Source organism: Amia ocellicauda, chromosome 2 (genome assembly GCF_036373705.1).
Source record: "Amia ocellicauda isolate fAmiCal2 chromosome 2, fAmiCal2.hap1, whole genome shotgun sequence".
NCBI lineage: Eukaryota > Metazoa > Chordata > Actinopteri > Amiiformes > Amiidae > Amia > Amia ocellicauda.
Window position 1 is genome coordinate 7514551 of NC_089851.1, and position 144179 is coordinate 7658729.

At 40.7% G+C, this 144179-nt stretch overlaps 4 protein-coding genes across 4 annotated transcripts; 2 read left to right on the forward strand and 2 right to left on the reverse strand.

Annotated features, from left to right (window-relative positions):
* Window positions 1–5362: 5362 nt before the first annotated feature.
* On the reverse strand, window positions 5363–35025 carry atg9b (autophagy related 9B). The gene is made up of 15 exons (XM_066717411.1): window positions 34782–35025; window positions 26029–26175; window positions 25649–25694; window positions 23172–23234; window positions 22020–22190; window positions 17633–17774; window positions 14298–15046; window positions 11254–11407; window positions 10906–11085; window positions 10432–10677; window positions 8159–8391; window positions 7942–8044; window positions 7699–7783; window positions 7279–7451; window positions 5363–6929 (listed from the first exon to the last, which is right to left on the reverse strand). The coding sequence occupies exons 2-14, from the start codon at window positions 26135–26137 to the stop codon at window positions 7300–7302; spliced, it is 2433 nt and encodes an 810-aa protein (XP_066573508.1). The 5' UTR covers window positions 26138–26175; window positions 34782–35025; the 3' UTR covers window positions 5363–6929; window positions 7279–7299.
* A 343-nt stretch (window positions 35026–35368) lies between these two features.
* abcb8 (ATP-binding cassette, sub-family B (MDR/TAP), member 8) lies at window positions 35369–45202 on the forward strand. Its single transcript, XM_066717424.1, has 16 exons — window positions 35369–35558; window positions 36357–36708; window positions 36908–37063; window positions 37328–37422; window positions 37641–37746; window positions 38167–38328; window positions 38765–38850; window positions 39100–39197; window positions 39492–39597; window positions 39873–39906; window positions 40632–40768; window positions 41040–41134; window positions 42664–42797; window positions 43277–43424; window positions 43638–43888; window positions 44101–45202. Exons 1-16 carry the CDS (start codon window positions 35452–35454, stop codon window positions 44182–44184), a joined length of 2151 nt encoding a protein of 716 aa, XP_066573521.1. The 5' UTR covers window positions 35369–35451; the 3' UTR covers window positions 44185–45202.
* A 497-nt stretch (window positions 45203–45699) lies between these two features.
* cdk5 (cyclin dependent kinase 5) lies at window positions 45700–57749 on the forward strand. The gene is made up of 12 exons (XM_066717438.1): window positions 45700–45853; window positions 47529–47617; window positions 49966–50033; window positions 50376–50436; window positions 50976–51032; window positions 51219–51314; window positions 51522–51596; window positions 51934–52030; window positions 54228–54297; window positions 54494–54554; window positions 54891–54971; window positions 55370–57749. Exons 1-12 carry the CDS (start codon window positions 45817–45819, stop codon window positions 55454–55456), a joined length of 879 nt encoding a protein of 292 aa, XP_066573535.1. The 5' UTR covers window positions 45700–45816; the 3' UTR covers window positions 55457–57749.
* An 8296-nt stretch (window positions 57750–66045) lies between these two features.
* On the reverse strand, window positions 66046–116493 carry LOC136763431 (acid-sensing ion channel 1C-like). Its single transcript, XM_066717450.1, has 11 exons — window positions 115336–116493; window positions 100916–101066; window positions 97710–97837; window positions 87269–87419; window positions 86154–86210; window positions 85049–85202; window positions 84427–84518; window positions 82136–82215; window positions 81277–81348; window positions 75999–76051; window positions 66046–66182 (listed from the first exon to the last, which is right to left on the reverse strand). The coding sequence occupies exons 1-11, from the start codon at window positions 116008–116010 to the stop codon at window positions 66104–66106; spliced, it is 1692 nt and encodes a 563-aa protein (XP_066573547.1). The 5' UTR covers window positions 116011–116493; the 3' UTR covers window positions 66046–66103.
* Window positions 116494–144179: the final 27686 nt, after the last annotated feature.

The following is a 144179-nucleotide window of genomic DNA, read 5'->3' on the forward strand; positions in this document are numbered from 1 at the left end:
ACCTTGACCCACCCACTATTCGCCAATTTAGAAGTTGTACCCCATTGCGTTTGGATTTACAAATCGCATAAAGTGACTTCAAACAATAAATGAAACTGCAATAGGGTTATGGATCTGTACTGAGTGAATTGCGGATAGGACAAAGTCTTGATTTCTAGCCCCCTAGTCAGCTAAACATTAATCTAAGATCAGGTCTGAAAAATCAAAACATGGGTATGTTTCACAAGTAGCATAAACAAATCAGTGTCCAAAAAACTTTGTTATAAGCTTGAAAATATTCGATTAAACCTCTAAGAATTGCTTCCTGGAATTCCCCAGCTGGCAGGTTTCAGTGTAGTTGAACACAGTGCTTTTATTTTACTGAAGGAAATTCTCATTTTTTTTAATGAAACCTTTGTTTAAATCATGCTATCGGCAACATGACCTGAAAGACTAAGGAAGAAATGTCTTTTCACAGCATTGCATTACACACTTTATGAAGAAAAATAAGTAGTTTTGGATTAAACAAATTAATATTCTGGAATACACAGGGAGAGCACTACAATCAATCCACTGCAAACTAAGTTAAAGTTGTCATAAAATTGTATATTGTTATAACAACAATTCATGTCTAACTTGGATTCTATAAAATGGCAACACTTTCATGTTCTAAAGAATTATAATTATTCTAGTTCAATTATATTATTTTTCAACTGAGGAGATCACGTTCTGAGTCGCTTCACATTCAGGTTCAATTATGAATCAGTCATATTAGTAGTCTGTGGTGGAACTGGTGGGACATTAATAAGCTTCTTTTGTTGAAAGGGTATTCCCAATCCTCACACCTTCACCCAGCTGCCTGCCAACGTTCACAAATGTCAAACATGGAACAAGACAACAGGGAAAAGAACTGGGGGCAAAAGGGAAGTGACCCCTCAGCCTGGAGTTGAGCCGCAGTCCCGAGCTGCAGCGGCACGGAGACCGTCCTCTCCTGGTTGGGATTCCACTAAAGGAATGCACTCCCTGTGCTGTGATTTACTACACATGCATCGACCAAGACAGCCGAGGTCTGTTTTAAACAGCACATAAGAGAGCATAAGATAGAACACCATCCATAAACAGGAGGGAATAAAACACTCAGCCTTTAAGTACAGACGTTTTAATCTTTTTATTTTATCTTAAATCAAATACATGATCTTTCCACACAGTTTAATCCATTTAATACACACAACAGGATTTGTTTTCCTTTTTTCTATTCTTATCACAGAATGTAACAGAAGATGTTTCCTAAAGGTCTACTCGATTCAAGGTAGAGTAAGCCAAGCAGACTTTACATGTATGTATGGCATGGATTTACTCAGCTAGTGTTTCTTATTAAATAACTATCATAATATATATATATATTTTTTTTAAAAGGACACAGTTAGCACCTTAGACCAGTCTTCCTATTTAGAAAACGGGTTCGTAGTAAGTCATGTCGTAACGGAGCAGGTACAGGCAGAACACAACGAAGCAAGTCAGGATCGTTCAGATAAACTGTACAGCAGGCAGGATGTATCACAGGTCATACAGGGGAGATCTGTGGACTGAATATTATGCAGGTGGCTTTAAATTCGTGAACAATGCAGGGATTCATCTTGTTAATAAGAAGAAACTACAACTGAAGCAATAAAGAATATTTAGCTGCAAATTGCAAATATTTACAGGAAGGAAAAATAAATAAATCATGAGAAAACATTGTGAGGGAGATTCTCATATGTTCCAGACAGGACAAGGTTATGGCTTCATCATTGTGTTGTAGTATTTGTTGTAATTGTGTACCATTATTACCTTAATTGAAGTGTAATGTACATTTAGATTTAAGCCTGATCTACATCAACACCCCTGACAACTTTGATAAATGACACCTGGTTTCCATGGAGCAAAGAAACCACTGGGACATCACAACCACCTTCGAGTGACATATTTGTAAGGTGAGACCTCAAGCTTTGATTTATTCCAGGCCTCCGTGAGAAACCCCCCCAAAGTGACCAAGAGTCCCTCTGAAGTATTTGTGCAGCACATTTCAATCGGAGGGAACTGCAAGGCTTCATGCAATTTTAAAGTGATTCAAAATAAATGACCATTTTATCGAGAGGCGGTGTGTACACGGTGAATTGATTGCATTAAGTAATAGTCAGCAACCTAACAAGCAACTATCGAAGAAAAAATAAACCACCTTAAAATCTTCGACAGCCACTGATGATTAGACACTGCCTGCACGCCAAGAAAAGGGCACAAATACAAATCAAAAGAAGTCACAATTAAAAGTAGTAATTTGTTTTAAATTCTTTAACAATTTTATTATTTTTCACTCCCCCTCCTTGTTCTGCTCTTCTGGAGGCCATAATGGAGAACTACATTACAAAAAACAACACTAAAGTGCAGCATTGCTCGGCATAACATAACTAAAGATCCAAACAAAACACAAGGTTCAAATAAATACTGTGCAAATGAACTTTTACAATACTAAACGCAAACACACACATATATATATATGGTTGAGCATTCTAGAGTTCATGATGATACAATAATACACAAAAAATCTCAACAACAGAAATGCATAAGGTGGTTAAAGTACAAATGAACAGGAACAGGTCCACCTGTAAGTACAGTCACGACATGCTTATGGCACCTTCTCTTCTCAGTCACATGTACACGTCACATGTGATGGAACATACATGTGTCACACTCCGAGATCAAAGCGGTGGTTTGACTGGAGCAAGATACGTAGTTACTATTTTAGCTGCCTTTACCCGCTCTGAGAAATGATTACTTAATATTAAACACTAGAAGTAGAAAGTGTAAGAATAAATAAAATGACAATATCCCAGGTTTCTAGACTGAGCGTTGCCTTTGTTACGAAGCAAAAACAGGCAGCAGCCATTTTGACCTTTCTGAAGTAAAATATAGATGTATATTGTGACAAGAATCCCCAGAGTTTATCCACAAGATGTCTATTGCTGGTTTGCTGGCATAAAGCTATTGCTGGCAGGAATCTGTAGAAAACTAAGCAAAGTCAGTCTTCTACATCATAACACTGGAAAGTACACATACACCGAGCGGCCACATCAGTACTCTGTGACCCTGCGATCAGCGCTCTGACAGATCAGATGTGCTAATGTGAGGGATGGGGGGGGAAACCACAATGACGTTCAACCAGAGACTCAACGGAAGGCAGTGGTTATAATACGGGCTCAGACTGTGCAGCACACTTTTGGTTTCTCTGTTCCCACAGCATTTGTGAGCAGAATTTGAGAACAGAGAAAAGGGTCACGAATCAAACTGGACAACAGCTGCAGCCGATTCAAATTTTACTTTTAATGCAATTCTGCCTGCTTTTAAAACCAGGACTGCCAACAACTGCATCACCTTTGGCAACTCAATGGTCAGCACTAGATTGCAGCGATGAGAGGAAGCAATGTAGTGGTAATAATAAGGATCCATGAAACCAGATACACATCCTAGCAACACCTTGTGCATTGCCCCCTTTATTTATCACTGCCTTCAATATTTCTATTTGAAACAAAAAAAGTGTACAGAAGACTGCGATCGTAGAGCAACTGTGACAGGATAAATTACTCACTGGAGAAATTAATTAACAAAACTAATTTAAGATGCATCTTTATAAACGTAAGTGGTTTACAGTAGTAACGCAAACCTGAGTTCACACATAATGCATTAGTATGACTATTGTTATTAATAATCAGGACAAAACATCTCCTTTCCTAATGATGGGAATGACCACGGACATAAACCTGGGACACCAGGGTTTGACGCATTAAAGCAGAATTCAGTGGAATCGAACTGCACACTCTGCTACAGATACAGGGGCTGAGCGACTGGTCGAGCCAGTGCAAGACCTGAACACAGGGAACGCCATCTGTCCATGGCCTAGAGACAGCACTGCAAGACTACAGAGCTGCTCTGTGAGGGAGCTGTGATGAAATAACGGATATAAAGACACTGCGTAAAAAGAATAATGAAATCTGTAGAGTGCAAACTGCTTAGTCTGTATTAGCTTAATGTGGTAACACTATTCCGAATTATCCTGATTTTAAAACATTTTCAAGTCTGTACAGTTCATTTAATATAGTACTGGGATATATTACATATTATTTACAATTATATTTACTGTATTTTTTTATTAAGCAACCAGAGGAACTCGAAGGGCCAAATGGATTACTTGGTTTTACAACCGGCATGGATGCCGGCATTTGAATAGTGATACAGATATTAAAAACATAAGAAAGTGTCCAATCGAGAGGAGGCCATTCGACCCATCGTGCTCGTTTGGTGTCCATTAATAACTAAGTGATCCAAGGATCCTATCCAGTCTATTTTTAAATGTTGCCAAATTGTCTCTTCAGCCACATCGCTGGGGAGTTTGTTCAGATTGTGACTTGATGTAATAAACGCAAAGCCACAGATACATCCGATTTATTTATGATTACATGTGGCCATGCCAGGAGGGATGTCGTTTTGGTGAACATTACTGGTTTATTCTGGTGAAAGTCTTTACCTGATCAGCACCACAAACATCATGTGATATGTTATCTGTGCAATGTTGGAGAAAACAGAAAAAACTATAATAATAATACAAAAATAACAGAGAAAACACTTATTTTGTGTAAAAATAAGAGTGCAAAACATTGTACTGAACCTTTCCTCTAAGTGAAACCTGACCAAAAGCATACAGTAGGTCCTATCAGCCCATGCATGTGCAAACAAGAAATGCATAATCTTCCTACCGGAAAACAGTCACGAACCAAAATTAAAGCACAACACAAAAGAGAAGACTCCTTGTGCATTCGGTTTCTTAGAACATACAAGACAATCACTTTCACTTCTGGAGTTCGACACGCGTGTGTGTCTTCACATGTCTAATATGCATAACAAAGAAGGATGCATACAAATATTGTAAGACTCCTGGTCTGTCTACTCCTTGTAACAGTCATGAGGATCAGGGTTGAAGGGAAGGTCAAAGGTCAAAGGTCACCCATACAACTTCTTGTTTGTGCATAGTTGACTCATGTCAAATTTTCCATCAGATCAATTCGAGGAGGCCACCAATCTGGATGCTAACATTTAAATCAATGGCTAAAAGAGACAGGCTCTTTCATGGGTTACAGATATTTACAAAGGATCTTTAAAGCTTCCAACTAAAGCCTCCTTCATTGTGTTTCTGCGAAGACAGTTGTCTCTGGTGTTGACATTAACCAACTGAAAAAACAGAGACTTTTGAAGTGTTTGTATGTTGCAGATGCAGTGAACCTTCACTTACGTTTCAAAGCAGATAGTGCTTTAAATCATAATTCAATGACAAAATCGATAAAATACTTAATAGGGTCAAGTCAGTCTTACAATTTTTATTACAGAGATTCTGAAACGGAAGTCTTCCATCATACATTTGAAGGAGATAAATGCACTATGATGCCTTCGGGCCACAAACATAATCCCAATGGGAAACATAAATTCCACTCCAGGTAGAAAGCAGTTATGGCCTGCCTTCTTCACAAGCAAAGCAATAAATACATAAATAAACTGGACTGAACCAAAAGCACCATTTTCATTAATGTCAAGCATTAGAGGTCTTGAAATGTAACCCTCTCTAAACCACATTTCTCACTGATCATACTGACTATTTTATTGGGACGGCTTTTAAAAGCACTTATATGAAACAGACAGACTAGACATTTTGGCCTAGCAAAATCTCCTCAGAACATAATCTTAAATATTCCTTAGTGTCTATTAAGGGTTGTAGTTTTATTCTTAGAAAGGTGCCACTGATCATTTGAGATCAAAGATGATCTTTGAGGGGAATTATCTTTGTTGTCAGTGTCTGCCTATATGGAGGCCTGGAATGAGTTATTACGGGGAAAGAAAGACTCACTTGATTTTAGAATTAGCAATAATAATCATAATATTACAAATATCATTATTATAACTTTGGCATAAACTACTTTACAGCAAGTGCATGTTTCCAAATAATTCACCCTCCATTGCTGTCCATTCAAGCCCCAGACTCCTTTCCAGGCGAGGAGCCCAACAGGATACTGACAGCAACAGGGCTTGTGTTCCATGTAGGTTTCTTCTACTTCATTAAATCAGCTTCGTTTCTCAGTGCATATTAAAAAAAAAAAAAAAAAAAAAAAAGACCTTTGACAGTCTGCGATCATTAAGAAAACGAGTCATAAAAAACATCTACGCAAAATGTAATAACAGTACTGGATTAATTACACAAAATACTAAAGTACAACCTGTCCAAAACAAAAAAACCTTGCCTGTAAGATCTCTCCCGTGGCTGCAGTCTCTATGCCAGGAGGAGCCTTTGAGCTTTGAGCAGCAAAACCACCTCAAGCCTAATGTACAGCAGCTTGCAACGGGAACTCATCAAAACCCTCATAGGACTGGAACCAGACACCTCCAGCAAAGCCATCTCGCCACTTTGTCACCCCTACAGACCTGCGTGTAAACAGAGCTGGGTTTTTTAGTTTTGTGTGTCTTTAATATTAAAAAAGTAAAATGTTAACTTACTCTTCGTTTCACATTCAGCAGCGAGTTTTCTACCTGTTTCTCGTCCTCGAGCACAAACCTTCCCTCCCTGCGAGTTTCACACCTCCGCCTGCCATCCCTCCTGTCGCACACACAAGCAGCAGTTCGTTATAAAGTCTGTGTTTCGCTAACAGATACAAAAAAAAAAAAAGCCAAACAAACAAATCGATGTCCTGGAAGACGCATTCCTCGCCGCCACGCTCCGTTCTCCACTGTTTTGTTTTTTGTGCAACTGGAAGACACTGGGTTGTGGAAGACCCACAACCAGCTTCATAGCGACGCACACCGAACACTGATGAGGTTTGAGTTAGATGATCTAAGGCCACACAGTTCTCTGAAAGATCAAATCATACCTCCTGCGGATCAGAAAAGAAAAAGAAAGTCACCAACGAGGAACAAAAATCCACGTGTGCCTTGAAACATGAACTACAGGATTTCGCACTTTTTACTGTGGTTTTTCCATGGGAGTAGCATGTCTTCAATGTGCTACACTGGACCATGAACAAGCTATGGCGTAGGATACACAAAACACTTTGCATCCCATTATTTTGGTATATAATTTGGTCCACAGTAGTAAATCACTGTGAAGACCTGTGGGAATTATGGGAACCACTGGGAAACAATGTACGTAGACAAAGCGACAGGAAGCTGCTTGATCAGGACATCCTGTTACTGAAGAGCCCGGGCAGAAGGCGGAGGACGTACCGTCATTGTTTTTAAGGCACTTTAGCTCCTGATCCCCACTTCTGGCCGTGGAGGCGCGTCACCCACGATGCCCAGCTCCGGCTCCTCATCCTCTTCCTCCTCCGTCCAGCCCCCCAGGTGCACGGGAGAGCGTCCAGAGAGGCTCTCGGGCTGGCTGGAGTGTGACTGAGAACCTGGAGAGCGAAACCCAATGTGGTCAAATTAAACCAGCTCAACCTAAGGGCTAAGGGTAAGGGACTAAAGAACAAAAGAAGTGTCAAGTCCCCCGCAAGAGAGGCACATGCCTATATCTTGTGTTTTGTGCAATATGGCTTCTTTCATTCTTTCTTTTAGACCTGAACATGGCATAAGACCATTTACTGCACACACAGGAATAATAATTATAAAAAAATCATAAAACAATCCTCAAGCGTCCCTCACCTGAGTTGTGACTGAGGTCTCTCATTGGCACCGATGCCTGCCACAGCCCTGCTGCCCGCTGGGGCTGGAAGCTCTGCTGGTGGACCTGTAACCAGGAACATACCAGTCAGACACCAGGAGCACACAAGAACCCAAATATAACATACAGAGAGTTTAAGCAATAAAACTAAACCAGCACTAAAGAGAACCCTTTGGAAAAAACGCAATGCCATTCCAAGCGTCAAGGAGCGGGTCGGGACTCGCCTCGTGCATGTAGATGGCATGGAGGCTCATTTCGGCCGAGGCGAACTCCAGGTGGTACGCGGAGTGGCTGGCGCTGCGGATCCGGGAGTCACTGGCGTACATGCTGAGGGGGCAATCAGAGAGGAATATCTTCCATAAACACAACATTAACGATCATAATAACAATGATTGTCCTCTTTCTTCATTTCTCTCATTGGCACACCACAACAAAAGTCACCTGTCCTCCACGACTGTACGGTCGCTGCGGTACATGGGGCTGTCAGGGTAGGTGGAGGGCAGCAGGGTGTGGGAGCGGGCGCGGCTGGGCAGCTGAGAGGCGGACAGGGAGGCCAAGACGCTGGCGGCAGCGGAGGCGGCGGTGCTGGGGGGCAGGAAGCGGCGGTCTCGGCCCGGCAGACCCGAGGCCGTCAGCACGGGGTGGGCCAACACGCTGGCCAGGAGGTTCTCGGGCTGCGGAGGGAAAGATGAGCACGGGTCAGCAGAAGCAACGCTGCCGTGCTCAGAGCACAGACACTTTCACGATGGCTTCCGTGACGTGTTCAAAATCAACCGTGAGCCGACATAACTGAATGGGACAGTACTAGAGCACTGGTCTCCAACCCTGGTCCCAGAGAGCCCCTATCCAGCAGGTTTTGCAGGTCACCCTTCTATCACCAATTTAAAAACACCTGAAAGTATTTCATTTGAAACAATTAAGCAGGTGGTGTGGTCAGTTCAATGTCAAGAGCTCCCTTGGTTGAGTTGCTTAACTGATTAATAACTCCCATGTGTTCCTAGTATTTAGAAATTGGTAATTAAAGGCAAGGCCGCCGCACGCTAGACCAATCCAATGAGACACCGACCCGACATGAAAGGACAGGCTGATATAGATATACATATATATATACACTCACCTAAAGGATTATTAGGAACACCATACTAATACTGTGTTTGACCCCCTTTCGCCTTCAGAACTGCCTTAATTCTACGTGGCATTGATTCAACAAGATGCTGAAAGCATTCTTTAGAAATGTTGGCCCATATTGATAGGATAGCATCTTGCAGTTGATGGAGATTTGTGGGATGCACATCCAGGGCACGAAGCTCCCGTTCCACCACATCCCAAAGATGCTCTATTGGGTTGAGATCTGGTGACTGTGGGGGCCAGTTTAGTACAGTGAACTCATTGTCATGTTCAAGAAACCAATTTGAAATGATTCGACCTTTGTGACATGGTGCATTATCCTGCTGGAAGTAGCCATCAGAGGATGGGTACATGGTGGTCATAAAGGGATGGACATGGTCAGAAACAATGCTCAGGTAGGCCGTGGCATTTAAACGATGCCCAATTGGCACTAAGGGGCCTAAAGTGTGCCAAGAAAACATCCCCCACACCATTACACCACCACCACCAGCCTGCACAGTGGTGACAAGGCATGATGGATCCATGTTCTCATTCTGTTTACGCCAAATTCTGACTCTACCATCTGAATGTCTCAACAGAAATCGAGACTCATCAGACCAGGCAACATTTTTCCAGTCTTCAACTGTCCAATTTTGGTGAGCTTGTGCAAATTGTAGCCTCTTTTTCCTATTTGTAGTGGAGATGAGTGGTACCCGGTGGGGTCTTCTGCTGTTGTAGCCCATCCGCCTCAAGGTTGTACGTGTTGTGGCTTCACAAATGCTTTGCTGCATACCTCGGTTGTAATGAGTGGTTATTTCAGTCAAAGTTGCTCTTCTATCAGCTTGAATCAGTCGGCCCATTCTCCTCTGACCTCTAGCATCAACAAGGCATTTTCGTCCACAGGACTGCCGCATACTGGATGTTTTTCCCTTTTCACACCATTCTTTGTAAACCCTAGAAATGGTTGTGCGTGAAAATCCCAGTAACTGAGCAGATTGTGAAATACTCAGACCGGCCCGTCTGGCACCAACAACCATGCCACGCTCAAAATTGCTTAAATCACCTTTCTTTCCCATTCAGACATTCAGTTTGGAGTTCAGGAGATTGTCTTGACCAGGACCACACCCCTAAATGCATTGAAGCAACTGCCATGTGATTGGTTGGTTAGATAATTGCATTAATGAGAAATTGAACAGGTGTTCCTAATAATCCTTTAGGTGAGTGTATATACAGTGAGGGGAAAAAAGTATTTGATCCCCTGCTGATTTTGTAAGTTTGCCCACTGACAAAAAAATGATCAGTCTATAATTTTAATGGTAGGTGTATTTTAACAGTAAGAGACAGAATAACAATAAACAAATCCAGAAAAACGCATTTCAAAAAAGTTATAAATTGATTTGCATGTTAATGAGGGAAATAAGTATTTGACCCCTTCGACTTAGTCTATAGCCCATTTAACAGTTTTCCTGTAATTTTAAGACTGATATTATATAACACGCAATAGGACACACTGATCCTAGTTTGCCAAACATGTTTGAAAACCCGCCGACGCATCTCTGAAACGGGGGTGGTTGGGTGGGCAAGCAAGGCGGGGGGAGAGCGCTCACCGCAGTGCCGGACTCGTTGGACAGCAGCGAGGTGCAGATCGGCGCTTCAGACAGGATCTGCTGGGCTGGGGGGGCGCTGGCGGCGTCCTGCTGCACCTTCTCCTTGAGGTGGCTGATGAAGACCGAGCTCTCCTGCGGCGGCTGCCAGCGTGGGTTCTTGATGGTGAAGTGCATCAGGGACAGCTCTGTCTTGCCATTCTCTGCCTGCTGGTACACGGACGCCTCCGTCTGGCCCTCAGACAGCCACTGCAGGGAGACAAGGTTTCAGATGCTAATAAACACCTCATGGGGTCAGAAAATGGAACTAGTTTGGACTGCTGTTCTTATTTAGACAAAATCTCGCACACAGCTCTTTTATCACTGGTTTATATTGATCTTCGTAACTTCCTTCCCCTATTAAATCAATTTCTGCTGAGCAAAGCCAACCAGTCAAACACTCCTTGTTTTGTTCCCCCCCGGTGCACGGTGACTGACCTGAGGGTTGCCATGCCTGCGGACATCCATCTGGGCAAAGGAGCAGATGTCCCCGACGCCCACAACCTCCACCGTGAAGTTGCGGAAGAAATCGATGATCTCCAGCGACTTGTGGCGCAGGAAGAAGATCAGGATGAAGGGCGTGACGATGGGGCTGAGCAGCTCTTCCAGGATGAAGACCTGGGTGGGTGAGAGCACAGCGCGCACAGGCAGGTCAGCATCGGTGCCCTGCCCACGCCCCACAGGCCAAACACACCCTGGCAGAGTGTGCAGTTACACAACATATACACAGTAAAGCGTTAAGAAGCATGACTATGAGGAGGAACAATATCTCTCTCTCTCTCTCACCGCTTTATACTGAAAGAGCTGGGCCATCTCGTCCCGCGTCTCACTCTTGTTGGCGTTGCCCTTCCAGTGGTCGGGCATGTAGTGGATGTGGGCCAGCACACACTGTAGCAGCTGCTCCGGGCACCAGACCATGTGCTCGTCAGGGATGAAGGACCTGTTGGGCACACGGGGTTAATACACGGACAGACCGGCTCCCAATCAAGCCAGGGTCCTACGATACTGAAGACTTTCTAAAAGACAGATGATCTGGTAGATTTCATTGGCAAGAGGCCCACACAACAAGTGTCCCTGCAGGACCATGTGACAGTCTCTTAGTCTCATGTCTTTCTGTTTTACCAGCTTCAAAAGAGACACTGTTGTTGTAAATAAATGCCCTGACAGCTCAATCAATCAGTAGTGCAGATGGCATGAAAACTAATGTGAAAATAATATATTTAAAAATATATATTTTGGGTCACGAGCGACCCAAGTTTTGTATTTTGCATCTAGCCATACACTTGAAAACACACAGTGACCCGTACCCAGTGTTAATTTCGGTGATGAAATTGTTGACAAAGTTAACAAAGATCTGACTGAAATTATCCAAAATGACGAAGACGATAACTAAATGTTTTAGCATTTTCATCTGAGAAAATATGACGAGATGAAATCATTCCTCCAAAATAAATACAAATATTTGATAAAAAAAAGAGAGTGTTCAATAAAAGCTAGTTATGTTATCTATAATGTCACTGTTATTATTATCATCATTATAAGCAAACTGATTAAAATTGTAGTTAGTAGGGTTGAGCGAGTATCCGGCTGAAACAAGTATCCGGTACGGATAATGTACTTTTTACGAGCACGAGTATCATCCGAGTGAAATGTGTCAATATCCGTACTCGTGATGAAGAAAAATCCTCATTGAGTAGTACTACCAGCTGCTAGCTGTGTCTATCCACATCGCTCTGTGATAGGCCAGCTACACACAGCGCTCCGCCTCCTCGCCTACACAGACTGCTGCAGTTCTGCTGCCACAGACGCAATCTCGCCTCGTCACAGCGGCCTCTCTGTCAGCTCGATTCTTCTCTCTTAAAAGGTAATTTCTCGTAAATTCAGCCGAGTTACTGTGAGAACTGGGCTCGAACTGGATGCGCTGCAGGCGCAAGTTACAGCTCGGGACTCTCACTGCTTCTACTGGTTCATTAGAGTTTCCGCTCGCTCCTACCTCAGTAAAACATCTGACTTCAAGAATACAGCCGCAAGGTTGAATGCTGTGTCTGTGCATAAATCACTGTGCATAAGATAATAATAAAACCACACCAAATAATTAATTAACATTGTGTTTTGCTTTGTGTAGAAATAAAAAATAACGTTCCCCCCCAAAATAAAAGCATTAGGCAGTGAAAAAAATTGATCACACACAGAAACATTTTTTTTTAAGTTAAAAAAATAAAAAAAGGAAGTTATGTTGACTATAAAAACTGTAGTTCATGCTTTTTACTTCGTACTTCATGTATTCATCGATTAATTTATTCATTCAAAGTTTATAAAATAGTTCTCTTACGCTTGTGATCAAAAACATTGCTCTGAAGCTCAATTCTGAGGCTGTTTTGTAATTTTAATTTTTTTACTTAATATAGCAACTTCTGATCAACCCATATCAATTTCAGGCTTAAATTAAAAACTTCTGATTTGCTCCGCCCACTTCCGGTTTAAGCCACGAGTACGGATACGGATACAGATAATTTAGCTGGTTGAACAGATACAGATACAGATAATGGTGTACTCGCTCATCCCTAGTAGTTAGGCTACTGAGCACGGTCGATACAACTGGTTAGTTCCTAAATTGCGAGTAACCATTCATTCTGGACTTGCAAAAATCTGCAGTCTGGCAGCAATTCGAATACAACAAGGAAACGAAGATATGAACTGCAGGAAATGAAACTGAATGTGGCTACAATGACTGGAACAAATTCTACGAATTTCAATACAACAAAGTGAAATCAGTCAAATTCCACTGTAACATTTGTGTTTATTTATTTCTTAGACAAACATGCAAAGGCTTTGGAGGTAAAATAATCATTTTAAATGTAAGTCAGTCCGTGATTCTTTATATTCTTTGAATATAGTTAAGACTCCTTATCTGTTTTATTAATTTGTTTATTGCTTAAATTGTTTTGGTAAGTAATAAGTTGCCACACAATTATTATATGTATTTAAATGCTAAAGACAAAAGGGTAAATTAACGTAATTTGTTTAATATTCCAATGACTAAAACTGAATTAAATGTATGCAGGTTTTAACAAAATTAAATAGCATGACTAAAATGTGACTATATCTCACAGACATTTTAGTCGACCTGACTAAGACTACGACTAAATCAAAAACTGATGACTAAATTAACACTGCCCATATCCCTGACTGTCAGCGATTGATTTGGCAAGATTGTGCACGACATTGAAGCACGGCTGTGTTTTCTCTTTTTGTTTCCCCGCTACAAAATTGAGAAGATTATAGAAACATAACATTATAGGTTTGTCAATGAACAGTCATACATTTAGTGGTGGTTTTTATAGACTGGAAACCAGTCTTTTTAAATTTCATTATTTTTCAGACCTGCGCAAGTGCCCTGCAATGAGGTATTACCAAAGTGACAAGATTTGTTATTAAAGTTAGACAAAGTAATGAAGGCCTGAACTGCACTTGCTGAAGAAGCAACCTAACTCATCTAATATGCATTTTTTTAATATATATATACGATTACTATATATATATTTGTTTTATTGAAGGCATTTTAAATTCTGAGCCCGGGAAGAATCCAGCTAAGACACGTGATGTTCTAGGCGTGCGAACAGAGGGGAACACATCTTCTCATTCTACATGCTCAGTGAGGTAAACAAACACAATCGGATTGAGCTCTCATTTCAGCAAGGGCACAGAGCCAGTTACACACTGAAATTACCGAATTCAGAGAGGAAACTAATTACAAACACCAAACGCACAAACAGGGTGTCTCAGGACTGCCCTGTCCTTAGCGAACAGCCGTGCCGGGAGGTACTGACCTGGTGACGGTGATGACCACGCCCAGCAGGGTAATGGCGGTGAGGATGTGCTGCACAGTGAGCACGTCCTCGTCGTACACTGTCAGCGCGATCAGCACCGCCAGCACCGAGCCCGAGAAGAAGGCCACGTTCCTGGCGAAGACGGCGAGCAGCGGCGAGGTGAAGGAGTTCATGTACTTGGACACGGGTTTGTAGCCGCGGCCCAGACGGCTGTGCAGCTCGTGGTCCAGCTCGTTGAAGTGGCGCAGGTACAGGCGGCCGTACAGGGACCAGCGGCGCGCTCCCAGGCTGCCCGGCTCGCGCTTGATCACCTCAGTGTAGCTGAAGAAGGCGTACAGCACCTGCCACACCAGGATGAAGGGGCACAGCAGCAGGTTGGCCAGGCCGGTGAGCAGGATGACGCGGCTCAGCTGCTGGGCCAGCTCCAGGCGGTTGCCGGCCCGCTTGTACTTGGGGTGCAGGTTCCACTTGTTCTGGAAGAGCGAGCCAGGGCCCCAGAAGAAGATGAGCTCGTAGTTGTACTTGAGCCCCTGTGTGAGGAAGGCTGTGTCACCCAGCAGGGGCAGGTGTAGCTGCACGGGCAGCAGGGACTTGTTGACCATGGCCACCATGTAGTTCTTGAAGCGCAGGATGCGGTGGTAGATGTCCAGCTCGGTCAGCTCCTTCTTGTGGATGCACATCTGCTGCTCGCGCTGCAGGCTGATCAGCCGGTCCTGCACCTCCTGCCAGGTGTGGTTGCACAGCTCGTCCTGGAGGGAGAGAGAGAGACGGGCACGTTTTTTTTCCTGTTCATGTTTCACAGGCTGTATAGTGGGTGCACTATAATCCATTTCTTGGTAAACCCCGTCGCCACATCAACGGCATTTGAAAAGCTGTCGGGGGTGAAGTGAGCCCCACAAACCACAGAATTATCTGTTGACCAGAGACAAGCCTTTCTGTTTGACCTACAGTGAGGGAAAAAAGTATTTGATCCCCTGCTGATTTTGTATGTTTGCCCACTGACAAAGAAATGATCAGTCTATAATTTTAATGGTAGGTGTATTTTAACAGTGAGAGACAGAATAACAACAAAAAAATCCAGAAAAACGCATTTCAAAAAAGTTATACATTGATTTGCATGTTAATGAGGGAAATAAGTATTTGACCCCTTCGACTTAGTACTTGGTGGCAAAACCCTTGTAGGCAATCACAGAGGTCAGACGTTTCTTGTAGTTGGCCACCAGATTTGCACACATCTCAGGAGGGATTTTGTCCCATTCCTCTTTGCAGATCCTCTCCAAGTCATTAAGGTTTTGAGGCTGACGTTTGGCAACTCGAACCTTCAGCTCCCTCCACAGATTTTCTATGGGATTAAGGTCTGGAGACTGGCTAGGCCACTCCAGGACCTTAATGTGCTTCTTCTTGAGCCACTCCTTTGTTGCCTTGGCTGTGTGTTTTGGGTCATTGTCATGCTAGAATACCCATCCATGACCCATTTTCAATGCCCTGGCTGAGGAAAGGAGGTTCTCACCCAAGATTTGATGGTACATGGCCCCGTCCATCGTCCCTTTGAGGCGGTGCAGTTGTCCTGTCCCCTTAGCAGAAAAACACCCCCATGTTTGACGGTGGGGATGGTGTTCTTGGGGTCATAGGCAGCATTCCTCCTCCTCCAAACACGGCGAGTTGAGTTGATGCCAAAGAGCTCGATTTTGGTCTCATCTGACCACAACACTTTCACCCAGTTCTCCTCTGAATCATTCAGATGTTAATTGGCAAACTTCAGACGGGCCTGTACATGTGCTTTCTTGAGCAGGGGGACCTTGCGGGCGCTGCAGGATTTCAGTCCTTCACGGCGTGGTGTGTTACCAATTGTTTTCTTGGTGACTATGGTCCCAGCTGCCTTGAGATCATTAACAAGATCCTCCCATGTAGTTCTGGGCTGATTCCTCACCGTTCTCATTATCATTGAAACTCCACGAGGTGAGATCTTGCATGGAGCCCCAGACCGAGGGAGACTGACAGTTATTTTGTGATTCTTCCATTTGCGAATAATCGCACCAACTGTTGTCACCTTCTCACCAAGCTGCTTGGCGATGGTCTTGTAGCCCATTCCAGCCTTGTGTAAGTCTACAATCTTGTCCCTGACATCCTTGGACAGCTCTTTGGTCTTGGTCATGGTGGAGAGTTTGGAATCTGATTGATTGATTGCTTCTGTGGACAGGTGTCTTTTATACAGGTAACGAGCTCAGATTAGGAACACTCCCTTTAAGAGAGTGCTCCTAATTTCAGCTCGTTACCTGTATAAAAGACACCTGGGAGCCAGAAATCTTGCTGATTGATAGGGGATCAAATACATATTTCCCTCATTAACATGCAAATCAATTTATAACTTTTTTGAAATGTGTTTTTCTGGATTTGTTTGTTGTTATTCTGTCTCTCACTGTTAAAATACACCTACCATTAAAATTATTATAATTTCTTTGTCAGTGGGCAAACGTACAAAATCAGCAGGGGATCAAATACTTTTTTCCCCCACTGTAATTTATCCCAAAGTCACCTTATTATGGGATCTTTTGGGAATTTATGGATCTATATCCACTCACACTGGAGTTTCCCCAAAAGTTCCCCCACACTGCGATTAACCACATCTAAATACTACAATTGATAATAATATTTTAAATTCTGCACCTTTTGTTGATGTTTAGTAGATGGTCGACTTGTGACGTCACCAACTAAAACACTTCCTGATTTAAAATGCATTTTTTATATATTTATAGCACAAAACAATACATGGTAATAAAGGGTAATTTTCCATGTGCAAGTGCAATTAGAAAGATGACCTGTCAATTTGTTTATGTTATACTGCCATAAGGGAGTGTTATTAAGTCAATATAACCATTTAGATCCAAACGTCTCAGGCCATTACTGACACAAACTGCACCACACAATACATTAATTTGAATGAAATCACAATGTAATTAAGTGCTGATATAAATACTTCACAACATCAGTCTGAAGGTTTGTGTTTTGAAGTGCGCAGTCAAATGAGTGCACAGTCCTATTTTCCCTCCAGAATGTAAGTCGGATTGCTGAATCAGTGTAAACAGTTACAAAGTAAGAGGCCAAACCTTCTTTACTGTGTGTGTTTATTAAGTGTTTGGGTAAATGGATGGCGGATTGTGTCCAATGTCTCACAATAATGCAGACTCGTCCTGTTCTCAGTGACGTGGATGTGAGACTGGAGGGAGCTCTGTGTCGAGGAAGTGGCAGCTACAGCATGTGTGTCTCACCTCATCTGCCCTTTCGCATCACTCGCCTTGTTAGCAGAGCCTATGACAGATGCCAGCAACCCTTACCATCGTTATCTTCAGCGCTTTGATATAAAACTGGCGGATCTCCCAGTAGCTGAGGATGTTGCAGAACACTTTGATTAGCCGGTAGAGCCAGAAGATAGCTGCCATGATCAGAAGGAAGATGATCCAACCATTTTCTTGAATTCTTAACAGGGAACAGAGAACAGGAAGAGAAAGGGGGGGTGGGGGGCAGACAGAGGAATGAAAATCAAACTCATGTTTCGGGGGTGTGTTCGTTAAGCGTGACAAGCAACGTGCGAACGCACACTTCCCAAAGAAACGGCACTACAACTTGGAAAGTTAAAACTTTTTGAGGGTAGGAAATGTACTGAGATATAGGCACATATTGGCGTTCTTTGGAGACTATTTCTAAGCACTGTTCATTTTGACAGAGAGCAAAATCAGAAACATAACTGGTGGCTGCACTAACACGACTGCACTAACACGATTGAGCTTAAATATATAGGCGGTGATCAATGACAAGGCATTCCTTTTCCAAACAAAAAGTCAATTAAAATAAGTGAGAGAGCAGGCTATTGTGTGATGGGCATTAAGTACATTACGGAGCATGCTGTTTCCCAGAATGCAACACACACACATGCTGAAGCCAGACTGAGCTGCTCTGTTTGCACGAACATATGCTAACCCAGATACATTAAGCCCTATACGGAAGCCCGTGAGTGCCAGAGAGGAGACCTTCCTCTTTAGGCTCTGCATCATCATCATCAAGGAACAATCAGGAAACACTAAACATTTCTATATTTTCTGTTAGGCAACATGATGTGAGGGTTATCATTTATTTGTATGGACTTTTACTCATAATGGTCTTCAGCTTAATGGCCTTCAAATAAGGAATCGCTAATGAAATGAAAAACATTAGCAATAGGTAAGTGTTAAATAAAAAATATATTCTTCTGCATATTAACAAATAACAATAAAGTAACCCAAAAATGTACAAAATGCATAAATAAAACAGAACACTCTGAAAGGCCTCAAAAAACGGATAAGTGCATCGATAAGTGTCTCAGGCTTCATCAAGGAAGGACAGGGTTTTCTAAACAGTGAAAGAACTGCACCGTGTTTCGGCATGTGTCTAACAGGCAGCGACAGCAACCGCCTCCTTGGTTTAACAGGCTTTTCTTTCTCCTGATGCGATTACTTCCCTTCTTCACAGGTGGGAGGCAAACCGGTGCCTCGGCCATCTGTCAGAATGTCTTACCCACCGAGTCACGAGCTTCTCCTCACAAGAGGCGAGCAACAGGAAATCACAGCCAAACCACTTATCCCACTAGCCTGATACTGTTAAACGTTCTGCATCACTTGACAGGCAAGCAGCGCACATGGGCAACAGACAGGCTGTGAAATCACACCAGAGCGGTAGTCTTCCCAATTAAAAGGCGTTTAAGTAGTAAAGTGTATAATTAGGAGCTCCCATCATGCATTGTGTCAGCCCTCTCCTATCACCACAGAAAGCACATTATGAATGAGGAAAGTCAGGCATCATCCTCTGCACTACCTACAGAAAACAAATCACCAGGGAAGAGGCGGAAAAAGCAGTTCTCCCTTCTCGTCCTGCTGCAGGTGGAAATCACGGTAATTAAGTGATATTGCCGGTGAATTTAGTTATTAGACCCTTGGAGCAGCGTGACACTCGCTTCTCTATTTGGATACTGCGAGAGCACTGCGGCACTTTCATTAATAAATGCACTTCTGTGGAGGAGGCATATAAATGTTTTTAAAGTAGGCAGAATTATGTCTTAAAAATGAATGAACAAACAAACAAACTAATAAACCATGAGGCAAACACTGTGTTGAACTAGCAGGGAAATGCAGCACAATATCCACATTCTTAAAGAGGGCATATGGAAATCAGTCCAATTCATCCGTGACTTTTGTTGTTGTTGTTGGAGACTCACTGAAATTAACAAGAACGGAGCTCCTCGGCAAATAGCGTGAGAAAAGTTCCCCTGCAGCTCCCTGTGAATTAACAATCAACTGATGAGACCCATAATGGATCATTAAGAGACTTCATCAACGAGCTCTCGAAAGTCACATCACAACAGAAGATTTAATGGTGTAAAAACATTGCGTTTAAAAATGGCACAGCACTGGAAAAGTGTAGTGAACACAACCATGAGGGAGCACGTTCTCTGTGCCGGGCTTGTAAGGGAGTTTCTTGCCCCCAGTAACAGGCAGTGACCTCTGATGGCCTTGACACCGGACTCCTGTTTACAGCGTGTCCATATGCTCATGACACATAGCGCTGCCTGTGGAAGAGCCCTCACTATTGAGTTGCACAACTCTGAAACCGGGACATTCAACCACGTGCAACACATGTGTGCAGCCACACGCTGTGCTCCTCGGCAGCGGACAGGGACTTTCAGACAGTCCATTTCTCAGAAGCCGGCTGGAATCTGCGTGAAATGTCCCTCTTGCCACAGATAAACACCAAACACCGATATTGCTGTTCACTCGAAATTCCGCAATTAGGAACTATGGCTATAATGGACATCCTTGCTGTTCTCAATGTGAACGTGTCCACAGACAACTCAGATGATGCCATTTCTTTAAAAAATAAAATAAATAAAGCACAACACAAACCCTGTATTACCATAGTAGGAAAAATATGCACAATATTTAAGTTGCATTTTAAGAAAGTGGACTAAATCCTTGGTAGCTCCCTCGACTGGACTAGGTGTTCTGCAATTATTGTTAGGAAGGACAGGAATGTAAAAGGATAGCTTGTGAGGGAGGCTGTGCAGAGGCACTCCACGCACAACAAATTAAAATTTCACAATATGCTGCCATTCTGCACTTGTGTGGGTTGCTGGGATAGAACGGAATTTACGTGGGGCCTTGTGGATTAAGGAGGTCAAGAAATGATGATGAGGAAACTACAATTTGAGTGTTTTCCTTCATTCATCTTCTTTTTTTTTATCATAGCTTGAGTTAAAATGTTTTGCTAAGGGCTCAGCATCACACAGTAGCTGGGATCTCTGCCCAGGATTATCTGGCTCCCTGTCCCCAGTGAACGGCACTATCTCAAAATACAGCTGTTTCCCATCTGAGATGCATTATTTCACAACCCTGGCAGCTTCAAGATAAGGCCAACACGAATAAATAAATAAATACATACATACATAAAAACAACACGCTTTTTGAACTCGAGGGCTGTAAGAATCTTCAGAATTGATAACAGGATGCAAAACAGCTTTTCACGCGAAAGACTGCGAACTCTAGCAAAGTAATGTCGGGGGAAAATAAATATTTCTTTGGAAAAAGCATCCGAACACTTTGACAGAATCAGTAATATGCCTAACTGACTAACCGACTAGACAAGCAATTCACTAAATGAATGATTAGCGATTTCAGAAATATCAGGTAGTTTAATACATAGTTCTGAGAAAGTTTAATCAATCCCGTCAGCGTGGTGAAAACACAACATGCAATGATTTCAGCTTTGAATAGAAAATACAGTTAGGTCCATAAATATTTGGACAGTGACACAATTGTCATCATTTTGGATTTGAAAGAAAACAATCAAGATGTGCTTTAAGTGAAGACTTTCATCTTTAATTTGAGGACAGTTTTGCTTTGATGATGACAATTGTGTCACTGTTGAAATATTTATGGACCTAACTGTATAACTAAAAGTCCTTCACAAATAAAGTCTAACTACCGAACCCTACAACCATGATAATTTGGATCTCAAATGCGTCATATCAGAAATGCAAGAGTAGATAAATAAACGTGCATTTCCTTATTTCCTAAAATAAGAGAAAGAGTCATTCGTAACTTGTAAAGATGACCCCCTGCATTTCCTGGACCTGTGAGGTAGAGGTCACAGCCGCTAGGGAACCCCAACAAAGGAATAGGTGAGGAGCAAAATATTGCCAAAGACAGTTCCATTCCTTGCCATGTGTTGCCATTTTAATCACATGACTTCCTTTACCAGCAACCTAGACTTGGGGGGCTGTTCCAAGACAACAGTGACTGAGACAGTCCCACGAAAGGCAGTGGCATTTTTCAGGCGATGCACTTTCCCCTTTCTAACTGAAACCCTATTGGTAAAGTAATAGTATCAAACCTCCAGGACAAGACTGCAGATGGGGATTGCTGGGGTAGAGGAGTCACAGAGACAATAGAAAACCCAGAAAGAGCTCCTTTGGTCTCCCTCTGTTCAGCTGAAACTATTGTCATCATTTCTGGGCAATGCTTTCACAGCAGTCATCACACACCAGAGGATGGTCGTGGCCAAACAATAATCATCATCATCATAATAATAATAACAATGGCTAAAGGCAAACTGTGAATGGGCTCATATCCCCAAGCATATTACAACATGTCTCTGAATGAGAAGTGGGCGCCTCTCGGGTTGTTATGGACTCACTTCTCAGTGCACTGCTGGCTGGGCAGGATGGCATCGGGCAGCGTGACTTTGCTCCGGTCCAGCGGCCCCAGGTTGTGCGTCGTATGATTCACAGCCTTGTTGGCAAACAGGATATCGTACTCCACACAGTTGAAGAGGAACGTAGTGAAGGTGACCACGAACAGGAACTGTCTGCAGAGGGCCACCGACACAGGAGAGGAGGAGAAAGAGAAAGGGTGAGAATACAGTGCATATATGTACATAGACATGAGGCCTTTGGGCAAGTGCTGCTCAAATCTCATTCATCTCTTGTGACAACAGATGACAAGCCTGTTTCTTCCAGGTAACATCTGTGGCTGTCATAATAATGGGGCGATATGTGGATGTTTTTCTTATCTTGGTTGCGTTACTCACTTGACATTAAAGTCAATATCAAAGCCTGAGAGAGGGCTTTACATGGAAGGAGAATCGAACACAGTGAATGTAAATACAACAATTAATGATTTCAGAAAATGAAAGCAAATAAATATATCTAGGAGATTAGCTGGGAAGCTGACAGCACTGTAGTGTAGCGGGCTTTGTGGTGGCAGGGAATCTGGGAGACCTCAGCCGGGGTAAAAACGGATTCAGATTTGGTATGATTGAATGGCTGCTAAAGGCGGGGGGTAGAAATTAGTTCAGGAGGGTCTTATCCAAGTGGGCTGGCATCCACAAAGAAACCTCAATCTCCACAGGAACTCAGAGGAACTGTACCAGCTATAGAGACTGATCTGCTCATAATGTATAGGTATCAATGGTCACACCAGTTCTGATACAACTGATATTAGAACAATTCTCACTAAAACCTACAGTGTTCATTAATAAACTAAGTAACTAACTAACTAATCATGTTCTGTGCCTGAAAACACACTAACCATCTGGGAAAACATTAAAGGACAGATGTTAGAGGGGAAAACAGGCCATGACTGGCAGACAAAATCTTAATCTGAAGCTCCAACCCCCTGCCTGATAAAACTTGTCAGTATATTGTGTTTGAATAAAGACTTTACTGAAGTTTACTCCAAAAAAAATATGTCTTTCACCAGTCGGGCTTTATTTAAACTTTTCTTTAATAACTAAAGTAAATGAAGGTAGCTTTGATCATCAACATTATAAACACTTTGATATACTTACACCAGTTCGAAGAACTCGGACAACATCATGCACGCAAAGCCATTCTTCTGGTGGAAGTGATAGATGTAGAGAATTACGTTAAAGAAAACACCAGACATTTCTCATTCAGAGCAAAGCACTTTTCATCTAACTAAACAGATAATTTATCTCCATGTACTTGATAAGGCACTTTATTCTGTTATTCCATGACTTTAAACTGCTCGTCTTTAGTGGCTATTTTCTGATTACATGGATTGGTAATTTGAAATAAATGAATTTTTGTTTTGCTCCCCATGGATGGTGCAGAGAAATGTTTTCACAATTGTATATTCCATCTCAGCAAGCCTAAAGCCAATGTATCATCATCTCTCTTACTTATATTACAGAGGTAACAACTGATATAGGCCGGCATATTGTCAGAGTATATAGCACGGCTCTTCAGTTTGCTGTAGGTCATTTTGCAGTATCGGTGGCAAATGCAAGCTGTGGATAATTTATCAAAATTAGCATGGCCTTCAAATGCACATAAAACACTTAAAACTGAGAAGCTGTGCTGTTTCACAAAACTATCTGCAGTGTGTGTTCAGAGACGTGCATCATTCTCTTTATCATCTAAACAGGCTAGAGTTTGCAGCTGTGGAAATATTTTTTCAAAGCTAATCTAATACGAGTAACATGAAGATTTATATCCATGTGACATATGTTCTAACAGTTTTTAGTTTCCTTTCAAGGATTTTCGGAAGATAAGTCAGGATTCTTCTCAGCGAGTGGGCTTTTCATTCCTCGGCTGAAGCTAAAATACATAACATGTTCCCTTTCATTACTGAAGAAGAGTGCCTTTCATGGCATGATTAATTAATTGAGTGATAGGCCTGGTTTGGACTGGAAGTGACAGGTGCCAACTGGGGAGGTGACAGCCGGTGCACCAGGCAGGGGAAATTGATCCTGATGTTGGGGCTTGTTCTGTAGGCGTTTCTACTCAGCATCCTTAACACAGCAACCACGGCAGCCCCAGTGTGTGTTTCAGTATGGATTACTCTGCACCACACAAAGCCACCACGGGCTTATTGCTCCGCAGCGCTGAACATCAGTGCGGCACTAATTTAGAGTTCCCGTTGGGACACCAGCGTATCTCTTACATTGACCGCCATGTGTATGTTTGCCGGGGCTCAGTCCCCAGTTAGATATCCTAACTGCAGGACCTGGCCAGCTTAATTGCACCTCCGTGAACAGAGGAGCTATAGATTTGTTTTCATTCCTACAAATGCTGGGACTCATATATACAGTACAGGTGGTACGTGAATGGTGCAACATTGACAAAGATTAAATCAAAATAGAGGCTCATGGGAAACAATAACAGCATCAGCATCTTGTTGCTATGCATGGTTTACAGTTCTAACTAAATTTTGTTATGAGCGTGAACAATTCGCCATTAGAGCATCCGTATCGGAGACATTTGACATATTATCCAATCCTATGTAAAATGATTATGACCTATAGGTAAGATCATTTTCACAGTGGTAATGCGTAACTCAAGTGAAAAGGGTTCGATGTTAAGGAACTGGGCACTCATTTAGACCCAACTGACATGAAGGTCAATCACCCAGTTTTAACCGGTTCTGGATAAAAATGTTGCTCATATGTGTTTCCATGAGTAATTAATTTAGTTACAATTAATGCAGCGCAAAGGAAGGCGCAAATTCTCACAGTGCTTCAACACCACACTTCAATTGCAATGTCACACTTGGCGGATGCAGCGCGTCACATGCAAGAGAGCTGTGAAGACTGGGAGCTGAGATCAATTCCTCGATAAAACTGGGAGTGCGTGGCTTCCTATTGAGGAGAGGCAGAGAGGAGTGTGTGGTGAGAAGACAGCGTGAGGGAGAAGAAGAAAGAAGATTGCTTAGGGTACTTGGACTTGATTTATTAACTTCAGATTGAACTAGGATTACGGACTTGGATTGTTGGGCAGCGTGTTGTGTCTTGTTCGTGTTTATTATTAGTAATTGTTCAGCTTGGAATCAGTTATATGTGTTTAGGTGGAATCAAAGAGGAGCAAGGTTTTGGTTTTGATCGCCACGCACTGATAAATAAACCAGTATTTTTGAACCGTATGTCTGCTTACTGTTTCCTTAAACCCTACCCGAGAACCCTCCATGTTGTCACTATATATATATACAGACACACACACACACACATACACAAATACAGCTCTGGAAAAAATGAAGAGACCACTGCAAAATTATCAGTTTCTCTGGTTTTACTATTTATACGTATATGTTTGGGTAAAATTAACATTTTTATTCTATAAACTACTGACAACATTTCTCCCAAATTCCAAATACAAATATGAATGGAATGGAATGGCTGCCATACAAGTAGAGATGCTGATTTAAGAACAAATTTTCAGTGGTCTCTTAATTTTTTCCAGAGCTGTATATGCCAACAGTGCCAAATAGCGCAGTCCAGGGAGGCTGGTTGATGTGTTTTGAAAAGATATTCTTGTGAAGAAGTTGTCCAAGTTCTTGATATGATGCCATGAATCTGTGGAACAAAAACAAACAAAACAGTTTAGACAATCGTGGGGCTGTGCTGCTGTACCTATAGACCTCTTCACAGTCAGTGCAACTCAGCAAACAATGCTCACACCCTCACTGCTGTCAATACATCTGAATCCATACATCAAGTGTGTCGCTACTCATAAACAAGACAACAACGGCTCAAGCTCATGTGCTCTTTGATTTCCATAAGCAAATAAAAATAATAATAATAATAGGTTGTCTTTGAGGTAACAGGATAAACGGTCTTCCCCTGCATGAGCCACAACCTCGGCCAATAACTGAATAATAAACCCAGACGAAGCGAACACGTGCAGTACCTTTCAAGCCTTCGGGGACGTGCACCAGCAGGTCTTCCTCCCCGGGAGGAGAGTCTTCCTCAAAATCCTCTATCCGCTGGTACTCTTGATATGCTTCAAAATTAGCCATTGTGCTTCACATTCTCTCCAGCCCTCCCACCCAGACGGCTGCGGACAGAGACAGGAGAACAGGCAATTAGGATGAGGTCATCCTGAGTGAGTCTGTGATTTTCCCTGCCTGGCGGGACAGAGGACAGTGTGATTAGCCTGACTGATGGACGTTTTCCATGGCCCTCTAATTAACATGTGCATTAACCAATTAGGATAACATCCCAGGCCAAGGCTTTGTGGTAACATCCTTCATTTATACATTTCACGATGATGAAGTCTCTATGTTAACTATCAACAAACTGGTTTTAACAGTGGTGCAGTAGACCAGAAAAGCTTGAATAGCACTAGATTTGAATATGACAGGTTACTATGTAAAACAATTACAGAGCATTACTCTAAACTACTGTTAAGACATCAACCATCAGACTTACTGATACAGATAAAAGACAAAGTGAAACCATGATCGGAATCCAGAAAATCCAGCTCTCTCCAAATGACAAAGTGCATATTCTCCAGACAATAAACACAATCTACAAGTCAAATATGCTTCTTTTGGCACTTCTTTTTGGCAATCAGTGGGATTGCATCCAATGTGACTGTCAACACTAAACCACACTCAGTGGAGTAATGGCTTATTCTCTCATGTACCTGACATCTATTTGAACTAGGCTCTTCTGTATTTCCTATGTGTTCAGGGTTCTGCCTCCTTTATTGCCCTATCACCGCAGCAATGCCACTCAGCCCAGCCTACATATCTCCCATATCTACAAATAATTTCACTGTACTGTGGTGCTCTGTGGAAAGAGCTGTAACAGGTCATGATGTCTATTGATCACACTCCAAGAAAAGATCTAGAAGATAAAAATGAACGTACTGTACAGCTGAGCCTATTTCCCACATCCCGACAGGTACAATATGAGAAGCGCAAGGAGACATATGCGATCTTGTTCTGTCAAATGAATAAGTAATGAATAAAGTTGCACAAGAAAGAAAAGAAACACTAATGAGGCGGGAAGTGGCCTCAGGTTGAAATTCTCACATCAGATAATATTCGACAGTCATATAATTTACCACCACTTTAAAGCAGTGAGGAAGGGCAGACATGTTCTCTGGTAACAATACTCTCAAAGACAACTGCCACCCAGAACACAAAAAAACACAGCCCAAAGCTTTAAAATTCTTCACATCTTGATAATTAGTCCAACAATTAGCTTTTCATTCACAACGGCAGTTAACATAACACTGAAAATAATACAAATGGCCTACCCTGAAATAACTATCGCTGTGCCGCCAGTATCTTACCAGAGAGATGCTTTCCCTTAGCGAACCCCATTCCACGGTGATCTGTGCGGATTGGTCGAGGATGCTTTTCTGTCTGTGAACCTTTCAATACCTCAGGCCACGAATCCACTTTACAATGGCAGTAATGCACTTTTTACACTTCATTAGGAAGTGCCTAGTGGACGGACACTATTTCGGTATTTCAGCAAACTTCTGTCTGTAGGGCATTTCCATGAGAATATGCATTATACCTTGTGCAGATCCACTCACAATTCTCTCTGCGCTACAGTATGTAAAACTTGTCTAAAGCTATAAGGAACAGGCTAGCTGATGGACACTAAGCTGCTTTGCACTCTTATGAGGCCTATGTTTTCAGTTAGTCACTATTCGTTTTGTGTGTCTTATTGATCTGGTGGAGATTTTTGCTTATCCTTTTCTAACTATACCTTTAGGATATCTTATTAAAAGTCACTTCAAAGATTAACGTGAAAACAGGAGCCGGGGAATGAGTCACCTCATCAAAGCATTCACTGAGAAAGTCTTTCCTATCGGCTACAGAGAATTATGCAAAAGTCAGAGCAAGAAAAACAAACAAACAGAAAAAAAAACACTAGCAGCGAAGTTTTAAAAAATAATAACACATGGAAAAACATCAATGAACTGCATAACATTTTTTCAGGATGCAATGACCTAAGAAGTTACAACACTCCTGTAAGAATTGCTGGTCTGAACTGAGGCATTACATATAGCTTAATAAGGCACATTTTCAATGTCCAATATGATTCATAAACAAGCGTATTCAGGTGGGCAAGTTTACCTAGTTTTATACATCAGGCAGTTCAACCATTTTGAAAATGTTTCTCTTAGTCATCTGGTTCAATTGTAATGCTCAACCGTATCTATTTATTTTCACTCTGAAATCTGTTATTATTATTATATATTTACATAATTTAGATAATAATTTAATAATTTAATAATTTTTATACTAAAAAAGTATAAAAAACAGAACTGAGCTGTAACTGTCAACATTGTAAAAGACTTACGTACTGACCTACGTTTCTTATCCAAACTGTAAACCCAAATTCAATTTCACTTCCAATGTTAGCAAGAGAGGGCGAACAGGCCTAATGGCAGCCCAGTGTCTTTCGATTTCTAACGCCGATCCCTGGAGGCCAGTGCAGCCGCCCGTGGGACCTGTGGCACGAGACGGCTAATCAAATCCAGCCATTTCAGCCCTGGATTCCTGATTCTTCAAAGACAGACGATCGGTATTGCCTGGCCTCTGCAGCTGAGATGGGAATTTCCGTGTGACTGGGTCTGGAACCAGGGATAAATTAATGGTTTTTATTTTTTAGTGATGGCAGATGCTAGTTAATGCTATTTCCCATGTCCGTGTGTAGTTTTTAGAATTTTGAATGGAAGTACCATAAGCTTTTTCTTTTGAAAATGATAAAACTGTTATTTGGCATTATAGGTAATCAGTTTCTGTTGCTGTGTGGAACGGTCAATGTGCCGTACTGATTTTCTATATTCCACACAATGTGGTAAAATATTGCTTTACAAACAGATTTAAACAGTGCTAACTCAGCTATAACATCGAAACTTAATGTAATTATTATTCAAAACTCTCGTTATATATGTGGTTATCTTCCTGCATTGAAAAACAATCTCAACACTCTCCATATCCTTTTATTAAATTCCTTATATGCTGCCTTTTTGTTCGCTACCAAAATCATATATCTTCAAACACATAGGCTACACAGTCACAGTATATATATATATTTCAATAACAACACACTGAAACTAAGTGATTTACACAGCCAGTCCTTTTCAGACAAACAAAACCATTGCTGTGAAAGACGTTACTATTTTCAAGGTTAATTGCATTGACTGCCAGTATTTCACTCAAACATGGAGAATCCTCTGAAAAGTAGAGCAGACAAGAGAAGGCTCTTCTGATAAACCATCCGTTTCTATCCCGTTTCTTTCTGTTCCCTGAATCGAGAAACCGTGCCTCCCTCCAAAAATCCCAAACTGTGCCTTCAGATAAGTGTTCTGAAAATCACTTACCCTCTCTCTGCAAGGCTGAGGCTCCATTACAGTCCAACCTGCATTAATCAATAGACTCTTTTGCAGCTTTTAAAAACGATTTAACCTTTCCTTAACTACACAGAGCCAACTATAGCACTGCAGGGCCAATCCATCAGAAACTGCATTCCCATAAAATAATTGGATATCGGCCTTCCCGAGAACCGTGTTGGCCCCTGGAGTTCCTGCTGGGCTGTTCGGCACTTGAGGAATATTCACAGTTTCTTATAGCAGCTCAACGTGAACACAAGCTTTACTCAACTGGAAATGAATAAAAGAAACTTGCAAAATCATTCTACTTCTACTTCCCATCATTTTTACAATTTCTCCACTTCCAACTCCCTCCCTACATTTGACCCTAACCTCCTTCTCCATTCTCCCCATATTCACATGTTCTCTCAACGTTCAATAAGCTCCCCTCTCCTTTCTTCCCTCACTTCAATACACGACTTGACCGCTACTCCAATTCTCTTCCCATCAGTTGATCTCCTCCACACTTGTACTCTATGCAGATGTTGTCACCACAGTTGTCACCCTCTCCTGTGTAGAGACACAAACACCTTCTTGTGTTTTAAACACGTGAGGCGGGAAAGCACAACCACAGAGCACATAAACAATTCAGGATGAACAAGCCAAGCAGGTAGCCCATCACCCCCAGTCACAGAGCAGGGATGTGTTCAATGTTGACAATGCACACAAAGATGAAGACTACTTGGTTCTCACCAAGATGGGTTTGACAACGGCTATAGAAATACATTAATTAAAAGGAGAATCTTCAACAAAGGGGTTCCTTAGAAGCTAAATGGTTAAACCAGCAAGTTCTGTAAGAAATCAGACCCAAGTGTAAAACCAGCAGCAGCCGAGACAAACAGCACAAGAATGCCTCTCAAAATATCTACCATAACTCAGCATGACAGAATGCATTATATGGCGTGGTGTTTTGCCAGGCAGCCGCTGGTTTAGCTGTATTGTGATTAGTAGCCTTACAGAAGAACCAGCAGAAGCATATCAGTCTGAATTAGACCTAGACTTTGTTCGTCTATCAATTCTTGATAGATAGGGAGGGTGTCTCGTAAGCAGACTGGCTGCACGGGTCTGCGTCCTACACCAGCCAGTTAATCAATCCATTTCGTACATTAATGTGGCTCAAATCCCAAAAGAAAGAAAAAGAAAATAGTGTAACACCCTGTATTTGGATTAAGCAGGACCATACTGAACTGTAAGAGACAATAATTATAATAATAAGATTGTGATTAGCAACCTGACCTGACTCCAGAAGATGTTTGCAACTGTAGGCACTCAAAGTGTCTCTCTAAGCACACGATTGGGTTACTTCTCACCACCACTGAGGGTTCCAGATTCGCGGTTGTCTCCTGTGTTCTGCCCAACGCACAGCATGTTGATCTCAAGTAGACATATTATATGATAATGACACGTGAGGCAGAAGTTGTGCTTTTCCTTCGCTCTGTGGCTGCTGCGGTCATTGTACAAGGAAAATGTTACAATTCCTGAATTGTAAACCTCTGAGCTGCATTTTCTGACCTTCACCATCCTGAAGGTCGTTCTCCTGCCAAGATTGTAAATGAAAATCAGCTCCACTATCCTTTATTTCACTGCGCTGTTCCACCCCTGATCCACAAGGTACAGCAGCCCTTTCTTTAGTGGGAGCTCACTGGATGCCATTTGAAATCTCCCCGTTATTTGCTTGGTATAGCGTTCTGCTCTAGGTATCCTTTTGCCATTTTTCTTGTTTATTTGTGATTTTACAATTCAAACTAAGATTCAAGGCTTCGATGTGCAACGCAAAATAAAAATCCGTCTTCCAACCAAATTTCCTCACAACAAGTTTTTCTAGTTATGTCTCATGGCAAACAATCAAAGCCAAACACCACCAAATAATGGAATGTTAATGGAAGCAATAAAGTGCCCACAAAACAGAACAACATCAATGTCTATCAAATTACAAATGAAAAATATTTAAAAATAAACTATTCTTAATTACAAAACAATGAATTGGCGCATTTGAACGGAAACATTATGAAGACACAGATTATGTTTTAAAATCGCTGCTGTTTCAGTAGAACAATGCGGGAATCCTGGATTGCTACCTTGTGTCTTCAGTAATTTGATTATTACAATGTACGTTTTCTCAGAGATATGATTAACTATATTGAAAAGGACAAGAGCCACAGGTAATTTCTGCATAGTACGCTTTAAGCCTTCAGATAACTTCATTATCTTAGCCTTTTAGAATGACACAGCAAAAAACAGTTCCTGTACTTTTACCTTTTACAGACACTGATCTGTAAAAATCAGAACTTAAGAAGTAGACAGACACTGTGTACTGTAGACATGTAGATAGGGAACAATATGTCTTTTTGTTTTTCATTGAGGCAACTCAAGGGGGGGGGGAAGAAAAATATTTGAATTATCAGTCAGAAGTAGCAGTCTTTCGCAATAACTGGTTAATTCACACACACACACACACACAGTATACACACGCCGGTCAGCACACGTCACACAGAGAAGCTCGGAAGCAATTGTGTGGTTCATGGTCAGTGGGATTACTGGGTGAGGGGAAAGCCTGTAACGAAAGTAACACAACTGGGAGTGCTAAAGTTGTATCGCTCAGAATACTCACTGTGGATAATAATCACAGGCTTAGTGTGAAACAGGATTGCCTGGCTTTCGACCAGTGCTGTGCACGAAGCCTGTCATTCACACAGCAGCAACTGGCACGAGCCTGAGCTGTTATTATTCCCGTCTTAAAGGATGACTCTCTTGTTTGTGTGCCAAGTTCCCATGTTCATGATGCAACTGTTAAGCATGTGCTTGTGACCAGATCATATTATAGGCTTGCTTGCCAGCTCTGTTGACAAACCAATTTACTTTGATTTTACATGTGTGTGTTGCGGGTTAGTGCTAGTGTAACAAATTTTACAAATATCGGGAAATACAGGACACACTCTCTTTGATTTAACATAAAGGGGAAAAAACAGAGCAAGAAACAAAGCTAATATTTAAACCCCCAAACTATATATTGTGTAACAAAGTAAAATAGTACTATGGAGCGAGCTGTAATTCAGACCTTCACTATAAGTGTCAGAAACAGGTGTTAGCAGAGAAGGATAATGGGACCAAAATTTTGTTAATGGGGTGGATAAACGTGTTATATTGTAAAATGTAATTTAATGTACTTTATTTATATAAAGTGTATACATGTATTTTAAGAACTCTGCTTGCATGACAGTCTGTAGCTGCCAAGGATCTTTCAAAGACTGTTCAATCATTCAACATTAAATTAAATTGGGTTTAGACAGTAACTACACTAAGATAATTAGTAACTACTTGCATATTTTCCTTTTAAAATATTATAAAGGGTATGTTATAAAGTATTTTAAAATATTGTGCTTCACCTTCATGTAATACATGCCCGTAGATTATAATTTCCCTGTTAGTGTGTTTCACATGGCTCACTTAAGCAGTGCGAGAGAAACAGCAATGTACTGTGCCTGTTTTCACAGCTTTTGAATTGGATTAGAGACTTCATGGTTTAAATAAGAAGAGGCTTGTAAAATTCCACATTATTTTACAAATAATGTATTCATGTTTTATATTATATCATTGTTGAAAACAAGTATTGTAATATTTGCCTGCTGAATTCAACCATGTTCAGTCATGTTCCAATCATGTTCAAACTAATTCTACAGTTTAATCATTTCCTGATTAAACCCTGGAAAGTGTTGCTGTACACTGGTCCAACTAAGCAAATGAGGGACTCAGGCAGGAGACGTTTACTTTGCTTTCAACCTGAGTTCACGTCTGTGGGTCTTTTGAGTTGGGCACCCCTCAGAAAAGTCACCAACATAAGCTCGTAGCTGAAAGGGTTTAAATTGTTTTCTCAGGGACCATTGATTAAGTTAATGTTCTATAACGATAGTCACAGCACTGCAGAACAAAAGTTATCATACAACAGGGTAACATAACTCTGTGGGCCTGGGATGAGGCTAAGATATTTCCCCCTACAACACAATTTTTCCCATACAATACTTGTGTGACTGACTACACTCACTTTAATTGAATGTATAATTACATAATTTCAAATACAGTAACTCTGTACACCTCCTATAAAGTAATGTTTATCTTCCCCACATTCATAAGCTGCAGGGTGATTTCTGACCCGACTGTGATCTACACACACCTCTGCACACGAACAGACTATTTCCTACATCCTCCAATATTCCCCTATATATCCGAGTGTAATTCACACACACACAAGTTACACACGATCCATATTGTAACTGTAACAGTCACCAAGCCACTACTTATGACACATTTTCACTCTGTACATTTAAAATTTGAGTTCTGCCCCTCCAGTCGCTCTGAAGTGCAAATCTGGTTTAATTTCATAAAACAGCTGAAATACATTTCTGACAACACAAAGTCCCTGTGGTCACCACTGATGCATACTACTCCTATCCTAAACAATACTACTAGACTAACTAAAACTGCATACTACCATACAAATATTGAATATTCAATCATATTCAATGCAAAACTACTGTCACATGCAGACAAGCCATCTTCAGACACTTTAAATTGCAGTTAACATGTTAACCAAATGTTCTGGAGAGTATTTTAAATGTCTAAGCGGCAACAAACCCAAACATGTGCAAATGTGTGTTGTGGGGACTCTTGTATTGTGGAGTCAGACCTGATTGTGTATTAACTGTATCAACAATACAGACACACTATATGTCTCTCTGTGTTGATCTTGTGAGATTTTCTGCTGTTGTTAAATCTTATTTCCCCCCATTTAGCTAGATACCACTCAACCTCACTGTATTTGTAACACATTCCTGACACGTCTAGTATCTGTCTGATGACATTATCTGCTCAGACTGAAATGCATTTGCACCCTCATGCTCAACCAATGACTGGTTTTCAATGACAACAGCTCACCTACACGCATGCAGACAAAGAGAGAGATCACAGCCACCTTTCCAGCCACTGACCAATGTCAGTTCACTTAAACAGCACAGTATTAGAAAGCGTATTGGTTGTTATACATCTCAATAAGAATAATACATCATAAAAGAATAGCAAACTTTGTGCATAACAGACATAACATATTGGTGTATCTGTAATTCATTAAATCAAGGGGAAAATAGCATTGTAATCACAGGCTTTCTACGTGTGCGGACTGATCAATAGCGTGATCAATCACATGAACGTGTTTAATGTCGGTCTCCAGACCCTGAGCACAAGAATAGCATGTGGCAGCAGTCCTTTACCTCTCCGATATTGCCCCTCTCCTTGGACGTTGCGAAAGGTGTAATTATGCCTGTCTTAGTTATTCCATGCGTCTGATGTTTGGTTATGAGTGTCCCCCGGTGAAGACGGATGTGTATAATCCTCCAGTCCCCGGCGGGGTTACTTGTCTCGGTGCACCGATTTGATCGCGGTTCGTGTTTGTCACTTTCTGCAGCAACACGAATGTCAACAAAACACCGTCTGACGTCACTCCGCCGTTACAGCGACGTCACTCGGGTCACCCTTTGAACCGACCAGCGAAATGAGACTTTCCTCATACAAATATCTATCCAAATTAAAAAAGAAACAATGAAATTCAACAGAACAATAGTAGGTTTTTAATATTAGTTCAGAATAAAATATTTTAAATCGTTTTAAATATTTTGTTATGATTATTATTTTTTTTGGTTGCCGCTATTATCGTCTTTATAATAGACTAATTAGATTAATTATTTCCAATGAAAATATGACATACGATTTGACCCTAACATAAGTATCCTGGTAAATAACGTTATCAAAAAGACATTTATGGCTCTTGAAAAGGAATTGTGGGTAAAAAAATAAAATAAAGATGGCTGCGTCCATATACTAATGGATGTTCGGACCGGTTTGCTTTCACTTAATTGAACTTGGATAAACAACAAGTTCAATATGTTTTATTTTTTAATTAAGAGTAACTTCAGATTCATGGCATTCGGTCCTCTAGGGCCCCTCTATTCTCGCCTCACTAAAACAAGAGATTTGTGGAACTACAGCAGGTAGGAAGCGAACAAATTGATACCTTTCGTCGCAGTGCATCCTGGGATCTAGAGTCTTTAACTGTTCCTTCATCGCTTTATTAAACACAGCGTCCATAGAAAGAACTACCACTCCCGACTATAGAGATTTGCAGTACAAAATAGAGAGGGTTAATTGTAGACACGTAACTCCCAGTCTAATCGAACAACATACTTTTTTTTTGTTTGTTTGTTTTATTATTGCATTGTATCCAAATTCAGCTTAAAACCTCTGCTCGATATTGTATGACATTTACTCGGTACTTGTAAACGTGTTATTTTACTTTTGGTTTTGCTGTCATTTCTAATGACATGTATGCATGTCATTAGAAATGACAGTCTTGAATGTATCCGTCTTTCTTTATGAATGAATGACAATATGAAAATGCATCACATTGTAAGCCCCAGGTTTATTTTCGCCTACAGCAGTTTGTCATCTTGTGGGAGTTTTTGGTTTATTTTCCTACGTGCCTCATGGTTTATTTGTAGGTGTTGTATTAATTACTGTGCTGTGTTCTTATCTGAGAAGCGCTCTGTGGCAACCTCACACAAAGCGCTATAACACATAAATATATTTATTGATCCTTCACAGTAGGAAGAAAACCACCACCACAAAACCCAAAGTAACACAGTTTACAATAGCAGTACAATAGTACAAGGGATGAAGATTGTACACTATAACAGTCACATTATGGGCTGTGAACTTCAGCCCTGTGAGATTCTCCAATTTCACTGAAAATGACTTATTTTGGTGAACTGTGTTTTGACCTGTGTTAACAGTAGGTTTGCCCAGAGCTGGACACAACTGCCCAATGCAGGGGTTTCGAAAGGATGCCCAAACAACTATTTCCTCCGCGTGTGGAGTCAGACCCAGAGGGCACTGAGACGGACGGCTCGGCAGAAACCTGAAGCTCCCAGTTTGAAACGGACACTGGGATTTATAGTGTGTCCAGCAGGCCTTGTCATTTCCGCCCGTCTGTACAACAGTGTGGCACACTGTCAGACTGACCTCAATAACAACAAACCACTGCAGTTTCAAGGGAGACATCACGACACAGAACCTGAGTTTGACTGGAAGGTTTTCTGGACATTTCTTAGGCCCCAGCTCTTGGCTCTGCTGGGAGCCGTTGTTGTAAGTATCTCATGAAGCCCACAGATTATCATTAATTGGCCATCTGTTTGTTTTGGCTCCATTATATCTAAGGTATTGCATTAGGTGTCAGTGTTGATATGGGTTAACCACAATTCTCCTGCAGGGATTAGACATCTTATGCCTGACTATTGTACTATGACAGATGTTTTGTCACATCATGTTTTTCTCTCCTGTTCAGCTTGCCTTCTGTGCTGCCATTCTGAATATTCAGATTCCTCTGATGCTGGGAGACCTGGTGAATGTGGTGGCCCGATACATGAGAGAAAATGCCGGGAACTATCTTAATGAAATGAGAGGCCCTGCGATAAAACTGCTGGGTCTCTATGGATTGCAGGTAAGCCTTAACATTGTATGTTGTGCACCAGAGCAAAACATGTTATTGTGTGTGTGAACCATACTGTGGAAAGCTGATGATAGAAAGCTTAGTGATCGTTCTGAGTCGCTGTTAGTATGAGAATACCTCGGGTGGTAGTAATATTATGTCATATACAGTTCAGTCACCAAACATTGGCATAATCCTGTACAGTTCAATCTTGTTTGAAATGTAACTATTTATGTTTTATATTTTCTTATAACCGAACTCATTCCTTGCTGTCAGGGGCTGTTGACCTTCGGGTACATCACTCTGCTGTCCAGAGTTGGGGAGAGAGTTGCTGCAGACATGAGAAAGACTCTCTTTATGTCCATACTCCGGTAGGACTGCATTCAGAAAATAAAAAATGTGTAAAGCGATTGTACATTATCCTAGAACAAGTACAGAGGATCCAGCTCTAGCTATTGGGAAATATGTGTTCTTTGAGTTGTAGATTCAAATGATTGCAAAAAACAACTGAAATGGAAAATGTCAGGGTGAAGCTGTTATCCTGATGCTTTCATCAAATGTCTTTTCTTTCCTTCCTTCTCTTCGTCAGGCAAGACATAGCCTTCTTTGATGCCAACAAGACTGGGCAGCTGGTCAATCGCTTGACCTCGGACATACAGGAGTTTAAGTCTTCGTTCAAGATGGTCATCTCTCAGGTAGCGTGTATGCCTCTCGCTCGCAGTAAAGGAAAGCTTCAGGGATTTAAAACGTTCAGTTCGCTCTCTGCTTTCTGATTAAGTACTTGACCCCTGGACACTCGGGCATTGAGATATTAAGGTGTTCTTCAGATGAAGAGTTCACATAAACCACCTTTATATATTTAAATTTCATAGCATTTTGTTATTTAAGAGTCTGCATAAAAAATAAAAGGATTTAAATTAAACTTTTTCCCTTGTTCCTGTTCTGTCCCACTTTCACTCGGTGCATCCAAAAATAAAATAATCTGGTACATTGTGCTCAGATCTCTGTTGAGCTGGGTTGGTGTGCAGTGAACTTGTGGTGGGGGGGGGTATGGTTTGGCCTTGGCCGAGACTCGTCCTGAAGTCCAGCCTCCTCACTATGTTGTGTGCTCTCAGGGACTGCGCAGCATCACTCAGACTGTGGGCTGCTTCGTGTCGCTGTACCTCATCTCTCCCAAACTTACGGGGGCCACCCTGGTGCTGATGCCCTGCCTGGTGGGGGCCGGAGCTCTGATCGGCTCGTTCCTGCGCAGGCTGTCCAGGAGGGCTCAGGAGCAGGTATGCAGAGACACATGCTCAATATTACCGTTGTGGTTTCTGTGACGTACAGTCAATGTTTGCAACCATGTTTTAGTTTTTTTCTGCTTTCTGAAAGACAGTTGAGCTCCTTCACCTATTAATGCATCACTGGCAGTCAATATTTAAAAGGCAAATATAATTTTTATTTTAAATGCGGTGTTTTATTTTTATGGAATATCTTCTCAAATTCCTGCTTGATACGCCGACTATCGAAGAGACTGCAAGGTGCTGCCTGCCTCTTCATCTGTCTCGCCCTCTTATCTCATTCCTGCTGGAAAACATCCCTTCTTTTCCCCAAAATATGAACTAAGCTGTAGGTGAGCTAAAACGTCTCTGTGCCACATGGCCATCATATGAGGTCATGTCCCTGTTTCTTAATTGTCACTCACATATTATTGTATTCCTACGTCTGCAGGTGGCCAAGGCTACGGGGGTGGCGGACGAGGCACTGGGGAACGTGCGGACGGTCCGAGCCTTTGCCATGGAGGACCGAGAGGCAGAGTGAGAGAGATCCCTGGCCCGTAAACTTGCAGAGTAGATTTTCTACTTTGGGTGCAAAACTAAATAACCTCTGTGTTAATTGAAGTGCGCCATTGATAAACTTCCAGTTACATTACTGTACGTCCTCTGGCACAATGTATTCGAGGGAAGCCCCTTTAGTGAGAGAGATGCATAAAACCCATCTTGTGCACCACAGATAAGTTTGTTTGCCAACCCCTGCATTGACTCCCATTATATCTGTGTTTCCAGGCACTACTCTGCCGAGGTTGACAAGTCATGTGACGTGAACGAAGCTCTCGGAGTGGGAATAGCCGTGTTCCAGGGGCTGTCAAACGTCGTCCTGAACTGTGAGTGAGGTTAGGAAACGAGTGGGATTAGGATTGTGTGCCCAAAATAATGCAAGCATAGTTGAGTTGATTGTGAATCTATCCATAATAAATAATAGCAGCCTATTACTAAACAAAAATCTAAAAAGTTACACGTTTAGAAAAGGCTTTCAAAGTCTTGGACTCTTGGAGTTTAATTGAACTAAATATTATTGTGGTAGTATCAATAGGACATTTTCTTGTAGTTTTAATGTTAAAATACTGAGAAACCTATCATGTTCCCTGACGCTGAAAATCGCTGCTCTTCTATTTCAGGCATTGTTCTGGGCACCATTTTCGCAGGCGGGTCCTTAATGGCCAGTGAGGAGATGTCCCCTGGTGATCTCATGTCTTTCCTGGTTGCCTCTCAGACGGTGCAGAGGTAGCTTGGCTTCTCTTTCTCCTTTCTAACCTGAGTCACATTATTTTAATGGATCCATTAGTAATAAGCGCAAGGATAAAATCACAGCCAGGAAGTTTTTTATTTATAATTTAACACTAGCATGAATTCAAAAGAGCAATGGGAGCTAGAGACCTGTGCCACTACGTTGTCTCAAATGATTTAAACAATACTACAATAATTATAATGCTATGAACGATATTGTTTGCAAATTAATGTAAGTGAGGGTTCAACTAAATGCCTCCCTCCCTGTGTAGGTCCATGGCCAGCATCTCTATCCTCTTTGGACAGGTGAGAGCACACAATTATTGCCTGCACGGTGTATCAATCTCTGAAGGAGATAAACTGGAGCTCAAGAGCTTCCTTCATACAGCACCTTTACACACTAAGGCAAACGCACTTCTTATTTGCCAATGATACAGTGTATGGGGTCAGTTCTCCTCAGAAGAACTTGAATTATAGTTTGAAGACCCACATTTGTGATCTGAGCGCCTTCTCTTCAGCTCAGTTCCAACCGATCTCTCAATTACTAAATCAGAGCCTTTTAATCATTTAAAAAGTAGGGGTTTTAAGTTAAGTATAGAATTGTATAAAGAATGTATTAAAGAACCAACTCTTTTATTACACGATTTAAAAAGTCAAATCTAAGCAGATTGTTACTTCAATTAAGGTTCGATTAAGTAATTGGGAGCTCAGTTGGAACAAAAACCAGCAGGATAGGGGCTCTTCCAGGACCAGGGTTGTGAACCCCTGATCTATGGAGTTGTTAATTGTCTTAATGATTGAGACATCTTTACTGGCTTTTGACTCAAAATGTCATAAATCAGTTACTACAGTTTAGTCTCTCTCACCAGATCCATTTCCTATAAAGATAAGGAAACTGTTATTCTCAAAGATCAAGAGAAGTCTTTCAAATACCTTTTTACAAATATAAGCAAAATAATAAGAATGTTATTCAAAAGGAAAGCAATATGGAATGGCTTTGGATTCCTGTGACTCAAGGCCCTGTTTTTCAGTTCGTGCGCGGTCTGAGTGCTGGAGCCAGAGTGTTCGAGTACCTGGTCCTGGAGCCCACCATTCCCCTGCAGGGGGGCGCCAGGATCCCCTACCATTCCCTGATTGGTAGAGTCGACTTTCGGGACATCACCTTCAGGCAAGTCCTGCTCTCTCCTCCAGTCTGGGTCATTGTGCAAGTTAATAGGGCATCGTTCTGTAACTCATGTTTGTGCTGTTAATGTAGGAGTGGAGTCCTCAGCTGTTAAAATGTCTTAAAGTTTATTGATAATTATGTCCTCGCGGTGAGATTTCCAGAATGTATTACACTTCCCTGATTGAGAAGCCTTGCTCAGATGCCCAATGGAAGTATAAAGGTAGCCTGAAGGAAAGGAAAAGAAACAGCTTTCTGACTGAATGTGTCTGTTTAGCTATCCAACCCGACCTGGGAATGAGGTCCTGAAGAACTTCAACCTGGTCCTCCCCCCCTGCAAGACGGTGGCCATCGTAGGAGAGTCTGGAGGAGGTAATGGCCTTTGACCTGTGATGTTTCTCTTTCTTCCTTTTATGTGTTGCTTTCAGTAACTTCTCACACGTGTAAGCAGAAAGCACTCACAGAGGCAATGAATGGGGCACAAACGTAAGCTAGTGTACTATATTGTGACACCATGGGGGGTTGGACACGGCAACCTTTATACACTCACCTAAAGGATTATTAGGAACACCTGTTCAATTTCTCATTAATGCAATTATCTAACCAACCAATCACATGGCAGTTGCTTCAATGCATTTAGGGGTGTGGTCCTGGTCAAGACAATCTCCTGAACTCCAAACTGAATGTCTGAATGGGAAAGAAAGGTGATTTAAGCAATTTTGAGCGTGGCATGGTTGTTGGTGCCAGACGGGCCGGTCTGAGTATTTCACAATCTGCTCAGTTACTGGGATTTTCACGCACAACCATTTCTAGGGTTTACAAAGAATGGTGTGAAAAGGGAAAAACATCCAGTATGCGGCAGTCCTGTGGGCGAAAATGCCTTGTTGATGCTAGAGGTCAGAGGAGAATGGGCCGACTGATTCAAGCTGATAGAAGAGCAACTTTGACTGAAATAACCACTCGTTACAACCAAGGTATGCAGCAAAGCATTTGTGAAGCCACAACACGTACAACCTTGAGGCGGATGGGCTACAACAGCAGAAGACCCCACCGGGTACCACTCATCTCCACTACAAATAGGAAAAAGAGGCTACAATTTGCACAAGCTCACCAAAATTGGACAGTTGAAGACTGGAAAAATGTTGCCTGGTCTGATGAGTCTCGATTTCTGTTGAGACATTCAGATGGTAGAGTCAGAATTTGGCGTAAACAGAATGAGAACATGGATCCATCATGCCTTGTTACCACTGTGCAGGCTGGTGGTGGTGGTGTAATGGTGTGGGGGATGTTTTCTTGGCACACTTTAGGCCCCTTAGTGCCAATTGGGCATCGTTTAAATGCCACGGCCTACCTGAGCATTGTTTCTGACCATGTCCATCCCTTTATGACCACCATGTACCCATCCTCTGATGGCTACTTCCAGCAGGATAATGCACCATGTCACAAAGGTCGAATCATTTCAAATTGGTTTCTTGAACATGACAATGAGTTCACTGTACTAAACTGGCCCCCACAGTCACCAGATCTCAACCCAATAGAGCATCTTTGGGATGTGGTGGAACGGGAGCTTCGTGCCCTGGATGTGCATCCCACAAATCTCCATCAACTGCAAGATGCTATCCTATCAATATGGGCCAACATTTCTAAAGAATGCTTTCAGCACTTGTTGAATCAATGCCACGTAGAATTAAGGCAGTTCTGAAGGCGAAAGGGTGTCAAACACAGTATTAGTATGGTGTTCCTAATAATCCTTTAGGTGAGTGTGTGTATATATATATATATATATATATATATATATATATATAATTTTTTTTTTTTTTTTTTTTTTTCCTTAGTACGAAAGTGACCGGTATGACTAACGGTCTGTCATTCCTCACCCGTCTGTCTTCGCTGTCGTCCAGGTAAATCCACGGTGGCGGCTCTGCTGGAGCGCTTCTATGACCCCAGCAGGGGAGTGGTCACGCTGGATGGACAGGACATTCGAACCCTAGACCCGTCCTGGCTCCGAGGCCAGGTCATTGGATTCATCAACCAGGTATCTCTCTCCTGCCGGTGCGGGAGGCCAGTGAAGTGTTAATGGTTCAGTTGCTGTGTCTTCAGCACATGGAGATTACTTTTGATTCTACAAATATGAAACTTGTGTTGCTCACACCTTTACATTTGTGTAATTAAAAAAACTGCTTATACACTGTTTAACCTGTATTTGAATAGCTAAATTCCACATACATGACACTTGACACTTTAAAACCTGTTAAGTTTTTCACAGACCAGGGCAATTATACTAACAACTATATGTGCAATAATTCTCTCGGTAATATGCTGATAGTGAAAGAGACTAAATGTTACAGTAGAGTATTACACAGTTTTGTGCCTGCTTTTAAAATAAACACTTTTTTTAATATACATATTACTACAAAGGCAGGGAAGCAGAGACTAAATGGCCTCTCGGATGCTTTGATGTTTTCCATGACATGTTGAGGTATGTCCAGTCCGTTCTGAAATCGATTATTTCAGGAGCCGGTTCTGTTTGGATCCTCAATCATGGAGAACATCCGCTTTGGTAAACCCGACGCCACTGATACAGAGGTTATCACTGCAGCCAAGCAAGCGAATGCTCACGGCTTCATCTCCGGCTTCCCTGAGGCCTACGACACCGTGGTCGGTAAGCGCTCGTCAGACTCCATTCGCAGTGATTCTCCGTGGACGACCCCAGAGAGATCAGATCGCAGCACTGCACGTCTGTTAGCATTGGCAGATGATAGTGTATTGATGCGAGTGCTTTGCTGGGAATAGGTGTGTGTGTGTGTCATTTATTAGTGTTGTTAGCAGCAGCAGTAGTAATCGCAGGATAGTCATTATGGTGATGATTTCCCAGGTGAGCGCGGGGTGACGCTGTCCGGGGGTCAGAAGCAGCGGATCGCTATTGCCCGAGCCCTGATCAAGAACCCCAGCATCCTGATCCTGGATGAGGCCACCAGCGCCCTGGACGCCGAGTCGGAGCGCGTGGTGCAGGATGCGCTGGACCGGGCCACCTCGGGCCGCACCGTGCTCATCATCGCCCACCGGCTCAGCACTGTGCAGGGTGCTGACATCATCTGCGTCCTGAGCAACGGCAAGGTCATGGAGGTAAGGGGCTGCCTGTCCACCTGTGGATTTATATTCACACCCAAACTGAAAATGTGCTGCTTCAGCCAATAGGAATGTTATCAAATCTTATTTATTATCTTAAGATTCATAATAACAGCTAGTGCAGCCAAGCTTATACAGTAAGAGAGACCCTTCACACGACCTATTAACTCATAGTATAACCTGCATTTCTTCTCTCTTCCTCTGCCAAGGCTGGTACTCACTCGGAGCTGCTGAAGAAAGGGGGACTGTATGCAGATCTGATTCGCAGACAGAGGACTGAAGGGCACAAATGAGAGATGGGAGACATGTTCATAGTGCAACAAGCTGGACACGAACAAAATATCTCGCCAAACGTCCCCTTGTGTTCAATATATTTGGAGAAATTGGACATTTTAATTTAGGAAATGGTCAACCGTATACAATGATTTACACTGAGGATAAATTTGTATTGTATTAGCATTCAAAAAAGTCTATGTATGCAGGAGACTGGTTTTCAGAAAACACTATTCAGTTCTTTAGGGATTGGGTCCAATGGTAAATATTTGACCAAAGTGTCACTTGTCCGTTTTAGTATTAACCTCTACATCTCAGAAGTGACTGGAGACAAACAAAATGGACTGCTGGCACATCATTACTGTTCTTTTCCCACTTAAGAAACTTGAATTGCATGTGAATGTAATGTTTAAATCCAGCCATTTATTTTGAAAGTTGTTGTTGACTTTGATCATCGCATGCACTATAGGATATCTAATCTAGGAAGAAGGTGATTGGAAATAAATTAATATCCTGCAAAGAGAATGACCTGAATGCCATTTCCATTAAATTAATAGTAAATGTACAGTTTTAAATGTCAATAGTTTAAATTAAAATTAAAAGTCAATAACCCCTCTAATTAAAAAAATAAATAAAAATAGTTTATACATTTGAGTATGTTTATATGTAAAAGCATGAGTGGATTTGCAGTCTGCTGTTTATTCCTGTTCTATCCTCCTATCTAAAGTACACAGTGGTTAAGTTTTCCAATTAAGCTGGTATTTAAGAAACATAGCATAGCCTAAATCTCTAAACAACCACTTAATGTATTGAACACAAGGTTTACAGGTGACCTGTGTCCAATCCTGCTGTGTGTGTGTGTGTGTCTTTAAAAAAAATATATCAATTCATGTATAGTTCAGATTTTGATAATACTGGGGGGGAAAGCATTTAAACTGTTCTAGCCGTGTTATTGTGGTGATGCTCAGATCTTTTACAGTTTACTGTCAATTTTAAGGAAATATGATAGTATTAAAGCATACATTTCTAAGAAACCTACATGTGTGTCTGCTTATTACTTCAAGATAGACCAAAAATAAAGCAATCTGATGTTTCAGCAGAGCTTGTTTTTCATAGGAAACTGCAGGAGACAAATGCAAACTTACAATATTCTTTACAAATACTCAATTTGAGTAAGAGGTCTGGTCAGCATCTGAGGACTGCACTACCTGACATGCTTTTGTTGAGTAATCAATGGTGTATTGTTTTAATATTGTTATATTTATATACAGCATGTCATCTTATAAAACACATACAGGTGCTAAAACATGACATTAGGAAGGACCTTAATGGGTTTAATGTGGTTGTCATGAAGAGCAATTCTTAGGTTTTTTTTTTTTTAAGAAATGGAAAATGACCATCCAAAGATTGTAATTGTGAATGAAGTAATGGGTTGTCAGTTCATTGTCATCGTGTTGTCTGTCACAGCCCTGTGATGATGATGATGATGATGATGACAGATGACTGTGTTTGGATGCAGTTCGCTTCTCTTCCCATAGAGGTCTCAATGTGTTGTCCTCGGACGGGCAGGATTTATTGCAAAAGCCTCCCTTAAAATTCATCTGGGGTAGAAGACAACACACACACACATACATACATATTTGAGGCACAACATGCAGAAATATGAGAAGCTGGAGAAGATCGGGGAAGGTGAGCGTGAACGTGTAAGCCATTGGGCTGCGTGTTGATGTCGCTGTTGTGTGTCGGAAGGGATGCAGTTAATCCTCCGAGCACCCAGTGTATTTAAAGCTCCGGCCTGTTACCCGCAGAAGCCTCGGCCCTCGAGTAGGAATGACGCCGAAAAGGGGCCGAGCCCGCGGCTTTGCGAGCAAACGCATCTAGCGTTGTTTTCGGTTGTGCAGAGGGTGTGTGTCCCGGGTGTGGAGAAGAATGAATGAAGCAACACTGGGACCGCGTTGCCGCATTGGGTTGTGTGTTATTGTGTATCTGCTCTGAGTGGTTGATATTGGTTATTTTCTGTAAGAATAGCAGCTGGACGTTGTTTAACCGCTTTACTGCGGCGGGCTTGAAGAGCCGGTCTGTCTTTAGGTTTGTCATTCTGCCGGCTTTGCAGAAAGCAAAACATGTAAATACCCCCGTAAATCTGTAGTCTCTGCATGTTTATTCCACATTTCGCGTATATGTTTAGTGTTTGTGTTTTTAAGAGAGAGCATTAAAAACACGTAATTTGACGTGCTTTTATATATTTTCGACCCAAGTTTTGTTCAATATGTGTCACTTTTAAATGCATTTTTTTATCACTGATAGTACTTCAACACACAAAATGTGTGTGTGTGTGTGTGTGTGTGTGTGTGTTGAAGGAGTATTAGAAGAAAATATATGCATTTAAAAGTGACATTGAACAATGTATGTGTATATATATATATATATATAATATTGTGTTTGTACATGCATAGCTACAGATGATCGACATCTGCAGTGTGAGACGTCGAGGTAGCGCTTCCAGTAAATGCGTGCCCACTTGATCTATTTTAGGCATTTTAATAACCGACTGATTTTAATTGGCAGTGGGTCTAGTTAAAACGCTGAAGCCCTTCCTCTGTATGTGTCTGATATAGGTTTTAAATTAGTCAAAGGACTGTCATTGTACTGCCATGGGACCAGTGTGCACCACAAAGGCCAGGGTTATACTAATCGCACCTCTATTGCTGCCATACACAGCACATTGCGCCAGTACCTCACTGTTCGCCAGGCTCACCCTTATGCAAGTGTACTTCAACCATTATTGTAGAAAGACATCCGCAAGGCTGCATTCTAGCATAGCAAGGTGCTCTTTAAAACATTGACTTTTGGCAAGTCTCTGTGGGTTGTGACTAAAACATCCTGGTTTCCTCTCCTGTCTGAAAGCTGTCCTGTAATGCAGTGGCTCCTAACCCTGGTGCTGGGGACCCAGTGTCCTGCTGGTTTTTGTTCCAACCTAGGTTTGAATTACTTAATTGATTCCTTAATTGAACTAACAATGCAATATAAGGCTCAATAATATAATCGAGAGCGCGGCTGGAACAAAACCCGGCAGCACAGGGTCTCCTCCAGGCCCAGGGAAGAGAACCAGTGCCTCACAGCACAGCAGTGCCAAGTTCAGTGACGAGTGTTCATCTTTGTGTATTTTTGATTAAAGCTGTTCAGATGTCACTGTTTATTGACGATTTGATCTGCAAGGTATACGCTGTTGCTCTGATACACAAGCTGACTGACTGTTGTGTTGGATGCTTTGCAAGAACAGATGACCAGGGTGGAGATGTATTCCCCTCAAAGAGAAAGCCGGTTCTCTGTAATAACCCCCTGCTCACTCTTTTGCTCACAGGTACTTATGGAACAGTCTTCAAAGCCAAAAACAGAGAGACCCATGAGATTGTAGCTCTTAAAAGAGTGCGCTTAGATGACGACGACGAGGTATGCAGTGCTATGTGTTTGTTTGTAATACCTGTATTTTTTACCAAGGATTGGTATCGAGAATCTCCAAATCGTGGTTGAAAACAGACATACACTATCGGTCAGAAGTTTTAGAACACCTAAATTTTTCCAGTTTTTATTGAAATGTACACAGTTTAATGTCTTAATGTACACTGAACTTAAAGCACAGAACAAATAAACAATTGGAGACAAAAAAGAAAGAATGGAATTATTTGGTTTAACAAAATTTAACCCTTTAAGCTGACAAACCCCTCTTGCACCAAATCCATGTGCTTCTCTTTAATCCTGTGTGTACTCTTCACTGTTGTGTTGTTTGCCAAGTGTTTGGTATCCCATGAAAGCTGAGACTCAGCTTTCTAACGATGTTTGGGGGGGGGGGGGGTACTTGGTCTGAGTAGGAATACAAAATCTCAGAAAATATTGAAAATTAAGAAATATTCTGGAACCAGACAGTCTACTGATCAAAACAAGACCATCCACATTTTGGTAGAAACAACACACACCCGTAGAGAGCTCAAAATGTCAAGATGGAAAACCCTGTTTCCAGTGTACTAATACACACCAATTTTACATAATTGCATCTGAACTTCTCTGTGTTTGATAGAACATCAAATAATATATACAGGATTAATTGTTAGCTTATTTGATAAGCCTATTTGCAAAGAAATCCGATTGAAATTAAGTGATCTGTGACTGTCTGAATGACAAACTCTAATCTGGTCTTCCTATTTCCTGTTTCCATCTTGTGGTAAACCCTCTGTATTTACTCTGGTGAAGTCTTCTCTTGATTGTTGACTTTGACACAGATACGCCTACCTCCTGGAGGGTGTTCTTGATCTGGCCAACTGTTGTGAAGGGGTTTGTCTCCACCAGAGAAAGAATTCTTCTGTCATTCACCACAGTTGTTTTCCGTGGTCTTACGGTGCTGTTGGTGTTCCTGAGCTCACCAGTGTGTTCTTTCTTTTTAAGAATGTACAAAATAACTGATTTGGCAAAACTGAAGGCAAAATGCCCCAAGAACAAGCAGGAATTAAAGTCAGCTGCAGTGCAGGCCTGGCAGCATCACCAGGGAAGGAACCCAGCATCTGGTGATGTCTATGGGTTCCAGACTTCAGGCAGTCATTGACTGCAAAGGATTTGCAACCAAGTATTGAAACTCACAATTTAATTCATGATTATGTTAGTTTGTCCAAATACTTTTGAGCCCCTAAAACTGGGGGGACCACATATAAAAATGGGTGCAATTCCTACAGCGTTCACCCAATTTGCATGTAACTACCTTTGAATTAAAGATGAAAGTCTACACTTTCCTTTCAAATCCATTGTGGTGGTGTACAGAGCCAAAATTATGACAGTTGTGTCACTGTCCAAATATTTATGCACCTAACTGTATATTGTTGTTTTCAGCTCGGCTACTCTGTTGACTAGCTGACAGTGTATTATGTTTTTTTCAGTGGGTCTGTGGCCCTGCTCCTGTTGGATCAGGGGTCCACTGCCATGATAATGCGTGGAGGGCGCACAAGTTGCTTGATTGCCCGTGCCACATATTGTGCAAATAGATTACGGCCGGCCTTGCTACTGTAAGCCGGTGGCATAAGAGTTGACCTCTGTAGCCCCGCTTTGTATATGCTAATGCTAGACAGTTCGTGGTAACAGCGTGACTGCGGTCCTTGCTCCTGGGTGGCCCTATGGGGCACCTGGGATTACTGTCTGGAGTTGTGTTACCGAGGCCCCTAGCGGTCGCCTCGGGGCAGGCTCCGTTATCAGCTTGCTGCCTCCTCCCTTGCGGCGGTTTTGTTATACAGTGACCCCTCCCCCTTGGGTAGTGCTTCCAACTTGAAAGATAACAATTGGTTGCGTATGCAACCCCGGTTATCTGAAAAAGGAAGCATTGCCCAAGGGTTGCAAGGTCGCGTGGGAGTCCTGGCTCCCGGCAAAAGAGGACAAACCTGCGCTGACGTCACGTTTTATAGAACAGGAAGTGGAAGGGACCTGTTCTGAGTGACGAGCGCAGGGGCCAATGGCAGCTTTGATAGAGTGACGTTTCAATCGGGTTCCTGCGCAGAAACCCCTCCCCTTGGGCAGTGGTTCCTTTTTGAGATAACCGGGGTCGCATTCGCAACCTATCGTTATCTGTGTAATTTCTTCCTGAACATAACTCACTGTAATTATCGACTATTGCGTATGCATTTTTGATCTGGAAAATGCAACGGTGACATTTCACACCAATGTCCAAAGTGTAGCTGGAAGGAGTTGTGTGCGCAGTGGAGTCCTTTGAAACACTGGTTGTCGATTTTCACTTTATTTTATTTTTTCCGATATTCCAGGGTGTACCGAGTTCAGCATTGCGGGAAATCTGTCTTTTGAAAGAACTAAAACATAAAAATATAGTCAGGTAAGTGTCTTGTGCCCAGAGTCTCTTCAGTGATTAATTAACTGTAAGTGTGTTGTTTTTATACACTATGATGTCTGTTCAGCCTGAGTTGCATTTAATGAAAGTGTCTGCAGCTCTGAATGCAGAGAACCACAGTGTTTTTATTCCAGCTCAGATCTGAATTAGGCTATTGCATAAGAGCTGTTATCTGTTATTTTGAAGAGAGTATATATATTCAGGGTCTTATTGTCTTTGTGTTTATCTGAACTATTCCGCTATGGCAGTAATAATTTAAATACAAAGGATAAGAGGGTGAGAAGGGGAAAGTAAACAACATTAATAATCTTTCTGCCACCCTTGTAGGTTGCACGATGTCCTGCACAGTGATAAGAAGTTAACCTTAGTGTTCGAGTACTGCGACCAGGTGAGACTCCCGGAGCAGAGCAAATCTACGCCCTCTGCTCTCTGAAGTCACTGTGCAACCTGCATGCTGGTCATGACAAATTCATAATTAAATGCATGGAGGACAGTCACAGTGGCCAGTGCAAATGATTTGCCATTTTTGATGCCAAACTAGGGAAGGGCTACATTTTAAAATAAATAAATACAAAAAGGAAAAATCGACTTATACACAGAAGAGTTCAGATCAAAAGCCTTTATAATGTGAATGTACAGTGATACTTATTAGGATTAAAATGATAACCTATAACTTATATATAGCATACAAGCACTTAATGTTTACAATTAACAAATGATGCCGATTATTGTAATAATGTAAGATTGTTACCATAGTGTTTCTGTCTGGGTTTAATTAACACAAGCGGTCATTAGTGCTGTGTGTCGCTGCAATGAGAATATTAAACGTCCTTTAACTTGCAGGCTGTGGTTCAAATCTTAGTAAATGTATTATTATTATTATTATTAACAACAACAATAGTAATGTTGTGTTTGATGTTTTTCCAGGACCTGAAGAAGTATTTTGATAGCTGCAATGGTGACTTAGACCCCGAGACCGTTAAGGTGAGCAAACTTTCCACTACTTCTAAATCCAAATGGGACAGAGTGCTAGTGGGTGAATTAGGATTCGTGGGCGGTTGAAGTTTGGTTCTGGTCCTGCCCTGGGCTTTGAGGAACATTGCGATGTGGCGTTGAGGACCTCGACGCGTTGGGCTCAGTCTCTCTCTCTCCTGTTGTCTCTCCCTGCAGTCCTTCATGTACCAGCTCTTGAAAGGGTTGGCGTTCTGTCACAGCCGCAACGTGCTGCATCGCGACCTCAAGCCACAGAACCTGCTCATCAACAGGGTGAGTCGAGGGTTTGGGGAAGAAGAACAGAAATGGGCCAAAGAGAAGCACCGGGCTGGAATGGCAGTTTCATATCAGCCAAATAGAATAAATGTACATTTGCCATAATTATTCATAGAAATATAAAAAATGAAACACTATTCATAGGTCACACTTTCTTTTGGACTTCTTTTTATACAGCCTTCTCTGATGTTTTGTCTCTTTCAGAACGGAGAGCTGAAACTGGCTGATTTTGGCTTGGCTCGGGCGTTTGGGATTCCAGTCAGGTGTTACTCAGCCGAGGTATTCAACAACACTGTGCTTTATGATAAGAAACGAACTGAATGATTATTGAAAACACTCAACAAATAACACATTTTACTGACTTTCACTGAAAAAGTATTTTGCACCAGTGTAATACCTGTTACTTCCCAGTTGTGATACTTTGTATTTAACCTCCTGAAGAATAATTTCTACTCACTGCAGTGGTTCATAAGAGGCGAACTTTAATTTGTTAGTGGCATCTATTTCATGTTCGTTTTGCCCAGAGTTTCTCTTTCGTCAGTGCTGTATAAGAATCTGAAATCCTGGCCTGGCTGTAGTGGCCCTCACTGAGAGCGGCTGTCTTCCTGTCCTGCAGGTGGTGACGTTGTGGTACCGCCCCCCCGATGTGCTGTTCGGGGCGAAGCTGTACTCTACCTCCATTGACATGTGGTCGGCAGGATGCATATTTGCAGGTGGATGATCAGTGCAGCCTGGAGAGAAGGCACCATTTCCATATAATGCTGTTTCTCTTTTCCGTCTCGTATATATTTAAGTGGCATGTGTTACAGTTGGAAGCTGTAATGATGAGGCCTATGCTTTATAGAGCCAGCAGCGAAATGGACAGTCGGTCTATCTGGGCAGTCTGTAATGTGTTTGTGGTGTTGCGTAAACCAGTAAATGCTGAAAAGAACAACTTTGATTTGTTATTGGAGGTCAAGACTCTCAGATTCGTATGTTTTATGTGATTGAAAGAGGCAGCTCTAGGTACAGCACTGCATATGTTTTCAGCTACTCGATGCTCTGCGGTTTATCATGCTGGTATAGGACTGGTTGATATACAGTGAGGGGGAAAAAAGTATTTGATCCCCTGCTGATTTTGTTCATTTGCCCACTGACAAAGAAATTATCAGTCTATAATTTTAATGGTAGATGTATTTTAACAGTGAGAGACAGAATAACAGCAAAAAATCCAGAAAAACGTATTTCAAAAAAGTTATACATTGATTTGCATGTTAATGAGGGAAATAAGTATTTGATCCCCTATCAATCAGCAAGATTTCTGGCTCCCAGGTGTCTTTTTGACAGGTAACGAGCTGAGACTCTCTTAAAGGGAGTGCTCCTAATCTCAGCCCGTTACCTGTATAAAAGACACCTGTCCTCAGAAGCAATCAATCAATCAGATTCCAAACTCTCCACCATGGCCAAGACCAAAGAGCTGTCCAAGGATGTCAGGGACAAGATTGTAGACCTACACAAGGCTGGAATGGGCTACAAGACCATCGCCAAGCAGCTTGGTGAGAAGGTGACAACAGTTGGTGCGATTATTCGCAAATGGAAGAAACACAAAATGACTGTCAGTCTCCCTCAGTCTGGGGCTCCATGCAAGATCTCACCTCATGGAGTTTCAATGATCATTAGAATGGTGAGGAATCAGCCCAGAACTACACGGGAGGATCTTGTTAATGATCTCAAGGCAGCTGGGACCATAGTCACCAAGAAAACAATTGGTAACACACTACGCCGTGAAGGACTGAAATCCTGCAGCGCCCGCAAGGCCCCCCTGCTCAAGAAAGCACATGTACAGGCCCGTCTGAAGTTTGCCAATGAACATCTGAATGATTCAGAGGAGAACTGGGTGAAAGTGTTGTGGTCAGATGAGACCAAAATCGAGCTCTTTGGCATCAACTCAACTCGCCATGTTTGGAGGAGGAGGAATGACCCCAAGAACACCATCCCCACCGTCAAACATGGAGGTGGAAACATTATGCTTTGGGGGTGTTTTTCTGCTAAGGGGACAGGACAACTGCACCGCATCAAAGGGACGATGGACGGGGCCATGTACCGTCAAATCTTGGGTGAGAACCTCCTTCCCTCAGCCAGGGCATTGAAAATGGGTTGTGGATGGGTATTCCAGCATGACAATGACCCAAAACACACAGCCAAGGCAACAAAGGAGTGGCTCAAGAAGAAGCACATTAAGGTCCTGGAGTGGCCTAGCCAGCCTCCAGACCTTAATCCCATAGAAAATCTGTGGAGGGAGCTGAAGGTTCAAGTTGCCAAATGTCAGCCTCGAAACCTTTAATGACTTGGAGAGGATCTGCAAAGAGGAGTGGGACAAAATCCCTCCTGAGATGTGTGCAAACCTGGTGGCCAACTACAAGAAACGTCTGACCTCTGTGATTGCCAACAAGGGTTTTGCCACCAAGTACTAAGTTGAAGGGGTCAAATACATATTTTCCTCATTAACATGCAAATCAATTTATAACTTTTTTGAAATGCGTTTTTCTGGATTTTGTTGTTGTTATTCTGTCTCTCACTGTTAAAATACACCTACCATTAAAATTATAGACTGATCATTTCTTTGTCAGTGGGCAAACGTACAAAATCAGCAGGGGATCAAATACTTTTTTCCCCCACTGTAAATACAACCACTCCATCTTTTTTAAGGCGTTAAATAAATCAGACTTGTTATGTAGAGTAGCTGAATATCTGTATCCTTTATATCGATGCTCTACCATCTGAGTGATGAAATGTCAACTGAGAATATTCTTGTAGGGGTTTAGTTTTAACCGACACTTATTTCTTATTAGGGTTCCTTTGGAGATGAGGAACCCTGCTGCTAAAAGCCCATAAGTAGATACTATAGAGGTTTGTCTGTCTGTCTCTCAGAGTTGGCCAACGCTGGACGGCCGTTGTTTCCTGGGAACGATGTGGACGACCAGCTCAAGAGGATTTTCCGATATCCTTTGCACAGTTCAGAAGCCTGATAACTAACAGTTATCAGTATGTTTAGCTGTTAATTTGAAAAAAGCTCCACTTATAGATGTTTGTAGCACTTTCAGGTGTGTCGTATCATAGTTTAACAGATGGTTGGCTGTAGCTGATGGGATTAGACTTCCACCCAGAATAAGACCGGTTTTCCTGAATGTGATCACATTGTTAGGGACGCCGACAGAGGAGCAATGGCCGACAATGACCAAACTTCCCGATTACAAGGTACGATGCTTTGTTTACACCCTAGTTAAGAGATCAACTCGGTACGTGATTTTCTCAGTTCACACAATCCTTATTGACCTGAATTTCCACTTAAAGCCTTGTGCTTTTTTATATTTGAAGAATCTAATGTTAGAAAAAATATTTTGATAGCCAGTGTCAAGTTTTTCTATTCATATTTTTTTATTAAAGAGCTCCATAAAGATATTTCTTGAGGGGTGCTTGGGTTTCTGCACCCACATCATTGCCCACGAGCCTCCTAGTCTTAGTCTTATATTTACCTTTATATAAATAACGGATAAAGAAAGTGTGAACTCACAGCAATGCCTTCTCTTCCAGCCCTACCCAATGTATCCTGCTACCACCTCACTGGTGAATGTCGTTCCAAAGCTCAGTGCCACAGGCCGGGACCTCTTACAGGTACGTGTCCCCAAGATAGAGAACGAGTCTCACATGTGTTCAGTCCCCGACACTGTGCATACATGTTTGTATTAATGACCGGTGGTATATGAATGTAAATAATGGCCGCTGTGCGTTTCCTACATTACCAGCCGCTGCAAACATGTCAACACAGGCAGAGTGGCTTTCAAATAAGTCTAGTCATGCACTGACACCTATAGCTCAATACTGAATTATTCTACAGTGGATTCTTCATGTGTCTCTCCTATACATCTGTGCCTATAAAGCAGCACTGTGTCACATGACTGACTTGTGTTTTATACAGTAAACTCTGCGTTTCTTTTTTAAACAACACGTTTGTTCATGTAGCATCTCTTTTCCACTCTGTCCGTAACTCCATGCTTGTGTTCGGTCAACAGAATCTGCTGAAGTGCAATCCGGTGCAGCGGATCTCCGCCGAGGAGGCCCTGCAGCACCCGTACTTCGCCGATTTCTGTCCCCCGTAGATGCCGCCCCCCGACGGCGGCCAGCACCCGGAGTCAGACCCGCTTCACCCCAGAGTTTCACACCCCAGACACGTCGAGCCCCAGGACACCCCCGCCCTGACACAGGCCCTGCCTCCGTGTGCGCCGCCCGCCCTGAGGGTGTCGAGTCTCGCCGGCGGTTTCAGCTCCTCCGTCTCTGCCGCGGCGCATTCCTCTCTGTCTCCCGTCTGCTCGTCTGTCTCGCCGCTCCGACCCATCGAGATGCGTTGTGGTGCTTCTGCGCGGGGCGAGTGCACGAACACGCAGAGCGGCCGCTGCGCAGGGGACAGTCACAGAGCCATGGCTTTTACATTATTCTTTACCACTTTGCCTAATTGACCATTAGTTATCTTTCCAACAGTGAATAAAAATAGCGCTTCATAAAGACGGCTCTGTATGTGAATGGGAATGATGTAACAAGGCAGGCTTTAGTTTTTTTGTGGATTTGAGAGCCAGTTCTCTTTAACAATCACTTTTCCTTCCTCTCTCGGTGACCAGGCCATTGTAAACAGACACTCTCTCGACATGCACAGTTACCCTGCTGTACCTGTTTCATCTGCCTCCACTTTAACCTCGGGGTAAGAGGGTAACTTTTACATCACTATTATGCTTCCGATTTCTGTAATAAATCTCCCTGAGTTATACATGCTTTTGACACCTGTGCTTTTGGGGGCAGGAACCAGAGACGACTCGTACTACTAAGTCATATTTATTGCAGCAAGTGTAGCTTTCCTGTTTTTATTTTGATGTCACACAATCTCTTCAATCGAAGGAAGGGTGGCTGTTGGAAGTAGATCACATGAACTACTGGGGCCAATCTGACACGCAAGGGATGGACTGCAACTGGCAGGGACCCGCTTAAAACTTGTGTCGGGGCAGAGGGGCGGTTGTGTTGTAGCTGTTGCTCGATTAAGCTTTCGACTTCAAAGGCAAATCAAAGCTTTGTCCTCAAGAGCTGAAAATGCATAGACATCCCATCATCGCACAAATCGATTATTTGCACTCTTGGTCTGATTGAAGTTATCAAGACAAACTTTTTATTTTTATTTTTTAAATATTATTATAAAGAAACTACATTCAATCACTTTTTTTATTTATTGTGTAATTAAGTTTTTATGCAGTGGCATTCATATTTGTTTTGTGGGTAGCAGGAGATATTAACTGACGGGTATTTCTATGAGCAATGCTTTTGTTCCTTATAAACGAGCCACAGTGTACAAATATATACGGTATCGATCTCACGAACCTCAAGTTAGCAATCTGTTGGAAGGAAAATAAGCAATCTAACAATTCATGTTTCAAGGTTTATGAAAAGCTTTTTATTATTAGTCAGAATATTTACAACTGTGCTAAAACTGCATTTGTAGAACAAAATAATAATAATAATAATAATAATAATAATAATAGTAATAAACCAAGATTTCATTGTAAATCTCATTGTTTGCTCTTTGGGAGTTTAAAGTGATGCTGAATTCATACTAGACCACTAGACGTCTTTGCGTTTAATTGACATGTGTTCAAACCCATCACTGCTTTGTGACCTCAAGCGATACGGCTGTTAAAAGCTGCACATTAGTTTTGAGAGCATTTCAATATCTAATTTGCCTTTGGAAGCCAGTGAAGAAGATTGATTTGCACGTCTCCCATATTCAGTGTTACTCACAGGCCCGGCGCTGGGGGCCGTGGGTTTGAACGTGTTAAGAGTGCTGTGTTGAAACTCCCCCTGGACGACGATGCAGACAGAGTTGCTTTTGCTCACACGCATCTCTATCCAAAATGAAAGCGATCTCTTGGGATCGGGCAGCAGAACCAGAACTGCTTGCCAGGTATAAAAGGTTTTCTGTTTGAAATCAGTGGCAAATAATGAGTCCTGGATGGATTGAACAGAAGTCAGATCTCGCTGACGGGATCGTGAAGCGTCGTGGTCACTGACCTTGAACTGCAGGAAATTCAGTTCAAAAGCTCACAGTCTTCTCAGAATTGCTCATTGGAATGAGTCGCGCCAGTAGCAGCCCCTCATTCAGAACAAAGATGCCTCTCCTCTTTTCCTTTCTGCATTCTGTCTGTCAATCGACAAGGCTTACCTTTGACTTTTTGAGATGTATTTGATTGTGAATATCCACAGCACGGAGCCCAACTCACTCGGAGCTGCAGCAGTCGCAGGAGTTTAGATAGTGATTCATGTTTAGTACTTTTTTTTCTGTTGTCAACACATGTACATTTTAAGTTGTATATTTGTGAAGTATTTCATAAAAATAGAGATGACTTAAAAGCATTCTTCTGTCTGTTTATTGTGTTCTGATGCTTTATATTATCTATGAATGTATTTAATTTGGACCTTAATAAATAATTGTTACCAGAGTAGCCAAAGATGTAAATGTTCTCTTCCTTTTACTTTAACTCCAGCTGTAAAATAATACATATAATATTATTGCATTGCTATTATAATAGTTCAATACAAATTCAACAGGATACAGGGTTGAATGCATAAAACTTTTAACACAGTGCTAGTTTTTTCATTTATCTTTTTTTGAGAAGCTGGTTTTATCATAGGGTGTTTCATAAATGTTTTTAGGGGGTCAATTTTCCAGATTATTTACCAGAATATGCAGCCTTTCTAGTGTAAAAATCAGCAGTTTGTTTATTCATATATTTATAATTCAGCATTTAGTGTGAACAGAACCAAGAAAATCTCTGAAGGTTTTTGCTTACTTGGATGTAGGACGAGGAAAGGTCTTTTGGCCCATCTGCGTTGATCCAGTTTAATGGAACCAGGAACTGCTAACGGGTCATTTGAGGAAGACGAAAACTAGAAACTAGAAACCCACGGCTCAGATGGGTCACCGTTCTAGATCAACACCGTTTCCTCCGTTCCTCAGAGGAGAACCGTTCCAGCAGCCTGTGATACCTCTTCTGACCTGTACCCAGTATTGAGATAGAACCACTTTTCCTCCTATTTATATCTAACATGGACTTTTCAAACTATAAAGTTGTTTTGGGGGTTGTTTGGTGCAAAAGGAGTATCGCAGAGGAAATGTTTACTGCAGGAACTCAAACCCTCGCCAGAATAAGATCTGTGGGAATGTGATATTGCTATGAAAAGTTCAAACCCAGGGACAGGAACACAAGACTCGCCACGTTGAGAAAGATTATTATTTTTTAATTTAAATTAGACTTCAGCTCTTCACTCATTCACAAAATATGTAGATAGTTATTTACTGGATATATTTATACAGTAAACGGTGCCAGATGAAACAAATCCCAGTTCAATGGAAGACCATCAGATGCTAAAATTGAAACACTGCTTCATGGAGAAGATCGAGTGAAGCCACTAGAAATGTCTGATTTATTTGCTGAATTTCTTATATACGATCGACAGAGGTGAATATTTATAGTCGCTATTTGTTTCTGTGGTTATGCAGCTCTAAACCCTGTCTATTTCAAGGATGACCCAACAGAATTTAGTGCTGAATTTGAGGTCGCAATACGGGGATGTGTTCACAATGTTGTGAGTGTGCAACGCTACCTTGTCTTGATTCATTTTCCACTCTGTCTTTTAATTAATTCAACTGACAAACCAATCACAGTGATCCGACCCAACACCAGGCAGCAGCCTGAGGGGGGAAAAAAGATGGACAGCCTGAAGCCCATTGTGAAGAGAGGGATATCAAAATAAGTCAAGCACCCAGACTACAACAAAGACCTCACATATTCTGATGACACCAGGTGCATTTAACAAACAGAAATCACACAAAATGTTAAAGGTGTGAAGGGAACATGTATTGAATCCCCAGCTCTTAGTGGCGCTTCATCTACAACACATTTCAACACAATGTCCGAGGAAACAGGAAGGAGTCGGTCCAGCATTTTGGTTAATTCCATTGATGGACTGATATCTATGCCAGGGACTGAAATCTCGTGGAGTGAACTGAAGAAAACGAGGGATTGGTTCACAGAATATCGAATAAGGCGATGTTTATGTTGATCTCCAATGGAGTTATTTCTTCACGAAGCAAGCAAATGTAATAGAACAACCCAGGGTCATAAACACAAAAGATTACCCATGATAAGTACTTAGAATATATGCCAAGTAAGAAGAGGAGTGAATGTGTGTGTGGCTGGGGACACACAACACGTCCAGGAAGAGAGTCTTGGAAAAAAACAATTAAATTTTTCAATTTTATTATAAGGTTTGGTTTTAATTTAATACACATAAATGTTTCCTTTCTGTTTACAACAACGCTGTTATAGCTTTTATCCTTGTATGTTAAATTAAGACAGGTATATGTGGCATAACTATAAAGTCTATGTACATGGCCATTAATGCATCGTCGCACATCCAGCATTCCTGTGTCTCAGTAGAGTCTCTCCCAGGGAACTTAGACTTTGCTTCATCTGGCGTTAATGTACATCACTGATAGATATATACTGAATATGTACTGAACACAGCAGGGTATACACAGAAGTACATGAGACATCGGGAGCTCGCAGTGAGCATGCAGGAGGGGCAGACGCAGAGGGACACAACAGCACACAGCGGACGGTCAGCTGGCAGAGGAGACTACAATCAACTAGAGTAGGTTAGATCTAGGCTCTAATAATAGGCTGGAATAATAAAAAAGGTCTATTGAAATATACATTCAGAATTGCTTGTTGTTCTTGTTTGTCTCTGACACAATCTGTGAATGGCAGAAGTCTATCACCGTATAAACTGGCTTCTCGTTGGCTTTGTCGTTGGCCCGTCGGCTCAGCCTCGTTCTCCCAGAGTTCTCTGTCCTGGCTCGTGCTGTCTGGGGTTGGAAAGGGGGTCTCAGAGGGGGCTTTGGACACAACACAAGACGACGGGGGAAGTGGAGTTTGAAAAGCACCGGGTGAGAGCTTCAGAAATTGGTCTGTACTCCTGAGATTCGTGTTCTAATTTCCGATTTTTCTTTCTCTTTTTTTTTTTCAGAAACATTAGCTGTAATACTGATAACAATAATAATAATAATAATAATAATAATAATAATAATAATAATAATAATAATACCAAAGAGGAGAAAGACAGTGTGCTAGTTTTCAAAATGGTTTAAAATGTTAAAAAAAGAATGTACGTGTTCCAATAACACCGATGCCAATGATTTACATCGTAATATTAATAATAAAATCAATATGAAAACATTCACGTCTTATATTGCAGTATTTTTCTTTTTGGAGTGCAGTAACACGATCAGTCCGGCCCTTATTTTAAAAACACCACTGTGTACATCTAGCGTTACCGTCTCTTAGAAGAGGTCACATGACCAATCGAGTGTCCTGGCGCACATAAGCTGACTCTCACAATGTGTTCATATTGGGATTGTAACCGCTGTTCAGCAGAGAGAGCACACAGCCCCTCAGGTGAAAGTCCAGTGAGAGTTCACAGGCAGGATATGAAACAATACACAGCTCCTGTTTGATTATGCAAAGATGCACTCGCTAGACTGATGTCATCAAATAATTAGCAGAGGAGATTTGGATGGGATGGGACTCGGGATCAGATCAGATTCAGTGCCACCACAACTGAGCATCATAAACAGAACAGACCATTCAAAAACCACTGTAGTACTTTCCTGTGTCAATAAAGAAGAAGCTAGTTTGTGTAACGGCTGCATTGAGCCACCATTACACTCCATACAATTCTGCTTACAAACCATAGTTGTCTACAAATAGAAACATCTTCCATGCTTTAAAATGATCGACAGCAGAAGTCACACATCAGTTACTACCAGCAGCAGCATCATCCATTGTTAGATATGAAAGCACATTACTGTTCCCATCACACTCAAAATAATATCATCATCATCATCAACATCAGAATAATCAGATTACATTTATAAACACATAAAAAGGTCATGGAAAGACAGACAGTTTGAGAGAAAAAGAGTAAGAGAGAGAGAGAGAGCAAAAGAAAGGCAGACGGATGGTTTACACAAGATAACAGCAAGAGCCAGTACTGATGTCCTGTGACACTGCGTTCTTTAGAGTGACAAATAAATAATAATAAGTGGGTCAATTACCAAGAACATCTGACTGAAACTGCAGTACTTTTATGGGACGACCAGGGGGCGCTCTTTGGATACTGTATTGATGCTTCATCCAGCATTTCTTAGCATGGTCACTGTGGTGTTTCTGTTCTCTGCACAGCATCTAGCACATTCCAACGCTGAAATCATCTTTTCCACTTGTTTTAATACAGACCGGCTGAGACTCATTATGTCCATCTGTTCGGTGGTTTTCTTCCTGATAATGCCCACTAGTCTTACACCTTTAAACCAACATCTGTGTGAACAGTCTTGCATCAAAATACAGTATATCCTGTATTACGTTCTTCTGTACAGATCTCTGGACCAGCTGATTTTGCCTGGATGTTTTTTAGTGGCTTATATTTCGTATTTTACATATTGTCAATCTCAGCCAACAAGCAGTGTCTAATAGAGTGAGTTTGAGGCCCACTGGGTCGACACACTCAGAGCATGATGTATTTAAAGAGCAGTAGAAGTACTATCACTGTAGTACTGCATTGTACAACAATAGTACTGCAGGGAATTTCTCCTGAGCCGAGTGGCGAACTCATTTCCATACCTGCCAACACTGCAAATGAAAATTTTTCAGTCTGTGTGTTTTATCAGCCATTTTGAAGGATACAGTAGCAGTTTAAAGGCTATGGTGAGAGTCTATGATTTGCTATTTGAGAGGAGTGGTTAGTGAAAGGTACAGGCAGCATTAGTGTACTTTCTTTGTAATGCCTATGTTGTTGTTTTTTAACTTTAATAATGGATTGCTGTGAAAGTTATCAATTGGGTCCAAGCAGGGTCTTTGTCCAGAGGTTTGCTTATCTCATTGTACCTGGGGAATCTCTCAGCCACACTCACACTTCAGTCCCGAACATGTGCTTTCTTAGTGTTTGTTTTCTTTTCTATTTACACGTGTGTAGTGCGATCTGTCTGCACAGTTCAGCTTCATGCTCTTCATCTCGTTTTCCAATTAGATAAAGGCAATTATTAAATGATCTGTTTGATCTGTGTAATTGATTTCTCGTGGACTGATTGTGATTGGCAGGTATGAAGTGAAGTCTACAGCTTTATAGTGTTTCCTCACTGATATCGTTGTCAATTGATTTTGGTTGTGGAACAAACCTTGTTGTATAGTATTGACACAGCTATGTGCTGAACAGGAACGTATATAAAACACAGAGTAAGTGCGTAGGAAACACAGTGTACAATCAAACGGACTCCTTTGGGTACAGAACTGGTAACACCATACTCCTCACAGTAACGTTTGTCGGGGGTCACCTGTTGGTTGCTCTCGTTTTCACAGTGATCGGTTGGCATTGTTAACCCCTTAATGGACAATCTGTGGCACTTGAAAGCTTGCCCTTTCGTGATACTATCCCTGCAGTTGGAAACATAACAGGGCATAGCAATGCTAGTAACTGCAGTGTGAGCTTCATTGACAGGTAACCTTCTGCGAATGTCCTGGATTGTGCACTAACAACACAGCAGATAGCAGTAGCTTTCTCCTTTCCCCGCCTCCTCAGTCCATTTGCAACAACAACTATAAAGAATGGATTGAGTTGCCTCTCAGCTCTGCACCTGGTTGGAGAAGGCACCTCATGTGGATGAAGGACAGAGGCAAGGGGGGGATCTAGGCTCTGATTGGGAAGGATAACATGCACTGACCATCGTCCTCCTGAGGAGACAGCCGCTCGGAGTTGGCTCTCCTCTCTCAACGAGAGCAGGAGTTTGGCGTTTCTCAGGGCTCGAGGCATCATCCACTGTAAGTAATGAGGTGGTCTGACAGCAGGAACACATTCATTTTTAATGCTTCTGTTTTGCTGTGTGATTCGAACACTGACATGAGCTTATTCTCCGAAAGGGAGGTGAGAGAATAAGGGACAAAACAACATGGAATACTTGAGGGTGGGAAACAAAAGAAAAATAAATTAGGAGACAGTTTCATGGCACTGAACTTGAGTGATATGATACATTTTCCAGAGTAAACTTCTGGGTTTTCAGGGTATTCTCTGAGCAAAGCACACGGCCATACTGTTTGGTAATTGACTGCAGAGACAATTAAATGAATCCGTGAACACGATCACATTCTCTGTCACTTAAGACCCAGGTCATGTTACATCAGGCAGAAGCTTGTGTTTGGACTTCAGCTCGAATCCTACAGCCTGGGGTCTCCTCTTTTGGTTCCAGGTTTTGCCATTTGCTGCCGGTGAGCAGGACCTCGCCGTGGCCGATCACAGTTGGCTGAGCGCTGCTGGGGGAGGCTGGGACAGTGTGTGCTGTCTCTGACCTGGTACCCATAGGACTCAACATTGTCTGTGGCAGCTGTGCCTCTCCTCTATCTGGCATCAGAGCTCCGTTGTTTACATTTTAGGATGGCAAATATGAAGAAACAAACAAACAGATGGCTCCGTTTTCTACATCTTGGAAGACAGTGTGTGTTGAACAACAATGGGATATTCCTGGTCGTTCTCTTTTTTGACACACAGGCCGATATTGATCTACACTGGAACATGTTTACAATTACAATACAAAAGCAATCAAGAAAACAATAATAAATAACCTCTGAGTATCAACCTGTCAGGTCCAGCTTCCCCCACATGTCTGGAACTCCATTCCTCCATAAAAAATTGACTATTACCTGTGTTTATGTCAAAGATGCATGTCCATATTTGAAAGTAAAGTGATATGGAAAACATTTGGGCATCAGTCTGGCCTGTTCTGCTCTCTAGAGTCTTGTGAGGGATGTGGGGTGAGTTGGCTCCAGCTGATGTTTCTTAAAGTAATAGGGCTTCTGTTGCCCTCTCTATGGATCTCAAATCATAAGCAGTACAATTGCTAAGACCTACTCCTTGCAAGAGCCAGAACACCTGGTCTATGCTATATATAGTAAGAAGCCTCTATAGTAACTACAGCCTATATAAGGGTAACTACAAGTCACACAATATGGTTATTGAAAACGCAAATAAAATGTTTTCATCATATGCCTGGCATTGGGAAACGCAACATGAACAAGAGGATTGTTTTGCAGTTCTCTCTCAGGCCCATTGGGTTTCTGGGCTTTCTATTTCTCTTCTCACCTAGTTGCCAATTGCAAAAGCTGTACCTGATACTCTGGGTCCTACCTAAAGGAAACCTACAATCGGTTACTGCTTGCGATTGGCTGTTTGTTGATTGGTGTGTAAAAAACACTGAATCGATGTGGGAAGGTGTGACACTTCCACTGCCATGTTTAAGAAATCCTGCATGTGCTTTTGAAGACTCAGCAAGGTCCTCATGGCATTGGAATAAAGCCTTTGAAGAGGGACTCTGTTGGCCAACCATAAATACACGATCGACCTTTTATTCCATTCCCCTGTCTCGACAAGACGACCCAATCCCACCAACCCTGGATGCTGTGCAGTTTTTCCCGGTCGGTGGCAGACGTTGATGCCCTTATCGTGGTATTGCTCTCAAACAGCAGTATTGGAATTAAATCATTATAAAGATGTACAGCATATCATACCTTTAATCTATGCAGTACAACTATACAAATATGATTATTGTCGAACATAGTGGATTACGCCGCAGTGATACTACAACACTACCATGTATTTTACTTTCGTTTTTTTCTTAAGAAATCACTATTTTCAGGGAGTGAAGTTTAAGAATTCATGTACCCCAGACTCCTTGGCCAGGATACTGCTGCTGCACTGCGAAACCCTTCCCCAGCTGATGCTCCAGACGTTTTAAAACACAGGGCGGTTATTGTCCAAGGCAGTTTTTCTCAATTACCATTACTTGGATACAGCAAAAATACTTCCACAAGCCGCCACACGCTCTGCTTAGCAGTTGCTGAGTTGCAGTCTCTCAGTTCCCACAGTGAGTTTTCTCATTTGGCAATTGTGCAGATTGATAAGCCTCTCGCCCGTAGGGGAACCTGCGATTGTCTATGTGGTGTTTCTTTCCCGCCGCATGACTCAATTGTCCAAAACCCAGGAGACATTCTGGTGGTTGGGTGTGTTTCCCGGTATTTTGTCCATTATCCTTTACTCTTTCTCTCTCTCGGACTTCAAGGGGCGAATTAAAAGTAAAAAAGAAGAAGCTTTATTGTTGTAGGATTGTTGGTGAAGCTGTCGCTATTTCACAGAGGTCCTGTTACTTGTTTCTCTTTCAGCACTGACGAACGTGGACTCCCTGCTCGTCTCAGAGATCCCACGAGGTCCGAGGCGCGCGAGTGGCGTCTGGTGTAACAGGATTAAAAACAGCCCACCGAGCACGGATGCCTGGAGGTGTCAGTTCAACCTGAGTTCTGTTTTGGAAGTTTATTTAAATTTTTGATATAGAATAGATTTGTATTCTTTTCAGGCATTGTTACTGTTTGCTATCATTATTATTATTAATATTATTATTTTAAATAGTTTTTTTAGCTTTTTAAGATATATATATATATATATATATATATATACACACATACATATATATATATATATATATATATATATACATACATACATATATATGTATATATTTATAACAGTTATTGTCACAGTTTACTGCCAACTCCTATTCCCCCCCCCTGTGGTTTTTCGTCAACAGGCAAACTCCTCGAAGTTGCCTAGAGTCGGGTGACGAGGTAGCATGTTCGGCGTGAATCCGAGACTGTCCGAGTGACTCCGGAGTGTATCACAGGTGCTCTGCAAGACAGGAGCGGGGGAGCGGGGTTAGGGTCGGGGGTGAGGGGTTGGGGGGTTCAATTCAGAGTTTGAAGGGAGGGGAATGGGGGGAAAAGCAAATCAGCAAAATCAAGGCACGTTCACGGAGAGAGAGCAGGGAGTTGGGAATGGATATATATGGAGGGGAGACAAGGAAAGAAGACAGCATTGAAAAATTGGCGGCAGAAAAGGCAAAGGAAAAGGGACAGATGGAGGGAGGGGAGAGGAGAGAGAATGTGAGATGAGGAAAAGGAAGCCAGACAATGAAATAAATGTGTCATGAACAGTTACATAGAAGCAACATACAGAATGGACGAGGAATAGTATTGGACGACGATTGGACGAATGATTGAATGAACCGTGTGGTTGAGAATGGGAAACGGGTTCAGATGGGAAAATAAGCGTAGACAGGGAGATTTGGGGTTTGAGGAGAGGGAAGATGCAGAAAGAAATGCAGAGTGGTTTCAGTTTCACACCGTGAGGGAGAGAGGGATGTAGGAGGCAAAAATGAGACCAGGGAAAAGAAAAAAGAAAAAGGAGAAACATGAAAGACAGGAAGGTAAAAAGGGAAGAGAAAAATATATATTTTTAGTTGTGTGCCTTCTACTGTTTGTTATAGTAAAGTAAGAAGTGATGAAACAGATATAGTATGATTTCCACAACGATTTTCCTGTCAGGCATACAGATATAAATGAGTCCTACAGTGTGAGCCAAGCTTGAGGTCTTGGACGAAGTGACCTGTCAGATCAACCTGCAGACGCTGGCTCAATCAGCAGACAGAGCCCCATTTTCACAGACACGTTGCATGCAGACCTGTGATGACATCACAAAGTAATGCATCTAGTGATGTCATCAGACACAGGTTCCATGGCAATGGCCTCCAAAAATGGATCAACTTGTCTTTTAACCAAAACAGATCCCTGATGTTCCAGCCGCTTATGAAGGAAGTACATATTCCTCTCCTTCCTCTCCCACAGATTGTCGGTGATTAATTTATACGGTTCAGAACAAAACACGTACTTCCCACTAAAAAAGCACCACAGGTCCCATTACGTGAAACCAAATCATGGCTTTTGTGGTTCTTTTTAGTTGCATACATGGTGTACACATCACGTGTCCTAGCATTGTGTTCGGTACATCCTCTACTGATTAAATAATAATCTTCACAGACAGGTATGGAATCCATTTTTAGATAATGACCTCCATTTTATCTCTTGCTCAGGCGAGTATTTTTGGTGGATGCTGTCTACTTGGTTTCAGAAGAGAGACCAAAAGGAAACAAAACAAAACAAGCAAACAAACAAAGAAAAATAAATCCCAACATAAAGAAAGCGCTATACGATTGAAGGTGATCTCTTTGATGTGACATCTAACAATGAACAACTGATGACAGGAAGCATTTATTTAATTTAAATAGAAGAAACTCATGAAATATAAGGATGATACAGCATAAAGATACAGACGGAAAACTACGGCAACACTAGTTCTTATACAGACCTTGTAATCTTAACTTATCCAGGTTTTATCTTTCGAGTGGATAATTATGATGTGGGCAACTTTGTCATGTTGGCTCTGCTCAATTATGAATCCTAACTAACAGGAAGGAAGGATGTGCTGACCGTCGTACAAGCTGCAGGTTTCTTGCTGAGCGCACTTTAACTTCCAATACTACCAATAATAAAAATCTGACTTTAAAATATTTCAAATCTTGCTTTATAAACTGTTCTCTCTGTTATTTTACTGTATTACCACACCAATAGTTTTTTACATATATGATACTAATTCCAAAACACAAACACACACATTTATACAAACACAATCACATATACTAACACAGACACAATATATATATATATATATATATATATATATATATATATATTTAAATACAATCAGTTTAATTTCATTGTGGCTTCTTGCATGTCCTAAAAATCAATTGGTTAATGGCCACTTTGAGATTTAATTAAATCAAAATCAGTTTTAGAACAAAATAATTTTAAAATATTTATTTATTTTCTATGGTATATGTCTTATGTGCTTTGTGCTTTTATAGAAATGTTGTGAGGTGCTTTGATAGTGATCACTACGACAGGTCGTTAAACAAAATCAAATCAAATTGATTTCTAACATTATTTATCTGATTATTTTCAGAATCCTCATTTTGGCCACCAGAGGGAGATACTGTATCATCATGTCATATACACCGATCCTCTAAAGACCTAAAACACTAAAACACAAACCAATATTTCTGTGCTGTTTCAACATCAGAATAAATACAATATACGATTTTCCTTTCTTAGACCTCTCCAGATCTGCACATCCTTTTCTTTTTATGATTTCACTGGATTACCATTTAAAATAAATAAAAATAAACCCACCTTGCTTCTAAATGTACGTATGACTGCTTATGCTACTATTTCTCAGTCAGTGCGATGATAGCCCACACATTACAGGGTTTATAGTGAAGGTATCAGGACAAACAGAGGAAAATTAAATTCCTCCATTTTATGCATATTTAGTGACACCCCATAAATATATTAATTGTTATAGTCCTGGTGTATTTGCTCTGTGGCAATTGGTGCCACAATTAATGGTCCCTGTTACCATCCTCCCCCTTGATTGTTTCAAACCAACGAGTAAATTATCAGCATAAATAAAACATTTTCTTTGCACAAATTGTATCCACATTAGAGAGACCATCTAAAGAGCCAAATCTTACCCACTTAACCTTTTATAATGGTTTCTACTTGTCAGATTCATCAGTGGACACGTGTAGGATGACATTTACATCTCCAAACCCACACGAAGAGAAAGAGAAGAACATGATTCTCTGCACATCAAACTCATTATGTGCTTTGAACATTTAAGAATAAATGTGTCTTCCATATGGAAATTGCATGGATGCCAATTTGTGTTATGGCACACAAACAAAACTATTATTATTATACAATCATTTCCCTTGCATAAATAACTGCTTCCAGTCTGTGTCACCTGGATTATAATTAGGTGTCAGCTGCAATAGCACATTGCATCATGTATGCGTTTAGAATATAATGTTAATCCTTTTCTAAGCTTGAACTTTATAGTTGTCAAATTCAAGCAAAGGAGATTAATACACATTTACATTGTGCTGTCTGGACCACACACCTCTCTATACACCACAGATGGTCTGTAGACACAGAAACGTTAAGAACAATGTACAGATATTCAGAATTAATTGAGCTCAATACAATACAATACAAGATTAAAAAATGGGAGGGTACAATACACCATCTTATTTAGATAATTTTTAGTAACTTGTACAAAGAGATCAGAAAAGCATTTCGCAAATAAGAGAATGATCGATGTTACAAGTTACCACACTTTTTAGTAAAAATGCTCAAATTTGACTTGCATTGTAACCCAACTAATCCTGCAAGTGACCCAGATGAGAAACTACTTCTATTGATCTAATCTAACAGGGGAAACATGTCTCAGATTAAATGCTCAGCACTGGATATTTTGTACAATATTGTAAAATTCTACATCACGATTTTAAAGTATACATCACGATTTTCAATCACAGAACAGCAGACTTAGAAGAAATGAGATCATGCTTAAGAGAAGTAGACACATGAATCCCAGAACGTAGATAAAACAGAAGAATATTTAACTATCATATGCTAAATATTGGATTAAATCGGTTCCAAAAACAACCAGTGCAACTGAATTTAATGATTCGGTGATGGAAAGGGTTTACAGCATTCCTTGGATTAAAGCAAGATCCTTTTAATCCTTGAATAATCTCAGAATTACAGAAGCGTAAGTGTCAGAGGGGTTTGAAGCAAAATAAACACATTTCCTTGGCATGTGGGTATGTTCCTCAATATATCCAAAGAATTGATGGATACTGTTAATTGGCCATCGACTAAGATCAAATTCCCATGCAAAGCTAATTTGCAAATGAAATATCCATGCACAGAAGTAATACAAGGCTGAGCCAGGTGACTATGAATCTATCCTTTATGTGTCTTGGGAAAATCTAAAACTATTTAAATATAGTCCCAGCCAATCCTCAGCTGAAGTCCAGTCATCTGATGCATGAAATGTCCCTTCTAGGTTTTAACAAAAAAACCAACACACAAAAAGACAATAGATAATCATTGATGTAGATTTCCTAATGGTTTAACAGTAATATTGACCACAGTGGTATATTATCAAAGATGAAGAAATATGTGTTGCCAGGGTCGGAAACTAACGCTAGTCCGCTAGCCCGAGGCAAGTGAATTTTTGGAGGGATTACTAAATTATCACTTTCACTAGTCCTCATGGCAAATGGAATCTGAGGAATTCTGATCATTATTTATGTCAGGAAAAAACCTCCTTGATAAGTGAATGGGTAGACTTTCCACTATTTGACAATTGTTGAGGATATCAGACTGTTTTCGTCCGATTATTATAATTTTTTTACGTAGTGGCACTTTTCATCGAGCAGGCCGCAGGCCTCCCTTTCACCACCGCCCCGGCCCAGATTCGTCCGCGGAAGAAATATAGAACGTTAAGCTCTTATCACTGCAGCACATCAACCAACACTCAATATTATTTTTGTGATCTAACAAACATACTTTATCTGAAATTGAAATAAATGCCTGCTTTATTCATACTCCTAAAGTCTATTCGCTTTGTTTTTGGCACTGAGCGATCGCGGCTTCAACAACGTGGTTGCCGTGTTGACATGCTGTTACAACCCAAAGGTGGACTATGGCTTGATTTTGAGCTGGTACGTTCGAAGACAAACCGGGACATTTGAACTGCTGCACAATATCTAATCCTGATGTTAACCTTCCTCTTCACTACAAACCTAATTAATGCAAGAATTGTCGATCTCCAAACTATAAAACTCACATTTCTGGATTTTAAGCTGCTGAATTCAGTTTCAGTTTCGAAGCGGGCAGGTTTCCCAACGGGGTGTGACATTACTAATTGTTGTTGAAACGATTTGCTGCCTGCTAGCATAGGTGGCGCTGTCTGCTTGACAACACGTGCAAGAGCATGCGTTTAGTCTATGTGACTTCTGTGTGTTTACGGTGATTCGCGATAAAGGGATGTACTTCTGCAAAAATGTGGCGGTATTTGGACGGGGTAAAACAGCCCAAGAAATGGAAAACCGGTGAGGAGGTGTTGCAATCGCGTTGACAGTAAGACAAGGAGGAGAGGAAGCGTGAGTTTCAACAGAAGTGCCTGACCCAATACGACTGGCTGGAACGGTACCCCATTCAACTCAGAGTCAAACCCAGCCTCAAGATGCGGTCAATTCTGAACCCCAAGATCAAGCACAGGCAGCCACTCGGTTCACTGATACTGTTATGTTTTGTAAGATATGTCAGGACTATGAGAAAAATGGGACATTTGTGACAGGGTCCACAATCTATGGAAACACAACCAGCATATAATAACTTGTTACATTTATGATACACTTCTTTACTTCTAGTGGACTTTAAATTTCTTTTGAGAGCCACAGCAATCACCTTTTATTAAAGCTGCACATGAAACCACACAGGGGCCGGTCTCTGTGGGTCAGCATGGCATAAACAGTTTCAATGCCACTGTCAATTCTTACACTCTCCACAATTTCATAACATCACTATTTATAGAACAAAATATACACAAGGGGATACATTGAATTAACTTTCCGGATGGCAAAGACAATTGTGTGAATTAAATGCTATTGCAAACATCAAATGGACAATCAATACCAATAATGGAAGCGTTTTCATTTCCTTATTTTTCTACAGTTGTTGCTTGGGAGGTCGTTGGCCATAAATAACTTTTTCTAGTTTTATATGGATTATGTCAATGCTAGCAACCAATTCTAATACAATTATAAACCAACCAAACAACAACAGAAACATAAAACACACAGCTTTCAAAGGTAATTAATTAAGCCCTAGAAAATGTGCACTGACCTCAGCGGACAATTGACCGACGTTCCTTGGCCAGTGCAATGTAACCACTGGATCTCTCAAAGGCCGTCAATGAGAGGCAAGATCTAAAGGCTGTCGGGTTTTTCCATTAAGGCATAAACTAGACATTTGCAATTTATTTTAGCAATGCAATACATTACTTAACTAGCAGGCATTAGTGCAAGTGAAAGGCAGTTCAGCAGATATTTATCAGGGACTTATGGATTCCAGCAGCTCACAAAGATGGATGTAGAGGCAGGTGTTGCTTTCAAGGGTTTAAGACATCCATTCTTCAATCTGATAAACATTGTCCGAGGTGCTGAGGACACAATATTATAATGTTTGTTTTTGATAGTAGACAATTAGTGACTATGATGTAAGGTTGCTGAGATGATGAGAGAAAAAAAAAAACCTTGCACAACAGTAAATCACACTGTATTGTGGGAAAATATAATTAAAAACATTAACAACTGTACTGGCAAAATTACTGCACAGTAATTAGAAAGCCCCACAATCCCTAATAAACTTAAGTAAAGAATGCCAAAGACTGTGTACAATAAAACAGAATGTACTGTCATATAAAATGTGCCCCCCCGAGTGCCCCGGACTGATGGAAGAAAATATTGCCTCGTTTCCACTCACTTAAACATCCATGCCGTGCCGGATGTGTCCCAGAGCTTTTTTTGTAAAACAGGCCATTGTGAAGTCTGTCCCCTTATGGGAGGAGCAGCGACTGTGGGTTTGGTTTATTTTGTTTTAAAAACAAAGACAGAGAACAACACTATGAGCGATACAGCCTGATGTGGAAAGGACTGTTGTGGCTAATTTATTTTTTCTGCTTTACATGATTGTAAACAGCGTAATAAATACACATTTCTGTTAAGAGATATTAGGAAGAGCTAAACATGCATAGACAACATTATATTCAGACAAGCATTATGTTACCGTAAGAAAAAGTTTCCATGTGCAACAATAACAATATGTATTTGCTATTTATTATTATTATTATTATTATTATTATTATTATTATTATTATTATTATTATTAATAATAATTATTATTAGATATGTCTTTTAAACAGAACAACGTGACTCCCTTAACTTATTAGTCTTTCTGCAGATTTGTAACTGCAAACAACACTGTTGTATTATTTGTAAGGGCAGGTTACAGTTGAAAAAAAACACACGTTTCACGATTAATCATACAGTAGCAGCAGCTACAATATAGCAGGTTACCTAGTTAACACACAATGTTGCTACAACGTTGTAGCAATGTAATTTACGTTGGCACAATGTTATACAATGTTGTGTCAATGTTGTGTTAGCTGGGTTATAATTTAACTAAAGTGTGCATGTTTCAGTCATGTTGTTTATGGACAAATTAACACATTTATTAAACCAGTGCTTGATGTTTTAAAGGGAAACCCAGATCTGCTGTATTTATTTATTCATTAATTTAACTTGTAAATGGACACACGTTAACGAAATCATGTTCGCATTCATGGTCACTGCGGATCTGTTGTACAAAAGACCTTCACACCGTCCACAGGACGACAGCCTGAAACACTGTCCAGTTGTTCTTAAAATATGAATAAAATCGGCTGCTACCTATCCTTCAGCTTATTTGTAACTAGTCACTGCACTGCACCGGTCCTGTGAAATCCAAGTTTTTAATACACTTGGATATTAATTGTAAGCAGTAATTGTTTCTGTATGTGGACTTCACTCCATGCTGCTATAAAACTGTAATTTCTTTGTCATCCCACACGGAAGATTGTATCTTCTGACATAATGTAGCTGATCTTTTCCCTGTCTGTTTACAAGTCAAGCACACATCTCCGCTTCTGAAAGAGAAGTATTTCCTTGGTGGGCGTGACAGACGCTTATGGTCACGTCTGGCAGCAGATAGTTAACTGGCTACATAACCTGGACGCATCCGGACGCTTAAGCCAGTGGAAACACCCATATAAGCGTCCAGGGCCGGACGCATCCACCAGTGGAAATGGGGCATTAGAAGACCTATGCTGCAATTGCTATGCATGCAGGACTGAAAAGCCTCTCTGAAGGTCTGAGCGTTCAGACAATGGTTTTAACCTCACCCTCTGGAAAACCCAGTGTATCAAGCACACATCTGCCCAGAATGACTGAAACAGATCATGTAGAAGCCCACTGTACTGCTCTTGAAAGGACAGCTCAGAGAAAAGGTTGGCTGGCGGAGCAGTGTGCCAGCATCCTTGCTCCCTATCCAACAGGGCAAGCTCAGAAAGCCTACATGGATCTAGATGAGGGGCACGCCAGCCAATATGAGATCCCCAAGAGGAAAAATCTGAGCTGGCAGGGTCTTACCACGGCAGTCCAGCCACAGCATTTGTGTATCAACCCGAGCTGCCTGCCCACCCACACGTTTAACCTGATCTGCCCTGCCGCCAACTGTCTGGAACCAAACATACTAGGGGTGGAAGCTGTAACAGAAAGACTGGCTGTGGACCATTTCATACAAGCACTGTGCTATGTCAGGAGGCCCACAGACAGTAGATGAGCACCTGGACTTAACTGAAAAACACCAGGCAACAATTGCTTTGCTGAAGGGTGAGAGAGGACTCCCTTGACAGGCAAAGAAAACAAAGGATGCCAGCTTCCTGCTTTTATGCAGGAGTCGGCCAATCAATGGAGTCCTATGGGTCAGGTACTTCCCCTGCATGAGTCATCTCTCAGGGCATATCACTTATTTATTTGTTGTGACTCAAACAAAGACACTAATTGTGGTATGCTTGTGCTGTGAGTGGCAACTAGCCCTTAGTGTTTGGGATGACAGTGATCTATGATCTTCTTCTCTCAGCAATACAGCAGCTGGTAACCTCTAGTCCTGACCTGTTGCACGGAAACACACTCTGGAAACGATCATTCTTCTGATAACTACTAGCAAAGTAACTGCATGGAAAATTACAATGGGAAGGGAAGTATTTAAGATGTCATGCTTTTTAAATCGGCAACCAATCACAGTGTCCGACAGCACAGTGCTCACATGCTCACCTTTCTGTCATCTGTTGTAGGTCTATTTCAGTACGTATTATAGTGATTTTTATAGAAATCTAATCAGAAAATACACACAGAATGCAAGACTTGTTACAGGTAAGAATTTGATACAGCTAGGAAATGCAGAACATTATATATCATACTGTGCTCTTAAGCCATGACAAATAATAAATACTAATAATGTAAAATGTATCTGACAAAAGTTCAAAAATTCATTGACACAATTGATTACATATAACAGATTACTTCCCTTGATAATATTTGCAGCTGACATTGCTTTGAAGTAATCAATGTCTTTACAATACCACGGTTTATAAAAAGCCGGTTTAAAAGAACACGCTGTCGAGGAATTTCATTGTGATCATTATGAGCACAAGACTTTGGACAGACAGGACTGACTGCAAGAGGTGAAGTTGTTCTGCCAGGGGGAACAGATGAACAGAGACAGGGTGAAGCCTGAACCACACTTTATATGTCACTTCCTACTCCCACAAAGCAAAGGTGGAAAAGAAAACAACAACGAAGAAAACAACAATCATAAAAAATATATATATATATATATATATATATATATATGCAGAAAACGAAAGTACTGGAAAACTGATTTCGACCATCATTGTAAATGTCTGCGTACCGTATAACTGTTTGGTTTTCTTTCTTTACTAAAACAAGAATGTAAAATAAAAGCAAAGACCCACCAAACCAGCTTGGATTGAAAGTGTTAGTTAATTAGTCAGGGTGTAACGAATGAGATGGTTCCTGGTGCGTCAGAGCAGAGAGAGAAGGTGGGAGGAGGCACTATTATTAATGGGGATCGCTACCTGGGGACATGATTAGGCGTGACACCAGGGCTGGTTGGGTTCTCTGGAAATTCCTGGAATAGACATGATGAAAAGAAAGGATGAAGTGACTGAAATAAAAATAATACAATGCAGAGATTAATTAAATAACAAGTGCTTCAAAACAAATTGGTCATTGGTTATAATGGATGTACAGCACTCCAGGACATGGGCTGAGAGACTGGAGGAGCAGACGTTCTCCTCGTGGCTGTTTAGTTATAGTCACTCCACACAATAACAGAGCGATACTGATCTGAATAAGACAGCCACTCGCCAGCTGTGACATCTCCCTGCCTCTTCTGTGTACCTCATTGTCATTCCCTGCTTGAATTTCCTTTTTAAAATAAAGGATACAGACTTTAGTTCAAGTAGGTTGGTTCTTCTTTTAAATGTCTTGCTTTCTTAGTTGCATATTGTGAAAAAAAATTATACTGATTATTATTATTATTATTATTATTATTATTATTATTATTATTATTATTATTATTATTGACGGTTCTTTTCTTTACTGGGAAATCACAGAGATCATCCCTTGGACAAGGTATCTATGAGGACTAGGGGCCTCTAAATCACAGAGCTGATACTGAGCCAGGAAATGAGATTAACTACGCTGCACCTATTTCAGGATGCCAGCCAAACTCCATGACTCGGTTCGGTGGATAATTCAGCGTCCGCAGCTCCCTCGAGCGCGGAGACAGACACACCGAGAGCAAGCGGTGCCATGAATAGCCTTGACAGATGAAGAGGAACTACTGTAACTGAGAAACGTGTCAGAGACATGATCGGGAGAAACCCTTAATTATGCTATTGTCTGATATCTGGTTTACTCTGCCAAGGGGGCGGCAATGGACGTATATATCATGGTATATATAGCATGTATCGCATATCTCTCTCTCTCTCTCTCTCTCTGGAAAGAACAGTGACCGGAAATGCACACCCAGATCGAAGTGTGAATGATTCACTACACTGAGAGAAGTGGCACCGAGGACCACCAGGCTAACATTTCCATTGAGGCCTGAAGTTGTGGCACGATATCCTCTGAATACAGTAGAGGGTGAAGAGAGGATTTATCTGGGCGGTGAGACTGGAGGGGCCAGCTGCTCTTCAGCCTGTCTTACATTAATTGCAAGCGGCAGCAGTGATGTTAAGTGGAAGAGAGCAGTAACACCAGGCAAAATTAATGTGTTTTTATTGTAAACTGACCATGGATGGGATAGGGATTAATGTCTAATAGGCAATCACTCTGAATGTTTTCCATGGAAGAGAGGATAATCTCTCCGTCCTTTTTTTCATGTAATTCTAGTCACAGATTTTGTATGCAATGCAGTTGTATTTAAAAGCTGTGAGAAAACGCACACTGATAAAGTCCTGAGTTTTAGTAGCTTCTGTACAGTGCATTGCATCTTTGTGTGGAAAACAGGTCTCAGTAGACACAGAATGTTGCATGTCTCCTTAATTAAGCCATTTCCCTGAACACTGTTTAGATTCAGCTGCACGATGGCTTCCCTCTAGTTATATTTCTGACATTTTAGCAGGGTCATGCAGATTTTAATTTACTAGCTCTGCTTTTTCCTCTTTGTCTCCTATTTTTAACTTGAGCATGTCCTGGAGTACAGTTATTGATGTTATTGTGAAGCTGTTAGCAATTAGAGAAGCCATGAGCCATGGACAAGTCTCTCCATGTGTGCGCGTGTGTGTGTGTGTGTGTGTGTGCGTGTGTGTTCTACCAAAGGAAACCAGAAAAATATAAAATGAATGAATTCACAGACTTTATAAGAATTACAATCAAACTGAAACGAAAGAAAGAAAGAAAATGACACGTTACAATAAGTGGTTATCCGCCATGGCTGGCACACTGAGAAGAATGTGGATTCATGAATACATTTCATAGTGGTTTCATGATCCTGAAGCCGTGATTAGTAAATAAAGTCATACACAGTCACACACACAAAATAAATAAATCTTATCACTTATTGTAACGTGTCTGGAACGGCTCACACTATTTGATCACGAATGCAAAACCCAGTGAATCAAATACTGACACATTAACAAGGAATTTCAGATGTATTAATTATTGTGGTAGTGCCTCAATAAAGTCAAACATATTAGAGGCATCCCTTAAACAAATGTAAAATAGGAATTCTACACAATCTAATCGATACTGAATCATGTATGGGGAGAATATATCATAATCATATTAAAAATAACAAAAGCAAATACATTAAATAAGGGGGAATATATTATAGTAACTTTCTCTTAGTTTAATACTAATAATTCTTTTAATGTTTGATAAGTATGTAGTATGCAGAAATTGTAAGAGGAATTCTGTCTTGTCAAGTATATTTTTAAAACCCCAAACAGATCCTGTACAAAGACATTACACTCAAGGCAAATGTTGATATTTAATATTCAGATACGCAGCAGTAAAGAAGTTCTGTCCTTGCTGTTAACGATGAGAATTCCTTCCAGATTTCTGTAAGGGTTTATGAGCATTAAGTTATGTTTTATTGTTTAACTTCCTGCAAATGTTCAATTTGTATGTATTCTACCTGCCCTGTAGAACTGAGTACAGATCCGGTGAAGACAGGGGTGAGATCACAAAGTCCTGGTCATGTTTTGTAATAATAATTATTATATTGAGAATATAAGAGCAGAACAATCTAGAGTATCCAGTGAAAACCAAGTACGAATAGGAAAAACATAATAATAATAATAATAATAATAATAATAATAATAATAATAATAATAATAATAATAATAATAATATCTTTAATACTGATAAAAAACAAAATAATAATAAATGAAATAAATACATAAAAGAATACAGACATTGACTGAAAGCAAATTAAAAGTTAGGTAAAGGGCAATATAATTATAGAAATCTGGAGTAATTCACCCGTTTACTTGATAAATACGATGAAGTGAGTATACTCACAACATCATACTGACATAATTCACCCAAATTATAAATTAACCGAGGGGACATTTTCATTGATGATCAGAAAAGTTAATAAAGCACATATTATGCACCAAGGTATATATCAATAATATGAATATGAATAATATTCTTTCCATCCCTATTATTTGTGCACCAACACTAGAAACCTATTCAAAGGATACGTTTTTTTTTCTCTTATTCATATATCCATTACGAAAATAATCCCAACACAAAAAACATCTGACATAATGGTGCACAATATTGGTGATATTGTTTGATTTTAACATGGTACAATCTAGACACAGTGTCCTTAATCTCTTCTCCTACAGTAATGTTCCCTCACTAATGAAGAGCTTTCTAAGCCTCTATTATAAGAGTTCAGACTCAAGTGCAAATCCTGGACTAATTGGCCGTCGACTCAAGAGTTCAGATCACCTGTTCGTTATTTAGCTTTTACAGTTTCAAAAGCGTCACATCCATGCAGTATCAAATACGAGATGAGATGCAGTGGGTTAATTTGAAACTATATCCTGAAAGCCATGTCTTAGAGGACCAACAACCAGCCCGTATGATAAACCCCTTCATCTCGTGCCAGGTCGCTCTCTCTCCCACCTTACCTTCAGGTCATCGGATTGACTTTACACTCATGTCACTGTTCTGCAGTCACACAGGACACAGACAAACGTTTGCATGCAATATCCAGGCATTGTTCTCCTTCGTTCCCTGATTTCTCCCCAAAGCAATGCAGGAGTTTGGAATATTAAACATCACATGCAAGACCATCACATCAGTGCTTAACGTTTTGTCCAGTTTCCTGTTTGGTGACATCCTTTTTCACATGTCCCTGTCAGAAGAGCACTGCTGTGATCCAAGCTACGGATGACGCAAAATCAGTCCATACAGTTGATCTTGTGCTTCTTCTGACGATACACTGTACAATGCGTTTAATTTTGCAGATTAAATCATGGATTGGGTGTCCACTGCTTGTTAAAAACTGTGGTGGTTATTTTAAGTCTCTTGATTTGATTTAGGGATGGTTTTTCAGGGTGAAAACTGGGGTTGATAGGTAGAAGTAGGTTGAAAAAGGATGGACCCAGTTAGGGAGGTTAATAACAGTGCCAGGAAAGAGTACGGGAAGTAGATTTGGCACAGTTGAGGCAGGCATATGAGAGAGGCAGAGAACCTGAAAAGAATGAATCCAAGCATACGGGGGCTGTGCCTTTCTGTATCGTAAAAAGCCTGGAACTATATTATGACACTTCTTTTGCCGAAACTATGAATGTGAGCGCATAACACATCACTGTCTAATGTTCCACAACAGAGTGCTTTTACAATCCTGACTCCCGTCTCTCTTCCCGGATTATTCTGAATATTCTGAATGGCATATTGTTAGTGTTGCTTAGCGGGCATAAGAGTGGGCATTCACCTCATACTAGAACAATATGAGGTTCAAACTTCTAGGTATTCTGAAGGTAGATGCAGTTTAAGTCAGAGTTATTGTTTTTTTTACAAAGCAGTACTGCATTGCCTTACAAATCACTGATTTTGGTTTACAACAACAATAAACACACACTCTGATTCCCCCTGTGATCATCTTAACCCATCTTTGTGTTAATCTCGACAGGGAAGTTGCAGTGTACAATATTGTGTGTGTATTCACCCCTTTTGACGTTTCGTTGATCTCTCTAAATGCCTTCTGCCCGATCTGCATCTGAAGCAAACTTTAAGACTGAAGTGATTGAACATGCAACACACAAACGCCCTCAATCGGAAACACATTTCTTCTTCAGGACTGAGCATGCTACAAGAGGAATAATAATAATCATGTAGGTGTTGCCATGAAAATACAGCAGCTGTGTTATGTTTAAAGAGCCCCCAGAAAATGGTGTCATGCCCCATACAGACACAGTGTTGCATGTATGCCTTACAGAAGTGCTGTACGCACCAAAGGGCTTCTTTCTCTTGAATTAAATATTTGTGATCTGTACTCCCCGAGATGCACACATATGGTTCTTAATCTGAATGAGTCCAATAGTGGCCACCACCCACTTAACGGATTCAAACAACAATAACTTAATCTATGATAAAGCACTGAACAGTATGTATGTAGGATATATGGGCTATTTTAATAAGATAGGTTTGTAGCTTGTGGACATTTACAGTCAGGTCAGCTGTTTTAAAGATGGCTTGAAGCTTCGTTAGAGAAATGCCTCTCAATGCCACGGTCCTGAAAAAGCCCTGAGTTTCCCTCACTGGTCTTCACAACCGTCACCGGCACATCCATCACCAGGGATTGATGGGGGTGGGGGGGTAGTTAGTTACCAGATTGTCGCTCTGACACCGTCGTGGTCTTTTCTTGCGTTTGAAGTAACCCAACACTTTGTCTTTAAATACCTATGAAAAATAACCAGAGGTCACATACAAATCATCCAAGAATAGTTCATGTTAAAAATAAACAATATACCAGTATATTTAAAACAACTGACATGCATACAAGTCTAAAACATGTTGTTTTGGTTAATATGATGGCAGAATGAAGGATCACATCTCCAGATCATTTCACAGTGCATTAAACATCACAGCTCTGCGGTTAACATTTCAAAGGCAGATGAAGCAGTTGAGGGAAAAAGCTACGGAAGCTGATTTCATTTTGGTACTATTTTGTTTTTTTACGTTAGAAAGCATTGTTTTTCCACAGTGTTCTGGATGTGAGGGTGTTATTTTAAATGTGGGAGAAAAGTGTTTTGGCCCTTTGTATGAGAGGAACACGATGCAGAATGAATCAGCCTTAATACACATTTTATTTTACTCTCTACCTTTTCTTAAAGGTCAGTGATTTTATTGTGCCTTTAAAATGGATACAGGCATATGATTAACCTTTCACAAATATACATTTCCAAGCAGGATATAATTGTAACAAAATAATAAAAATGAATAATAAATGGCATCTGATTTAGATAAATCGATTGAATGTGCGATAAATAGTCAAACAGCTGAAATCAAATCAAAGGATATAAACCTCTTGTTCAGCAGAGCATGTAGGAGATAATTTAATTGCTATTTTGGATGTAAGTTATTCATGCTGTCAGGCAATGGCGGGGCCAAAAAATAAACTGCCGTTTAAAATTTGTAATTAAATCTTAATGTGTCAAGAAATGTTTATAGATCGATCATTTCTTACCTCATACAAGTAGTCAAATATTTCTAATATTGTTAAAACACTGGCGCCAATAAACAATCCCATCTGACCCCCGATGTCACCTGTGGAAATAAGAAAGGACACATTACACTGGATTTGCTCGATATTTATGAGTTTCTCAAACTAGTTTCTCACTGTCCTGTTAATGTCAAAGGTCTCTATAAAGGATTGTGGGAACCTGGTGTTTTGGACGCGGTCACCTGAATAGAAGAACAGACAAGACCTGTCCGTATGTAATGTCCCTTTGTGTTGGTTGTGTAACTGTACTTAAAAATAGCCATTTAAAAAAAATGTTTTTACAGATACCTCAAACAGCTACAATTACCCTGACTGTATTGCAGTATGAAGGATAAACAGAGACAGTGGGTAAATCCCAGGCTCAGAAGATGACGATATACAGGCAGCTACTCAAGGCAACGGCACTGAGCTCCCTTACTCCTTCACCCAATATTCAAACTTCTTGACTCATAATTCCAAGGATACAAACCAGGAGTTCTCCAGAGAGGAGCATGCCATTGGCCTGGCACTGCTGGGTGGTGGAAGAGACAGTTGACTCCTTATAATTGCATATAGGATAATTGCAGACGTTTTATTGCACAGAAAACAGCTTGTCACAGTTTACAATAGTGGAAACATGCTTTGGTTAAATGCATTTAGTTTTAAAGCATAATTGGGTGTAAAATTGTGTGGTCCCGTTCACAATCTCTCAATGCTGTCACACCTGATCATCACACAGCACTGCAGTTCACTACAGTCAAGCTTAGACTTTAAAGACTTTTTTCATACTTAGTAGAAGAAAAACAAATCTATAGAGAGTTTAATTTTCCACAGAGTAGTGTGAACTGTTTTCATTATAACTCATTATTATTATTTATTTCTATGAAGATGTGAGCCAAAGAAACTCATCAGTACATTTGAGGCTCGATAGAAATGACAAAGAGTGAAATTATAACAATTGAGAGAAAATACGGTTCATTTTGTGCAGTCGTCTGAGCTATTCTGTGCCTGTATTTTCTTTTGCGTTGATGAGAAGCAATGTTTCCGTTGAAACAGGAAATTATTCTGTACTATATGTCAGGATGATTGACTGAGTTGTTGTTTGCCTGCAATAACATATTTTCCTATTGATTTCTGATTATTTTGGTGCTTCTGGTGCCGCAAACAAAAGAGCCCACAGTCACTGATTTATCATTTTAGGCTTTTGTCGCAACTAATAGCTGAAGCCCACTGTGCTGGTGATGAATGATTGACACGAGTCACAAACACACGTTCACCTGCACAGAGACTATATTGTCTCTGTTTTATATTTGAATAACTTGCTCCGGAAGAATGCAGACTCCGGTTCAGTGCATAACGTCACGGTGGCCCCAAGCCTATGCAATTACCCGCTGTACAAGAGTCCACTGTACAGCACACGTGAGTAACTTCTGTGGCTGTTCAGGGTGTCAGCTGTTCGATCTTTGCATTTTATCTCATCCCTCCTGAAGCAACAGGGACTGGTTAAAGAGCTGAGTTCAGTAATGCTCTATTCCCAATTGGCGCGTAAAAACAGGAAATATAATTGGAGATTCTAAAAAAACAGATATAAATTCTCCAGGTTCACATGGAGGTGCTTGTGCAAAACCAAATACAAAGTACTCTGATTTCAGGAGACACGCTGGCGGGACTCATCCTCCAGAGTTTTAGAGTTTGATGTCGGCTGAGTGGGAATCTGGGAAAATGAGTCATCTGCTCCCGCAGCGGACGTCATCTCGGTGCGGATAAAAGTGCCCATGCATTATTCAACTGCTGTGATATTCATCGCTTTCTCCCCGTGTTTCACAGCAGCAGGGCCTCCAGCACACGAACACTATGGCGTGCATCTCCTACAATAAAGGGCCTGGGCAGCCTCTCAGGGTGTCACACCAGTGCCGAAAACCACGTTCTATAAGCGAAAACAAGAAAACCTATCAAGAGCAAAACATCAGATCTGTACAGAGCAGTATTTAGCCTACAGCCCTTAACCAGAGAGGTCACGACTACTGCTATAAGGAGCTTCCTGGGATGCAACTCTGTGCCATTAATGAAGGATCCCAAGGCAGAAGTGCTCACTGTGTGGCTTAAAAGACAAAGCTCTGTTCGCTAAGTGACAGGCACAGTGGGACCCTACACATCTGCCAGGGACTTCATTACACAAGCACACAGCGCTCGCTTCAGTCACAATGACCCAGTAGACGTTTCTTCTTTCCCCAAAGCGGTTTTGCAGCGATTTTGAGAAGCGATATAAAACTCACCAAGCAATCCCGCGACTTCGTAAGCCTTCTTCTGCTCGATGGTCTCGTAGTTCAGAGCCTCGAAGAAGATGTCCAGAACTAATATATTCTCTCTGAAGCACACGACAGAAAGACAAAAGAAACACTGACATGGGAGGCTTGTATCGGAGTGCATCTCCGGCAAAATCTGTCAGTGTCTGTTGATTTTTATCTGTGTTTTCCTGAATCAAATTAAATACTAATTGCCTTTTTTTATTGTTGTGTGAAAGTATTCTACCTCTTTGCTCAGTTGCGTTTGGTCTGTGTTTTGCAGAAGACATTCCCTCTCTCTCTCTCTCAGTCCCTCATTCACTCACTTGGATTTCGCTTTCTGTCTTCACTTCACAGCCCAGTTAGGATTACATGGGCAGCAGTGTTGTGGGATGTTTTTAAAGCATTACATTTTGAGCTCCACAATGTGAAAGAGTAAATAAGAGGTTTCATCCATGCAGAGAAGTTGAGTCCTGAGTTAAGGTCTTTCAGTATCTCTGAGTATTCCTAAGATTTCTACAAAACTACTGAAACGAAACAATGCCTCTCGGAGGGCTGGCTCAGTCACAGCTCACTGTGGTCTGTGTGGGGGCTGGCTGTGGCTGTTACTCACGAGATGTACTGCTCGGTCTTGTTGAACTTCTTGGCCAGATACTTGGCCGAAGCTTTGCTGGGGATCTTCACCATGGAGAGCTCCTTGCCGTAGCGTGTCATATTGCAGGGCGTCTGACACACGCAGTAGTCATTGTCTTTCTCCACCAGGAAATCTAGGGAAGGTTCATCCCAAGGTTATTATTAAACATTTCACTTTTGAAAACCCAAACACGTTGATGTTTATTGTTATTGTTATTATTATTATTATTATTATTATTATTATTATTATTATTATTATTATTTTTATGTTATAGTTAGAGTGCATATAGGAAAATTGTGAAGAGTTTAAATCGGAACTACATATAATTCTAGTATGAACACACTGCTTTTATCCTTTAATAAAATACAATAAAAGTGTAAAGATACAAAATCCTGCTTGGCTTGCATAAGAGCTCAGACAGCTCGGCAGTTGTTTGACGAACGTAAGCAATTACCTTAAATTATGATTATAAGATTGCCAAACACATTGCCATGCGATAAATTGATCTGATACTAAAAGGGTGTATAAAACAACATAAATTATATCCAGCAAAAGTGACATACAAATGTGTCGCATCTGGTACTATCATTTACGTTCCATGAAATTAAAATAACGACAAATTATGAAAAACAAAACAGTTCTGAGCGTCTCAATCAAGGCAGCTGATACAGTGATTTATACATTAATTCCGCCCATTTGCTAAAAAACAAGCAGCCTGATTACAGCGGGCCATGTTACCAGATATAGTCAAACATCAACACGTGGCATGTTTATCAAAGGTCATCAAAAGTAAAGAAAAAAATAATCGTTTAAGTAAAGACCAGATTTGTTGCTTTAGGAGCAAAGTTGCTTTTCTTTTGCCTAAACCTAAACCTGCAGATTTGATAAAATATATAATAATTTCTATAAACTAATTACAATTTTAGTGAATGTCTTCTTGGATATAGGAATGAGATACAGGCTTAGTATTACAGCAAATGTCGAGGAAGTATCACTTCCGTCCTTTAGCTGTTTGGATCATCACATGATATATGTAACTAGAGACACTTATTGTAAAGTATTTCCGATATATGTCGATTCTTACCTAATGCCGGATCTGCGCACTCCTTGTACTGTTCAGGTGTGCACACAATTGAATTGCCTGTAATACAGAGAAAGTGTTAAATTCGACAAAACTACCCAAGCAGATTTATATTAGCAATGCTTTCAAGATAACCAGACGTCTTACTGGTGATGTGCATCACAGCAAAACAAAATGATCCCTTAACAGATTCCCCTGATGAGATTTTTCATGCAGACCTAATTTCCAGTAATTCCCAGTGATTTGTAAATACAAACTGTACGCATCCGTGCAGAAATCATGATGTAGATGGAGTTTAAATCCGTCTGTCTAAGGTTGAGTTTAATTTCTAAATGAAGGGGAGCAGATGCAGTCAAAGCTCAGACACACACCTCTGAGTGTTGGGGCCACGCTACTCAGAGGAGTGCCAAAGCCCCGAAGTCGCAAAGCCAGTCCCCGGACACAGGGGTGCATCCTAGAGATCTCGGAGGAGTAACATAACCACGACAGGCTCATATACCAAATGGCCCTGGTCATGAAATGTCCTGAAGGTCTCAGTCAGTTCCAGTTACCTTATCAGAGCCCTGCTGCTTCTCTATAGCTTATTAAAAACAGAAAACCCAGGGAAATATGAGATCAGGGCAAGCTCGGAGAGAATCCACGAGAGGGAAGAGAGGTTCCAGGGAAATAAACATCCTTCCTCGATCTGTATTCAGGATATGTACAGCTAGGGGTGTCTGAGAGGTGTAGCCAGTGAAATCGTCTCTTTGGGATGCAGGCCGTGCCCTGTGGTTCAGTTCTCAATGGATCTGGACTCTGTTGTAGCCCTCCGTGACTGGGATTCCCCAACACCATGCCACTGTCTGAGCAGTGCTGGGAGAGGGTAGGCTGGAGTCTTCTGGTCAGCCCCAGTGTTACCAGCGAGAGCTGCACTAGTCCTAGTCCTTGACAGGGCAGGATATTTTCTAGATGCACACATTTCTCCTGCATTCATACCAGTGCCAATGTACTGTTGGTAATTCCAGAATATGGACAGAATATAAATAATAAGTTACTGGTAATTTTGAAAACAATGGAAAGCCAGGTTGCTGATTTACAGGCACCTCTCTGACCCTGATCGTGCTCTTGACGTGACATACCTGGCATGTGCACCATCCTGCAGTTGCAGTTCTCCAGCAGATAGCGCGTCTCGCAGTCGATGCGACACGCTGTGATGCTGTAGGTCGAGAAATACTCTGAGTCCATGGCTGACGAGCGGCAGTCCCCCCATGGGGGAGGGAGGTACATCAGCTGAAACGTGAACAGCACACAACAGCCTCATTTAACAACAGTTGATCACAACTAAAACACAGATCAGACACACAGATCTCATCACTTTAATTTAAAGGATAATGTTTAATATGTGCTTACTCTGTGCTGTGCATTCAAAACTATTCTGCTAGTAAGAAAGTAGCGAATAAAGTGTGAGTGGCTGGATGTGTTGGTAGGGCCTTTAAATAACTCTTTAATGTATGATTGCTTTCATTTCTATTTTCTTCTCATGTCCCTGCAAGCTTCCCTGGCTGCTGTCTGAGGAATATCAATGCTGCTTTTTAATGCAGTTATCCATAATGAGGCTTGTCTTCACAACAGCAAACTTTCCTACCTCTGAAATGATAGGCTAACCAGTCTTTATAGACAGTGCGCTGTACTTTAATTGTAAAGCAAAGCATTTCCATTGCTGACTACAGGCTTTGAAACATGTCTAAAGACCTATAAACCTGCACTGTGTTTGTGCTGCTGATTCAATTATCCCCGGTCTGACTATATTTAAAAAATGTGCAATTTGGTGCATTTAATTTCATCAGCCAATAAGATATATTTAAAAATCAATCTGTAAAAAACAAACAACCTACCTCCCTTTTAAATGAATAAACCGTTGAATAATTTCTAAAATTATTATGTATTAACCTATAATCATATATAGATGAGTAGTGTAACATGTTTTGAAATTTATTGTATAGCAATATTTATCTAATATTTTGTATAATTTAATAATAACTTGGAGTTACTTTAAGTTGATATGCATTTAAACTATTTCTGAACTATTTCTCTATTTTACTCTCGAGATGTACATTTTTTAAAATATTGTTTATAGCAATATTTACCAAAAACTTTGTAATGCTATTTTATATTAATTTAGAGTTCCCCAGGTAGGCATTACAATTAGCAATACATTTATGCATAGTATTTTATCCCTTTTATCCTTTTTTTAAAATAATTTTTGATTCTACACCAGACTGATGTAACACATCTCTGCATTGACAGGTTACAAGACTACAATAAGGCTTTTTTTGCAAGAAAAGTACACAGGTACAAGACATTGTTATACCATCTATAAATTAAGCTGGCAGAGAAGGACAAGCAGACACCATGCAGAAACAGTCACAGACGCCACAGAAAACCTGTGGACGAAGCAGAGCATTGTGGGGAATGGAGACAATTAGAAGGAGCAAAACAAACCTCAGAGAGGACACAAGAAGAGTACAAAACAAACAAGCAGGCAAATTATTTAATTTACATGAAATGCACCTTTACAAATATTTTAAACATATATTTTCCATGATTATATACTTCACCCGAGTCAGAAATGAGCACAGACCTCTTACACTGGCTGCTGTGGTATCAAGCCAGTTAGTTATATAGATAATCATACAATGCATGTATTTTATCTTTCTAGTAATTGCCAGCCACTGGAATTTGTTATATTTTTGGTTACTTTGTTTTATTTGATCATCATCAACAAAACAAAAGCAGAGCTGACATTCTTGCAAGGTTTAAAGTTATTAATATTAAATACATTTCTGGTTGAATGTGTTCACACCTTTCGTTTGATTGAATGTAACACACTGACTAACTTAAGCTGAATAAGTATTGCTAATGAAGCTATACTTATCAGTCAGAGTTTGTTGGACATAGATCTGGGCTAAAGAAAACTATACAGATCCCAGCTGATTTAACTTAATTAATACGGGGGTGTGGAGATTTGGACTGCCACGTCGTGGCATTCGGGGCTTTACTGTTCAGTCAACTGGAACCTTTACAGTTTTCTCTAGACTGTATTAGTGTTCATCAAACCCACCAAGAGATAAAGCTGATAAATAGGTACTTATCACTTAATTAAACTCAACGAATCACTGAATAGTGTGATGAATTGCTGAATGTCAAAAGAAGCATTTGAAAACATTCAACGACTTTATCTGAAGAGCCAGCTTCTGAACATTTGTTTATGGTTTACATATCCATCTCTAGGGAACCACTGATGGACCCAATTTATTTATAGACTTTTGATGGACTGGGATTTTATAATAGTAACTTTCCTTTTCTCTTTTTCTAAAAGTTTTTCTTTTTTCCCAATGCTTTCAGTTTCTCCTCAAAGCTTCCCATATCCATCTTCCATTTTTTAAAAGCGCACTCTCTCCCATCCAGAAAGTTAGAACATCACCACTGTCACCAACTGTCTTTGTAATGCAAATATGACACGAGTCAGCTGAATCATTTAGGCAAGCTATTCAATGACTTCCATCCAATTACTACAAGTGAAACAAGCAATTAAGGCCTTTGTCAAGATATAGCTACACAGAGTCGCAGAGAGAATAATCTATTCATGAAGCCGTCGCTGCAGCCGGACTATCAAACGTCCACAGAACGTATTATCCCATTTGGGGAGCGAACAGCAGCGATTTCAGCACAATTGAGACGAAGTGAAAAATAAGAGTTATCGAGCTGCGCTCTGTGCAGTCTCAGATAACTGCCTGAAGCCGTTTAAATTAAAGACTAGAGACTTTATCTAGAGAAATACCTTTTTTAGTAATGTTTTTTACTGACTTGTGTAAAGGTTACTTTTTATTTTTGTATTATTGTTTTTAAGATCATAAGCTCTCCTTATTTTCTTAATTAATAGTTTAATCAAGAGAGAAAGGGGAGTCACCGAAGCAATCCGGTTTCATCGAGTATGAAGCCAGCGTGGTGACCAGATGGCTCCGAGGCCATCTCTGATTTACAAATTGTGAATCCCAACACACTGTGAACAGGTGTATCATTCTGCCAAACAATGAGATTTGCTTTGAGGAAACACAACTTGCCTCAGAACTGGACGCTGACTCTTGGATATGAACAAAATGCTAAGACTTTCTTTGCCCTAAGGATGTGGGGGAACAAGACTGAGCTCCTGTACTTGTCACGGGAATATCCAGCTCCAATTAAGGAGAAATTTCTCTGCACTGCATATGGATATCAGACCCTGCTCCTAGTAAACCAATGAAGCTGATTCATTAAACTACACAGGGCCTCTCTTCCTAGATTAATCTTCTATACTGCCCATTAGTGTGTGAACAATTCTAAATCGAAACATCTGAAGTAGTATTTTTCCAGAGGAAACAGGCAGTGTTTTTTAAATGGTCTGGAAGTGCACATAAATCCTCATTGCACAGAACACTGCTCCTGCTAGACATTTATATCAATAACTGCTCGGAGCTGATGTGCAAGTTATTGCATCATTATTGAGGCTGGTATATAGCTTTCAACGGTTCTTCTTGATGAGAACCCTTTCCCACCTCTCCTATCACTCCTCTGACAGCAAACACATTCCATTTTTTGGTAGTTGCCGTCATTAAATTACATTTAATTTAGTTATTCCTTTTAAACACAAGCAATAAACACAAATGCTGATGCATTATGGCTGCATTTCTGAGCAGACTGACAGGTGTGTTACATAGGAATTATCTTGAAAACGTACATATTATTCTATACAATTACACTGACTTCTTCTAATAATTAGGCAGACTGCTGCAGTTTATTTAAAGGAAGAACGTTACTGTGTGTATCAGTACACGAACACTGATGCAATTCAATCTGGATTAGAAGCTGGACTCACTGTCTGATATGTGGACTGAGACAGGGTTGTGTACTGGTCCACCCCTCAGGGTGCACTCACTGACTCACAGATCCTATAGTTACTGCAGGGAGAGTCATCAAAGCTGGGGCCCCACACATCTATGTAAGGGCCTACCCTTGCTAACCATCCTCATGGCCAGCAGGAGCTTTAATAGAGCTTTGCGTTCAATTTCCTTACAAGCTTAAAGCTTAAACTTTAGTGAGAAATGTTGAAAAATTTAAAACTTTGACATCCTTGACAACTTTTGTCAAATCTCACACAAAATGAATTTAGCGTAAAGCTTTCAAAGTTGTATCTGACTTATTATGTGAATGCAAATCCATAAAGCTTCGTAGTACCTTTCAAAATGTATCTTTTGTGGGAATACTTTTGATAATGTGCTATGTATTGATGTTTAATTATTGTTTAATAAACATTTAATAGATGTCAGTTTAATAAGGCCTAATGTATGCATTATTACAACACAGTAATAACACTTCCACTTTTCACAGTTTTTAGACAAATGTTTAACTTTGTCATATCAAACATTTATGTGCAAGTGTTATATGTATAGTGTAATAATATATGTATAAGCTGGTAACACTTTACAATAGGTCTACCAAATTACAGTTTATTAACATAGTAGGTACTCAGTAACTACATTTTAGTTACTCATAAGAACAGTGCAATTATGCATTTGTTACCATGTACTTAATGTGTAGAATTTATTAACAGTATATGTAAGAACACATTTGTCTGGTAAGGATGCCATTGGAGCTCTACCGGGTATCATAGGCGTAGCTTTAATTAAATTGTTCCCTATGCTCTATAGGCATAGGGGACACATCCCCCCCAATATTGACAGTGTCCCCCCAAAAATGTACAGCGTCCCCCCCAATATTGACAGTGTCCCCCCAGTTTTAAAACAAAACCTACACCCCAGCCGGGCATGACCCACTTTTTACACATTAAGTACATGTTAACAAAAGCATAATTACACTGTTCTTATTAGTAACTAACATGTAGTTACTGAGTACCTAAAATGTTAATTTGGGAGACCTACTGTAATGTGTAACCTATAAGCTTGAATACTGAGCTTCTATTAAACATGTAGACATATTAAATAAACACAAACAAATAGTTACATTTATATTTGAATTGTGAAATATGTGAAATATTCAAACATGAAAAAAGATTAATAATATGCTGAATAATAGGTGAATCATAATCAAATTGCAAGAGACAGATCCTTCGTTGTGGTTCCAGGAGAAATGTTAGTTCCCGGTCAATCGAGTCTCCCAAATGGGGTTCTTTATTTTCTACTATAAAAAGACTGGTGACTGAACTGCTAGGAAACAAACAAGGAAATAAAGAAAGAGCCAAAATAGTTAATGTTTGCAGCAAGACGCAACAGCGGCTCATGCATGTAGACACCAACACCAGAGCGAGGAGAGAGCTCGTTCAACACTGACGAGCAGGAAGCATGTCAGCCAAAGATCCAAAGATTCCTTTTCTTATTGTAAATATGGGTAAGATGAGAAGATGAGAGAGGGGGATGGAGGAGACGACTAGGTGGTTGTTAGAGCCACAGAGGTAGCGTGGGAGAGATTACAGTTGCAGCATGCAGCAAACCTGGCTGGCACAGTAGGTACACTACCCGCTGCTCTTGCGTGGAAACAAATGTTTGGAAGCCGGGGGCGACCCCAAAGCCCAGCTCGTGAATGAAGGGCGGCTCTGAGTGGCCATGAATCTGCACCTTCACACCGGCCTCATAGGACGTTTCGTCTGGGGAAATGAGTGAACACATCGATCAAACACACACATCAACCAAGAGGATGGACACATTGAGAGAATCGGAAGTTAACAGCAATACTTTTGCATTCATTATATTCCTCCATTACAGGCAGGGGTAGTTTAATTGCACGTTCCAAATAATAATGATAATAATAATTTGTGATTTGCATACATAATAAAAGCTCAAATCAATCACCCTAGCTCTGACCCAAGGGGAAGATATAAGCAGGTTCAGAGAACAGGGACTGCAGAGTCAAAACTGGGCATGTAAGCAACAGATTCACTCCTCCCAGGAGTGTGTTGTGTATTATTATTGATTTGCATATCAAGTGTGTTATCTTGACCAACTGAAAGTGGATCAGCACAGGATTTGACATGTGTTGCGATCCTATGGTAAGACTGTAATGTTCTCAGGCTATTTCCATAATATGAACATAAAGTCCTACCAGTATGTAGGACTGCCACAAAGTGATTTGCTCTTTTATGGAAGATACACACACAAACCCGTGCATAAGACATGGGATACTGGATGATTGGCAATCTATACAATATATGAACAGAGCAAAGCTTAAAAGGTCTCATGGCTTCAGCTCTTGCTTGACTCTTGCTCACTGATTGCCAGGTTTGCACATGTTTATCGTGTGCGGTTTCTGTATTTGGATGCATGGTTCCCTCTTAGTTCTAGTTCTTATTTGTATCAAAACCCACTTAAATTGTTCCAACAATACAATTTGGACTTTATCACGGTGTCTAAGAAGGACAGGATACTAATGATCCTACTGTAACTTCAGTGCTGCAGTGATATTTGCAGGTCTTTCAAACCTTAGGAACACATTGTTTCGTAGGAAAATATCGGTGACAATATAGAGATTTGCTTACTTGTATATTTCTAAACATTTGCAGTTCCCAGATGGTTTGGTGTTTTACATCTCCCAGTTGTAATTAAAGTGACTGAATACAGATTCATAATGAAATATCAAAGTCACTGTGTAACCTACAAGACCTTGTCACAGCTGTCAAATAACACATACAACAACATCAATAATAATAATAATAATAATAATAATAATAATAATAATAATAATAATGAAGTAGAGGCATAGTTAATGAGGAGGAACAGGTGGAAGAAAAGTATTGCTTTAACAGAGGTTGTTCGATTAAAATAAAACGAGAACAGTGTATTAATTACACAAGACTGTGAGAAAACACTTCTGAAGTATTTCTTTCAAATGAAAGTTTCTTACATTTCTGCGTAGCTACAGAATGTGTTTTTTGTTGCCTGGAATAGCTGTTATTGTTGCAGAAAAACATGACTGCCCTCAGATTATATTTGTGAGAGCATTATGGCCACCTAATGTACTACAACCTAATACATTAACAAGGCAATTTCCAAAAAAAGCTTTTTTTTGCTTCACTGAAAGCAGCACTGTATATTTTCCTGAAAGAAAACACAAGCTGTTAGTGTCACAAAACTATACAGATGAACATAGAAAGAAGGAGCATTTTTATATGCTATATTTATGTATCTAGCTTGGCAATGGTAGTTTGTGAAATTAAATGGAAAATGTGTCTTCCAGAAAAAGTCACTTATTGAGCACTACAGTTAAGAGCCTTGAAAATTGGCCTGGGAGTGAAATGACTCTACAAAGTTCACCCGTGGAAGACGTAGGGACTCTGATTCTGTCATTTGTAATTTAAAACCATTAAACTGTGAAACTATGAGTCAGGAATGTAATATTTAAAAATATTTTATCCAGGCAAACAGGAACTTGAGATTGATTTAAAATCTTTGGTGATGAATTCATGTTTTTCACTTCCTTCTCACTGAAATTATATTTCTGTTTAGTAGATTAATAGATTGTTGTCTCCAATGACTCAGAAATTCATATCATTGTACAGTGGCAGAAATACAGGCTGCTTTGAATTGCATTTGGCCCATCAAGCCTTTTCTGTTTGGGATCTCATGGCAAGTCACAAGACCTGTGTTGAAAATCTCTCCAACTCTTCAGAAGGTAAGACAGTTTTTTTGTTGTTTTCAATGACTCATCAAAATTGGACTTGAAAGAGGTTTTTCCACTATTACAGAAACACATGCGCTGGAGTAGTTCGTTTGAATTGAGCCCCAATGGGAAACCGCGTGGCAGTTCAGCACGTCTGTGCAGTGTTTACGACAGACTGCCATTGTGTGATGTCTGAGCAGCAACGTGTGCCTGTAGCTCGAGGTGTCTAATGCCATGTGCCTCACGGAGACGGCAGGACAACTGACGACACACTTCATCTCTGAGTGACATTCTGAACTGGTGCAAACCGTGCATTGCCAACCATATCTGAGCCTGTGAGGCAGAACATCAGCTGCAATGGAGATTATGGGGCAGAATGCATGTTTTACAATCATAGGTTCATGGCAGAGTTATTATGTATTCATTTAATAGTTTATCTGTGTGTATGTCTGTTATGTGCATCAGAAAATATATAATTTTCAGCTAACCAGCTAGCTAAAGCTCAATGGTTTCAATCTGTCTGTCCTGTTACCCAGTGAGGTTTGTGAGGGTCTCTATGGCAGTATACATAGATGAGAATAACATGTATACTATTAAAAACACAATGATAAAAAGTACGAATAGATGATGAAAAAACAACAACAACAACATGCACTTGGTTATAACACTAAGATACATAAAAGGAAATTCACAGTGGATTTGCATCTGAAGTGGTTGCAAAGCAGAGAAGCAACAGAAAATAAACTGGAATTAAAACAATAATGGTTCTATACATAGGTCTTCATTAAAAACGCCACAACTTTCTTCGGCGGGATTGAAAAACTAGCACAACGAATCGCAATTATGTCAGGAGGCTGAAAGTAATTGTTAAGAGATCAACCTAGTCAAAACTAATTGCTAATAGAGAGAGCTGAGACAGCACAACCGGCAAGGTGGTAAAGGGATCATGCAATTTAAAACATTGCACCGCAAATTAATTCCCCCTATGATTCCACCGGGACGTTGTGAGAGTTATTAAGATGTTGGAACGGCGATGGAAGCCGGTCCGTACCGAACACATCCTGGAAACATTAAAACAGCTCTCTGACATCAAAGACAGTCAAGTGTGGGATGTAATCTAACATCACAGCCTCTCAGGAAGCCAAAAACAGTACACTGTTATTTAAAATGCTGTTTTACAGGCTCATTGTATAATAGATAACAAGCTCCAAAGAAGACCACAGTATTAGCTTAAGAATTAAGACCCTCGGGGCTCAAAGAGGCAGACAGTTTACATTGTATCTCCTTGTACAGTTCCTACCAAATACTAAAATACTAAACTAAAGCATGTGATTTATTACAAATGTTACACTATTGAGTTTCCACTTCACACCAAAGGGAAATCTGCAACCGGAAAAACCCACAATATGGAGAAGTACTCGTCCTCCACAGGATACAGAAGCTGGTGTTGAAGGAGCAATTGAATCACAAACACAATTTGCATTACAAATACAGTGGCTGGTAATGTCTAAAGAAGTTATTATTTTTGAGTCAGTACTTTAAATCTTAATTCGTTTGCAAATATTTGTAAAGGTCTTTTCATTGCCCACGTGACCACTGTCTGTGATCATTTACAATCTCCATTCCCCATGTGTTAGTTTATTGAGCAACAGGCGCAGGAATCCCAGTCCTTTTCCTGGCGTTCAAGAAACCGCAAGTTTTTTTTTGTTCCACACACTGATATAAATGCTGAATTACTACCTTTTAGAAAGCCATGGCCCATTTAAAGAAGACCAATCAACCAAAACCAAGATTGTTCTCTCAGAAATTTTGTGTTGCAAACTAAAAGCAGCGTCTGAGAAAGAAGCCGCAGAATTGATTCGATCCTTCACTCTAGTGAGGGGTTTCAGGTAAATGTTTTTTTGCTCCAAATCCTCATTGATTTCCTATAAAGCCTTTGTTATTGCCTCAGAAGATAACGAGGGTCGCATCTTTGCACTTTGGATGGACTTGGGAAATAGTAATTCAGCAGAAAGTCATTACAGTAATTTAGGCCTCTACATTACGATGTACCACACACTTCATAGAGACACGAAACAGGCCTTTGGCTTAAGAAGACAAATCTAGCAAATGGACTCTAATTAAACGCACAGATGTGCCATCGAATAGAAGCGTGCAGCACAGAGATAATTGCATCTTAAAGGGTCGCAGAGTATTTCCTCCACAGCTAAATACGCTCACTGAAGACATTTCAATCTAATATGCCAGTGTTTAGAACGAACACACATTTTAAACGTCGTTATCCTCAGCTATAGTAATAGAACAGTACAGTCATTGAACTTGAATTTGTTAATTACTTGTGTTCTACTTAGTATTTTCATCATTTCATTTCTGTGTGTGGGTTCCAAAAGGTTGAATTAAGATTAATTTGTATTTAGATATATATATATATATATATATATATATATATATATATATATAATGTCTACTGACTTTTGGATTTAATGTCCATTGTCAGATTTAGGGTCTGGATAAGAGCTAGAATATGACTATTAGGGTATCTTTAACTGAAGTGTCACTTTATATCCGTTTCATATCACTAAAATGTCTACACAGTGCTGCACACTTCACTAACACAACGCAACAAGGACTGTGAAAATCAGGTGTGACGATAAAACGCTAACGTAGAGCCTTTTTTAAGGTGTTAAGCCTTGTGTGTGAGACTCTGTGTATGTGTGTGTGTGTGTGCCTGTGCGCATGTCCGTGTGCATGTGTGTGCATGTGCATGTGTGTGTGTGTGTGCATGTGTGTGTGTGTGTGTGTGTGTGTGTGTGTGTGTGTGTGTGTTATGGGGCAGGGGGGTAAGTCTGTGGTGCTGTTCATATTAAATACCCTTTGCTGCTGACATGATACAAATGTCTGAAAACCAGGAGCCACACCAAATCCAAGCTGGTCAATGAAGGGCGGCTCGTCTTGGCTGTGGATCTGAACTTTGATCCCTGCTTCGTAAGAGGTCTCATCTGTGGATACAGCCATAGAAGGTCATGACAATCAGTCGCCTGGCAGCGTCCAAGCACAGTTCCCTCAGCGTGAACTCTCCATCAACACATAGTGTCAGCATGTTACAGCACAGAGGGAACAAACGCACACAATCAAGACACACCTGAGACAGTCCCGAGTGTATTCCTACTCAGAGTCTTTCTTTTTTCAACATGAACTCATATCAGATGTCTCTCATTGAAAGCATATTCTAACAAATATAGTTGCACAATATATATATATATATATATATATATATATACACACATACACACAATGTAGTTTTATTCCACTTTTATCAGCTCTAGTTTCATCTGTCTGCCGATCCTTCCTGCGTTTCTTTCATTGCATTCTTCTGTCTTTCTCCAATAAAACTATATGAAGAGCTATGTGGGCGGCAGTGACGCCATTTATCTTGAAACAATTGACTGACTGGAGTTTAAATTGGACGGCACATCAAAACAATGCATGATTCATTAAGATTCTTTAATAAGCTGCTGTAACCAGCTGACAGACACTCTTCAAAGAGAAACAACAGTTAATGCACTCTTATTGTCACCAGATTAAGTAATTAATGAATTTTCATTTCCCACATTCATGCATGATCTGAGCACTAAAGATCAATCGCGTTTTGTCTTCAAACAAATTCAACCTGGAATGGTTTCTTTCTTTTCTTGGGTACAAAAGACTGATGTTCTTTCACTTTCAAAACAATGTGCAATTATATCATCGTGGACACTCTATTGACATCATTAATTGGCTTTCGTTATGCTATTAGCTCTCGTCACAGGGAGTGCCCTCAGTCAGAAGGCTGCAGATAGCTTTCAGAGTCAAAATAACCTACAGGGTGAAGAAAAAATGGATGGTCAAAGAGTTTAGGAATAATATATAATATAACACCTATATATCCATAATGTCCCTTCACAAGGCAAGGTATTCTGTGAAGGAAATTGCAAGAACAAACCAATGTGTCCTATATGAAAGAAATTTCAGAAAGAGGAGCTAAAGGAGCAGATCATTTCAAAGTATACTATTGATCATCTGAGCCCCCCTCACAAGCGGCTAATTATAGTTTTGTATCAAATATCTCTGGAACAGGACACACAGTGAGAGGTTATCATGGTTCCCTTCCAGGTCTGAAGGGAATGTCCTACTGAGAGGCTGAGGGAACTGAACCTTTTCACCCTGGAACAGAGGAGACTACGTGGGGACTTGATTCAAGTCTCCAAAATCATGAAAGGCATCGACCACATCAAACCAGAGGTGTATTGTGGGATTGGGTTTGTCTTTTGAACACCATAATTGCCCTTCATACCCGAGCATTAGCGTGGGTCAAGAGTACACTGTGCTCACTCTGCCTTATATCTTCTTATCCCCATCATTGTCACGGCTGGAGAATTCAGAGCTTGGCTCAGATCAAATCAAAACTCTATTAAAAATCTATATATTAAATACAAAATAAATACATATGCATGTATCTTAATGTAAACACTGAAGGCTCCTCTTAACTGGTGTTGAGCAGATTCTCAATTTCTTTTCAAAACTAAAAATAGAAGAAAAAAATCCCTTGTGGTTGGTTTGACATTATGAACATCACTCTACCCCCCTTTAAAAGGGAGAATGGCAGCAAAATGTAAGCATCCGTGAGAATTTAAACTATTTTAAAGTAAAGAAATTTGCTGACTCTTCGTGTGACTAGATTATTATTTATGTCTGTGAATTACAACATTAGTCACAGTTTTCTGCAATGTGTGTCAGACAAAAAACAACAAAAAAAAACATGGAAATGTTTTAGCAATTTAAAAACAATGTTATTTGTAATTAATAATCAAAATCATGTCGATCAATTACAGCACACAGGAATGGAGCCATTCAACACAATTGTGATTGTTTTAGCAAACTCTTTCAGTTCCAAAACATCGCGTATTTCTTTTAAGATGTGTGTATAATTTCCTCCTGGAGGCGATCATCCTGCTAAGGGACAAATTTACAGATCACAAGTTTGCAAAAACAAAAAGAGAGACAATGAGGTGTAACCCTGTGCAAATTGCCTTGAAAAATAAAATAACCCAAAATAAAAAGCATTGAATGCATACGATTTAGAAGGAATGTTCTGGGACGGTGTTAGGCTGTCCACCGTATTCATCAACAAGCCGAATTGCTTTAGCCTCCTAATGGGAATCAATATATGTCCTTGTTTAGACCGCCCCCTTTCTAACATCATCCTCGTATACTGCCAGTTTCCCCTCGTGGGCAAGGAGACGGGGTGTGTGCGTGTCGGGGTGGTGGGGGGGTAAAGTCTGGACTGGCACTGCACATCAGTAGCGTGGCAGTCTTAAGTTTACACCCCCCAGTCTGTTGCAGTCTGTACACTGATCTTAGGTCTGAATCATTGTTCAACAAACTCTGGACAGATATCATTGATCAATGCATCTAGTTTAATGACCAGTATTTATTCGGCCTCTATAACCATGGAATAACAGTGGTTCAGATGAAGGGTGTGAATACATTCAGATATAACCGTAAATACGTGTGTGCGTGTGTGTGTGTGTGTTTTCCTGTCGGTTCTATTCCTAACTAGTCTTCGTGGACAATGACAGTGTTACATATTAAATGTGCACCAAGTGTGGCTATGAAGTATATAAACGTTACAGCGTCTCACTCCGCAGTCTAATGGTCTCCCACACGAGTGTGTGACACCGCAGGCCCTTGAGTTTGAGGAACATCAAGGCAATATGGCTCTGAATTGTGCCTGGGGCTCCGCGGAGGAGTCTCTGCCTCCCTTCATTGCATTAAGAGAAGATTTAAGACTGATCTCCTTTCATTGCCACAGAAATCTCACAGTCTGCCACGCTGTTCAGCCTAGCCTGCCCTGGCTGGAGTTGCTATGGCGGATGATGAACGCTAGGCCTGCCGCAGTGGGGAGGGTGTCTTTGTTGATCTGTGATGCGATCTGCGAGGCTGGATGTGTGTGTGTGTGTGTGTGTGTGTGTGTGTGTGTGTGTGTGTGTGTGTGTGTGTGTGTTGTACGATGCGAACGAGAGGACTGCGCCGCTCACCGGTTTCGCCCCACACGGGGAGGTACTCGTCCTGCTGAATATCCAGCATGATCTCCAGGCCATTTCCCGTCCCCCCCTTCAGCGTCGTCAGCAGGGGGTTGCCGTCCAGCCCGGAGTTGAAGGTGTAGCACTTCCCGTAGCGTGTGTAGATCTGGGGTGAGAAAAAAGAGAGATCTCCCTTAGGGGTTGTGTATGTCTGTCAGACTCTGACGCACTGCTGACTGAGGAATCACAACAACCAACACAGGAAGATTAATAAAGCTGAGTGGTATATTAAAAAACAACATTCCCCACTGTGTGAGAGCATCTTGTCTAAGGTTTCAAATAGTCTAGGCAGGAAAACAGAGTCTTTTTATATAACTCGAAATAAACATATACTGGCATTAATTATTTGACTTGGTGTTAAATTGCATTGTTCATGGATTTGTTTTAAATAAATTGCAACTGGGATTTATTAACAGAGGTGGAGCTGATGGGATTGCAGAGTTATGGGCTTATTTCATTAAAACGCTCTTGACTTGCTTTCTGAAACAGATTGCTTTTCATTTCATTTCATTCCATTATTTCTCTCTCTCTCCCTCTCTCTCAATTTGCCTCATGTTTCTTTTAAATCAAGCCACTATTAAATGTAAAATAAAACATTGGAAAGAGCTTTTTTTTTTTTTTTTAATGTCAGTGTATCAGATCGAGAAGTTAATTTGTAAGCATTATTCTAGGATGTGGTGTTCCCCTCTCCTGAGACCAAGTTGCTTTTGAAACATATTCTCCCTAATATGTTCAAAGCAGGTGCCAACTTGAACCCACAGTCCGTAAGTTCAGTCACAGGGCGTCATGATCAATGACTGTCCCCTCATCTGGCCAGATGCTAGTTTCACCTGACAAGCCGTGCTGTATTATTGGCGTTCACTGCCTTGTTAGAAGACAGACTTCTGCCCAGCTGGCATCGTTAGATTCCCACTGAGCAGTGGATTTGTGTACAGCCGTCCACAGGATCAACACTGTCACAATTTTTATTTGGTCTAATAAAGAAGGCATTTGCTATTAAAACACAACGTCTGGAATGATGCTGTGATACCAGAATCTTTCGGAATTAATGTTTCATTAATTTCCTCATATATTTTGTAAAAATCATTAAAATAAAAATGGGAGGGAACAATAACAGAGAAAAAGGGACAATTCTGACATTAACCCCTGAGCAGCTCGCACACTTCATCTGTCCCTTGTGCAATGGCGTCTAACATCGCATTCAGCACAGAACAGTACACAAATACAAATGGACATCCCACAAAGCCATTTAACATTGTTCAGCACAGCAGACCTACTCAAACAAATACATTTCTATGTCAAGATAACAAGAAAACATGCTCCATGTTCCTGTGCTTGAAGAATTTAAATTCCACAGAGTAACCAGGACAATTGACAGTCTTGCCAATCAATCATTACAAAATATATTGATGTGTTAATGTATTTATTTATGTAACACACATATAGACATGTGGCACACCTGACAGGTCTTATTTATCGTCAATTACAACTTAATGAGAGCAGCCATGGATGAACTAATCAAGTGAAGTATAATCTAGTTTGTGTCCGGATACTTTAACAGTAGGGGTTAAAACAAAAATGCAAACTAAGAATCCAAAAAGCTTGTGGAGTCTGACCAGGATGCTGTGTGTCAACAATCGTACCCATTGTCTGTTTGATACAGCAATTATAGCAGTGCCTTAAGCCTGATCTTTCCACTTTCAAAACCCCTATAAGCAGTGCTGATATCAGAAACAGTTTCAGTTGTGTGCCAGTAGATTCGGCTCGTTAAGCTTGCTGCAGTACTGTAAAATGTACAATGGGCAGCTTGTTAATTAACTTGTGTTTTCACTCTGTTTGTTCCCAAGCACAGGGATATCTGTCACAGAGACGTTTTGGTTCAGCTTTCCCTGCTTGAGCAACATAAGATGCACAGATCTTTTTGGTTTTGTTTCGAATTGATCTAATATAGCTAAAGGATTAACTTCTTTCTTTACTTCTTTCTGTGTGACTTACCCTTACTACACAAGGGTGAACAATGACACATTTCCTGCCCTCACGTTGGTCTGACATTTTCTCTTTATGGTTTTCAATTTGCTGTGTGTTCCCAGAGAGATACCAGCACAAATGGTGCAGCCCGAGAAGAAATGTGAATGTATTACAGTTACATAATACCACTGGCATGCTATTACACTTTATAAAACACCCCTTGGATCTCAACCATACCTTGGGAAATTTCAGCCCCTGCTATACTTCGCCTTAGCTAATTTTATGTAATGGAATGATAACAGCTTTTGAAATATGTATGAAAAAAACTAAAAGTAGAACAATCTTCATTTCTGACAATGTTACAACAACACAACCTCTGGGTCTAGCTCTCGGATTTCAAAGGGAGAGGTTTCCGTTTTCCACAGAGACATTTTTCATTTCTCCTCCAAAGGAAGTCACTTTTTAACTTTCTCTCCTTTCTATGTAACCGTTTCATCTACTCGTCTCATCCGAGCCTCTCTACGCTGATTTAATTATCTGTATCCATCCAGAGGAATTTTGTACAAGGGTTTGGGAAAACATCGGACATCATTTATTTGACATGGACAGGAGAGGCGGGCGGCTAATGGGGGCACACTGGGAAGAGCCGATGACAAAAAACCCATCACGTTGCCAATTATTCTCCCAGACAGACGTCTCTGTCATTAGGAGAAACAACAGAAAACACGACTCATGCCTAGTATCCCAAAAAACAGTAATGAAAAACTGTTTTGTTCACTTCCATTAGCACCCAATCCCCACCACCCTCCCCATCACTTGAATAGTTTCCAAAATAAAGATTATGGCCCGCCTACTCTACCCCCCAAAACATGTAGCTGAGGAGTCCTGCCCTAGATCTCCTCACCACTGCAAGGTTTTACTATAGGCGAGAAACAGCATCCTGATTATCTTGCCTGCATTTCGTCTCACATACCGATTCGGGCGCACCTGTGAAGTTCAAACATGTCTTAATCTGTCCATAATCTTCTCTCTCTCTCTTGTTAGTCTATTTTATCATTAATGACAATTCGAGACTCTTGTGACATTTTTTTTCATTTGAACAAAGTTGTTTTTTCTTTAGTCGTAACTTCTTATCATATCTGGTTCTCAAAGATATCTGCCATTGTCTTTGATGTGGTGGGATTAGATAAGGGATTCACATTTTAAATTGAGTGCTGCTTACAAAATTATTAGTGTCGGATTTTGAAAAAAGCAGACTTGTCTTATACTTGTCTTTTTGTTTTTTCTGCTGTCACTGAAGTTGGTATCACTATCTTTATTTTCAGCTTGTTTCCCGTAGTGTTATTCTGAATGATTCCTTCTCTCACTCTTTATGAAGTATAATTACAGATTCGTGACTATTTAATTTTGTGGCGCTATGGGGACACTTTTTCTACCATCTTTCAAGCAGGTGATTATATGTTTTCAGAACTTGTTTCAGTTAATTCATGTTCTGATACTTGGCCACCCATTCACCACTAACTGTATGCCCTTTGGGAATAAATACACAAATATATTATCAACACTCTTTTTTTCAATACTCCAACATTCCATCCCAGTGAGCTTCTCCTACAATCCCCTCCTACAAAACTCCTACACCTCTCGTTCAAATATCCCACGGATAAATACAAAGAAGAAGAGCAGAAAAAGAAAATCTAGTTTCTCTCTCCTTTCTCCCCGTGAATCAATAAGTCTGTGATTAGCAGGCAATGAGAGCTGGGACCTGCCCCGGCGCCCGGAGCTAAAGCGATCTAATGAAAAGGTCGGGGAGGCTAGTCAATTGGCGTGGTGTGACCAATCTTCTAAAGCCGGTGTGAAATCTGGTCGCTGAGTTCCAAAGCGAGAGCTGATGATTTCTGAGCATCGAAGCGTGGCGGTGTCTTTCAGGGAGAGCGTGGGTTTTACACGGCCTGCCTGGACACTTTGCTTTCCATTTGCTACTGGACTGCAGAGTGGGTAGGGGGCGGGATTGGAAACTATCCTCCCCACCGTAGCCCACCAAAGCGTCACCGGCAGAAAGATCAATCTGGCCAACGATCCCAGTCTCTAATGAGTTAAGCTTCAAATGGAGAGCAGCCACTGCAATGATGGCTTCATATCATTAGGGGAAATCAATATCAAAAACAATCCCTGCACCAAACTGCCTGTTTCTATGTGAGACCCCCATCCATCACTCTGACAAGGGCCAGAGACAATAACTGTGATGATGAGGATGAAGAGATATGGTTCTACTGCCGCTGCCCTACATAACTAAATAATTGACTCACAAACCACAATTAATTCATGTCCCTCAGCAGCTCCAGTTGAAATCTTGATGAATGTGACCAAAAAACAAAAATGGCCGAGAGAATGTGGAAGAGAATGGGTCATAGTATTGTCAGATTAGCTGAAAAACACATTCTTATAATGAGCAGAGATTCTCTCAGACGGTGAGCCCGACCAAATCAAATTATTTATTCATCTGCCAGTGGCAAAGAAAATACACAGCTTCAGATGACTGGAATTGGAAAAAAGAATCATCCAGAAGAGTAAAGCTACCAAGTATAAGAATAATATATCTGTATTGTTTACAGCAGATTTCGTTGCTGCACAGTACCTGCAACTGAGGCAAAACAAGACAGAAACTTATAATATTGTCCCTTTTATTACAACCATGATGTGGAGTTTCTTTTGTATCCAAAGCTTTTGTACCCCCCCCCCCCCGTGTCTAATACTGTGATTCCAACATCAAAATCTTTTTTTTATATACGATTTAAAGAGCCGATGTACATCAGCCAAGTGCACCCAATCTGCTCTTTAAACTCGCATTATTCATGACGAATCATTAGGAACCGAATGACTTAATGCCTGCGTCTCTCCCTGATTAGCGCCAGGAATTTTACCCTGCAATCAGTGACACGGCAATTCCTGCAGTGATTAATTTTTCACAACCGCCAGCTGAAGAGCCACTGGAGGCGGCCTTGAAGCACCGTGGCCAGGGCTAAACTCTGCCAGAGAGGGTGGGGGTACTCTTCTGAATCACAGTGGGCTCTTAACGTGTCTTTTGCAAAATCTAAAAATGATTAAAAACCTTTAACAAGGTACAAATCTGAAGAGAAAATGTAGATGACATTACAGAGAAGACCTGGATATTTTACTGGTGCACTGCAACTCAACAAGGGGTTTGAAAGTCTTACAGGTAACAAGATATCCCCTCTGTGTCATAGTTCTGATTGTCCTGCACAATGTCACATATGCAATATGCAAATTGGGGCTCTGGTATTAACTGTATTAATCACTTTATGCTAGAGCTAGATAATGTGCACATTTTGCTTTGTGTTGGCAATCGTGTTTGTGTAAATTATGATAATGACAGTATAATGATTAGATGGGGAAACAATAAACATTTTAAATGTTGTGTGAATGTGTAAGATGTCCTTTTGAACCGAGTGGTAAATCAAAGACTCATTCCTAGACAACATTATCTTAGCAATATTATATATACACACACAAACTCTCTCTCTCTCTCTCTCTCTCTCTCACACACACACACACACACACACACACAATTACCCTTTACCTTTAATGCACTGTTATTCCTTTCTATGACTGACATTTAGAATCACAGTATTTTAACAGAGAAAGCAATCCCACATTGCAGTAGACTGTGTGTTGAGCATTGTGCAGTCTCTGAGGAGAGGCCCGTTAAACAGAAAACATTCCTATAATCACCTTCATTATATATATACACTCACCTAAAGGATTATTAGGAACACCATACTAATACTGTGTTTGACCCCCTTTCGCCTTCAGAACTGCCTTAATTCTACGTGGCATTGATTCAACAAGGTGCTGAAAGCATTCTTTAGAAATGTTGGCCCATATTGATAGGATAGCATCTTGCAGCTGATGGAGATTTGTGGGATGCACATCCAGGGCACGAAGCTCCCGTTCCACCACATCCCAAAGATGCTCTATTGGGTTGAGATCTGGTGACTGTGGGGGCCAGTTTAGTACAGTGAACTCACTGTCATGTTCAAGAAACCAATTTGAAATGATTCGACCTTTGTGACATGGTGCATTATCCTGCTGGAAGTAGCCATCAGAGGATGGGTACATGGTGGTCATAAAGGGATGGACATGGTCAGAAACAATGCTCAGGTAGGCCGTGGCATTTAAACGATGCCCAGTTGGCACTAAGGGGCCTAAAGTGTGCCAAGAAAACATCCCCCACACCATTACACCACCACCACCAGCCTGCACAGTGGTAACAAGGCATGATGGATCCATGTTCTCATTCTGTTTACGCCAAATTCTGACTCTACCATCTGAATGTCTCAACAGAAATCGAGACTCATCAGACCAGGCAACATTTTTCCAGTCTTCAACTGTCCAATTTTGGTGAGCTTGTGCAAATTGTAGCCTCTTTTTCCTATTTGTAGTGGAGATGAGTGGTACCCGGTGGGGTCTTCTGCTGTTGTAGCCCATCCGCCTCAAGGTTGTACGTGTTGTGGCTTCACAAATGCTTTGCTGCATACCTCGGTTGTAACGAGTGGTTATTTCAGTCAAAGTTGCTCTTCTATCAGCTTGAATCAGTCGGCCCATTCTCCTCTGACCTCTAGCATCAACAAGGCATTTTCGCCCACAGGACTGCCGCATACTGGATGTTTTTCCCTTTTCACACCATTCTTTGTAAACCCTAGAAATGGTTGTGCGTGAAAATCCCAGTAACTGAGCAGATTGTGAAATACTCAGACCGGCCCGTCTGGCACCAACAACCATGCCACGCTCAAAATTGCTTAAATCACCTTTCTTTCCCATTCAGACATTCAGTTTGGAGTTCAGGAGATTGTCTTGACCAGGACCACACCCCTAAATGCATTGAAGCAACTGCCATGTGATTGGTTGGTTAGATAATTGCATTAATGAGAAATTGAACAGGTGTTCCTAATAATCCTTTAGGTGAGTGTATATATATACACACACACACACACACACACACACACACATACACACAGTACTGTGCAAAAGTTTTAGGCAGGTGTGAAAAAATGCTGTAAAGTAAGAATGCTTTCAAAAAGAGACGTTAAAAGATTATATTTATCAATTAACTAAATGCAAAGTGAGTGAACAGAAGAAAAATCTACATCAAATCAATATTTGGTGTGACCACCTTTTGCCTTCAAAACAGCATCAATTCTTCTAGGTACACTTGCACACAGTTTTTGAAGGAACTCAGCAGGTAGGTTGGCCCAAACATCTTGGAGAACTAACCACAGTTCTTCTGTGGATTTAGGCACCTCAGCTGCTTCTCTCTCTTCATATAATCCCAGACAGACTCGATGATGTTGAGATCAGGGCTCTGTGGGGGCCATACCATCACTTCCAGGACTCCTCGTTCTTCTTAACGCTGAAGATAGTTCTTAATGATTGTCGCTGTATATTTGGGATCGTTGTCATGCTGCAGAATAAATTTGGGGCCAATCAGATGCCTCCCTGATGGTATTGTATGATGGATAAGTATCTGCCTGTACTTCTCAACATTGAGGAGACCATTAATTCTGTCCAAATCTGTCCACCTCCACCATGCTTCACTGTTGCCTCCAGACACTCATTTGTGTACCGCTCTCCAGCCCTTCAGCGAACAAACTGCCTTCTGGTACAGACAGATATTCCAAATTTTGACTCATCAGTCCAGAGCACCTGCTGCCATTTTTCTGCACCCCAGTTCCTGTGTTTTCATGTATAGTTGAGTCGCTTGGCCTTGTTGAATCATTGGCGGTATGGCTTTTTGGCCACAAGTCTTCCATGAAGGCCACTTCTGACCAAACTTCTCCGGACAGTAGATGGGTGTACCAGGGTCCCACTGTTTTCTGCCAATTCTGAGCTGATGGGACTGCTGGACATCTTCAGATTGTGAAGGGAAATAAGCATGATGTGTCTTTCATCTGCTGCAGTAAGTTTCCTTTCCAACCACTGAGTCTACGGTCCTCAACGTTGCCCGTTTCTTTGTGCTCCTTCAAAAGAGCTTGGACAGCACATCTGGAAACCCCTGTCTGCCTTGAAATGTCTGCCTGGGAGAGACCTTTCTGATGCAGTATATCTACCTTGATTACCCTGTCTTGTTGCTGTGCTCAGTCTTGCCATGGTGTATGACTTTTGACAGTAAACTGTCTTCAGCAACCTCACCTTGTTAGCTGAGTTTGGCTGTTCCTCACCCAGTTTTATTCCTCCTACACAGCTGTTTCTGTTTCAGTTAATGATTGTGTTTCAACCTACATATTGAATTTATGATAATTAGCACCAGTTTGGTATAATTGTTTAATCAGACACCTGACTATATGCCTACAAAATCCCTGACTTTGTGCAAATGTACATAGAAGAATTGATGCTGTTTTGAAGGCAAAGGGCGGTCACACCAAATATGGATTTGATGTGTATTTTTCTTCTGTTCACTCACTTTGCATTTAGTTAATTGATAAATATAATCTATTAACATGTCTATTTTTGAAAGCATTCTTACTTTACAGCATTTTTTCACACCTGCCTAAAACTTTTGCACAGTACTCTATGTCTGCAAAGTAATGATGTCACAATAAGGAAAGGCTGCTTTTTCGTCCACCACTAGATGCTAAATATTTAAATGTTACCCATAAAGATCAAAGTATTAATAAAAAACTTGTGGGGCTGAAGTCTTGTAGAATGAGTTCAGGGGCCAAGGTTACCTCTGAGTGTAGCTGCAGGCCTTGAGTTAATAAGGGTTTTGGCCAGAAGCAGACTCTTTCATCTTTTATTTCGACTTTTGAAGAAGTGAAAATATAAAATATGTGCTATGGGCTGAAGACCTGGTCTCTGCTTTTCTGCTCGTAAACTAGACACTTATTTCGATAATTTGAAAAGTCTGGGCTTAGTCACCGTGCGGTATGGGAAATTGGTGACGGGAAAATATATTTTTATATTGCTTGCCATTTAAACATATACACTTGTGAATACTATCCTCTTTGGGAGTGGCTAAAACAAGATTATCATTAATAAAACAGCATGCTACTAATAAACAATACTATGTTCAGACTGTACAATGCACTAGTTAGAGCTCATCTGGATACTGTGTACAGTTCTGGGCTCCACACTTCAAGAAAGATATCGCTGCTCTAGAGGCAGTTCAGAGGAGAGCAACCAGACTTATTCCAGGTCTGAAGGGAATGTCCTACTGAGAGACTGAGGGAACTGAACCTTTTCACCCTGGAACAGAGGAGACTACGTGGGGACTTGATTCAAGTCTCCAAAATCATGAAAGGCGTCGACCACATCAAACCAGAGGAGCTTTTCCAGATCAGTAGGGACACACGCACCTGGGGACACAAATGGAAATTGGGCTTCAAGGCATTCAAGACAGAAAACAGGAGACACTTCTTCACACAGAGAGGCGTCACAATCTGGAACAAACTCCCCAGTAATGTGGTAGATGCTGAAAATTTGGGAACATTTAAAAATAGACTGGATAGGATCCTTGGATCACTTAGTTATTAATGGACACCAAACGAGCACGATGGGGCGAATGGCCTCCTCTCGTTTGTAAACTTTCTTATGTTCTTATGTTCTAATCACAGCCAGTGAACATTTGATCTGTCATTACATTTACTAGCTTGGCTTCAGTTAATAACAAAAAAATTCCTGTAATTATGATACATTGCTGCAGCCTCAGCACCCTAGAATTAATATCTGGTGTGTTATTACAGCAAGTCCAGATGTTGTTGATCAATGTACAATAATAAGGCATCCAAAGAAATTACTATAAATAACTGTGATGCCTTGTCACTTTCTCTCTGTTGCTTGTGTTTCTTGTTCATTATTTCACTGAAGAACTAAAGGAAAATCTGATCAAGATGTTGCAAATGAATGTAAGCAGCCCAGTGAGTAAAAAATATATCACGTATTTACAATGTACCAAACATATAGAAAACGACAGGATATGATTAAAATCCCCCAACAGATATTACATGCAATGCATTTGCTGAAGATTGAACAGTCTTGAAAGAACTGCTTATGAAACAACAGTCATTATAATATTATTTATTTCTTGGCAGACGCTGTTATCCAGGGCGACGTTACATTATGATCTGAATAAAAAGGTCTTGATCAAACCAGACGTATATTGGATTGGCTAGGCACTTACATTTATTTATGTTCAAAATGTGACACATTTGACAGCAGCTCTTCCCTTACTGGTAATGATAGGGTTTGGCATTTGTCGTGTTCATCTCTAACTGAACTCAAAGTTGCTTGTATTATTATTATTATTTCTTGGCACATTTATAATATTAAGGGCACTAAAAGGCTCAGTAAATGGTATATTAATCACATTTGTGAGAAGTGACACAGACCATGGGCCAGATTAAATCAAAACTTTGATCCATCCGCTAATAGAAAACTACAGAACTGTACTCAGTTGCGGCTTCATTTTCAGTAAGATGCCACTTTCTTCTAAACATAAATGTAACCGCTATGATGTACAGGTTTGTAGTTTGCTACAATGACTATGACTAACTCTGGGATTAAATGGAATAACATACCAAAACTCTTCCAAGTTGGGTTTGGCCTTTTTAAGCCACTGGGTAAACTATTCAATATGCAATATACATGTTTTTCATTTTTTCTATCTATCGTCTTCTCTATCCTAAACGTTTATAACAGAAAGAGGAACAATACAATATCTTCTCTGAACAAAACTTATTTCATCAATACAAAACAGACAGTATTAATGTACGGTAAGTTACAATCGATAGTTTCTCAACTCGTAAAAAAGCCCTTAATGGTTTTCAGTTTATAAGATCTCTCTCTCTCTCTCTCTCTCTTACTTTTTCCTGGGCCATGTTAAGCAGGTTAACATAGTGAAACATCCAACTATAACAGGACAACCCAGTGTTAAAGATATCTCTAACTTTTTAGTTTAGGAGAACATTTTGAAGCCCTAGTCAGCCACTTCAATTTTACTTCAAGTTTAATTCCGTTACGTGCCGATTATATATTCCAATGGTTAGCGTTATGAGCAGTGTTTGGAAATTAATGAAAGCTTTTGGTGCTTGTCCTGTGACATTTAGTAATAATCTTGGCAGTTCATCAATTGGAATTATCGTAATGGGAATGTAATGATAGCAATCAGTCAGTTATTCGGCAACACACCATGCATTATGATTAGCTTTTTTCTTTCTTCTTTCTCTAGGTATTATGCACACTGAGGGAAACTGCAGCCAAGTGAATGGCTTTCCTATGCTTTGAGGGTTTTCTAATTATTAGTTTTGAAGTCAGATCCATTTGACTGAGTGATGTGAAGGGTGAATGACACAATAAACCTCCAGGAGTATATTGCAACTCCAGAGCTCACTTTTAATGATGATTGCATTTCATTTGATAATTTTTTTTGCATTAAGGAATATAGATTGTGTGTATGGTATAACATATACACTGTTTACATAGTAAAATGTTCATATTCAGTTGACAGTAATGCATTATACCCCTCTGGATCACGTCTTCTGCTAAGAAAATAAGAAATAATACACCAAAGCTGTGTTGTATCCAAAGGTCTATAAAATCTGCAATCTTTTCCAGGCAGTTCATGCTAGTACGACACGTGAATCAGAGATAACACTGTTTCCGTGTGAGCAGACATGCGTTTGCTAATTGTGTGTATAATTGTCTGTCTGATCTCGGACTGTACGCTCCTCAGAGCCCATCGCGGGGAATACTGTCCATATGTTAAAGACGGCAAGACTGAGTGGAAAAGCCAACAAGGCATGTCAACAAACGGAGATGGGCGGAGCACTGTGAACTGTGAGGACAGACAGGATATCTGGCCTGAAAAAGCCACCCTCGAGGAGAGAGATGATTGCACACACGTGTCCAATGTGCTCAGAGGACTGTATTCACAAAGACTTCGGAGCACGACAGCTGCCTCCCTGTCAGTGAATTGAATTGAAGTACAGCCTGCATATCAAGAGTCATGGGAAAACACGTGTCCGTGTATCTGCTTGCTTCCCTCTGTTCGTCAACTGGGTTATACCCTCAGTCATGCAATACGTTGACCATTTCCCTGCTAGATAACTCTTTCACATACTGTAATGTTTTCCTGAGACTATGGTATCTCTGCTATCATATAATCCTCTGTTATTCTGGCTCCCATTAAAAAGAACCAGAGGACAATAGCAGCAGCTGGATCATTACACAGCTCCACAGAGGCTATCTCTGAAGTATTCGATTTGTCCTCATTAAGCTGGCAAAGAAAGTTCAGTTAATTGCATTAAATTAGTGAATTGTTACACAGTCCCACTACAAGGTATTTATTTATGTAATTATTTATTATCAAATAGACATTAGACCCTTGGAAATGCTGGCAGGTTATCGATAGTTTTCAGTAAGATTCCAGTTTGATTGTTCGGGTTGGTTCTACAGTTTCTACCAGCAGTGAGAAAATGTGTAAAATGTTTGTTTTCTTACATGCAATAAGATGTGTCAAGTTCCTATTTTAAGAGACGTTATAGAACTCAATACAAACTATTTAATTAGGCTACTACACGGAATGAAAGAAAGGCAGATGTTGCGTGTCTGAAAAATGCCAGAGCTTTAAGCATTTTGCCTGTCAGGATGGGACTCGATCAAGTCTCCCCTCCACAGCGCTGCAGGTGCTGTACTCTGACATGGAAAGCTTGCTCTGTGGTTCTGAATATAAAGCTCAAATGTATACCTTTCAAAGCAGTGGTATGATGTAATAATGACACGTTTACATGCTATAAGGATTGGGTAGCTTCACTGGAATATACAATTGAAACTACGATCAGAACAATAAATGTCAACCTAACTAAATAATTAAGTGTAGGAATGCGTTACACACACATACATATGTAACATAGTCAGAAACTGCATATTATTAAATTAACTGACAAACCTTATACTTGTGTTATTACATGGTAACTACTATGCTATCACAGAATATATAGATTTATATAGCAGCACCTACTGAAAACTATTAGCATTTAGTTTTTCATACCGCTTTCCAAAACCAAAATGGATAGATAAGTGTAAACTGACTATATAGTGTATTCACAGAAGATTCCTTGACGTTAAAACACTTTTTGTTTATTCTGTAATGAGACTTACGAGATGCATCCATAAGGGGTTCAGTGCTTTTAAGCTTGAACTTTTGACAAAACAAAAGAACAACATCACAAAGAGAATGGGAGTAGGAGACTAAAACCCCCTGCAGCCTTTATCAGACACTTTTGTGATGACAGACACTTGTTCTCTGCCACGTCTCCCAGCATGGTGTGGGTAAACATGTATGAACACTATGAAGAATAATACATGACTACAATTCCTATAGGTACACACTTATAAACATACACATTATTGTAAAAATATGTATACATTGTTTTAGTGAGAACGATCGGTGTAGAGTGGGTGTGGGATTGTAGCAGTAGAGCTGTCTGCCTTCTTTTCTAAACAGGGAGTCTTTACACTTCATAATGAGTGTCTGTTCTTGATTAAGACATGCAGATGAATGGTTAAACGTGGAACAACGAGCATGCCAGACATAATTCCTCACATTACTTTTCATTTAATTAATTCAGAAATAAATGTTCACTGGCTCGAGAATCAAGAAATGCCATTATATGGAATTAAGTATCACAGGTAATCATATCTGGAGACCTTGGCTCGTAAAAATTGAAATAGAGATAAACTGTAATTCTGATGGACATGGAAACTCTCAGATATAATCTAATTAAGAGCATTTAATCTCTCACAACACGCTTGACCTCACAGATACATTGGCTGACATTTTATTGTGCAACTGCCCTCATTCAATTATCTTAATGTCCACTGTGTGAATGTCTGTCAAAATCTATCTGTCAAAAAACTAATAAGCAAAAATCTAAGTTATCATGAAGTAAGGCAGCAGCATAGACAGCGATACAGTCCTAATTTCCAATTACAAGTCTGCTCTGTCAAGAGACATTTCTGCATAAGAACTGCTGAGACTTTTTCGCCATGCCTAGAGACAGGCTGATCTGAAACAATGCAATCTTAAATGAGGTGTGTCCAGTTTGAAACAGACAATACATCCATATGAAATACACTTATCTCTTAACTTTCTTTAAATCCTGTGAGGAATAACAATGAGTAGGTGAGCAGTACACTCAACCACATGTCATTCGTTTGCATTCGACATCAATTAGAGATACATTCTTCATACGTTCTTTCATTTATAATATTGTCTGCTGCAAATCAACATTATTATTATTATTATTATGTTGCCATCTCTCCATCTGGCCATATCTCTACTCTTATCTGAACCAAAGCTCACATAGAAGAGACCGGCTCTCACATGTACCTACAGGAGTGAAGTTCCTAAAGGTGCAGTTTTCCCCCTGGAACTTGCACTCCAGCAGCATGTCTTCGATCTGGTGTCCCAGCCGGTTGATCATCTCCGTGGTGTTGACCTGCTGGTCCGGCGGAGGGGCGTACTGGCTGAAATCCACCATGCTGAGCACCATCTTCTTGCGGTCATCCCTCAGCACCTGCAAGCTCTTCTCATTTACCGAGTGGTTCAAGTACAGGAGATCCAGCCAGTAGCCACTATGGTAGAGGTCCATCCTGGTCAGACTGGACATACGGAAGAGGTTCTGGTTGCAGAGGGTGACGGCCGGGAAGGACAGATTGTGGGCCCACACCATGTGGATCTTGGTCACCGCTGGGAAGGACAGCAGGTAGTGGAGACGATTCCAGGACCACGTGGACAGCAGGCCAACACAGGCAAAGAAAGCGAGGAGCCACAAGACCCGGCGGGGTTTGGAGCTGTCCCGGGCAAAGACATACTTCAGCCCGTGGAACTTGGTCTTCTTCACAAAGGACACGGTGATATCCTTGAGGGTTCGCTTGGGCTCATTTTGTGGGCTCTCTGTTGTTTGTTTCACCTCACTTGTGATGGATTCGGGAGTGATGGGGTCTGTAAATTCATGTGCTGTTGCCATTGCTCTTTTAAAGACCAAATGAGGAGCACAGACAAACATAACAAATCATGAGGTTTCTGGAAATCTCAGGCATAGTTTTGTCTCAGGAAAAGAAGGGATGTTCACTATTCGAATAGTACAAATCTAAAGCAGAAGAAAAAAAAGTTCCTTCTCATTAAGTCATGAACGCATCCCCAGCCTTTTCAATGTCTTCTTGCTGCCTAGTTACAAAAAGCATAATTTTCTTTGCAAAACCCTTTGGGAGAAAAAAAGTACCATGCAGATATTGTCTCTCTCATACTTTGCAAGACTTTGCCACCGATATCTTGCTGAGAAAAATTAGTTCACTGAAATTAAGCTTGAAAGAATAAAACCATGAAATAAAAATCAGTTTCACTACATTTGATGAGTGTGAATAATGAGCCAGGCAGTTTTGTATCCTTACCATATATGGCAGATCATTTCCCAAGGTTTCTAAACAGTCCTTCTGTGCTCATCCATTCAAAAAACACCCTCTTCTTCCCCTCAAAAGCTGTACTTGTCTTCGTCTGATTTCTTGCCTTGAATAAAACTGAAGGTAGTGATTCCCGCAGCTGCCTTTGTGCGAGTCGGCTGGAGAGCCTAACTCCTCCCCTCAGCTGGGAGATGTGTTTGTGTAAACTTGCAACAGGAGCAGAGACGGTTCCTTCCCCTCCACTCCAAGAGAGAACAATTACCAAACAGGGAGAGACAGGAGGACAGATGTTTTCAGAAATGAGGGACTTAAGCTGATGGCAGGAAATTTAATTAATGCCCGAGTCTCAGTGGAAAGCCTTGACTAGATTTGAGAGTGGGCTGCATGGTGCTGGAATCTCATCAGAAACCGTTGCCTGGCAAGCTTTCACATATCAGAGCCCTGGCAGAGGGAAAGGGGGAGATTTTCAAACAAACACAAAATCTAGCATGATCATGCACAGGGGACTGCTGTGCTATTAAAATGCATTCCCGTGTGCAGATCTGCGGTGAGGAATCAAGCGTTAGTCAGACACCACAGTCAGATACCATTATTAACTCAGACGGTATCATGGGCAGACACCATCTGAGTTAATCAATCAAACAATCTTATTAATCTGGAACAAAGTGTTCATCAATTTATGTAGTGTGTGCTGATTACACTGACACTTTAACGACCCCTAATGTATGAAACAATGATGTTTGCTCCATTGACTCAGCTTTCAAATGGATGGCATATTTTATGTAAAATCAATGACATTATTTAAATCATCACACACTATACTTAAAGGGATAGTTTTCAATGTTAAAGACACACACTGCCATAAAGTACACACACATTATACATTAATAACATTATGCAGTTGTTGTATTATAAAACACTAGGATACCTAACTGTCTTTCAAGTGCAAACTGAATAAAAGTCAAACTAACAATGCACAAGAGCAAACACTTCTTCAGACCAAATCCTCAATACAGACAAGCCAGCAGACAGTCCGAGAATTCGAGATATAAACTATTGAATTTCTGAACAGTGAACAGTTGAGTAAACATGCTTGTCTATCTCCTGCAATCACAGGGACTCATCCAGAGGTGTCAGAGCTCCAGCTGGGCCAATGATTGTACTGTGTATTAAACTGCAGGCATCTCAGGAGCAGAATACCAGGCCCATTCGATGCCACGAAAACCCATAGTCGGAGAGATTGAATGCTGGGGGCTTAGAAAGACTCTCATTTGAAAGAGGGTAGACAGGCCAGCTTTTAGTAATGGTCATTAGAAGGACTATTTCACTTTGCAGTGCCTGTGAGACTCCGCCACCGTAAAGCAGCGGGAAGAGAGTAGCTCCAGGCTCTCGATTGTCCATTGCTATTGACAGCTTGCAGACACATTATTATATAGGCACATAAATAGTGCTCGTACGACTTCATCATCTCGCTATCCGGTGCCAAAATCGAATTACTGGGGCTAATCAATCGATTTGAAACCCAATCAAGAACGACAAATTACATTTGCATAGACTGTAGCGTATCGCTTAATGAGGTGCCTGGCTTTATCAAAAACACTGAAACAATTTCCACAGAAACGTCAACAATCACAGAAAGGTCCTCTTTCACCAGTATATATATGTGTGTGTGTGTGTGTGTGTGTGTGTGTGTGTCTACATAAATAAACATAACACACAATCAAATAATACAATTTCATGAAATAAAGGTAATTATAGAGCCACTGTTGCTTAAAAGGATTAGGTCAGACTGTTCTTAAGCATACACTGTGAGATGCTAGAAGCAATAATGAGAAAGGAAGGGATGTTAGCATATCATAAACTCACAGAACTAACCAGATACACTTGCAATTACAGAAATAATAAAAAGCAAGCCTGCGGTACATTTCATCAGCCTCGTTCATTGATATTCATTGATATCGGGCTGATTTAATTATTTCATTACAACGGCCTTTCCGATCGCAGGCGGGAGGCACACAAATTACGAGATTGTTATAAAATATCGGGAGAGGGTAGGGTTTCTGAATAACGAAGCAGGAGAAATAAAACCGGAGAGCAGTTACTTATGGCCAGGGCTCGGGGTGCAGACTTGTGAGCTGACAATAAATATTTACAAGCTTTGATTTAGCGCCTGCATCTTGGAAACACTGAGAAAACACATGGACTTTTATTGCGTTTTTTGGTTGCGGTTCATATCGTCAGCCTTCGGGCGGAGAGGGATAGTTGCAAAACTCTCGCACTGACTGAAATCTCTCGAAATCTCTCGAAGGCTGGAGAATTGCCCGGGAGGGCCGTTAATATGCTGTTGACTAGCTTGCCCAAACCCTTTTCATGTTGAACCACCTTTACCCACTGTACGTGCATGCTGAACTCTAACCATCCGTGTTATTCAGCTCCTGCCGTTTTCCTTAAAATTTTTTAGCAAAAGTGAGGCTGTATTATATAAAATGTCACACTTGTCTCAAAGAAGCAGTGGTACATCCACAGGCTCATGAAACACCAGGACAGAGATGTGTTTTATTTATACATTCAGAATACATAAACACTGGCTGCAACTGTTTACCTAGAAAAGCAAAATAACCCACACACTGAAATTCATATTGCTGTTAATATTAATAACAGTAAAAAAAAAAAAAAAACGCACAAAGTTTCAAAGGATAGTGTGCGATCAAGCGGAAACAGTAAAGCTAATCCCTGTACAGCGTGTCCTGATAAACAGTCTACATTTCACAGTTTCCTCTAGAAGAAAAGCCGTACACATCCAATCAGTTTGACTGAGCTTAGTCTGCTCCTGTCTTGTTTCACTATTCATGCATATTTTGTTTATAGCCGTTCTCCGTCTCAGCAATGTTTTGTGTTTCACTGTGTATTAAATTATTACAGTTGGGGTTGTGATGTGTGCTGGAGTTTGTCAGACCACTCTGCTGTATTGCAGTTTGTCATTTATGTTCCATTTCCTGTGAGCATGGCGGTACAGTACGACATTATGGTACAGTATGGAACTTTAGAGAACGGTACGATCCATGTATGATGCACTATAAGAGTAGGGTATTTTGCCAGAAACTGTAATCAAACCCTTTTCATCCCAACCTAGTCTGAGGTGAGTACACAAGACCTTTGACGGCCATTGGGTGAAATACAACTCATACAACAATACAGTGTTTTATTTGTTGTTCGAAGCGTCTGTTCCCTTTCTCATCACATTCCCCTATGTCCCATACACCGATCAGCCATAACATTATGACCACCTGCCTAATATTGTTTAGGTCCAAGTCAACATCTTGAACTCGTGATTCATCAGGCCAGGCCACCTTCTTCCATTGCTCCGTGGTCCAGTTCTGATGCTCACGTGCCCATTGTAGGTGCTTTCAGCAGTGGACAGGGGTCAGCATGGGCACCCTGACTGGTCTACGGTTACGCAGCCCCATACGCGACAAACTGCGATGCACTGTGTGTTCTGACACCTTTCTATCAGAACCAGCATTCACTTTTTCAGCAATTTGAGCTACAGTAGTTCATCTGTTGGATCAGACCACACGGGCCAGCCTTCGCTCCCCACGTGCATCAGTGAGCCTTGGCCGCCCATGACCCTGTCGCCGGTTCACCACTTTTGCTTCCTTGGACCACTTTTGATAGGTACTGACCACTGCAGACCGGGAACACCCCACAAGAGCTGCAGTTTTGGAGATGCTCTGACCCAGTGGTCTAGCCATCACAATTTGGCCCTTGTCAAAGTCGCTCAGATCCTTACACTTGCCCATTTTTCCTGCTTCTAACACATCAACTTTGAGGACAAAATGTTCACTTGCTGCCTAATATATCCCACCCACTGACAGGTGCCATGATAACGAGATTATCAGTGTTATTCACTTCACCTGTCAGTGGTCATAATGTTATGGCTGATCGGTGTATTTCCCCCAGCTCTTCTGATGGTCAGCCACAGCAGGAGACCTGCTTATTTGTCAAGCTTGCAGATCATATCATGAGCATGGCACACAGCGGACCCTTTTAAATGAGTTGTAATATACACCCTAACACGCTGCAAGTATGTCAGCGCCCTTTGGATACTAATGGGGATGCAGATTTCGGGAAGGCAATCCAAACGAGAAGATCATTTCTACTGTGATTCCCTGTCCAAGTAGCTTTACCTTCATTCAAAGCAATTACGGCCATGTGTGCTATTAAAGCTGGTGAGCCTTCCTTAAAAAGAACTGCCATGAAGGATATTGCAGCACCGCAAGTTTCAAATGAAAAACCAACCACATTAGGTCTTTCGTCTGACTCTCTTATCTTGAAGTTACCATATATTCTAGATTAATTTTGCCATCATGCCCTAGCGAAGCAACATGTCATAAAAAATGTGAATTGCCAAATTTGCCAATGAGTTTAATATTAATTTGTACGTAAGTCATGCTGCACGGACATTGTCCATGTACACCGAAAAAGTGATACACTTGATTTTTTAACTTTTTCTTTTCACCAACTTTTTACATTTTTTGAGGTACAAAATAAAGTATGAAATCACGGCACAATATTTATCCGTGCTGGTACTTGGTACAGTATGTACGATTTTTATAGGTACGGTACAGATTTACACTAAGATATAAAACAAAAACAAATTAAAAAACTGCATTCTGTACCCTACTGAGTTAATAATTTTTCATTAAAAAAGTAGCCATCAATACTAATAATACTACTACTAATAATATACATCAATAAAGTTATCCTTGGTGACTTTCAGCAGTTTATGAATGTCATAACACATTTGAGCTTTGATTTACATGTAAAGTGCAGCTTCACCCTAGCTATTATGTTCCCCATTTATTTCTTTTTCTCTTTCTTTCTTTAAAAGATACAGAATATGAATGAAGCAAAACATCATGCTCCACGTCAGAAGCAGAGGGTGTTATAAGTGTTGGTTATAAGATTTAATCTTTTTTTTATACACTTGACTGAGTCAAAGTGTCTCATTTACTTCTAATACGTTTGTCAGATGTTTAAGTTAGCATTCATCTCTACGCTGTACCAGAGCCATTCATTAACACAGGCTGGGCTGATTCACAATTTTGAGGTATTCTATCTACAAATACAGCAACAATAACAAACAAAATCATACATATACATATATGGATACAAAGTGTGTGTATATGCCTTTTTAATCTTGTGGAACTATTTTAGTAATTCACTTAATTTGCTAAAAGGGTAATAAAAACGACCTTACAGACATGCAACGATGGTTAACGCACAGCACAGCGCTAGATCGATACGTATCCCTTTTCGTCTTTTAAAATTGCAACAGAAATCCTTCAGTCCGCCGAGCTGTCAGCCGTTTACAAGTGTGTCCAAGCTGGCAATTCACAGACTCACTTTGCTAACTTTCTACTCTTATCTACTTTTCTGGCCCTGTCTCCTGTCACAAGGAATTATTGAAAAGAGAAGAGAGATGACGTGTCTCCGTTTGCGAATTATCCATAAAAAGAACGAAGAGATATCAGTGCACATCCACAGCTTTACTTTGTTTTTCAGTTTTTTTTTTCCTCAAACAGCCAAGTCTCAGAATCCCTAAGGTGCAGTATAATCTGGTATTTCAGAGGTATAAGATGTCTTATGAGAGGAGTTGTGTTTGAACTATTTCTACTAAGCATTTGAAAATATTAAGCTTATTTTGGCTCTGATTCATTCCCCCATCTGATAATGCTGTCTCTGAACAAAGAACTGACCCCAAGAGAGTCTGCCCTGGTTCTTTGGGAACGCAAAGCCAACAATGCTTTTGAATTTAGGTCAGGTGCGATTCGTGGCGGCTGATTTTCGTGTCTGTGGTGTCGGTGGTCTGTGAAGCTAATAAGAGAAAGGGAACCACAGAAAAGCTGCATTTAAATGAAGATTATATTGCGTGTCAGGACAGCAAGCATCAGAAACAGCCCCTGACTGCTGGAGATGAAAGGGATTGTGATAAAGACGAGGCAATAAAAGCAAGCCGAGCCTTTTCATGTCTTGTATTTATACATCCTTCAATTACCTTCTAATCTTTAATAAAGCCTGAACAATCTTTAATGAGGGATATTAGGGATGTGAATTCTTATTTTAGTTTTCGTTGTCGTTGTTTTGATTTGAAGGGTCAACGCGGACAGTGGTTTGATCGTGATTAACACACTATCGATCGCCTCGGTATGAACGGCCTCTCGCTTCCGTCTCCAGTCCGTCAATCAGTGGGAGCGTTAGAAAGGTTATCCATGAGAAAAGGCCACTCGACCCGTCAAACCTCATTTGTTTGTTCAAGGGCCAACCCGAGTCCTGAAGCAGCATCTGCTCCTGAAGGATTTCAGATCATTACTGTCACGAAATATCAATTTGTCTTCTTCCTTTGTGATCGTGAAAGTCCTGGATATCCAATAATGCACATTAGATGTAGATACTGTCACTGTATGTATTGTCCTGTGAAGATTAATTTGGGTTTCTAACGATTGCCCTTTATACACAAGTGATACTATGTAATAAAGTAATATTGATGTTAGAATACAAAGAAAACCTAACGATGCTATTTGTCATGCCTGACCTTTCAGTGATCCTGCTTACAACATAGCTGCACGTATGGACAATGAGACACACGAACACACATTGGTGGTGTGATCACAACTGTTATAAATATGTTGGGAAACATTCAATACGTATCTGAAAAAGGCCTCGGCTCCCATTGTCATCCTGGCAAGGGCCTCCACGGACCCTAATGTGCGTGTGGGGATCGAGGCATGAATGATTTAAAAGGACATTAAGTTGCTAAATAGGCTGAGTAAATCTTCTGTTGGAAACTGGTTTCGCCTGGTCTTCGAAGTACCAGCTTGATTGAAACATAATGTGGATCATATGTGGGGGAAATAAATCACACGTCTCAGTGAAAAGTTTGACTTGGGAGGAGGAGCTCCCAGAGATGTGAGGCAGGATTTAAAAAGGTCTCAGGAAGAGGAAGAGAACAAATTATTACATTATCAGTCGCTGTCTCGATACATGTGTTCTTCACTTGAACACAATTCGATCACACCCACTTTCTACATCTTAAGAGACGACAAGGGAGTTTTTCTCTAAGCAATAGGTGTATCTGGCAGTAAAACCGACAGCTGGGAGTGATTATATAATCTTGTTTAGTATTCCAGACATTTTGTTATATTATTTACATCCTGAGCTTCATTTGAACCTTGCAGACAAGAACGCCTGACTGTCTGAAAGCCGGCTGGCATGATCCATTGGCTATCTCCCTCCCATTAATATGTGAATTCTACATGGTTTTATTTAGCATTACAGTGGCTTTCAAAAATATTCACCCCCCTTTTGACTTTTCCACATTTAATTGTGGTACAAAATGAAATCAGAATGGATTTAATCAGGAGTTTTTGCAACTGATCAACACAGAAAGTGTCCATAATGTCAAAGTGAAAAGTATAAGCTGCAAATTGTTCTAAATTAGTTATAAATACAAAACAGAAAATACTTGAATGCATGAGTAATCACCCTCTTTGCTATGACACACCTGATTGAGCTGTGGTGAAACCAATTGTCCTTAGAAGTCATTAGTTATTAGTTGAATGGAGTCCACCTCTGTGAAATTAAGGTGTGTCACATGATTTCTGGTTAAATCTGTCTCTGGGAGGTCCCACTGTTGGCTAGTACAATTCTTTACAAAGACGAAGGAACATTCAAAGCAAGTGTCACAGATGGTGACAGCTGGGTTTTCACTATTTTATTATTTTTGTATTTATTTGCAATCTTTCCCTTTCTTTTATATATTATACATATTGGTTGTATGTATTTATTCACTTTTCACTTGGTTTGTTTTGTTAATTGCTTTAATCACTTGATTGTTTAATTGCTTTATGATTTGCACATGTGGTTTATTATTTTTTATTACCAAGCTAATCATTGGCCTCCTTTGGGACATATCACATACTTTTTTCTGGAATCTTCAACCACGCCCCGACCCCCAGGTGGATAAAGGCTGGTTGGTCCAGGCAGACTGGAGTGACAGACCGGAAATGCGCAGCAAGTGCAATGGTGCGGTGGGAGGTGGTGGCTCTCTCTGGGCAGTAGATGGGGCTGGGCAGCGCATGAGGCAAGGGCTGAGAGGAGAGGCGACGGAAGTGGGGGGAGTGACCAGGCGCCCCGCCCAGGGGCCGAGTGGGTGGAAGACGGGTGAGCAGAGGTGGGTGTCTGCCCTGACCGCCGCGTGGAAGGTTACGCCAGTGCGGGCGGGAGTTAGGCAGCCCCAGGGCTCGGGAATCCCTGACCATCTGCTCGGGGGCCCCAGGACGGGCGGGGGAAGGAGTCGCAGACCCCGGGGTAGCATTGCCTCTGCCCTCTGCGCTTGCAGACCCCCAGCCGAGAGAGTGCCACCTCCAGAGGGCAGCAAGATTGCGCCGAAGACTGAACTGAGCCAGGGGATGGCAGCAGAGCGCAGGGTACGGGATTTGGACGAGACGGGAGGTGGCAGCGGTGGCAGAGACGGCTTTCCCAGGCATTGCGGATGGCACCCCCGGGACCAGAAGAAGGCAATTCCTGGTGCGGTTGGAGAGTGGCCGGTCATGGATGGTGAACCCACAGTCAGAAGACGACAATCCCTGATGCGTGGTGGAAGAAGCCATGGGGCTGGAGTACAAGGGGAGAGCTACCGCTCTCCCGCTTAGTTAGTATTTTAGGGTTTTTAGATAGCAGAGTTCTATTTATTTTCTTATTGGTTTAGACTAGGGTAGGGTTTTTATAGTTATGGCCCGGGTCAGTTAGTATTTTAGAACCGGTTTTAGGTAATGCAAATTGCCCCTTTATTTGTTATTGTCTTTTATGGATCTGCCTTTGTTTTTACTAATAATTATTGTACATGTATTGTAATTGGTGTCCTGTTGGTGTGCTAAGTTCTGTCTCTGTAACAAAACATAGTGGCATAGTCGAAAATTTTAAATTTAGTAGTTTTTTTTTCCATGCCAATACACCCGTGGCACTGGCCACAAATCCGGAATAAGGTTCTTTAAAAGCATCAATCAGGGGTAAAGTCCATTATTAAAAACCAACATAATGGATTATAGTGGGCCAATCATGCAACACAACAAACAACATTTTGACATTATATTACAACTTAGATTAATATACATGCACCTTTTACAAAATGTCTCTTTTAATCCAATCTATTTTAAATGCTTGAAATGTTATCCCTCCACAGCTGTCCATGGCATTGCATCTTTTACATTTCTTCACTTGTACATTTGTTGCCTCAAACCACCACACTCAAATACATCCTGGCCAGAACAAAGACAAACCAATGGAGATAATGTATGCCTAAAATAAAGCAGACCATTTTCTGTGCTAAGCAGAGTACACCAGCTGAACAAATACAAATCGGCAAAGATGAGTGTTTTCCTCACTGTTTATTGTGATGTTTTCAGTTCACAGTGCCGCATCCTTGGGTATCTGAATACTTGATGCAAAAATACCTCCATACCTCCGGAGCAGCACAACCCTAATCAACGGCTTTCGCTGAAGAAGTGACCGGCATTATGCCAGCGCCCCTTATGTACTTATCGCCTGACACACGCAGCATTGTCACCACTTCACACTGCACCAATTGGCAACAGTCAGCGCTTTCTTTATTTGCTAAAACAAACACCATCTCTTTAGAAGCCCCAAAAAAAACAACAGGAGATTATTTTACCACAGTTTACAGCGCTCCGTCACTAATGCAGAACATAAAAGTGTCTTATCTTGGCGGCAGTAACACAGTCAGCAGAAAAGTTATCTCATCACCTATTAATGTTCCCTGGCTTTGCAGCAGTCAAGTGGTAGCTGATTGTGTTTCCTGCAGTTTGACAGCCCCGATGCTCCTGTACTGATGCAGCAGCCTGTGTCTCTGCTCTGTACAAGGGTGGATATTAAAGATTAAACAGAGATTCAGAGACATCCGGACTTTTTGGTTTTCCCCTCAGGAACTCTTATTGATACAGCCATGTAAAGTCAGAGATTCTGCTTTAAGTCCAGAAAGTCAAACCAGAGATCCTGGCATTGACAGGACATCTCAGAACGATAAAGTCATGATACTGGTAGAATTTAGTGTTTGTATAAATATAAAGTCCTACTCTATATCCCAACTGTATCAACTAGCCTGTTATACTTATGTTTGTAGTTGAACAGACACCTTTGGCCCAAGGTGAGTTACCTGGGCTTAACGCACATTCTAAATACGACACAACAGCATCATTATGACAACGGATCTGCATATTTCAGTTCATAAAGTGAAGGTATAGGACATGAGATTGCACCTGTAGCCCAATCTGGACCAGGATGGGCTAGTATATCACAAGAGACATTGTGGCAGTTTGTTTGGATTACATTCCCACTTTCACCAGGCTAATTACACAGCTATAGAGTGGCTTCTTGTCGCAGATAAAAGGAAGACCTAAATTTAGATATTTTGTGTGGCTGGAGTTCATCATATCTCCTCTGTTTAATTAAACATTCATTCACATGGCCTTGATTCTGGATAAATATTTCATTAGAGATAAATGTTAATGAGGGCTGCAGATATTTCCCTTTCTCTTATTACTGTTTGAAAATGATTTTGCTACAATAATGTCATTAGACGAGTGAGACAGGCCAGGCAAACCTGCAGTGCATCTAATGGGGGCGTTCACACGGTCTTGCCAACAGGCCAGCGCTGATCTTTCTTCATCTTTTCTTTTTCTTTATTTTTTCATAAACACATATGCTGTAATACAGTAGGCAATATGTACTTTTAATCCAGTTTACTGCTGCATGTAACACTACAGGCTTATATTATTTGAATATGTATTTACATTTTTCAAATGACTTGAGGACCTGGATATTGAATTGCAAAATTTGAATTATACATTACAGCTCATTACCAGCCATCAGGCAATTGGTAACTTTAATTTCACTAATTTCTACATTTAGAAAAATCTGCCATCCTTTGAGTTACTTTACTTACTTTCCTTTTCTCTGTGTTCTTTATTTATTAATGTATTATTGCATACACACACTAACTCCACTAAAGTTGACAATCCACTGACACCTAACCACTGAGTGGAAATGTATTTATTTTATTCTGCATATCTAACTCAGAGCTGCCTTTGATATTCCTAAAACCTCATTTACAAATCAGGGGAACAATATTAAATATTAAATATAATGGTATATTGACAATGTGGAAAACAAACTAAAGTTTAGGGATTTAGCAACCATTATAGCAACCCATCTTTTACTTATAAATTTAATCTTCTGAAATCTAATGAACATAATGCTTCGTAAACCACAGCCCAATTTGCTATGCACATACAAATAAAGTATTTTCTATATTCTAAAATAACCTTGCGTGCCTGTACAGCATTCAAAAATGTATGTATCTGGATATTAACGCAAATGAACAGAATTGCAAAGTAATGGCAAAATTCAGTTCCTTCAACAGCCCCCAGGCAACACTGAGCTTCATGGGTAAAATATAAAGTTGAGACTTCGAAAATTCCTTAATTTGCACTTTGAAAATTGAGCTGATAATATCTAATACATCATTTCTCGGTCAGGGCTTGTGAGTCAAAAACACCGCAAAAATAGTGCACATGACATTTCAGTGCCATTTCTGAATTAATTAAATGTCCAGGTGTATAGACTATATTGACAATGGCACCTCACTCAACGGTACCATTTGGACTCTGCAAGAATAATAATATTAATAATACAAAATATTAATATATATACACACATAGGCGTAGTGTATATTGATGTTGATGTGTCAACCCGCCTTGTTAACTCAGTAACACAGTAACTTTCAACCATCCCGGTTCTGTGCGATCGTCTCCTGAGCATCATGTTGCTGTCGAGTCACACGTTCAAAAGTTGTCCTCGTTAGTCACTTCTTACTACTCTGCTCCGTAACTGCACACAAATGAGGGGTTGGTTGTGTTGCTGCAGACGAGGGAAAAACTCATTAAAACTTTTCATTACACAAACATATTTTTTGGCGGGCAAAGCAGAACGTTAAGCCACCTTATCTCCCCTTTTACTGCACATTGTTAAAATAAAACACTGACGGGCCACTCGGATAATTGCAGATTGAAATCAACTCAATCTCCTCGCTTGACTCCAAGTTATTAACACAGAGCGATGACCTGACATTGAAAATCATCCGCACGGTAACCGAGGTTTTGCTGGCACTCGAGGTTAAAGGAGCTTAAAAGACACACGACTTTACATTAATTAATTGAGTACCCAGTTCATATGTGCTTCTCGAGCATGTTAACGAGTCGCAGGACAAAAGTGATCTGCATAATGGTGTTCACAGGTCTGATATTGTCTCCTCTGATCAGACTTCGGCTGGCATGCATTATGTAAATCAGAGGATTCTTTTGAGATAATGAACGAGCTAATCAACCAACAAGCCAACCTGAATAACTTGAGAATTCTAGAGAAAGGTTTAAGGTACATTGTTATCTCTCAGACTGCAAATACTTTGACATGTACCTCATATATGACTCTAAAACCTATAATTGAAGTGGCCAAGAAGCAGATGCACATTCACAGAGAGCCAGAAAGGAGTATTTTGCTTTCATTTATCTTTTATGTTGTTGTGTATGTTACATGCTTTTACAGGTTCACGGTTCATGCACCGTCTATTCCACCAAAAATGTGTGCGCAGCCTTTTCCTAGTGGAGGAATCATGATGGGGAATCTGATCACTGCGGTTCGAAAGCTCGTTAGCAGAGCAGTGTGCGCTTAGCGCTAATATACTTCACCACCTTCTCCCTTCATCTGCCTCGGGAATCTCTTTGGAGTTTCACCAGAATAATTGGGGCGTGGACAATGACAGCCCGAGGAGGAACAACAAAAACAAAACTCAAGCAGAGAAGACGCATTATGAGACTTGCACCCAGTTAGAGAGCGCAGTGGAAAACAAGTGATTTAAGCAACAGCTTCTAGTCTGAGCCGCAGGGCTCCGATTTAAAATATCTGCTCGGGATCTTGACACAGAAGTGGAATATTGATGCAGAGTGTTGATTCAGTGCCCATGCCGTAAACCTCTGTAAATCACCTGCTTAATGGGAAGCCCAGTGTTAAACCACATCTGCTTGGGTTGGAGATGTTGCACAGCTCCAGGAACGCACTGATCCAGATGAGCGATCTCTGGACTAAGTAGAGGATTTACTGAGAATACCAAAGTGCTGTGCCTCTCCCAGGGTCCGGAGAAAGAAAATAAGCTGGGCTGTGTTTGTTTCTCTGCTGAAATGCTTGATTGTGTCAACATTTCTCTCTCCTGCATACCCAAGTACCTCAAAGGAGATTCTTGTGTTTTCTACAATTCTTACTAAATTAATGACATATTTTATAGAGCACCCAGAATCCTCCAGTCCTGTTGCACCTGCATGCCGTTATGTCAGAACAGGTTGAGTTCACAGTAAACCAGTTAGAATAATAAAAGCGAGCATCGACCTCTCACTGACTGTTTGTGTTGACAAATCTGAGTTGAAAATGAAGGAGGATTAAGATAGTCTTCCATTGTGGAACTGCTATATATTCTTTTCCACATTTAAATCACCATAATCTATTTGCAATGCACATTGACACATTAGCGCTTAAGAATCCATACATTGCGCTCTTTTAAGAAACCCATCCTTGATTCAGTAGGTGGCGAAATAACAGCTGAACCTTGTGAACTTGCTTCGTGTAGAACCGTCTCAGAAATAAGTGGAGAAGTCGCGGAGACAAAGCAAACAGAACTTTAATCGAGCCCAGAAATAATTCCTTCAGTGAGACTTAATGTTTACAAACATGAGTACAATTTTATAGGAAAAATGACGTAACATCTTATGGCCGTTCATCCAATCAGAAGATACAGGTCCGGGTCCGTTTACGATCTGTCCTCCCGTGAAGAGGTGATGGATACAAAAAGCAGATGTCTGTCTTTGATGTGCACTAGGAAGATGCGATCCCACGGTGGTTATTTACCTAGTGTCAGTCGCTCAGTAACAGAAACATTCCTGCCTATCTTGAGAAACGATTAAGTCATAAACAAATTCACAGCAGACATCTGTAGACTATTTCAGCACTGTGTAATCTTACATTACTGACAGGAGATTCTAACAAACCAACCTTGTTGACCCTTTACTTGTCCTGCTAAATCTAATATGCTCAGTCTGTATACAAACTACTTCTAATTATATAATTATCACAAAATACTTTCTTCAACATCCTATACAGAGTCTTCACTTCGGCTGTTGATTATGGTTGTATTGCGTTCTTGGCTGCAGGTGTCAATTACAGATGCCGAGTGCATTGTTGCCGTCCAGATGTATCAACAAAGACATCATACAAGTTTTTCTGAGAGATGGTTGTTCATCCCATCTGGCTAATCCCAGTGGCCATATCTCTCTGATCCAAACACGCCATCCAGATGCATTTGAATGCCTCCAGTGACTCGGCACCCTCAACACGACATGCCAATTGGTTCCATGAGTTTGAGTAATGGAATATCTCTGGTTCCCAGTCTTTCTGATTTAGTTCCACTTAAAGGCCACTTTACCCATCATTTAAATCTGAGCTGGAATGTAAAAAATGCACAAAAAGCATTTTTATGCTCTTACAGTGGGGGAAAAAAGTATTTGATCCCCTGCTGATTTTGTACGTTTGCCCACTGACAAAGAAATTATCAGCCTATAATTTTAATGGTAGGTGTATTTTAACAGTGAGAGACAGAATAACAACAAACAAATCCAGAAAAACGCATTTCAAAAAAGTTATACATTGATTTGCATGTTAATGAGGGAAATAAGTATTTGACCCCTTCGTCTTGAGGCACTCCTTTGTTGCCTTGGCTGTGTGTTTTGGGTCATTGTCATGCTGGAATACCCATCCATGACCCATTTTCAATGCCCTGGCTGAGGGAAGGAGGTTCTCACCCAAGATTTGACGGTACATGGCCCCGTCCATCGTCCCTTTGATGCGGTGCAGTTGTCCTGTCTCCTTAGCAGAAAAACACCCCCAAAGCATAATGTTTCCACCTCCATGTTTGACGGTGGGGATGGTGTTCTTGGGGTCATTCCTCCTCCTCCAAACACGGCGAGTTGAGTTGATGCCAAAGAGCTCGATTTTGGTCTCATCTGACCACAACACTTTCACCCAGTTCTCCTCTGAATCATTCAGATGTTCATTGGCAAACTTCAGACGGGCCTGTACATGTGCTTTCTTGAGCAGGGGGACCTTGCGGGCGCTGCAGGATTTCAGTCCTTCACGGCGTAGTGTGTTACCAATTGTTTTCTTGGTGACTATGGTCCCAGCTGCCATGAGATCATTAACAAGATCCTCCTGTGTAGTTCTGGGCTGATTCCTCACCGTTCTCATGATCATTGAAACTCCACGAGGTGAGATCTTGCATGGAGCCCCAGACCGAGGGAGACTGACAGTTATTTTGTGTTTCTTCCATTTGCGAATAATCGCACCAACTGTTGTCACCTTCTCACCAAGCTGCTTGGCGATGGTCTTGTAGCCCATTCCAGCCTTGTGTAGGTCTACAATCTTGTCCCTGACATCCTTGGACAGCTCTTTGGTCTTGGCCATGGTGGAGAGTTTGGAATCTGATTGATTGATTGCTTCTGTGGACAGGTGTCTTTTATACAGGTAACGGGCTGAGATTAGGAGCACTCCCTTTAAGAGAGTCTCAGCTCGTTACCTGTATAAAAGACACCTGGGAGCCAGAAATCTAGCTGATTGATAGGGGATCAAATACTTATTTCACTCATTAACATCCAAATCAATTTATAACTTTTTTGAAATGCGTTTTTCTGGATTTGTTTGTTGTTATTCTGTCTCTCACTGTTAAAATACACCTACCATTAAAATTATAGACTGATCATTTCTTTGTCAGTGGGCAAACGTACAAAATCAGCAGGGGATCAAATACTTTTTCCCTCACTGTACATGCACAAACAACTACACTTAGAGTTGCCCACAAGCAGCCTCTGGTCTGTGTTGATCTGTTTGAAGGCATCTGGATGGACCAACGTTGTGAATATGTTGTAGAATGAGGAGCATCTCAACCAAATCCCATCAATCCTCCATGTCCAAGGCAAGCCATGTAAAAACTATTTGTTAGATGTACCTGTCACATACATTCTTTCCATTACTACAGTCTATGCTTTTCATTTGTATATATTTTTTTAGCCAAACACAGAAGATAAGGTCACGCTACAGAGCTACACATCTTTAATACAACCCCAGTTAATGTGCTTTTGTTGTGGTTGTTGTTGCTGTTGGAAGACCGGTTCAGTTCTGTCCTGAACCTACAAGAAAACCTCACACATTCACACTGTTTAATGAAGTTATGAACAGGGTAACAAATGAAGAGCAATGCAATTTCACACACCTACTAAACATTAACAACGAGATTCTGATTGAAAGGTTACAGATAAAAATGCGTAGGCAAAGACAGAGGGATTTGCCCGCCCCCCCCCCCAACACACACACACACACACACACACACACACACGCACACACGCGCACACACACACACACTACTGTGCTTCTTACTTTTAATGTGGTTGTTTGCTTTTCTTCCTGGAAAAGACTTACAGTTTGCACAGATTGTTAATTTTGAACTGGGATCCATTAAAAATTCAATTATATTTAATATCTCTGGCAAAGCCTTATTAAAGTGATGTATCTCCTTTGCCACAACATGCTTGTTAGTTACATGAAAGGGTTTTAATTGACTTATAAAACAAGACATAAGCAGTAAAGTAGCAGGCTACAAAGAAAACTATTAATACACTATGAAGGTGTTACACACACACATATGCACGCACGCACGCACGCACACACACACACATTCATGAGTCTGGGCAATCCCAATAGACGGATTTAGTAAAGGGTAAATAGAATTTATTTTGGCCTCGACTTACTTGACTAAGAGAGTGATCCCTGGCATTGCCGAGGCCATGAGAAACCCCCCGACTAGGTAGATTAGCCAAGCCGCTGCTGCGGGGGAGGTTTTTGGGATGGGATTCAAAGCAATGCTTTTTGGGAAAGTGCATTCGTTGTCGGACTTGGGAAGGTAGAAGTGGGGCATGAGTTTGGGGTCGTTCTCCTCCCGAACTTCATTTAAAAACTCCTTTTAAAGGTCAACATTTTCAGTTGGGAGGAAGACTAATTCTCCAGTAGCCTGGCTCAAGAAGTCAAGCAACAGCTCCTTATCTTCCAGTGTTGCTACGCAAATCAAATCACACAATTGTGCCTCTTAAGCCAAGAGTCTATAAGTAATGTTTGTTTTAGCTGAGGGGGGTGAATGCACTGTAAACAATAGAAGCGTAAACATGTCCAGTGAAAAGCATTTGTTTGTCTTAAAACAAAAAGTGGGATCCGAGAAAGACAGGCTTTGGAATATTCAGTGAGTTTATCCCCCTAAATGAATCCGCGCGTCTCTTCAGAAGAAGGTTCTCCCGTATCACTACGCTGGTGTGAACCCTGTCCACGGTGCTGACACTGAGGCAGCACGTCCTCCCAACTTGCCTCCGGCCCACACTGTGAGCACTTGCCTGTAAGTCTGCGGGCGTTTCACCTCTCCGGTCTCTTGTCTATGAAATGGGACACCTGTCGTTTTCACTGACACTGGCAGAGCAGTGACTAAAGACTGCACTGCACTACATCTGTCAAAAGACCGCAGAGAGTCCTTCAAATGCCATGTGTAGAGGGCGCCTAATTGTGAGGCTTACTGCCCAGCCAGGAAACTGTATATGTCTTCAAATACACACATACAAACATGCATACACATATCTAAAGGCACTATGTTAGACTGTATGCAGCTCATTGGTATACATGAATTCAAGTCTAATTGTTTTTCGTAAGTGCCCCTCAACATTTGGGATTTTATTACAACACAGAAGGAGACAAATGCCAAAACATTATCAGACTAGAGAGTCTTTTAGTGTTCTAGACATTTTATGCGTGAGTATTCCCTGTTACCGGCTAACAGTAACACCGAGGCGACTATTTGTCTCTGCTTCTGCTTCAGCAACACAATAAAAGACGGCAGGAGGGATGTAAACCGACACGTTTCTTCAAATAAATGAGTCACCTGTTTATTGCAGCTCTTCATCAGGGCTGCCAAAATGTCTTCACTGCAGACCACATTTCAAGGCCTGCATTAATATCACAACATCAATTCTACATCTACTGGGGTTTTTATTATTGATATTCAAATGTGAGTCCTAGGCTTAACACACACACCAGCCCCGGCTCCCTGAAACACAGAATTGCTCATATGACAGTTTGCATTTGTTTATTTTCATACCCTGTGTTGTTTGTGCACTTTTTCACATTAATTGGACATGATTACATTTGCAATTACGGCACAGCTCCCAAGTGTCACTTTAGCACACAGGAGTGCATTGTTTGTGTGTGGGTGTGCAGAAACGAAAGCTGGAGACTATGCAATGCCGAGGTATTTAAATAATTAAGCTCCAGAAAATCTCCAGCCTCAGTGTATTGTGTAGTGTTCAGTGTGTGACACATCATCAGCTCAATTCTACTTTTAATTTAACTGGAATTTCACTCACTGTAAAACAGGGAAGTAATGTAATATTGGTGCAGAGTTGAGAGATTTGTTTTTATATACTTGGTTTTGATTAAATGAACTATCGATAAGAAATAAGTATAATTGAACATTTGTAACAGATTTAAAGCATATCAGACTGTGATATTTCATTACAGATCATGGCTTTTGCCATATATATGAAATAGTTTGCTATTGAGATCTGAGTCAGCGAGGATGTTTTTGCTGTTGAGGTGAAATTACATTACCTCTTGGAGGCATTTATGTTTTAAGTGATGACTAGAATGTTTTTGGTAAAAGCTCTGATTAGGATATAAAAAAAAAATGTTGGTACAGAACTGCTTTCTGAAGTTAGTGGAAATAGTCAAGCAAGAAATAATAACAAATACATAATCTGCCCTTGAAATGTCAACAAAATAATATTGGGCGGGAAACACAGCGAGAGGAACAGATCAAAGATGGACAAAGGCAGGTACTGAATGGATCCCAAGAGATGAAGAAAGATCTAGAAGATGAGCCCATAGAAGATGGGAAGAGGAAATCACACACTTTGCAGGTGTGACGTGGAAAAGAGAAGCTGTAGATCAAAGTCAGTGGAGACATCTGGGAGCCTTCATCCAGCACGGGATCGATATGGGCTGACAGTGAGGATATATACACTAAATGTGGTATTTTAAGTAATAAATAATAATAATAATAATAATAATAATAATAATAATAATAATAATAATAATAATAATATTAAAGATGGTAAGAGAAAGCTTTGTACCCAAGATAAACTGCACATTTTCAATTTGCTTTCACCAAAAACGCCCAGCACACTGGCATTCTTTCAGAAGACTTAATCTGCTATGCATCAGCCTTGGCAGTGTTTAGCTTTTTAGAGACACTTTGAAAAGGCTGTGCTTTAAAACATCATCTTCTTCTTCTTTATCCAAGCAGATGAGAAAAGCAACTACAAAGAATTTACCTTTGAAATCCTGACTAAAACCCAGGCCTATTATTCCCAACTGCCTCGTGTGTCTGTACTGTAGATTTTTATTTTTAAACATGTCGGCTCAGTCAGAGAGAGAGTTATTAAACCTCAGCCAGTGTTTCTTTAATGCCACGGCACAAAATGTTCCACTTTGAGTAGTAATTCAATAATGAGACTTCACAGGGAGGGCCATAATTAGACATTAAAATAAATGTCCAATATAGATACTGGAGGGTAGATTTAATCAAAGATGTGGGATTACTATGCGTCATGAAGCTCTCCAAATGCAGAGACATTTCTCTAAAAACATGAACACATTAACGGACAAAAATATCATCCTTGCATTTGTAAAAATGACTTATTTTAAAAGGAATAAATGCATTTTTAAAAGCAAAAAAAGTATATATATATATATATATTCCCACAGCTTTTACATTGACTTGAGTATCTTTTTTATTATATCTATGTTTAGTGTTCGGAATTCATTTGCACCGACAGCCTTCAGTTTTGTATAAAATGTGCTTTCAAACGATCAGCCTAATTTGCATGATTGTTTTCCCACCAGCCCACGAAAGGAGACTCCTGAAGGGATTGTGGGAACTTATCTCACCTCATCTCATCTGCTCTTCGTAACTACTTGTTTTTCAACGCATCTGTGCACAGATGGTCTGTCTGCATCAGTAGACCACAGGATTATAGGAAAATTATATGAACAATTTAATTATAATAGCCAAATGCTCTTTGTTGATAACATTTAAATATATGACCAAAAAAAGTATAAAAAAACATAAAACCAACAAACATAAAAACAACAAGTACAATTTTGAGAATCTATATTCATAGTGACACAAGGATTTAGAAGCAAAGATCTATATATATTATAATGGAACATAACAGAAATTTTTCACATTGTTTTTGTAGGTCTTTTATCTATCCTGTCTAGGGTTGGAAATGTAAACTTCCTGCCATCTTCAACCCTGTCCTCATACTCAGTACCCCTACATATTCTGAATCATATCAATCATACTGCATTCATAAATAAACTACGGACTTAGAGAGTCAAAGAACACATGACACAGGGGTTTACAATAGAGTTGTGTCTTTGCAGGACAGGGGTCTGTCTTCCCTTTGTGTCTCATTTATTCTTACAGTTTAGTGCCTAAATGGAAACCCCAATATTTAGCTTTTTAAGGAATATAACTCCTTCTCCACGTTGCCATAGCCATCCGTCTTTGTTTGTTCATGGGGACATCTTGTGGACCTTTAAGGCAACAGCAAAGAAAGATGACACCGGAAATCAGCACGGGAAGGGATTTTTGCTATCTGGTAGCAGGGCACCTCTGAGATTGGCAGGCACACTTATATTCAGATAGAGTTTATGCAAGTTATTTTGGGAATCCTTAATCCTATATATTGTTTTGTAGTCATTATAATTATATATATTAAGAATGAAGAGATCAAGTCGACAAAATAGACTGCGAAGAACTCAGACTGACAAAACATGATTGGTTTCTTCCCACAATGCATTATTAGACGCAAAAATACATTTGGTTTTCAGATATATGAACATATGAAAGCTGGGTCTGCAATATCACAGCATTAGCAGCTTTTTATCTTTATGGGAAAAACAAACAAACAACAAATATATTGTGATATATATTGATTTTATATATGACTTTCAACCTTCAATCTGGGATCACCCCTTCCCATGCCCTACGCCCCACGCATGCTACTACTACTACTACTACACACACACACACACACACTTCACAAATCTGTCTGTAGCCTTTTACTTTTGATACAAAATTACCAGTGTGCTCGGTTTACTAGAGAGTGGACACCCGATCTTTTGCAAACGCCAGCCATCTCATCGTTTTCTTGGCAGACAAGAGCAAAAATAGACTGGGGGGAGCATTAGAGGAAACCTAAAACAATCTATTGACAATAGAGGAAAACTGAGACTGAAGGTTATCAAAGGTCTTCCTTAGCACAGTCAGCACAGAAACGGGGTATAATTCATGACAATTAGTGCAACTGGTTGATGTGGAAACGGTTCCAGTTTGCTTTGCTTAAGTGCACCCACAATTCACAAAGCAGGTACAGCGAGCTCATATACACATCCACGTATAATATATAAGTTGTTAATCTGCGAGATCCCAGCTAACCAATACCCATTGTGGCAACACTGTAATACATCGAACCTAGAACTTACAGTGGACTCCAGTGGACATGGTCAATACATTCTAAAATAACATATTAACAATACATTTCCAAAAAAAAAAAAAAAAATTACAAAGAAACTATTTTCACAATCATCAAAATAAAAGATCATTATCGACGGCCCCATTGATCCCATGAAATGTGCACACAGCATTAGTGTGACACAATCAGCACTCAAGGTAACACGTTCATAAAATACTTTCCTTACATGATATATCAATGCCAGACTAAAACCAGACTGCAGACTCACACACCATTACTGAAACACGAGATGTGAGCTGGGATGGACAATTGAATGCGCTTTATTATTTATTTATTCATTTACAGTTACCACACACTAACGCACAGTGAGCAGTAAAATCATTACGTATATTCAGTTACTTTTAAATTGTAGCTGACAATCTATCTTGGGTAGCCTGTCATTCTTTTATCAGAATAAAACATTAGGTTCATGATCAATATTTCCACAATCAACATAAACAGTGTCTGTTACGATTCTAAATGGACACGGTCTTAATTCATGCTATGGGTGAGCCATAACTGTAGGATGAAGACACATTAATACAATATATATATATCACTTAAATCATGCTGCGATGGATATGTAATCCTGTAATCATTACCAATTATATTGAGCAGACCAGTGAGTGGGAGCTGTTTGCCAGGAAGTGATTCATTTCATTAGTGATGCCTTGTTTTGTTATTACTTTCCTACACACACAGTCAAGTTAAAACTCAGTGTGGATATGGTTGCGTTTTCTGGATAACAGAGGAAACCACAGGTCATTTGAAATGGCTATATTATAAGCAGCCAATTTTTCAGGACGATCAGTGTCCAGAAATCATTGACAAAAAGCCAGTGATAAACACAACAGAATCAGAGACTGAGTACATAAGCACTGCAACAGTTGGTACTAATCACTTCACCTGCATGTTCATGTAATTGTATTATTTGTGGCTTTTGCAAACGGAAAGACAGTGCTGCCAGTCCCTCCAGGGCACACGTGCGCAGTCAACAGTGCCAATTGCAGTTAAAATGGTGCTTTAATGTCCCTGTTGTTTCCTGACCATGTTGCATTGCAAATACAGTTATTTAATCCTGACCTGCACTCACACCAAAGACAGAGATAACATTTTCTGTCACTCATGCCTGCACTGTGCTCTGTGAAGTTACAATAAAATGGTGCTGCTCGGTACAAATACTTTGGAGACAATTACTTTATTTGAAACACTTTCTCTGGAAAATATACATTTGTTGAATAAAATACCCCCAAATTAAAAAGACAGACAGTTAAAAAAATAACTGTCAAAATACAGAATATAGTACATTTCTGTATATTTAATTACATCAAATTCTGTTTCAATTTTGTATTTGAAAAGTTCGAAATTGTATCCTGTTTGACAATATTGTTTGACTATTTGAAAATACTTTTTGAAAGTATTGATATGTATTTGCAAACACTTCAATGTTGTATTTGATATTCTCCAGTTCAAATCATTTGTATTTGAATCAATCAATCAATCAATATAACCTTATTTGAACATCACAACAACATAAACGTAGCACAACACTTACACGACATCAGAAGATTAAAGACACAATGTGGAGACGAGACAAAGAAAGAAAAATGGGTTTGTTATTCAAAGCTGGGCTACTGCGTGTCCTGCTGGAAAAAATATCTACCTTCACACACACAACACATAAGACCATAAGAACATAAGACAGTGTATAATCGAGAGGAGGCCATTTGTCCCATCGTACTCGTTTGGTGTCCATTAATAACTAAGTGGTCCAAGGATCCTATCCAGTCTGACTTTAAATGTTCACAAATTGTCTCTTCAGCTACATCGCTGGGGAGTTTGTTCAGATTGTGATGCCTCTCTGTCTCCTGTTTTCTGTCTTGAATGCCCTGAAGCCCAATTTCCATTTGTGTCCCCGGGTGTGTGTGTCCCTGTAGATCTGGAAAAGATCTGGTTCAGTTCCCTCAGTCTCTCAGTAGGACATTCCCTTCAGACCTGGAATAAGTCTGGTTGCTCTCCTCTGAACTGCCTCTAGAGCAGCGATATCTTTCTTGAAGTGTGGAGCCCAGAACTGTCCACAGTATCCAGATGAGCTCTAACTAGTGCATTGTACAGTCTGAACATCACTGCCCTTGTTCTCAATTCTACACTTTTGACAATATAGTGAGGGAAAAAAGTATTTGATCCCCTGCTGATTTTGTACGTTTGCCCACTGACAAAAAATGATCAGTCTATAATTTTAATGGTAGGTGTATTTTAACAGTGAGAGACAGAATAACAACAAACAAATCCAGAAAAACGCATTTCAAAAAAGTTATAAATTGATTTGCATGTTAATGAGGGAAATAAGTATTTGACCCCTTCGACTTAGTACTTGGTGGCAAAACCCTTGTTGGCAATCACAGAGGTCAGACGTTTCTTGTAGTTGGCCACCAGGTTTGCACACATCTCAGGAGGGATTTTGTCCCACTCCTCTTTGCAGATCCTCTCCAAGTCATTAGGGTTTCGAGGCTGACGTTTGGCAACTCGAACCTTCAGCTCCCTCCACAGATTTTCTATGGGATTAAGGTCTGGAGACTGGCTAGGCCACTCCAGGACCTTGATGTGCTTCTTCTTGAGCCACTCCTTTGTTGCCTTGGCTGTGTGTTTTGGGTCATTGTCATGCTGGAATACCCATCCACGACCCATTTTCAATGCCCTGGCTGAGGGAAGGAGGTTCTCACCCAAGATTTGACGGTACATGGCCCCGTCCATCGTCCCTTTGATGCGGTGCAGTTGTCTTGTCCCCTTAGCAGAAAAACACCCCCAAAGCATGGTGTTTCCATCCCCATGTTTGACGGTGGGGATGGTGTTCTTGGGGTCATTCCTCCTCCTCCAAACACGGCGAGTTGAGTTGATGCCAAAGAGCTCGATTTTGGTCTCATCTGACCACAACACTTTCACACAGTTCTCCTCTGAATCATTCAGATGTTGGAAAACTTCAGACGGGCCTGTACATGTGCTTTTTTGAGCAGGGGGGCCTTGCGGGCGCTGCAGGATTTCAGTCCTTCACGGCATAGTGTGTTACCAATTGTTTTCTTGGTGTCTATGGTCCCAGCTGCCATGAGATCATTAATAAGATCCTCCCGTGTAGTTCTGGGCTGATTCCTCACCGTTCTCATGATCATTGAAACTCCACGAGGTGAGATCTTGCATGGAGCCCCAGACCGAGGGAGACTGACAGTTATTTTGTGTTTCTTCCATTTGCGAATAATCGCACCAACTGTTGTCACCTTCTCACCAAGCTGCTTGGCGATGGTCTTGTAGCCCATTCCAGCCTTGTGTAGGTCTACAATCGTGTCCCTGACATCCTTGGACAGCTCTTTGGTCTTGGCCATGGTGGAGAGTTTGGAATCTGATTGATTGATTGTTCTGTGGACAGGTGTCTTTTATACAGGTAACTCCCTTTAAGAGAGTGCTCCTAATCTCAGCTTGTTAGCTGTATAAAAGACACCTGGGAGCCAGAAATCTAGCTGATTGATAGGGGATCAAATACTTATTTCACTCATTAACATGCAAATAAATTTATAAATTTTTTGAAATGCGTTTTTCTGGATTTGTTTGTTGTTATTCTGTTATTCTGTCTCTCACTGTTTGTATGTGGGCAAACATACAAAATCAGCAGGGGATCAAATACTTTTTTCCCTCACTGTATACCCTTTCATTCGGTTTGCCTTTTTTTGCTTCCTAACATTGTTTGGATGGGGAAAGTGAGGAGTCCACATAGACTCCTAGGTCTTTCTCATGCATTACTTCATCTAGTTCTATTCCTCCCATAGTGTAATTATAGTGGACATTTCTGTTACCTGCATGTAATACCTTGGACTTGTCCACATTGAATTTAATCTGCCAGATGTCGGCCCACAACTGAATATTATCTAAGTCCCTTTGAATAACCTGTGCTGCCGAGATTATGACATACACCGATCAGCCATAACATTATGACCACCTGCCTAATATTGTGAAGGTCCCCCTTTTGCTGCCAAAACAGCCCTGACCCGTCGAGGCATGGACTCCACTAGACCTGTGAAGGTGTGCTGTGGTATCTGGCACGTTAGCAGCACATCCTTTAAGTCCTGTAAGTTGCGAGGTGGGCCTCCATGGATCAGACTTGTTTGTCCAGCACATCCCACAGATACTCGATTGGATTGAGATCTGGGGAATTTGGAGGCCAAGTCAACACCTTGAACTCGTGATTCATCAGACCGGGCCACCTTCTTCCATTGCTCCGTGGTCCAGTTCTGATGCTCACGTGCCCATTGTAGGCGCTTTCGGCAGTGGACAGGGGTCAGCATGGGCACCCTGACTGGTCTGCGGCTACGCAGCCCCATACGCGACAAACTGCGATGCACTGTGTGTTCTGACACCTTTCTATCAGAACCAGCATTCACTTTTTCAGCAATTTGAGCTACAGTAGCTCGTATGTTGGATCGGACACACGGGCCAGCCTTCACTCCCCACGTGCATCAGTGAGCCTTGGCCGCCCATGACCCTGTCGCCGGTTCACCGCTTTTCCTTCCTTGGACCACTTTTGATTGGTACTGACCACTGCAGACCGGGAACAGAGCTGCAGTTTTGGAGATGCTCTGACCCAGTCGTCTAGCCATCACAATGTGGCCCTTGTCAAACTCGCTCAGATCCTTACGCTTGCCCATTTTTCCTGCTTCTAACACATCAACTTTGAGGACAAAATGCTCACTTGCTGCCTAATATATCCCACCCACTGACAGGTGCCATGATAATGAGATTATCAGTGTTATTCACTTCACCTGTCAGTGGTCATAATGTTATGGCTGATCGGTGTATAGTCATAATACTGTTAACAGATTAACTTCAACACAAGTGTGGCCACAACATGACAGAGAAGATGGAGACTAATGATATTGTATTGTCAATTACAACCCATAAATTGAAATGCAAAGAATTTAAAACACAGAATTTCAAATACTTGTGGAAATACATATTCGAAGTAATCACAAATGACATGCCAATACTTTAATAAGAGTATTTTCAGATACATTCACCTAGTAATTGTGAAACAGGATACAATTTATAATTTAAATTTAAGGGCCAATGATGTGATGCATGCATTTTGGTGTCCTGAGCATATTACACATATTACACGTATTTGTTAATAAAACTTAATAATTTGTATCAACACTCCTATCTTTATTCACTGATAGGAGTATTTTTCATGAGTATTTAACATTTTAGGAGCTATTAATCCCCAATCATCCAAAATGTCATACCGGATAACTGTCCACACCTAAAATGAGAATTCACAAATGTTACATAAACAACTATAAAACCTTAGATCTAACAGTTGGGCATAATTGTGTGAATGTTTGCATTAATGTATAAAAATATTGCAACTCTTAATTGCATTTAATTTTTACATGATAAACTTTTGTCCCCATATTGGGATTTCTTCCAATGTCATTTCTGGACAACAGATATTCAGGAGCATTTTTACATCAGAATGCATTTTGCTAGCCATGTGACGGACATTGCATCGTTCAGAAGATTATGAAGGACCATGTGCAGAAAGGTTAGTAAGTCTCTCCTAAAATGTTGATAATTTGACCTTTTTTATCACTGGTGCACTAGGGTACAAAATTCTGTCATACTGGACAACACTTAAAAAGCATTTATAATATATATATATATATATATATATATATATATATATATATATATATATATATATATACATTTTTTTTAATGTATATTTAATGTGAAAGATGACATTGTATATTTGTAGGTCAAAGTAATACATTTATATAAATGGTTAAGTAATTGCCCGATTCATAAGTTAAAACCTGTATTTTGTCATACCGGAAAACAATTTTGTCATCAATCACTTTCTGTTATCCAACAATGTCACTCGT

What these genes read in the sequence shown, in the direction of transcription:
- abcb8 (XM_066717424.1), top strand. Translation starts at nt 35,452, where the DNA reads ATGTTTTATTTTTTAATTAAGAGTAACTTCAGATTCATGGCATTCGGT. An exon ending in TCAAGATGGTCATCTCTCAG is followed by an intron (nt 37,747 to 38,166) that starts GTAGCGTGTATG and finishes GTGTGCTCTCAG; the next exon opens with GGACTGCGCAGCATCACTCA. An exon ending in CCAGGAGGGCTCAGGAGCAG is followed by an intron (nt 38,329 to 38,764) that starts GTATGCAGAGAC and finishes CTACGTCTGCAG; the next exon opens with GTGGCCAAGGCTACGGGGGT.
- LOC136763431 (XM_066717450.1), bottom strand. Translation starts at nt 116,010, where the DNA reads ATGTTTGTCTGTGCTCCTCATTTGGTCTTTAAAAGAGCAATGGCAACA. An exon ending in CCTTTAGGAACTTCACTCCT is followed by an intron (nt 101,067 to 115,335) that starts GTAGGTACATGT and finishes TTCTCACCCCAG; the next exon opens with ATCTACACACGCTACGGGAA. An exon ending in GTGCGCAGATCCGGCATTAG is followed by an intron (nt 85,203 to 86,153) that starts GTAAGAATCGAC and finishes AACCTTCCCTAG; the next exon opens with ATTTCCTGGTGGAGAAAGAC.
- atg9b (XM_066717411.1), bottom strand. Translation starts at nt 26,137, where the DNA reads ATGGCTAATTTTGAAGCATATCAAGAGTACCAGCGGATAGAGGATTTT. An exon ending in AGCCAGCAGTGCACTGAGAA is followed by an intron (nt 17,775 to 22,019) that starts GTGAGTCCATAA and finishes TTCCCTGTTAAG; the next exon opens with AATTCAAGAAAATGGTTGGA. An exon ending in ATGCCATCTACATGCACGAG is followed by an intron (nt 7,784 to 7,941) that starts GCGAGTCCCGAC and finishes TCCTGGTTACAG; the next exon opens with GTCCACCAGCAGAGCTTCCA.
- cdk5 (XM_066717438.1), top strand. Translation starts at nt 45,817, where the DNA reads ATGCAGAAATATGAGAAGCTGGAGAAGATCGGGGAAG. An exon ending in AGAACCTGCTCATCAACAGG is followed by an intron (nt 51,315 to 51,521) that starts GTGAGTCGAGGG and finishes TGTCTCTTTCAG; the next exon opens with AACGGAGAGCTGAAACTGGC. An exon ending in CCAAACTTCCCGATTACAAG is followed by an intron (nt 54,555 to 54,890) that starts GTACGATGCTTT and finishes CTTCTCTTCCAG; the next exon opens with CCCTACCCAATGTATCCTGC.